This window comes from Neomonachus schauinslandi, chromosome 1 (assembly GCF_002201575.2).
Source record: "Neomonachus schauinslandi chromosome 1, ASM220157v2, whole genome shotgun sequence".
Lineage (NCBI taxonomy): Eukaryota > Metazoa > Chordata > Mammalia > Carnivora > Phocidae > Neomonachus > Neomonachus schauinslandi.
The window spans coordinates 194,414,002-194,528,014 of record NC_058403.1 but is presented as its reverse complement, the minus strand read 5'-3'; the positions used below and the strand labels follow the sequence as shown (position 1 = coordinate 194,528,014).

General features: G+C 54.7%; 3 protein-coding genes across 4 annotated transcripts in view; 2 read left to right on the top strand and 1 right to left on the bottom strand.

Moving 5' to 3' along the window:
- Positions 1–12,137: 12,137 nt before the first annotated feature.
- Positions 12,138–81,684, bottom strand: POC1A (POC1 centriolar protein A). 2 transcript variants are annotated; one of them, XM_021694977.1, is made up of 11 exons: positions 81,634–81,684; positions 79,417–79,501; positions 78,323–78,494; positions 77,755–77,934; positions 76,352–76,459; positions 75,255–75,370; positions 67,622–67,755; positions 58,221–58,289; positions 56,048–56,146; positions 31,682–31,825; positions 12,138–12,845 (listed from the first exon to the last, which is right to left on the bottom strand). In XM_021694977.1, the coding sequence occupies exons 1-11, from the start codon at positions 81,649–81,651 to the stop codon at positions 12,747–12,749; spliced, it is 1,224 nt and encodes a 407-aa protein (XP_021550652.1). In that variant the 5' UTR covers positions 81,652–81,684; the 3' UTR covers positions 12,138–12,746. The 2 variants fall into 2 exon arrangements, with proteins under 2 accessions (XP_021550652.1, XP_044777456.1); XM_044921521.1 differs by lacking the exon at positions 31,682–31,825.
- Positions 40,895–41,417, top strand: LOC110584808 (ATP synthase subunit g, mitochondrial-like). The gene has a single exon (XM_044921531.1). It carries the CDS (start codon positions 40,976–40,978, stop codon positions 41,285–41,287), a length of 312 nt encoding a protein of 103 aa, XP_044777466.1. The 5' UTR covers positions 40,895–40,975; the 3' UTR covers positions 41,288–41,417.
- A 25,858-nt stretch (positions 81,685–107,542) lies between the features above and the next one.
- Positions 107,543–114,013, top strand: part of ALAS1 (5'-aminolevulinate synthase 1) — a 14,405-nt gene continuing 7,934 nt past the window's right edge. Inside the window, 6 exon segments of the mRNA XM_044916936.1 lie at positions 107,543–107,677; positions 108,637–108,856; positions 112,011–112,238; positions 113,035–113,184; positions 113,594–113,643; positions 113,645–113,817. Of these exon segments, the coding sequence (XP_044772871.1) occupies positions 108,658–108,856; positions 112,011–112,238; positions 113,035–113,184; positions 113,594–113,643; positions 113,645–113,817 (800 nt within the window). The 5' untranslated portion in view covers positions 107,543–107,677; positions 108,637–108,657.

Genomic DNA, 114,013 nt, shown 5'->3' with positions numbered 1-114,013 from the left:
CCCCCCCCCCCGAGAGCATCTCCAGCTTCTGCGGGGTCACGGCTCCAGGAAGTTTCCCCTGCCTGACTTCAGCAGAGTCTGCTCCTTCTCCTAATCCACCCAGTGTAGTCCCCGTTTTCTGCCCTCTCCCCACTTAAGGGTGGTTCAGCCTGGAGGGATTTGGGATGGAGCAGATCCGGCCATGGAGCCTCATGTGTGACTTCACCTGTGTGAGCCCCTGTGTCACTGGAGTTCCCCCCCCCCCCCCCCCCAGTCACCCAGAGTCCTGGGCTCCCTGCCAGGCCTTCCTCATGGCCCCGCCCTCCCTCCTCCAAGCTCTCCTCTGCACGAGGGTCCCCTTAAGGGAGATGAGGGCCTACTGGCCTGCTCTCTGCTCAGGGCTGATTTGGGACTGATGCCAAGCAGGCCTGGTTTCTGTCCTGGCACGAAGATCTCATCCTGTGTTGCCCTCATCCTATGGCAGTTTTCACATCCTCAGCCCCGCATTAATCGGAGATTCCCCAGGAAGGAGACCAGAGCAGGGCTTGTCTGTTCTACAGGTGGAGAAGCTGAGGCCTAGGAAGGGAAATGTCTTGCCCAAGGGCCTGGCTCCAGGCCCAGCCAGTTACTCACTTACCCATTGGGCCTGAGGTGAGTCACGGTGGCCCAGGTGATGGGAAGGAAACACATAAACACGGGCAAGTGGGAAGGGCAGTCTTGGAGGTGGGGGTTAGTACCTGCTTAGGGCTCCCAGCTATGAGCTCCCACACACAGACCCCTGTGGGTTTACTGGGCAGGCGCACACCTGACTGTCTCAAATCGTGTGCCCTTCTGGCTCCTTGTCCAGGCTTTGCATCAGCCCTGGAAAGGCTGGCGACACATTTGACAGATGGGGACACTGAGGCCCATGGTTACTGATCAAGCTGTGACAGGGGGCTGGGCCCCAGACTAAGAACCCAGAGCTCCTTTCCCCCAAGGTGAGGGGTTCCCAGCTGGCTCTTACTGCGGCTCTGGGCCCCTCCTGCAGGAGGAGACCCAAGCACAGTCCACAGGGAGCCCTTGCTCTACCTGCTCTTTCCATTTCTGGAAGGTGGGGGCAGGGAACCAACACTGGCAGGGTGGGGGACAGACTGAAGGCTTGTGAAGCTATTCACCTCATAACAAGAGGGGGCTTTATCTTGCACATAGCATCTAAGCTATCAAACCCTCTTCCCATGTCCCTGGCACACCTGGCTAATCCATCCCATGACCTGGTTTCCGAATCCACCTTCTCTGACGGTCACTACGTAGTCCGGGCCCTCCTACCTCTCCCTGGCCCACCTCACCAGCCTCCTTCCCAGCCCCCGCTCTGTCCCCCACACTGCAACCAGAGGCAGCTTTTGAGAATGTGAATCAGACTTGGCCTTTTCCCGCTCCAGAGCTTCCCATTGTCCTGACAGAGTCCCAACTCCTCTCCATGGCCAGTGTGGCCCTTGATGATGTGGCTCAGCCCCTCTCCCCACCACCCTGCCTCTTCTCAGGGGCCAAGATTCTCTGACTGCCCCCAATCTCTCTCCCTCACTCTCCCAGCTCAGCCCTGCCCCCTATGTCGTCCTCCTGCTCTATCGTTAGGGGCTTGGCACTCACTGGTCCCTCTGCTGGAACCCTCTCCTCCCAGCTCTTACCTTTAAATACCGTCTTATCCTTCTCCCCAAACCCACTTGTCCTCTAGAGCTGGAGTGGGCATCTAGGAAGTGGCTGAGCCAGCATCAGAACCCTGGCCCCCTTCTAGACTTTGTGTTGTCGGCCATGAGCCCATGGTCCCGTGATTTAAAATGCCTTTGGCTCTCCCCTGAACACTGGGTGATTTGGGAAGCCTCCCACTTCCATTTCCCACTTGGGCCTCAGCCTATCTTGCATGACCTGCCCAGAGTCACTCAGTGAGATTACCTGGAGCCAGAAGAGGCTCCTTGCCATCAAGGGATGGATTCCTGCTCTCGACATGCCTAGCAGGACCTTGTCCCCAACCTCAGGCGGCAGGCTTCAATTGCCCTGTTTCAGAGGGCCCCCCCTCCCTGCCATCCAGGTGCAGCTCCCCCTTTCTCCAAAGATTGAGCCCAAACACCCACCTCTTGGTAGACTCAGAGGTCCCTGGGTCCCCAGCCTGGGTTCCGATCCTGCATACTACTACCCACAAGCCTGGAGGAGGGGCCGGCCTGGGAGTTAGACTCAGCTGGGAACCCCATCCACCAACACTGAGGCCATCCCTAGAGGGCCAGCCGCTGCACAGCAGCCCCAGGAAACCAGGCAGGCTGGGCCTGCTTTCCTGGGTATTCAGAAGAACCAGAAGAGAGTGGGAAAGAGCCCAGGTGAGCCCAGGTGGGCCAGGTCCCTGCCCCAAAGCCACACATGAAGGCCAGCGCCCTTTCCTCTTGTGTCCCCCTCCCCAGAATCTTTACTCTGAGCTGATTCCCCCCTCCTTCTGTGACACTTGGGACTTATGGGCAGCACCTCACGAGCCCACCCAGACTCTGAGGGATGGAAGCCAGGGCTTAGGGGGAGTAGGACTCCTTAGCCACCTGCCCATCTGGCCACCATGTTGCCCTTGGCCTCCTGCTCCAGGCTTCTGATCCTTCTGAGGCCACCTCTGCCAGGAAGGGCCTGGAGCCCCCGGGGTTTGAGCAGGGGTGGGAGGCAGGAGGGTGTCTAGGCAGGCATTCCTGGCCAGAGCCAAGGCAGGAAGTAGTGATGGAGTCAGGAGCGGGTGCGTGTGTCCTCGTTCTGTCTTTGCTGATCCAGCCTATGGTTTTTCGATGGGGAGAGCCCGCAGCGGCAGGCCCCTGACAGTAAAGCCGGCCCAACCTCTGAGGCTGAGAAGGTGGAGGAGGGTGGGAATTCCCAGGGTACCTGGCGGGGCGGAAGGGCCAGGGGCCTGGGCGGGGTCTGCTTTGGGTGGGCCGAGGGGTGGAGACTGCTGGGTCTCTCTGTAGCTGCCAGGTCTAATTGCCTCATTAGTATCTGCCTGCCGCCTGGGCCTGTCGGCTCCCTCCCCACCGGCCCACACAGCCCTGTTTTTCAGGAATCCCTCCTATGAGGCATTGGTGGTGACAGTGACGGTGACCACATGAGCATGACGAGGCCAGGGGGAATGGCCTGGGAGCCAGCTGGCCTGGGCCAGGCACGAGGTTGCGGGTTGAGGCCTCAGCACCCAGCGCCATCCCACGTGGGCTCAGCCGTCTGGCTGCCTGGGCTGGACATGCCGTGCTCCCAGGTAGACTGGCACCCGGTGGCAGCACCAGAACACGGTCTAGAGGACTCCCCTTCCCGGCCTGGCCCTACACCTCCTGTCTCCTGCCACAGGGGCACATGCCCCAACACCTGGCAGAATCCATCCCTGCAAAGACTAGGGTCTCCCGGGAGAGAGGAATCTAATGGACTCAGACTCTCAGGGCCCCAAGCAGGATCCAAGGCGTGAGTGAGCCGTGTGGGTTGGGACAGGGCAGGAGTGAGAGGAGGGGTGGTGGGTGGAGATCGGGGGCCTGACCAAGAGACCTGGTTCCAATCCTGATTCCCCACCAGCCTCCCCTCTCAGGGCCTCAGTGTCCTTCTTTATAAAGTGGGCGTGCACTAGACCATGCCAACCGCTATGAGGCAGGAGGAAGCCCACCACCGAAGGGCCCAGCCCTGGGCTGAGCACATATCCCCTGGCTCAACCCTCTTGTGCCCGGACAGTGGGGAGAGGGCCCTGGGGGCAGGCGAGGACCCCCAAGGGAAGGCTTCCTGGAGCAGAGGAATGAGAAGGGGGGCCTGTGGCCGCTGTGCCAGGGAGTGTGAGCAGAGTGGGCTCCGGGCAGAGAGGCTGGCCCCAGTAGGGAGGTGAAACAGAGACCGAGGAGACGGAGCACCTCTGCTGGACCGGGCACTGGTGGCTGCCCTGTCCTGAAGCTGATGTGGTGGGGGCGGTGGCCTGGACGCTCCCACACCTGGGGCCTGCCCGTGCAGGTCCCATCCCGCGGGGCAAGGCCCTGCCCGCCAGCCTCATGCCTTTGACTCTGCGGCCACGCCTGCCCACCCACCTGCCGGCCCCCCCCATGATGACCGGTGGGGAGGGAATCAGCGTCATTAGGACCCCCACATGGCTCAAACATGGTCCTCCCTCCAAGCCTTGGCCACACCAGCCCCCTGCTGTCTTCTGTTCACCCTTCCTTAGCTGTCACCCCCATTCAGTTCCCACCTTTTGCTCAGACCCAGCGGACAACAGCCCCTGCTCTGAACTCAGAGAGCCTTTCCCATCGGGGGGCTTTGACCCAGACCGCCTGCCTCCTCAGGGCTTTTCCTGTAGCAGTGGCCAAAGTGGGATCCATGGAACACTGGGTCTGCCCAGTACACCTCCAAAAAAAGGTTATGTGGGGCGCCTGGGTGGCTCAGTCAGTTAAGCGGCTGCCTTCGGCTCAGGTCGTGATCTCAGGGTCCTGGGATCAAGTCTCACATCGGATTCCTTGTTCAGTGGGGAGCCTGCTTCTCCCTCTGCCTGCCGTTCCCCCTGCTTGTGCTCTCTCTCTCTGTGTCAAATAAATCAATCTTAAAAAAAAAAAAAAAGTTATGTGGTCAAATGTCTGGAAAACACTATGAGCTCTGTGGCCCAAACTGCATAGCATAGAAATGTGTTAAAGACTCTGACAAGTCCTGCCAGGATCTAGCTGGGTTTATTTTGTTCATCTGGCATTTCCCAAACTCTGGAGACCACAGGGGCGCCTGGGTGGCTCAGTCTGTTGGGTGTCCACCTCTTGATTTCAGCTCGAGTCATGATCTCAGGGTTGTGGGAGCAAGTCCCCATTGGGCTCCATGCTTGGTGAGGTGTCTGCTTGTCCCTCTCCCTCTGCTCTCCCCCACCCCCTCTCAAATAAATAAATAAAAATCTTAAAAAAAAAAAAAAAACGCCAGGGGCGCCTGGGTGGCTCAGTCGTTAAGCGTCTGCCTTCGGCTCAGGTCATGATCCCAGGGTCTTGGGATCGAGCCCCGTATCGGGCTCCCTACTCGGCGGGAAGCCTGCTTCTCCCTCTCCCACTCCCCCTGCTTGTGTTCCCTCTCTCACTGTCTCTCTGTCAAATAAATAAATAAAATCTTTTTAAAAAAAACCAAAAAACCAAAAAACGCTGGAGACCACAGGCTCAGTTTCTCACATAACCTCCACTATCAGCTCATGGGACTATGCCTTTAGCGTGTCCTTCAAGGGAGAAAGTGGCCTTACGTTGCCCAGTGGCTTTTCACACCACATTCTCTTCCTGGGACTGTCCTTCCCATCTTCAGATGGGAAGCTGAGGGTCGTCAAGGTGATCACTCAGAACCCCACACTCTTCCGGCCTGTTGTAGGACCCTGCGGTCTATTTTCCCCCACAGGCCCAGCCATCCCCATGGGATCAGAAGCTAGCCTGGTGGGGAGGTGAGGATGATACATGGGCACGGGGTGGGTGTGGGGGGCAGGCTGGAGAGGGAGGAGGTAAGCCATACACCCAGCCATGCTTCCCCCAACCAGCAGCCGCCAGCCCTTGGCCCTGACCAGCTCTGGTGGCCTCTAGCTCAAAGCTGCACAGGGCAGGACGGGGTGGATGGGGAGGCCTCCGTGTCTCAGCATGGGAGCCACGCATAGGGCCCCCTCCCCAAGCCCAGGCCAGAGTTGGGTTACGAGCCCTGAGGGTCTCCTAATGAGTTCCACATGCGAGTAGATGCCTTGGAGAGGAAATGGGAAGGGGCTGGGCCGGGGGAGAGGGACCTGAGAGAGGATTGGAAACACGTGTGGAGGAGGAGGAGGAGGAAGGGGGGAGAAGGGTGAGAGCGGCAAGAGGAGGAGACTTTATTCCCCGAAGTCCTGGTGCCCGCCCCCCCCCCCCCCCCCCGCCCAAGAGGTGGGCTGCCAGGCTCCCAGGCCCCTCTCGGAGGCCCCCAGGCCACCAGTCCGCTGGGGGAGGGGTGGGAGAGACCCTCAGAGGGCCTACTCGTCTCTTTCAAGTGGAAAAAGCCCCAACCTCCTAGCCCAGCTTGGCTCAGGGTTCTGAGCCATTAGGGGCAAGATAGAACCAGCTGGGTAGGGGGAGCCCCAGGAATATAAGGAAGCCCATTCACGGCTAGACAGCCGGCCAGGAGCGAAATGCTTGCTCGGATCCAGCCCCTCTTGGAGCTGGTGTAAGCAGCTTCCCCCACGCCACCAGAGAGCCCTGGGGTGAAAGAGGCCACTGACCTGTCTGCCCTGACCCCCACTTTGCCCCTCTTGGCTACTGGGTGGGCAGGGAGGCCTGGCATGTAGGTTGGCTGCCCCACCTCCCCTCCCAGTCAGGTAGGGGCCATGCCTGGGCACCTGGAGTGGCCTTTCCTTGTTAGGAAAAGGCTGTGTAGGAGGCCATGTTGACGTGTGTGTGTGTGGGGGGTGTCCAGTGAGAGACCCATGGTGGTTAGGGAGCAGAGTCTTGGGGCCTTGCAGGGTACAATGGATTACCCCCTCCCCTGGAAGCACTGCTTTTGAGCCCCATGTTTCCAGCTGGCCCACCTGCAGGACTCCGATGCCAGGAGCTGAGCCCTTCAGACTCCACCTCCAGCCCCTTCCCCAGGCCATGGACTGGAGCCCAGTAAGGACAAGGCCTGCTCTTAGAGCTTTGCATGAATTGTCTCAGTGAATCTTCCCAGCAGCCCTATGAGGCCACTCCTGCCCCCATCCCATGTTACGGATGAGGCGGCTGAGGCACAGAGAGGTGAAGTCGGAGCATTCCTGGCAGCAGGAACAGTGGGTGCAAAGGCCCTGGGGCTGGAATGTGCCTGGTGTGGCCAAGGAACGGTGAGGAGGCTGCAGTGGCTGGAGGGGCAGGAGCGGAGGGTGGAGGGTGGCAAGAGACGGGGCTGGGGGTCAGGCAGGGTTGAGTAGGGCCTCTTGGCCGTGGCACGCACTGAGGCCTCCATTGCTGTTGAAGAGGCTGGGGAACCGCTGGAGCGGTTGAGCAGGGGTAGCATGAGCTATCTTACCAGTTCTCTCTTTATTATTTATTACTTTTTACCCCGATAGCTTAGCAGCCCCTGTCCACTCTGATGAGAACAGATGGGGTAGGACGAGAGCAGAATTGGGGGACCAGATAGGAACCGATTGGGCGTCTCGGCAGGTTCTGACTCCCTGGGGGGCGAGCTCTGGGATGGTAGGCAGGCCCAAGCTTCTGGGGGAGGTTGAGAGGGCCCTCACCTGACTTGCACAAGCCTGAGGCTCCCATCCCTCACCGGAGGGGCCTATGCAGCTGAGGCTACCCCAAACCAGAGGCATTTATGCCCCAACGGGAAACTGTAGAATACCTCTCAAAAGGCATGGGCATCCTTGTGGGGTCTCACAAACGGCTCTCCAACACACCCTAACTACCAGGGGTGCTAGACCCAACGCCAGGACCAGGGCAACCCAGGATCAAAGGTCAGCTTCCCAGTTTGAGCTAAGAAGTCCACGGCAGCCGCCCAGACATGGGCTGGCCCGGGGCTCTGCGACAGAAAGCACCTTCTGTTTCCAGTTAGCAGGCACAGAGAGGCTGCCTGGAGGGTCTGGAGGACTAATTACACTGCTTCTCTGGCTCCCAGTTTTCGAGGCTTCTGAGGAGCCAATCCAGGAGCAGTTGTCACAGGAGGAAGATTCTGGGAGCTGAGCTGGGAGTGGGGGGGCACAACGGGCAGGAGGGCATGTCTTTGGGTGCGGTCAGGGTTTAAGGGGCTCAGTGCAGAGGTGCGGTGGGGCATCACAGTTCTTCTAGAACTAGGTGGTTCTAGAGAGACCTGCCCGGGGAGGGGAGCAGAGCATCAGTGGGGTGCATGTGCCCTGGGCCAGGCCTGAGACCAGGAGAGCGACACAGACTGGATAAACATGGCCCCCAGCGCTCAGGGGCATCCCTGGCTCTGAAGGCAGTCCAGATTCCAAAGCTGAGTCCGGGCAGCCAGTGGGAGGAGAATGGAGATGGACCAGGGCTGACGTCGGGATGCGAGGCAGAGCGTGGGCCCTGGCTCCTGCGGGCCAGCCCCCTACCTACCGGGTTACCCACGGAAGGTGCCCAAGTCCCACGCACTGTGCCTGGTGGAGAAGCTTAGGGCCGAGGAAGGGAAGCTGTTGTAGAACATGACTTCCTTTCCTGCCCAGGTTCCCTATGCCAGCACTCCGGTCTCTCATAGGTGGTAGGAGAATGGGGGTCGGGGGGGTGGCATTCCTGCAACCAGAAAGCACTCCCAGGCAGATGGGGCTCAAGGTGGCCTCACCTAAAGTGAAAGCACTCCTTGGCCTTGCTCTATAAATAGGTTCTTGGGAGAGTGCACACGGCAGCTCCCAGCCCCAAGAGGGATTGGCATGAACTTCCTAATGGCTTTGCCCCCGTCTCCCTGGCCTGGTTCCAGTCCTATCTTGAGCACGGGCTGGGCCCTCCTCGGTAGGGAGTCAGGGGCAAAGCCTCTAAAAGACTTCCCCAGAGTGGCCAAGCCAGTGAGCCTAGGTCGCCACGGCCTCCTGGCTGGGGTGGGCAGCGCCCGTCAGGCGACGGGACAGGGCCCTGTGCCAGGACCCGGTGCCCACAGGAAGTGGAACGGCACCCCGGGCCACCGGGCCACCACCGGCCTGCCACTGCTGTCCTGGCAAGGGGGTCCCTCCTCAGCAGCCCGGGGCGGGTGGTGTGGAGCAGGGGCTGCTTAGTAGGAAGTCCCGGGGGGATTTCTGGCCCCCCTAAATGGCCACACACCAATTAAGGCGGGAGTCATCAGGGGCCCATCTTGAGCAAATCATTTAGGAAAATGAGGTTAATGACAGAGAGCCAGGACAACAGGGCCAGTGTGACTCACCGTGCTCTCGCTTGCTCAGCGGGCTGGGTTTCCGGGATTCCGGGTAATCACAAACACCCACCCTCAAGGCCGTGCCGGCCCTGGGGGCGGCCTCGGTGACAGCAGAAGAGGTGGCCTTAGAGTGCCTGCCTCTCGGGTGGGGAGGGGCTGCCCTGAGCACCCCCCACCCACCGGCCGGCCCAAATCCCTCTGCACCCCTGGGGATGCCCAGGGCAGGGCCCACAGCATCAACAGATCCTAACTGGCCACGAGTTCCAGAGCCAGCGGGACCCTGGGACCATCAGCACATGGACACATGGACCAACTTCCGGGGAAGGGGCCTGACCTGCCGGAAGTGACAGCACCCCAGGCTGGTGGGGGGGGGGTCACACACGGGCCACACTCGCATTCTGTGCCAGTCACTGCTCTGAGCTCTTCATGCGCCTGCTTAGACTGGCACCATCTTACAGATGGACGCTCCACAAGCTTTAGGAACTCGTCTGAGATCACAGAGCCAGCAGGTGGCAGAGCCAGCATTTGGACTTGGGCAGTGAGTCAGGGGCCCCCGACTCCCAGAGCGAACCCCTGACTCCACTGCTCCGCCCTCTTGGTGGCCTGCGTGCACACAGCCCACCAGCACGGAGAGGTCATGAATCGGTGGCAAGCGGGTCCTGGGACAGACGGACAAGGACGGTGCTGAGTGGGAAGATGGCAGAGTTTCCAGGTCAGGCTGGCTGGTCTGTCAGGAGCTCATGGGGAGTGGAGACTCAGGAATGACAGGGGAGCGGGCTTGCCACGGGTGACAACAGGATTCAGGTGCCACTTGCTGGCTCGGTCATCCAGCTGGCCTGAGGGGCCTCCCTCAGTGTCTCTGGCAGAAGTACAGGTTCATCCTGGAACCCCAAGAATCTGGCAAAGGTAGGTGGGGGGGGTCGCAATTTAAATCACCAATCAGGGGCGCCTGGGTGGCTCAGTCGTTAAGCGTCTGCCTTCGGCTCGGGTCATGACCCCAGGGTCCTGGGATCGAGCCCCTCATCGGGCTCCCTGCTCGGCGGGAACTCTGCCTCTCCCTTTCCGTCTGCCTCTCCCCCAACTCAGGCTCTCGCTCTCTCTCTCTAAATAAAGTCTTAAAAAAAAATCACCAATCACCGACACCTGTTCCTTAAGTTCACGTTAGGAAAACCGGGCCACAAGAGGAGGGGACGGTGGGAATTGCCTCTGAGATATACCTCCTAACAAAACCCCCTAACCTCACCTGACCTTCTTAGCAAAACAAAAGAGAGAGAGAGATGCTTGCAATTGGGCTTTTTTCGGAGCTCAGTTATCAAAATCCACCGTCAGGAACGACGGTGGCTGAGCGGAGGCATTTGCATCTCCAGAAGGCCGCTTTTGAGCTTGGCAGCACCAGTGCGAGGACTGGTAGGAGCCCCTGCCACAGGCGAGATGCCAGCAAGGGCTGACAGGGACACACCGCCCGAAAGGCCCTGTCACGGGGCCCCCAACCTTGCCACGCCACCTCAAGCCCACCCAGGCCCCGCACTCCTCTCGCTTGTGAGGGCCCCCACAGCCGCCCAGCCCAGTGTTGCCCAGGGCAGGGTCCTGGAGCACCTTCACGGGGTGGGGGGCGGGGGGTCAGAGCACCTCAGGGTCCCCTGTCCCCTTTCTCTCAGGAACAATCTGGGCCCCTAGATCCTCACTCAGTGCAGTAAGGTCCCAAGTCAGGCCCCACATGAGCAAGAAAAGGAACTTTGGGGAAGAACCTGGCCCCTTCCTAGCTCTGCCCTCTGCGTGTCACACGCTGACCCTCAGGCTTAGAGGAGGTGGGTTTCCATGGTGTTTTAAAGACAAGCACAGCTCTCCAAGAACCATCTTCCCCCCAGCTCCGGGTCTGGCTGGGGGCTCCATCAAGGCAGGTGCGTGAGTGTGCAGGAAACCCCTCAGAAGGGCCCGTGGCTGCCTCCACGTGCGAGAGCCCAGGGTGGGCTGTCTCAGAGCACGCAGATCCATGTGTGGTGAGGGGGCTGACTAACCAGGGCGGGGCTTCCAGGGACAGAGACTACACCCCAGGCCATTTCCCGAATCCCTAGCAGGCTCTCAATCCCCATTTTCTTCACAGAGAAATTCACAACTCAATCCTCGTGTCCACTGAAGGCGGGGAGATGGTAACCCTGGTCTGGCCCGAGAGCAAGTTGCCATACAATGCCTGGAGACATGGTTCCTGTCCCGCCATCCCGTTAGGGGCACCATCTGTGTCTCTGCAGATGACCACCAGAACCCCAACACGGGGACCTCCAGCTTCAGGTCTGGAAGCTACCACAGGTCAGCCAGCATGGGAGGGGATGACAAGGTCGGCCCCACAGGCTGCATCCCGAGCAGGCTCACTTAGGGTTGCCCAGACTCCCTAAAAGCCTTTCCAGAGGGGGAGCCCCTGACCTCCCGAGGCATCTGACCGCCTTACCTGCCAATTCAGACCTGCAGGCCTGCCCAGCTCTTCTGCACACGCGGGGTCACGTGGGAGGCCTCGGCAGGTCCCCAGGGGTAACCCCCGGAAGAGCCTGAGCCAGCAGCCTCTTCCCCACTCAGCTCGTGGGGAGTGTGCCTACCTCCTAACCTGGAGAGATGCCTACCAGCCCCGCCTAAAACAAGAACCTGAGGCTCAGAGAGGTTATGTCACCAAGCCGAGGCTACACACCTGGCCAAAGGCAGAGTCTGAAGCCTGACCCTGGACTGCGAGCAGCTTTTCCCCCACCAGCTGGAGGAGACCGCTTCCCCATTCCCGCCGTTCGTCGGGGCTCCACAGAGGCTGCCTCCGTGTCAGCCCCAGCTCCTAGGCCTTCAGGCTCTGCTCCCACCTGGAAGCCGCAGAGGCTGGGAAGCTCATTAGCTGCGTGGTACTGACAAGCTCCCGAGAAGATCTAACACGGCGCCCCCGGCCCCCAGGGCAGGGCAGGTCTGCTGAAGGACAAATACCTCCCTGGCTGGCTGGGCCCAAAGAAGCCAAATGCTGAAGGCACGGACGGCACCCAGACACATGGAGAACACCGGCCTGGCTCTCCCCGCGCGGACCCTCAGGAGTAAGTGGAAATGCAGGTGCCTGAGTCCTCCGGGACCCAATCGACGACGCCAGCTAGGGCTGGCCAGAGCGGGGTGGGTGCTGTGCAGGGGCGTCGGCTGTCCTGGCCCCCCCAGTTCCCAGATGCAGATGAGAGTATCCCGAAATGCCCAGGGTGACCTGGCAGGGCCCCCCAGAGCCACTCCTTTCATCCTCCTGTTATGGGCCCGGGGCGGGGGGGAGGGTTGCGGATGACGACTGATGAAATCTCACTCAGAACAATCCACTTTTATGACAAGTTCAATAAAGTCCATTTTAATTTCAGATTCCTTCACCCTCATGCATACAGAGGCGGAAGCCACCGGGCCCCAGTGAACACACGTGGAGCAGGAATCAAGGCCACACTGCAGAACCCCCCCACCCCCCCGAGTGCTTGCTCTTGGACAAACCTGACTCGGATGGGCCCACATTGGGCCTTTTGTCAGATTAAGAGAAAACTCCTGACTCACCATCCAATGGGCAGCCCACTGCTAAGCTGTCGTGGGTGGGAAGAGCCAGGCATCAGGCAGAGAGGGGGTCAAACCCCCGTGAAGCAGCCAGGGGGAGCTGTGACCTTCGGGCCCATTAGGACTCCGAGGTAGCAAACATTTTCAAGTGACTCCTTCACGTTAAACCAAACGTAGTCCACTCTGCATGTGCGGGCCCTGCCCACGGGGGCCTTCCACTGGCAGGTGGCAAGCCTCCGGGGGCAGAGAGCGGGTGGGGACAGAAGGGCATAACCTCAGGGGCTCAGGGACAGATGTGAGTCCCATAGAGCTGAATCCCCTTGATTTATTGACCCAAGTCCCATAGTACAAATCTCCAGCCTGCCACCCCCCAAAATCGAGCGAGCTCTTGATTCTTGCTCCCCTGATCACGGTGTTGTTCTCTGCATGATTAGCTGCTGGTTCTCCAGGCACTGCTTCAGCTTGTCTTCTGTCAGCGTCAGCCGCTGCTCCAGGATGGAGACTGTCTGCAAAATAAATGGCGGTCAGGCTTCAGAGGATGGAGGGGCTACAGGGCTGCCCCGGGGATCCCCTCAGCCGGGAGGTGAGTGACTGAGCACCCCTGAGCCTAGGAGGGCCTCTGGCTGTCCGGTGAGGACCATTGCAGGAATATGCCCTCTGGGAGATAGGCTCTAACTCCATCTCGGAGCCCCTTTTCGCCTGTCATGGAAGGACAAGGCCAAGCTCAAGGGAGTCCTGGAGACTAGGAGGGGCCTCAGGATGGTGGCCAGCACTTCTTAGCTTGACCCATGTTGGCAACGCTTGTCACCATGTTGGCTTCCAGAGGCTGAGCCCTGGGGCTCCCTGGCCTCTCCCGCACACCCAGCATGGCTGGCCTGGGGACCTAGCTGTCCGGCCTGCCAAATGCCCCCAGCTGTCGGGGCTGCATGTGCCTCATGGCCCAGGGCCAGTCTCGCAGACATGGCTGCTGGGCAAGGCTGCACAAAACCTGCCCACCTTCTCTGGCATTGCACAGAGTGCTGGCAGAGGGCCGGTGCTGTCTGGGAGCCCGTGTGCTCCCCACAGAGCAGCTGGCCCACTGCCCTCAAGGACTCCCCACCCAGGGCCTGCCCACCAGTCCCACGGCCAACCCCAGCCCTCGCCCAGCCCGACCCATGCTGGCCATGACGGCTGAGCTCTGCTTCACCTCCTCCTCGGGGGCGGGGTGAGTGCCTGTGTGTGCCAGGCCCGCAGGCCACATGGGGTGAGTCCGCCGCCAGTGAGGCAGGCTAGGTCCCTGTGCGGTGCAGCCTACAGCCAGCAGGAAGGGGTCAGATTAAGAAACAGTACTTTCTATTAATTTTACCCATTTGTCTGTAGGCTTTCCCAAGAGGTTTTGCCACCTTCCCTGAGGCTCCAAGGAGGCTCTGGGCCTTGGTCCAGTGAAAAGGAAACTTTCCTTTCATACATTTAATAAAACACTGAAACATTCTGGGAGGGAGTTTCCCCTCTCAGGCTGCTGTAAATTCTCACAGCATCCCGCACAGATGTCGGCTTACTCCTCCTGGCGGATGGCCCTTTCGAAGTGAGCCGGCCTGGGCTGCAGGGGCTCTGAACCCTGGGGTACAGGCCTGAGCCTGAAAAGGTGCACTGCACCCTGAGACGCAGGGCTGGGCTGAAGGAGATAGTCACACTCCCCCTGTGCTGGCCAGGGGCCGGGGGGGGGGGGGGGGGGGGTCTGTACCTCGTAAAAGTGGCAGCGGAAACAGCCCCTGGCTGGCCCAGAGCAGCATTCCTGGAAGTTTCCACTGGCGGCTGCGAAAGCCTCGCTGAGCCAAGCTCCAAAATCATTCCTCATCCAGACTTTTTCCGAGGGCCCCGGACTCCAGGCCACAGTGGGGGAGCTGGCCGGCTTTTCCTCTTTGCCCACCTCCCCCCCGCCCCTTTTAACTTTTCACAGGGACCGAAGTCTCAAATGTGGGAGGCAGTGGGTGCTGGGCCAATGTCAATACCAGGGGTGCCACACATTTCACGAGGCCTCCACTTAGTTCCACGGGGGGCCCATACTTCGGCTCGGTAGAAATATGGCCATTTGTCCATATTACATTTCTTTAAACATAAACGCACACACCTCTTTCATACGCAGCCCCCCGGAAGGACGGTGCCAGCCCGGTTGTGGGCCCTTCCTTTGGGAGCTTTGAGGGGGTGCTTCGTGGCATGTTGTAGACAAAAAAGCTTAAAGTCCACTGCTCCTCAAATCTGCAGCTCCTCCTTCTCCCTGCCGTTCTCCGGCTTCTCCCCTTTTCCAGCTGCAAAAGACTCTGGAAGAGTCATCATCTCTGCATTTGGTCTCTACTTCCCCTCTCCCCCACACCCCCAGCACACTCTTGTCAAGATGCTGAGTGGCAGCCACCATCCAGGGATGAAGTCCACCAGGCTCTTCGTGCTCACATTTGATCCCACCCGAACCCCGTCTGAGCCGGACGGATGGGCCAGGGAGAGGAGGACAATTTTTGGATATCTGTACATTAGAACGTTGTCCGGCGTTCTCTGCTCCACAAGTTTTCCTTAATAATCCTACTCTAATAAAGCATGAGGCGTCGTTTATGTGGAAAATGGGGTCTCTCAGGGTAAGATGAAACCTAGAAACCCCAATGCCTAATTTTGCTGATGTGCCTTCCCTACACCAGGGAAAAGGTCTCCCCTGCGATGGAATGGCTGCCTTTGGGGCACTTGAGGAGCAGAGGTCAAACACACTCAGGGCTGGCGGTGCAGACAGTTAGAGGGCAGGCGGGCCACCTGCAGGGACTAAGCCTAGGCCACCATGGTGCCACCCTGCCTCCCGGCTGCTGGGGCCTATGGGGGGAAGGGGAAAGCATCTGGGATAGCACGTGGGCGGGCGAGGGCATCCCCAGCAAGGACGGGTTCCGAGCCGTACCGCATGACCCTGTTCACAGTGTGACCTTCACCTGTTGGTTCAGGGCAACATCCCCGCGCCAAGTGTCAGGCACACAGCAAGCCTCAGTAAATACGTGCTGCCTCAGCGCCCAGAAGGCAGAGGCCTTAGTCCGTTCCTCCGGCTGCCCAGGGCCCCGCCCAGCAGGCTGCTCACCCTGCCTTGTGCTCCAGGTCCTGCCACACGGTGCCCAGAGACCAGAGGCTGGGGAGGAGCACTACTGAAGCAAACAGCTCCATGGTCTTCCAGACACTGAACACCAACCCCCCCCCCCCCCCCCCCCCGCCCACCTTCTCACCCTCCTTTCACTCAGGGCAAATGAGAGCTGGCCCTGCAAGCAGCCCTGGGCCCACACGGCCCCTCACCTTTCTCTGTGCAGAGGAACGGTGGGTCAGAGGTCTGGTCCCAGCCTCTCCCCCTTATAAGTCCCACAGCTTCTAAGTCCCCAAGGAGGTGCAGGCTGGGTCTGGTGGCAGATGCCAATGAGGGAAGCAGCCCTGCCTGACCTGGGTGCCTGTGGCCTCTGCCTTTCCAGCAGGGCAAAGGAAAAGTGGAGAAAGGGCTGAGAAGGCCAGGGTTCTGGCTGCTGGGCAGACCTGTCTGGGCAAGGTGACCCATCTCCTAGGCCTCCTGCATGCTGGGGTCCAAACTCCTCCAGAAAGGTCCCTTCTGTCTGTGGACCTTGGAGAAACCAGGCAACTCATTCCCTCTCCCTGGGCCTTGTGCCATCCGGGCAGCTTACTCTAGAGTCCCCTCTGTAATTGGGGTGTGGAGCTCAGACTCAAAGGGAGACTGGTGGGAAGAGCCAGGACGGGCTCTGGGCGGGGGAGGGGGGCGGTCATCCTGATGATTTTTGACACACTCTGCTCCAGGGGGCTGCTCCTGGCAGCTGACGTTCATGGAGTGCTCATGATACGCCAAGCACTCTTCAACAATCCTTCAGGGCGGGAGCCTTCGTCATCCCCGTTTTTCACATGAGGAAACCAAGGCACAGTGCTATTAAGCAACTTGCCTAAAGTCCCACAGCTTATAAATGACTGGCCAGGGCCGTGAACTGCGATGGCCTGGCTTCAGAGTTCGCGCTACGGCACTGGGAGCTGTACCTTGGCTCTGTCCCCATCATGCACGTATAAGGTGAGGCCTGGCCTTATTCCTCCCCACCTGCTCCAGCCATGCCTGAGGGCTACTGGCCATGTAACCCCAGGAGGCCTGTGTGTCCCCCACCCAATGCCCAAACTCAGGCAGCCTGAGGAGGAACCTGTGGATCTCTATTCTTACCCACCAGCAGCCACCTTCTGTCCTTTCCAGGTCACCTGGCCAGGTGGCTCCAGATTAAATGAGCAGAAGCAGTGGGAAGGGACCACCCCCCAGGGTCACCCAGCAGCCCCGTCACACCATTGGGCCACCCTCAGAGGTGGTTCCCAGGCCTCAGATGCCCCCAAACCCCATAAAGCAGTCTCTCACCTGACTGAATTATCATGAGAGTCACAATTGCGGCTACAAAAAGGCAATGTTCTATGGATAAAAGGGACATACCAACAAGAACCTTTTAGTAGATACGTGATGAGAAAGGACCCGAACACTTGACTTTTAGACGCTTTCTTTCACCGGGGTGCCGTGTCACTCAGCACAAGTGATCAGTTCCCAAACACTATGGAACTCACCCGATTCCCTGCTGGTGCCCCACCCCCTCACAACACGGGGCTCGACTATTTTCCCCCTGAACCACAGTGACAGGAAGCAGAATTCAGACCCCACGCCTGGACACCATCACCCCTGTCCAACACCGCCCACGTCCAAGGTCACAGCCTTCACCTGCCAGCCACAGGGGAGCCTCATGGGGCAAGGTCACAGGAGGCCCACAGGTTTCATCCTCAAAGTCACACCTGTCAGAGGCTCACCTGGGGGCTTGTCTCTGAACCACCTTCTGCTGCTGTCACCAGCAATTCCCAGGAAACCACAGCCCTGGTCACGGAAAATAGTGCCCTTAGAAACATTCCTGCTTGCTGTTGAACATATTCTGTTGTTTCTCTAGACTGAGGCCTGGCACACTCGGCTTGCTGCCCATTTTTGTAAATAAGGTTTCATTGTCATGCCCATCTGCTTGTGCACCATCTCCGGCTGCTTTCTGACGAAGCCGGCAGGTTGCAGAGTTGTGATAGAGACCCTCTGGCCCACAAAGCCGGATATTTACTGTTTAGGAAGTTTGCAGACCCTTGCCCCAGACTCTCTTCATGCACTCCTCCTCAGCGTGCAGCCCCTGGGCTGGCCTGTGTCACCGAGGGTGACAAGGACATACACAGCCTCGGCTGGGCCCACAGGGTGCACACCACGGTGCAGAGGCAAGTACTAAGCAGCAGGACAGAGTAGCAGGGCATGCTGGGAAGAACCGAGGGGTCTGGGCTGGGGAAGTGGCCCTAGGAAGGGAGGGGTGAGCAAAGGCTAAGGAGGGGTTCACCAGGCAAGCGAGCAAGAAGGGCGCTGGGGCCAAAGGATCAGTGAGCATGGAGCCTGGAGGTGGCAGGGAAAGAAACAAACAGTAGGGATGGAGCAAAGGAGGTCCGTGTGCAGGAATGAGGAAGGGCCTCATGGAAGCAGGAGATGGGGCCAGGGCCTGGGCAGCCATGTCAGGTGGCCTTGCCTTTAGCTTCAGAGCACAGGATGGTGTTGGGAGTCCTAGGCTGAGTGGGGAGCAGACCCCTCTGGCTGCCACACAGGGATGCTCTGGGGAGGGCCTGCATGGCTGTGGTTAGGCCTAACCAGACACACCCACGAGGTATGAACTGCCACCACCTGGTGGTAAGTCAGATGGCAGATGGGAGAAGGGACATTCCCTGAGGCCCTGAACACAGGACAGATCACAGGACAGGACGGCCCGCAAGAAAGGTGGAGAATGGGCTCCAGACAGGACAGGTTAAGTGTGAGGCCCCTTTGAGGGCCGGCAGGGGGCCTGAACCAGCAGCAGGGCTATTTTGCATTGCTGACATCATCTTTACTGCTGGGGGTAGAGTGGGGGACACCACGGGGGAGAGCAGTGGACCCACAAGCCCCTGGGCCCCAGACAGAACCCGGGGCACGATGATGCCAGGGACACTGCTGAAACCCCCTGGAAAGCAGCCTGGCCCCTCAGTGGGTGACAAGGAAGGGACAGCCCAACACAGTGGGCCCAATAGGGAGGAGGGTGCTGGAGGTGTTGGGGATCAAAGCCAAGAGCATGAGGGAGGCCAGCTCCGGCTGGGGGCAGGGAAGCGTCTCCAGAGGAAAATCCTCCCGGGAGAGGCTGAACAAGGGCATCTCATTCGAATCCTCCTTTTCCTACTTAGGGGACAGCAGACACTGATCTGTCCCCTGTCAAGTCAACATTAACAGGCGAGCGGCTTCTCTCACTCACAGTTCAAGATGTGTAAGACGGTTCATGTAACACCCTGAAGGGCCTTCTGAGTGGGGTATAAAAATAACCGATTTTAAAGTGACAGGCTTGTATTTTTAGTCCCCTAACAACTTGAGTGATGCCAAAAGAAGCGGCACCAAAATGCCAGTCCTCAGCCACATGTCTGGCACCCAGGGCCTCCAGCTCCAAGCGGGAGACAACACAACACGAAGGACATTTCCACAGACACCGTGGCTCTGTACCTCGCCGCCTTAGACGCCTTTTCCCGACGAGCATCAAGGTCTCTGATGCCTGCCTGAGGCTGCGGGGCCTGGCAGCTGGAACAGCAGAGGCCAGCTCCCACCCTGTCCCCACGCCCAGCAAGGGCTCAGATGGGCCAGTCTGGGTGCCCTGTGTGGGGCGGAGCTTGGGGTGTGTATCTCCACCGACTTCCGAGGTGGCCAAGGGGACAGCCCCCACTCCTGGTGTGTGACAGGGACTCAGGCATTGGTAGTGCTGCCAGAGGCCAAAGTGCGTTTGCAGGGCCTCTGCCTGACCGCGCTCTGCCAGAGAGGGCTGGGAGCCAGGGCTGGGGAGCCAGGATGCTCCCGTGGGCTCTGCACGGGCATCGTGTGGAGGAGGCGAAGTCCAGTGCTCCCTCAGGGAAGGAATCCCCCACCCTCAGAGGCCCCGCTAGCCTCACGGAGCAGTGCTCAGTCCTCTCGGGACCACTCTCCCTGCCAGTTCCGCCATTGCGCTTTCCCCGGGCTTGCAGGGCTTCTCCTCTGTCCCTTCTGCCTACTTCCCGGCCTCCCACTTCCTCACGGCATGACCTCCCCTTCTTTCAGCCCTGCTGGCCTCTTGTTTCTCCGCAGACTGTTTCCTTTTGAGGCGGGCTTGTCCTGCATTTTTTTCCTCAGCTCTTTCCCCTAGTCCTCGTTTCTACCTCCTTTTCAGGTCTCTTTTTCATCCCCTTTACACTTGTGTTTGGGGAGAAGGCAAGAAAAGGAGCAGGATGTGTTCACAGAGAGTGAGCTCCAAGTGAAGTCCAGGCCCCTGACACGGCTCACCTACTCTGGGGCTGACAGACCTGGGAAGGAGAGCTCCAACCCTGACCAGGACTTGGGAGGCCTTTGTGAGGAGACAACACAAGATGGGCTGGAGGAAATGCGTTTCAAACACCAGCTACAGCAGGTACAAAGGCCCTGAGGCACAGAAGAATATGGCACACCTGGAACTATCAAGGAGGTCAGTGTGGTTGGTCTGCAGTGGCTGAACAGGGAAGAGAGTGTGGTGGCCACAAGGGAGGTGGAGGGGCCCCAGGGCCCTCAGCCAAAAAGGGACAGGAACAGGGAGGCCTCCACTCCCTGGCACTGCCTTATCACACTCACAGGTCTGAGCAAGTTTCAGTGGCCAGTTTTCAGAGCAGGTTCCAGAGTGAGTCTGGGGGAAGAGGCTCAGCCCGGGAACCGACCGTGGCCAAGTGGTGCCTCAGCTGGACATGAAATGGAAGGGAGTGAACTGGCACTTCAGAACACAGACCCAGGGCAGACCCCCTGAGCCAGGGGCCTTCCAGCAGTGGCTCCTCCACCCAGAGCATGGCTGCTACTGTGACCTCTGCTGAAAGCCTCTCTCCTGCACAGCCCACAGGCAAATGCAGCAGGAAAACTGGAGCCTAACGTCCACAAAGCCCCGAGCGGCCACAGCACACCAGCGGGGGCCCTCCTGACACCCCCACATCTGTCAGGTCCGCCACAGGCCGCCAACAAGATGTTCTGGCTCGTAGGGGCTTCTAGGCACTGGCGTGGCCTCGGCGCCGGACCTGTCTGGGCTGGCTTCCGGCGAAGCTGCTCGGCCACGACTAACAGTGAGTAACGTGTTGGAAGAGGGGAGAAAGACGGAGGGAGACGAGCCAGCTGTTCTATGTGCCTCTCTCAGATATTCGGCCAGTTCCCTACAGAAGGCTCCCACACGCGGAGGCCGCGCTCTAGGCTTCCCCACAGCACTCCCCCATCCCAGCCTTCTCTCCTGCAGCCCCCTGCCCAGCCAGGGCACTTCTCCACGTCTACCTCCTGCTCTCAGTAGAGCCCTGGGTGGAGCATGCGGCCCCTCTTAGGCGGTTTTTATGGTCACCATCCCCTCCTGGGTCTCCCCAGAACGTGGAAGACAGGTGGCCCAGAGGTGGACAGGGTGGCTGGACGGGAGAGCTCACCTCCGGCCACACGCCCCCCCTCAAGCACTCTGCCGGGCTCGAGGCACGGTGGTGAGGGGAACTAAAGCAGCTCTGGGATGGCAGTGTGGCAGGAAGCCAGGAGACCGAGCCATCGGTGTCTGAAGGGGGCAAGACGGGCAGCGAGGCAAGAGGGTGAAGCGGTTGGGGTGGGCGGTGCCACACGAGCAGGTGTGTGCCAGGGCCACGGAGTGGGGAGACAGTCAGAGGGAGGGAAATGAAGTACGTAGGGCAGAGGCAGCACTGGGCACAGGCCGGAGAGAGCAGTGGGAGTGGTGAGCACAGGAGGGTGCTAGAGCAGGTGGGGGCCGCAGGAAGGGCTGACGGGGCGCAGGAAACCAATCCCGTGACTGGACCATGCTGTCCACGACCCTTCTGGCTGCTCAGTCAGGCAGGGCAATGCCCTCACGTCAGGGCTCTGCTCGAGGAGTGTCCTCACGGGATCCGGGCAGGCTACCCCTGCCCCAGGGCCCTCAACATGCGGTGGGTGCCCTAGGCCCCACCTTCCGCCTCAGCTTCCCAGGACTCCTGGGTCCTTCGCCTCCACACTGCTTCTGCCATGTCCCTTTCCTGTGCAGGAGCTCAGGGATAAAGGCCGGACTCAAGGCCCTCATTGCCTGTTACTACCGCTCTCTCTAACCAAAGCCACCTACCTAAAGCCCCACTCCAACCCTCTTTCCCCTGAAGTCCTCCTGGTCCCAGCCCCACACTTGGTGCCTGTCCTCCTCCTCTCCCAGGATGTCCTGGCCACAGCATGGGGGCGGACCTTGGAAAATGCTGTCACGGTAACCCCCGGTCCCCACGTTTGTCCTGTGTGGTAAGAGCACAAGCTCCGGAGCTGTCCTTCCTGCGTTCAAATCTGAACTTGACTACTAACTTGCTGAGCGGCCTTGGGCAAGTTACCTGACTCAAGGCTTCAGATTCCCCGTCTGTACAACGCCTCTCTCCGGGCTCCATTGTCATACCATATTAACAGCTAATATTTATGTGGCCCCTGCTCTGGACATGGGGGTATACTGTGGGCAACATGGCTCCCCATGACAGGGGCCATGGCTGAGCTCTGAGCTGCAGGGGGCCTCGGGCACAGATGGGGCTTGATGGGGCCCCGAAGAAGGCAGTCTGTGGTCAGGCCTGGTAGGGACTGAGCCATCAGGGCACGTGGGGGTCTGGCTGCTCCTTAAAGTTCTCTCGTGACGGAAAGTTCCTTTTAATCACTTCCAGGCTTGTGGTTGCTTTGGGCTCCTCCAGGCAGTCTCCTACAGGGGCTAGGGCATCCCAGCCCCCTCCCCCCAACCCAGAAGCCAGATTCCCGGTGGTAGTGTCCCAGGCGCCCTGGGGCTTAGGAAGAGGGCACAGCTGCCCAACCACACCACTGGGGACCCTGGTTGGTGCCAGGCTGCGGGAAACATCCTGGCATTGGCCATTGGCTCAACGCCCCTGTCTCGACTGTGCCGCACAGAATGTCTAACTTTCTTTTGGTTTCATGGCAAAGATGGAAAAATGTGGAATTAATCTCCCCTGTAGCATGGTTTTGACTTCACTCAGATTTTAAAGATCTAAAACAGATGCAAGAAAAGGGGAATCTCTTTGCTGTGGGGTCTTGTGAGTTATCAAAACAAAGCGGGGCTGCCAGGCTCAGTGCCCGCACAGCTCTACCTCGTCTCCTGCTAGCCCCAGCTTTGTCTGCTGGTGTACGTCTGTGTGTGTGTGTGCACGTGCGTGTGTGTACACACAGGGCTGTCTTGCAGATGATGCCCTGGCCAGCCATGTCAGGGGTGAACGGGGGCCGGAAGGGCCAGCACGGCTTCCTGGGAATGCAGCCCCGCCCTTCCCACCAGCCAAGACTCTGCCTCTCTGCCCCAGCCTCTGTCCAGTGCCCCGTGGTCTGTGGCCTTGGAGTCAAAGGTGCAAATGCCGGCCCTCAACAGCCATTGACCTCCATCGGTCTGAATGGCAGCTTCACGAAGACAGGGGGTTTTGTCTGTTCTTGCTCACTGCTGTCTTCCTGTTTCTAGGCACAGCTCCTGGCGCATAGTACGTGCCACCCTGGGCGCGGGATGGACAAATGCCAGGCCCCGAGTGCCACCAAGATGCAGAGAATTCAGGTCCTCCACCAGCCAGCCCAGGTCCCCTGGAGCCCACCTGGCTAGTGAGGAACCCTCCTCCCACAGCTTGGGCCTTGGACCTGGCAGGCTTGAGGGGACAGTGGGGGAGGGATTGGAGGGTAGGTAGGCCAGAGGGGCCCCTGTCAGCTGGCCTTGGCCTCAGCAGGATGTCGGGGTGCACAGAGTGGGGTGGGAGTCCAGGAAGCAGCCCACTTCCTCGCCCTCCCACCTCAGGCCTCATTTGATGAGGGCTAACAGCTTCAAGCCCTGAACTTCAGAGGGGAAGAAATGGGCGATTCCCTCTCATGCTGACGTCTGACAGACTAACTTGCCCAGGATCACACACAGTCGATGCACAACAAAATGTGTTTCTGAAGAAATTCCTCTCAATCTCTCTGGGCTCAGCAACTGTCTTTTTAACCAACCCCTTTCACCCCCCAGTTTGCTGCTAACAATACAAAATGAGCCTTTGTCCTTCGAGCCCACAGGTCCGTGTTTCTGTTTCATATTATCTCAGGGATATAGGATTTCTCTGATGTTTTTGCAGCCCCCCAGCCCCCACCTCTACTGAGGATTAGCTCTCTTCGGGAAGCACATGAAACACTATTTTCTATTGGTGGATTAGCCATGGGATTAAGGAATCTTGGCTAATTTACTTTCCTTGTGGCTTAAAAGCAGCTCCTTTTAAATGAACACAGACTTTTCCATCTTACTACTTACCCCCACAAGAGAAGGTATAGAAAGTGGGTCCACTCATCACCATCCATAAAACTGAATGCCCCTGGGACCCATGGGGTGCTACCCACACCAGGACAGAAGATCTGAGCTGCATATCCCACCCACACTGGCCTGAGTTCAAGCTCATCTCTTTGTCAGCCCTGGGCAGGCCACCAGGGAGGCAAGGGTCTAACCGGGACAGACCCTAAGGTGCAGGATGCCAATCACTGCTCGGCCACAGGCTCTGCTGTACTCTGACTCCAGGGTGAGTTCAAAACAGGGCTAAGCATGGGGCGTGAACCTTGGCTCGGACCACCTTCTGCATTCCATTTCTTCGGAAGCTGACTTTTCCAACAATCTGTAATCCAATGTGGTAGTTAATTTACCACAACCCGATAAAACACCATCATCCCAAGTCAGACAGACTGTCAGGTAGCTTGTCGGAGGCCTCAGGACCGTCTGGCAAGCAGGCTATAGCCCTAGCCCAACAGGCCCAGCTCAGGGAAGAAGGGCTCACAGGATTCCCCTGTCCTGTGAAGGACCCACCGGCCATGGTAGGAAACCTAGCCTCTCATCTTGGATGGTTTTCTGGAGCCACCAGCTGGGCCCAAATCAGAAAGGGTGGGGGGGCATGGACCCGCTCCCCGAGAAGCCATGCCTCTCTGAGTTGAAAGCATCTTTCTGCCTTTTTTCATCCACCAAGGAAGAGGGTCTGCACCGGCAGTCCAGGCCCGGAGAGGGCCCTCCACGGGGCAGGGGGACGGAAGTGGCCAGCCCAGCTGTAGCTCTCCCTGCCCCCGTTCTAGCGGCGCTTCATTTGGGAGAGTGCCAAATGGACACAGGGTCAGCTGTGACTTGGTTCATCACAGAGCCATGTAGGCCGATTTGGGACTGCCTGTCACAACCAGAACACTCATAGGCCCCTTCATGTGGCCAGTGCTTAGCATCTGTCCCTGGAGGGCCCCTGTGTCCCCAGCGGAGCGCGAGCAAGCCACCCGCAGTCCCCTTCTTCCCTCCTCTAGAGTAATCCCAGAGTCAGTCTGAACAAGATGCCCCTGCATGGGCCCTGTTATCCCACTCCAGCCCCCGCTACCCCCCCCCCCCCCCGGCCAAGCCGGCTCAGGGCCTCACAGGAGAACTCTCCTAGGACCGTGAACATTCTGGGGCCCCCTGAGGTAACCGCAGCCATCCCAAGCCCATCTGGTGGGCGGGGGCTTTTGGTCTGCAGCTTCTTTGGAGAGGGGAGGGGTACTTTGGCCATGAGGGCAGACAGCAGAGAAGACGGAGCTGCTGTGCAGCACCCCCAAGCACTCATGAACACGAGCCTGTCCCGCCTTTGAGTCCCGCTAGCAGCACCAGCCTTTGCTTTCTGCAAGGCCAGAGGAACCTGTGGATACACTGCCAAAAAGAGCAACGGGGCTGCGGAAGGGCCAGGGCCCAGCCCCTCTGCAGCCGGCTAGAGTCAGACCCCAAGTACGCCGCTGACACAGACCACGGAGTGTCCTGTCCCCAGGAAGCAGCCTCTTGACAGAGGAAAAACAAATCTCTTGTCTCCAAACCCCAAGTGGCAGGAGCGCAGGCTGTCCCGAAGTTGACTTTGCCCAAGGGCAGCTCTTGAATGTCTGTACAGAGGACGACAGCTAGACCCCCCTCTGGTCTAGGTAGGCCAGGTGGCCAGAAGTGCTGATGTGGAGAGAGGGCCCTTGTTTGTGGGACCCGGCAATCACCACCCCAGGTCACTGCCCATCTCTGAGGGCTGCATGCACCCTAGAAACAGGGGTCCTGGCGGGGGGGGGGGGGAGGCAGCTGGGCAGGAGACTTTCTGCCCAGCCGACGAGTTGTTCCCTTCCCGACAAGTTTGGTCCGGGTGCACCTGGGAGGGCTGGCCCCCAGCTAAAATGGCACAACTGCTTAAAAATCGAGAGGCTGTTTGTACAAACAACTGTTCATCTGCCCAGGAAAGAGGTATCCCGGGAGTCCCAGAGAGTGGTCAGGCAGGCCCTGCGTCCCCACCTTCCCTACTGGCATGGAACTAGGCGCCTCACCCAAGCAGCCCATCAAAGAGGGAACTGCCAGGACCATGGTGGGGAGGGTCGGGATGTCTCAAAACAAACAGGCCATTCTATCTAACCCTCCAAAGCACACAGACAAAAATCCTTAGCCTTGTTGAGTTAGATCAGCAGAGTTACAACCTGGATATTTCACAAACTCAAATGTCAGGAGGCCCAAACTGGCGGGGCTGGGTGGGCCTGCCCCCGCCTGCTTCCCACTGCACGCATGTTCTAGTCCTGGAGCCCAGCGGCCCCTGGTGAGTCACAGGAACCTGAACGTGACATCACAGCATTGCTGTGGCCAGCCTGAAGCACGGGTGCCATAAAAAAACATAGTTGGAGCAGGAATTTCATGGTTTGGTATTTTTAAAAAGCAGCAAGATGTGAAACTAGAGTCGAAAATAACTCTGCTGTGGGCTTCTGAGGCAAAACCGCCAAGCCGTTTGTTGGGCCCAGGCCCCTCGCCGTAGCCTCCTCAGCTCCTGGGTACTGTCCATGCCTCAGCGCCCCACCCCTTGCCCTTGAGGAAGATCCAGGGACTCTGCAACTCCCAGACACCACCCAAACCTCTGTCACTCAGGAGTCGCAAAGGAAGAAAAGGGGGCCAACACAGGAGGTGAGCTCATGCAGCAAGGCCAGCTGTGGAAAGCAGCCTCTCCCTCCTCACTGGTGAGTTTTCCAGCATCTGTAAAAGGGACCCCTAGATCACCTGACACACCCCCACAAGAACGTGAGAGGAAAGGTCTGAGCCTCTGTCTGGATACACATTGAATTCCCAACCCCAAGCAGGCAGGTCTGGCAGCCACAGGGCCCACCCTGGAGTCCTTCCTCAAAGGGAGGGGAGATGGGAAGGCGACTCATGGAAAGAAGGCCCTAAGGGAAGTCCCGGCCCCACGTGAGGTGCCGACCTCTGCTGCCTACCCCATGGGATAGGCGGATGGGCAGTGCCTAAAGGCTCCCCTCTATAGAGGAGGAACCCAAGGCTTATTCAAATCTACACAGACAGAAAGAGACAAAGCTGGGCCAGAGCAGCTGGGGCTTTTTTTCTGGACCCCAGAGTCCTCTAAGGTTGAACCAACTTTCTCAGGAAGAGAAGAGCAGGTCAGTGACCCATGGTAGCCATAGGACAGGTGTGTGTGTGTGTGTGTGTGTGTGTGTACAGGGTCATGAGAGGAAGAGGGGGTACCCACTCAACCTTAGCAGTTCCTGAGAATTCCCATGCCAGGTTTTGAGGAGCAGAAAGTTTCCAAAGAAAAACCTAAACTCGGGGCACCTGGGCGGCTCAGTCAGTTAAACATCTGCCTTCGGCTCAGGTCATGATCTCAGGGTCCTGGGATCGAGCCCCACATTGAGCTGCTTGCTCATGGGGGAACCTGCTTCTCCTTCTACCCCTCCCCCTGCTTGTGTTCTCTCACTCTCTCTCTCAAATAAACAAAATCTTAAAAAGAAAGAAAGAAAGAAAGAGAAAGAAAGAAAAGAAAGGAAAAACCTAAACTCCATTGTTAGGAAATACATTTTCCCCAACAGCCATTAGGATAACTGGATTCAAAGAACAGCTATCACGATAAGTATATGTCTTTGAAGACCTTCAATCTTGGCCCAGTGCCTGGGTCCAGGTTCAAGGCTCCCATCTAATGGGCCCCATGACCCAATCCCTGATTTTCAACAGCCCCTGTGTACCCCAGCCCCCCATCACCTCCTGGGCTCCCCTCCCTGGACCTGGGGAAAGATCTCTTCTTTCTCTCCCTCTAGTCAGACCACTAGAGTCTCACTGGCAGCTCAAGGGCATTCCTAGGACTCAAGTCCACCAGCTGCAGAGGCCTGTGGAATGTCCACTCCCGACACTCCTGTGTTACCTGGCCAGCCTGGTACTTTCGCACACTTTCCCAGGAGTGCACGGACTTCGTGCCGTGCTCCACAGAACAACTGGTGCTGGTCTAACAAATCCAGTTAACCAAGGGCTTCCCAACAGTGCTCAGAGATATGAGCTGGCTCGACGGTCCCCACTTTATAAGGCTCTGGGGAACAATGTCACCTGCCCAAAGTCACCCAGGGGATGAATGATGGGGTCGGTCCTCAAATCCAGGAGGGCAGGTGTGTCCAAGCTGATGGGCAGGTGGCTCACTCTGCTCCCCACAGTTGGCAGGGCTGTGTAAGGCCAGACAGACCCCAGCTGTCTGGAACATGGCATCCAGCTGGGACTGGGGTCCAAGAAGCACAGTGGAGGAATCAGTGAAGCCCCAAACAGCACCCTCACTGGGGTAAGGAGGGGTGTCTCCTACACAAAGAAGGGCCAGGGCAAGGGGGTGTACTCTCTGGCCCGGGACCTCAGGGCCACCAGGCTCTGTAATCACAGAGCAAGAAAATCTGGCCTTAACTCTCAGGAAGATGAAGTTTGGCTTGCAGATGGACTCCTCGATGAAGCCATCCCCGACTACCCCAAAACTCTCTAGCAGGGGAAGCTGGGAGCCCTGGCCTACAGTGGGTTGAGCTCAGGATCACCTGGCATCCTGGAGAAGTCCCAGGCTGAGTGGCCCCTGGGGCCGGTTACTCACACCCTATCCGTGCCTGGCATGATGCTAGCTGCTGGGCACCAGGCGGGAAGATGATATGAAGGCCATGAAGGAGAGCCCTTGGAAAGTTGCAGGGCTCAGATAAACAGAGGGAGAAGGAAGATGACGAGGAGGACATGATCCCCACCCTCTGTGGACTTCCCATCTAAAACAACACTGTAGGGAGACCTGCCAGGCCAGGCCAAAGAGCACACCCACTTGGGAGATGGACAAAGGCCTATGAACTTTGCAACGCATTCCAAAGTTATCGCCCCGAACGGGTACACTTTTGAAGAACAATGTATGCATTTTATGGAAAGGCATTCCTAAAAAAATAAAACAGTACAACCCCAACTGGGGAGTCAAAGGGCTGGATTTCAGATGCTGCACATGGCCCGAGGAGAGTTTACTTCCCAGGGGACGACGAGCCTTTTGCCCGCTTGCTGGCCCCAGACGCAGAGAGGGCTCAAGCAAGGAAGGGAACTTGCCACCTCCGCTGCAAGGGCTGAGGCATGGCTCTTCCGGGCAAGGAGATAGTGGGGACCGGGGCGGGGGGGGGGGGCTGTTTCTGGTGCAGCTGTGATCCCCCGCCACCCCTGCCAGGCCCTGACTAATGACAAGGGCAGTACGTGGTGCTGCTGAGCACTGCTCAGAGAGCCTCACAGGAGCTAACACATCCAATCCTCACAGCAGGCCCGTGAAGTGGCTACTCTTATCAGCTCTGTGTTCCACATTTGGAAACTGAGGCACAGAGGTTAGGCACCTTGCCCAAGGTCACTGGGATGTACACCCAAGCAAGCTGAGTCACCACTCTCCATGGGCGCGCTCAGCCGCCTGACCTCCGGGCCACTGAAGAGGATTGAAACTGGTCCCAGCCCTTCAGACTGGCGCACATGGGCCAGAGAGGAGGACGCAGTCACTGGGCCACACCAGCCTGCTGAGCGGGAAGGCAGGCTCTGAGGACTGTGAGCTTCCACAACGGGGTGTCCTGCTCATGTCACCCAGGGGCTGAAGGCTCTGTGACTCACTCAGTAGACATCCCCAGCCACTGCAGCCCCCACAGTTCTTCCTTGGAGGATGTTCTGCGGGATGGAGGCCTGAAGGGCAACTTCCCTCTCAGAAGCCTCTTTGAAGTAGACTTCCTTGTGGGGGAGGGAAGGGGCAGTGAGGGGGGTGAGACAGAGAACAACATGATTCAGACAGCTCTGAAGTAGGAGTCCATGTTGGGGTAGCTGAGATAGCCCTGCCCCTCCAGAGCACAGAGGTACACCAAGATGGTGAGGAGTGCTCGCTGAGGGGGTAGCATGGGAGGCCAATACCCACAGGCCAAGGAGGCTCAGAGCCCAGCTGAGCGACCTACATGGGGAGCTATGCACAGCAGGGTCACCTGGCTCTAGGCCTCAGGGGAGCCTCTAGAGACAGGAAGCTGGTCCCAAGAGAAAGGAATGCTCAATCCCACAGGAGACAGCTCTGGCTGTCGCTCGGTCACCTCAGCTAAAGCCCCAAATCCAAGAGAGGAGGTACGTCTGGAAAACAACCAGCAACCAAGCTCAAGGACAGCATGCCAGTTAGCACAAATGCACCTCCTACCGCTTTGAAACTAGGCTGAGGCTTCGAGTGGGGGCTTCATCTGTGGAAACCAAGATTCCTCCTCAGGATGTGTCAAGTCCATCAGGAACATTGAGGAATGCACACTGTTTGGCAGAGCAGGTGACTGGCTGACGGGCCTGGCATCTGGTCGGGGGTGGAGTGCTGTTTGGATCTGCAAAGGGGCTGGACGGTGTGAGGTAGGACAAGGGTGCCACACAGCCATCCGGACCCGGGGCCAGAGGCCCAGGCCACAAGAGAGCCTTCATTATTCTCGGTGATGCCAGTTTCTTACAAAATTACTATCACCCTCTGAACTGCTAACACATAACAAAACCCTGAAACACAGTGACGGGAAATGCTTCTAGTGCTATACTCCAATGAAGTGATCCAATGAAGCTATTTTTAACCATCTTCTCAGACTTAATTTCCAATTTTATCCTATAAAGTTCTAATTGATTCCACCTCCCTTGATCTCTCACTTGGCAAGGCTGTGAAGAACATGAGGCAGGCTCGGCAGTTTCTGACGCGTTCGAGGTGGGGGATGTGCACGTTGCTCATACCTCCCTTAGCACAGGCCTTCTTCTCAAGGGTTAACAGGCTTCCAGAAACGTCTGTCTGATGTACCTTTTGTCCCCACCATCCCCAGTCACTGATGCCTGACCTTTCCCTTCAAAGGTCCTTCCTTCCCTGGGCCCAAGGTGTGCAGTACCAGCCGGGATGCCATGACACGCCGTGGACCACGGGACATGACGCACAGCTTTTCTCACTTGGCCCCAGATCCAGAGGGAAAGGATGGCATGTCACTGAAGCTCCATTTCTGTCAGAGACTCAGGGGTCCTTTGCCTTCCGCCCACCCCCTTGGTCTACCCACGAGCTGGCACAGGAGAAGGCGGTCCTCACCCACAGCTGAGGTGGGGAAGGGGCCTGACGACCTTTAAATCCTGCCTTGCCCGCCCCCACCACCACCACCTCCATGCCCCATGCCAGCCACGCTGGGCTTTGCTCGTTGCTTGGATGTGCCCGTGGCCCCCTCCAGTCCTGCAGGCAGGCTGCTCCCCCTGCCAGGGCCACTCTCATGTGCACGGTGCTGGCTGCCACCTCTTGCCAGGGCATTCTGCTCTTAGGGAAACTGTTGCACTCCGATCCTGTATTAGCCACTGCCAGGTGTACCTACGCTCCAGAGGCCGGGGCCCACGTCTGCCTTGCTGATGACACCGATCAGCCACCACCACGAACATTTACTGAGCAGCTTCCTAGAGCCAGGCATAAGCCAAACACTTCCCACAGACTCATCTCCTTTAACCCTGACCACGAACAGAGTCTGTGACCACCGCATGTCACAGAGGAGCGCACCAGGGCTTAGAGAACCGAAGGGATTTTGCCAAGGTCGCTTGGAGGATAAGAGCAATGCCAGCTCAAAGCCAGAGCCTGGGCTCCCAGATGCCTTGACTCAGTGCTCACAGTTCCCTGGCACGCCCCTGGACTGTGCCCACCCCGCGATGAACGGAATGAATGGGCAGTGTTTCCTTCCAAGCTCTGCTGTGGCCCAGGCCAGCCCTGGGAGGGAACACCCTGGCAGGATCTAGCACTGGTGATTCTGGGGTCCAGTGGCTTGGCCACAGTTCAGATGGCTCTGAGAGCCAGGACCTCAGGGCAGGCACTGCAACTTCATTAATTTGGGCTGGAAAGTAGGTCCATTATGATGATGTTTTTTAAAAATACAGCACCTGCTGCCCAACTTCAAATAGGCCAAATGCCAGGCCAAGTGGGGTGAGTGCACGTCACAGCCTACCTGGGTGAGGACGTCCAGCTGGCCCACAATGTGCTCCAGCGTGCTGGTCAGCGTCTGGGGCATGCTGATGGGCTCCTGGGGCTGGCTCTGCACCGACTCCTGACTCCTGCCTCTGCCGGGAGGGACGGGGAAATCCACATCTGGCTAAAGACAATGAAAAGAAAGGGAGTCCTTCAGTCCTCATTCAGGGCTTAAAGAAACACAGAAAGAGGAATAGCCCCTCCAAAGGATGAAGTGGAAAACCACCCACAAACTGGAAAACATGAGTTCCAAATACTGGTGAGAAATGCAGTGTGGTGGTATTCCCACATCCGGGCCACGCGCCCCCTTCCAGGACTTCCTTTCTGAGCAGAGGCCATGAGTGAGGAGTGCCATCCAAGCACGTGGCAGTGAGGGCTGGAGGAGCCTAGGAGGGAGGGGCAGGTGGGCCGCTGAGTGCCCTCTGCTGCCTCCTCATGCCGCCCGCACCCCCCAGTAGGCCCCTCAGAGTCCGGGGACCCTGAAGCCCAGGCTGGCTCTGAAGTCACCCCTCTTCCTGGCAAGCTCAAGGCCCATTCCCCTCCCCCAGCATGGGCATGGCCTAGAACTGGGGGGGGGGGGGGGCGCGTGTTCCAACCCTGCCCAAGGGCAGAACCCCTGGGAAAACAGGCCTTTTATGTGAACATCCAGATGGCTGGTGGGAGTCCTGTGCCTGGTGGGACAGGCACCCAGGGCTGTTGTAGATCACATTCCAGGGATGTGAGGGATCAGTGTTCTTGCCTGAGAAGCTTCAGCTCCCAAATGCAGAAGCCGGCCTAACCTCTGCCACCACCACCCCCAAATACACGCCCACAATCACCGAGCACAGGTGATTTCCTAAGGGGGACTCATCCCAGTCCGACATGGGTCCCCCCAAATTCAGGCACCACTCTATATACAGATGAACGCTTCTCCTAGCCCAGGAAGCACTGTGCATGTGTTCAGCAGGGTGGGATTCCCAGAGCCACTGGGTTCCCGAGGACACAGTCGGCAGATGCCCCAGTTTTGGTCTTGGAACCTTCCTCTGTGGACTTGCTCCCTGAAGGAATGACGTACTTGGTAAGACTCTCACTCTCGGCCGGCCCCAAAGCCCCAGTAACCCATAAAGGCAGCCACACTTGGGGTTCAGGATTTTAAACCACGACCTCACAAACTTCCAAATGTTACCACGTCACTCCCTGGCTTTGCCAGTCCTCCAGGGCTTTCCATTGCCTTTGGGAGAAAATTCGAGCCCCTTGACAAGGCACCCCACTCTAGCCTACCTCCTTCCACAGCTCCCCTCCTGCCCAGTTCCCAAGGTCCCTCCTACTGGAAGGCCCTCATCCACCCTTCCTTTCCCCTGCCCCCAGCATCCTGGCCTCCATTCGCTTTGCAACCCTGAACGCCTGATCGGCAGCACCTCTGCGCCTCCCACACGCCTGTGCCGGCCCCACCCCTGCCCTGTTCCTCCAGCCACTCCATCTCCAGGGCCAGGACACACAAGTGGGACGGACCAATGCCGGCGTGCCCACAGGGCCCACTGCCCGTCCATGGGTCCGCGTCCCTCTCCCTGTCTCCTGCCTACGCCCATCACCCCTGTCCCTTCTGAATCTAGGACATCACTGGGCTCACGGCTTGCCAGCTACCCATGTGCCACAGAGCCTCGGCAACTCCACCCAGCCAGCAGAGTATACTGGCTATGACTGGGGCTCACCTAGGCTGCCTCCACACGTGCCACCAGCAGTCGGCTTGCATCTCTGAGTCTGCCCATCTCCTGGATGAACCCACAGTGGCCCAGCCCTAGGAAGATGCTCTGCTCTGGACATGCTCACCTGGGCGGGCATCAGAGTCCTCGAAGCGAATCAGCCCAGGACAGGGTTCCCAAGTAGCCAAGGAGGGCAGTTTGGCACATGGACCCTACCGCCTATTTTCCTTTATTTGGAAAGTGTTCTAGTCTCATAGATAGCAAACTCTCCAGTGCATGTCCTTTTGAACCCGGAAAAACACAGGCTCTGAAGGTGAAAGAGAATCTGAAGATGAGACACAGAGCTCGAGGGGTGTTCTCGAAAACAGGAGCAGCGTCCTGCGTGCAAGCCCATCATGGGCGTGTCAGCTGTGTGCTGCCGCCGCTCTGTAAGCCCTTCACCCACCAGGGCCGGCCCCCCCAACCCCCCACGCCCCCCGCCAAGTCCTCCAGAAGTCCATGCACTTAGCTAGTGCAGCCCTGACAGGTGTGGGGGTTTTCCTCCTGTTTTGTAATGCAAGCACTTGACTTCTTGACTGCCCAGGCATCCACTTCAGAGAGGCATCCACTAGAAGAGGGCTATCTTGAATAAACACGCTGCTGCCGCCCACGACCAGGTAAAGGGCTGGGCCACCGCCCACCACGGAGGCTCCTTGGTTTCCCAGATCTTGGTAGATTTTGATAACTGACCATATGGCCACGTGGTTTTTTCTTAAATTCCCACTCTTATGTTTAAAATTCACCAATAAAGAGTGAGCCCCGAAAATCCTTAGGCCTCTACCCTCAATCCCAATAAAAGTGGAACCCCAGGCACTCGCTCTCTCTACCCTCTACCCTCACCCTTGCTGTGTGGCCTCACGTGTGTTATTTCTAGGTCTGGTAGGTAATAAACCTTCATTTTTTCAAAGGTTCCTGATGGTTACTGCTGAAGTGTGTCTTGTAATTATAATAAGAACTACGAGGGCCAGTTTCAACCACAACATTGGTTATCGACAGGCAGTGGCACACAGTTTCAGATCCCAAAGCCTATGCAGGAGTCCACCCCAAAAGGAAATGTTCCAGAAGCCTCAACCAGCCCTCACCTCCCTGCAGCAGTCCCCAGACCTAGGCGGCAATGTCAAGAGACAGAGAGAGGGCGCCTGAGTGGCTCAGTTGGTTAAGCGACTGCCTTCGGCTCAGGTCATGATCCTGGAGTCCCGGGATCGAGTCCCGCATCGGGCTCCCTGCTCGGCAGGGAGTCTGCTTCTCCCTCTGACCCTCCCTCCTCTCATGTGCTCTCTCTCAAATAAATAAAAAATAAAAAATCTTAAAAAAAAAAAAAAAAAGAGACAGCAGAGTGCAGTGGGGAAGAGCAGGGATTCAGACAGGCCTTGGCCGACATCTGAGCTCCAGGACTGATCAGCGAGGTGGCCCTGGGCAAGAGGCTTAACCTCCCGGGCCTCTACTTTCTCATCTGCAAGATGAGGGTGATGACTGGGCCTGCCCCCCGCCCCAAAGGGCTGGGCTGTGAAAGGAACTTCTCTAAAATCAGCAGCAGGCCTTTCTTGAGAAGCGGCTCCAGCCCTGTGCCCACTGCTTCCGAAGGACCGCCCCCCCCGCCGCCACTTCCAGACATGCACACTCTTCCTTTGGACAGTGGGTCCCCAGGGCTCCCTCAGGAAAGGCCACGAGAGGGAGGGCGGGAGCCAGGCAGCCCTCTGTCCCAACAGCCAGCATCCTCAAGGAGTGGCCAGACGGGTGCTGCCGGCTGCCTGGGAAGGACAGAATGGAAATTCTGAGTGTTTCTGAAAAACGGCCCAGAAGCTGACAGCGCCGAGCCCAGGCTCTGGAAGCACAGTGATGATGGGGAGTGGGGGGGAGCAGGGGGAGCACCGCTGACTCGCAGCAGGAACCCTTCTGAGCCCAAACGGAGCCAGCTCCAAAGGTGCACTGAGGACAGCAACTGTGAGCTGAGGCAGGGAGGCAGCCTTCGGAGGACGGGGCCGCGGGAACCGCCCTGTTCCCCTGCCTGTTCCCCTGCCTACTCCCAGCTCACACGGGCTGCGGCCAGGTTACAACAAGGGAGACGGAAGCTCCGAGGGCAAGGGACCCTCGGGAGGGCCTCCTCACAAGCCCAGAGTCCCGCCTGCCCCAGGCTATTCCTCTAGCCGCGCCGTCTGGTCCTCGCCTTACCTTCCCCAGGACACGGCCCCTTCTGCTTGCTGTCTGCTCTCTCACCGGCGGACAGGACAGCACTGCACGCGCCACCAGGCCAGCGCATGTTGTCCACCTGTTACCTGCCGCGTGCCAGCGCTTATACATGTCACTTCATTTAGTCCTTACCGCGGCCCTTTACAGCAGGCATTATTAAGCTTACTTTTCAGATGGGGAAGCAGGCTCGGGGAGGTTAGAGGTCTTGCTCGAAGTCACCCAGGAAATGACAGAGCTGGGATCGGAACCCCCAGGAGAGGCAGTTCCCTGACATCAGGCAGCCTCTGACAGGTGACACAGCCTGCAGTTTTGCCCCCACGTGCCTTCCACATACATCTGGCATCGAACACTTCCTGCATCAACCCCCTGCACCGCCCCCCCCTTCCCGGCCCCCTGCCTGGCACAGAGCTGAACACAGAGCAGGCCCTCCACACACACACTGGCCGCCTCCGAGAGCCCAGGCCACCACGGTGACATTCCTGGGTAATGAAACCTTGCCAAGGCAAAGGGCCCGCGGCCCTACCCCACAGCACCCTGGAGATGCGTGCTTCCCAGGGCTGGGCAAACAAGCGATAAGCAGAGATAAGGAGATGACGAACGGGAGTGGGAAGGGACGCACGCACTGGGCTGTGAGCAATGACAGTGACGGAACACCCGGGGTAGCACGTGAGGGGGAAAGGCCGTCAGTGCTTTGCCTGTTCAACATCAAAGGGTCCCAGGGGCCCGGCCCGGCGGTTCTCAGGGACAACGACATCGGCACACACTACGTACCTACACAGCTGCACCGAGCTGACAGCTTTCATTTTTGCCAAATACAAACCTCTTAACGTCAACAGAAAAAAAGGTGAAGACTCAGAAGAGCCAAATCTCTTTCACTTCGTGGAAATCTCACTTGGGGTCCGTAGGTGCCCCCTCTCACCCCGCCCTGGTATGGGATCCTAGGCTCTCATAGCAGGTTCATCTTCTGCTCGCCTCAGTTTCTGTTGCCACCGGCCTGTCCCAGGCCACCAGGAGCTCAGCACTTTGCACACAGTAGAAATTGCAGAAATATCTCGTTGATCTCAGCCACTCGAACACATGGGCCACCAACCCATACATTTATTTATTTATTTATTTTTTAAGATTTTATTTATTTGTGAGAGAGACAATGAGAGACAGAGAGCATGAGAGGGAGGAGGGTCAGAGGGAGAAGCAGACTCCCTGCTGAGCAGGGAGCCCGATGTGGGACTCGATCCCGGGACTCCAGGATCATGACCTGAGCCGAAGGCAGTCGCTTAACCAACTGAGCCACCCAGGCGCCCAACCCATACATTTATTAAAAAACAAAACAACAAAACAGCTCGTAGGTCTTCCTTGTGACAAGAAATCAACCCATCTGGACTGACTATGGTCTCACTGGTTCATCATCAAGATGTAGATATGGATAAGGAACCCCTGCCTAGGATGTAGAAGTTGGGGAAAACATTAAGCCCAACCTAACAAGAAAAAAACCGACAATCCTAAAGAATCATAACTTTCTTAAATCAGAGAACTGAAGTCACAAAACAAACAACTAACCTGAAATCTAAGGAAAGAGAGGCTCTTCTAAGGAAACCGAAGTGAGAGCATCAACTTACCTCTGGCAAAGCATGGGAGGAAGGGACACTGAGTGCTACACAAGTGGGTGAGAAGAACTGAGTTAAGCCAACACAATGCTAGAGGCTGAGAGTAGAGAGGGTGAGAGTGAAGAACCCCTGGGAGCCACGGACACAAGGGGGAATTTGTGCCCACCCACAGGTTTCTCATAGACTTCCACTGGGCGTTCATGAAAAAGACTGGGGGCAGGGCAGGAGATGGGAGAAAACCATCCTTGAGGGTGCAGACCTGGAGGAAGGGAGCGGGCACGAAACCTTTCTCCCTACAAAACAAAACCTGTAAGCTACTGGGAGGAGAGCAAAGAAAGATAAAAATCCTCTGCCCTTGGTGGGAGAGGCAAGAAACCATCCTGAGCCAAGATCACTCGGGCCTCCTATGGCTGAGGGAGGGGATGGACTACTAAGAATGCCCTACTACTGAGACCCAGGGATGTAAGGCCTGCCTAAGACTGAAGCTGGGGCCAGCACAACAGAGAAGACCTGCAACAAAGCCAGCCAGCACCAAGAACCAAGGACCAGCAGCCTACTGCTGGGGTAGGGGTAAGAGCATGGAAATAGATGCCCTCTGAGGCACAGGCCCCAGAGGAAGGTTGATAGCTGGGGATGGAGCAGGAACACTGAGAACAATCCTCCTACACCCAGGCCTCACCCTAAGTACACAATAACACTAAACTCAGCTCAACTCCTGATAAGACTATTTACTTCTGTCTCTACTATCCTAACCATGATGTATGCATTTAATCAAAAATTATGAGACATACAAAAAGGCAAGGAAAAAAACCCCACTGTCAGACAGAAAGCAATCAGCAGCGGCGCCTGGATGGCTCAGTTGGAGCGTCTGCCTTCAGCTCAGGTCATGATCCTGGAGTCCCGGGATTGAGCCCCACACTGGGCTCTGCACTCAGCAGGGAGCCTGCTTCTCCCTCTGCCCCTCCCCACTCATGCACGCATGCTCACGCACTCTCTCTCTCTCTCTCTCTAATAAATAAAATCTTAAAAAACAAGGGGGGGGGCGCCTGGGTGTCTCAGTCGCTAAGCGTCTGCCTTTGGCTCAGGTCATGATCCCAGGGTCCTGGGATCGAGCCCCACAAGGGGCTCCCTGCTTGGCGGGAAGCCTGCTTCTCCCTCTCCCACTCCCCCTGCTTGTGTTCCTGCTCTCACTATCTCTCTGTCAAATAAATAAATAAAATCTTAAAAAAAAAAAAGCATTCAGCAGAATCAGATGACTTTGACATTGGCACTATCAGACATAAAATTTAAAATAACTATGACTAGTATGTTAAAGGTTGTATTGCAAAGTGTGGACAACACACATGGATAGATGGGGAATTCCACCAGGGAGGTAGAAATTATAAGAAAGAGTCCATGAAAATGCTAGAAATCGGAAACCCAGTAACAGAGAGGAAGAATGGCTTTGACGGGCTAATTGGTAGGCTCAGCCCAGCTGAGGAAAATGAATCAGTGTCCTTCAACATTGATCAGTTCCTCAAACTGACACAATGGCAGGGGGGAACCCCAGAACAGAGCATCCATAAACTGTGAGACAATATCAAATTGTCTAACATGTGTGACTGGAATCCCAGAAGGAAAAGAGAGAGAAAAGAGACATTTTTTATAGAGCAAGTTTGGTGGTAGCAAATTTTCTCAGCTTTTGTCTGAAAAAAAGTCTTTATTTCTCTTTCATTTTTAAGAGGTATTTTTGCTAAGTACAGAATTCTGGGTTGACAGTCTTTTTCTTTCAATACTTTAAAAATGTTACTCCAATGACTTCTGGATTGTATAGTTTCATATGAGAATTCTTCTGTGGTTCTTACCTTTGATCCTCTGTATACAATGTCACTTTTCTGTCTACCTTCAATATTTTCTCTTAATCTTTGGTTTTCAGAAGCTTGAATGTAATTTGTGCAGAGTTTGTTTTTGTTTTTTATTCAGCCTTTTTTCCTTTTTCTGAGCTTTTTAGATCTGTGGTTTGATGCCTTTCATTAATTTTCAAAAATCCTTGGCCATTATCTTTTCAATAGCACCAAAAATCATGAAATGTGTTATTACTTTCCTACAGTTGCTCTAACAAATTGTCACACTTGGTGACTTAAAACAACAGAAATTTATTCTCTCCGTGTTCTGGAGGCTAGAAGTCCAAAATTAAGGTATCAACAGGGCCCCCTTAGTGCTTAGTGGAAGCACTAAGAGAGAATCCTTTCTTGCCTCTTTCAGCTTCTGGTGGCTCCAGGATTCCCTGGTTTATGACTGCAAAACTGTAGTCTTCTACCTCCATCTTCATATGGCCTTTTCCTCTCTCCATGTATCTCTTGTAAGGACACTTGTCATTGGATTTAAGGCCAACCCAATAATCCAGGATAATCTCATCTTGAGATTTATCTTAACTTCATTGGCAAAGACCCTCTTTCCAAATAAGATCACATTCGCAGGTTCTGGGGGTCAGTCAGGACAGACATATTTTTGAGGAGGCCACCATTCAACCCACTACAAAATGCTTAGATATAAATCTAACAACATATATGCAAAATCTGTACGCTGAAAACTATAGTACACTGATGAGTAGAATCAAAGAAGACCAATATCGATGAGGAGATATACCATGTTTGCAAACTGAAGGCTCAATTTTGCTGAGATATCAGTTCTCTCTGAAATCAACTATAGGAAACAAGAAGCCGATTCTAAAATTGATATGAAAAGGCAAAGCAACTAGAGAAGTCAAAAAAATTTTGAAGAAAAGAAGAAAATTAGAAAAATCACATTACCTGATTTTAAGACTTAGTTTAAAGCTACAGCAATCAAGACAGTGTGGTACTCGGGCGCCTGGGTGGCTCAGTTGGTTAAGCGACTGCCTTCAGCTCAGGTCATGATCCTGGAGTCCCGGGATCGAGTCCCGCATCGGGCTCCCTGCTGAGCAGGGAGTCTGCTTCTCCCTCTGACCTTCCTCCTTCTCATGCTCTCTGTCTCTCATTCTCTCTCAAATAAATAAATAAAATCTTTAAAAAAAAAAAAGACAGTGTGGTACTGGTAAAAAGAGAGATGCATAGATCAATGGAACAAATGCAGTCCAGAAATATACCCACAGATATCTGGTCAATTAATTTTTAACAAAGGTACACAAACAACTTAGTAAAGACAGTTGCTGGAACAACTGGATATCCATATGTAAAAGAATGAACTTTGGTACATACTTTGTACCACATATAAAAAATAACTAACTCAGGGCGCCTGGGTGGCTCAGTCGTTAAGTGTCTGCCTTCGGCTCAGGTCATGATCCCGGGGTCCTGGGATCGAGCCCCACACCGGGCTCCTTGCTCGGCAGGGGGTCTGCTTCTCCCTCTGCCTCTGCTGCTCCCCCTGCTTGTGCTCTCTCTCTCTGTCAGGTAAATAAATAAAAATCTTTAAAAAAATAAATAAATAACTCAAAATGGGTCACAGACCTAAATGTAAAACCTAAAACTGTAATATATGTATAAGCTTTTCTTCTAAAACATAGGTGAAAATCCTTGTGACCTTGGATTAGGCAAAGATTTCTTAGGTATGACACCAGAAGCATGACCCATAAAAGAAACTGTTGGTAAAATGACTTCATCAAAATTAAAAACTGCTCTTTGAAAGACACTGTTAAGAAAATGAAAACACAAGGGAAGGGGAACGGGGTCCTGCGGCGGGTCCTTCCGGGGGGTGACATTCAGCGGCCGTCCGGGGCGGCAGACCTTGCAGCTTGGAACCATGGCCCAGTTTGTCTGTAACCTCGCGGAGAAGGCCCCGGCGCTGGTGAACGCTGCTGTGACTTACTCAAAGCCTCGACTGGCCACATTTTGGCACTATGCCAAGGTTGAGCTGGTTCCACCAACCCCTGCTGAGATCCCTACAGTTATTCAGAGCTTGAAAAAAATAGTCAAGAGTGCTCAAACTGGTAGCTTCAAACAGCTCACAGTTAAGGAAGCTCTGCTGAATGGTTTGGGGGCCACCGAGGTGTGGATGTGGTTTTATGTCGGCGAGATCATAGGCAAGCGTGGCCTCATTGGCTATAATGTTTGAAGACCAATCTTTAACATCTGTTTATATGTGACTTATTATTTGAGTGTTCTTGGACCATGTGTGATCAGACTGGTATTTGAATAAAAGAAGATAATGTATCAAAAAAAAAAAAAAGAAAGAAAAAAGAAAATGAAAACACAAACTACAGACTGGGAGAAAATATTTGCAAGTCACATATCTGGTAAGGACTTGTATCCAGAATATATAAGAACTTTCAAAACTCAATGAGAAGACAACCTAATTAAAAGAAAAAAAAAACACAAAGATTTGAACAGACACTTCACCAAAAAACATACAAAGATGGCAAGCATACATATAAAAGATGCTCTACACATCATCAGCTGTTAGGAAAATGCAAGGTAAAAATCACAGTAAGAGAGACGCCTGGGTGGCTCAGTCGGTTGGGCATCTGCCTTCAGCTCAGGTCATGATCCCAGGGTCCTGGGATCAAGCCCCATGTCGGGCTCCCTGCTCAGGGGGGAGCCTGCCTCTCCCTCTCCCTCTGCTACTCCCCCTGCTCTCTCTCTCTCAAATAAATATCTTTTGAAAAAAAAAAATCACAGTAAGATACCAGTATACACCTAGTAGAATGGTCTAAAGTTAAAAAGCCAAAAATACCGAGTGTTGGCGAGGAGGTAGAGAAATTCAAACTCAAGACACTGCTGGGGAGAATGTAAGATGGTACAACCACTTCAGAAAAGAGTCTGACAGTTACTTGAAAGGCTAAATATACACTTGTTATGTCCCAGCCATTCCACAGCTAGGTATGTACCCAAGAGAAAGGGAAATATATGTCCGTATAAAGATAAGTACATAAAAGTTAACAGCAGCTTTATTTGTAATAGCTGAAAATTGAAAATAATCCAGATGTTCACCAACAGGCAGATAAACAAATTGTGGTGTACACATTCTATGGAGTACTACTCAGCAATAAAAAGAAATGAACTATTGATACATGTAACAACATGAGTGAATCTCAAAATAATTAGGCTAAGTGGGAAAAAAAAAAAAGACCAAAAAGAATAATATAACTACATGATTCCATTTACATCAAATTCTGAAAAACACACACCGATTTGTAGTGACAGAAAGCAGATTAGTGGTTGCCTATGGCTGGAGGGGGAAGGAAAAGATTGATATAAAGAGGCAAAAAAGAATTTTTGGTATGATGGGAATATTCTGTACTTTGATCATGGTGGTGATTAACTGTACATGTCTGTCCAAACTCATAGAGCAATTCACTTTTTTATTTTAGAGAGAGAGAGACAAGGCATGCAAGTGGGGGGAGGAGCAGAGGGGGAAGGAGAGGAAGGGGGTAAGGAATCCCAAGCAGACTCTGCGCTGAGCACAGAGCCCGATTATGTGGGGCTCAATCTCATGACGCTGAGATCATGACCTGAGTTGAAACCAAGAGTCAGATGTTTAACCGGCTGAGCCACCCAGGCACCCCAGCGGTTCATTTTTTAAAATGGTGAATGCTGAGGCGCATGGCTGGCTCAGTCAGTAGAGCATGCAACGCTGGATCTCAGGGTGGTGAGTTCAAATCCCATGTTGGACATAAAGCTTACTCAAAAAAAAAGAATGAATAAATAAAATGGTGAATGCTACGATTTGTATGTTAATAAGCCTGACTTAAAAAAAAAAAGATGCAGTTACAACTGAAATACCCCCAGAAACACAACCTGCCCATCACATGACACTGCACTTGACACTACCCATCACGGCCACTCTGTACTCAAGGTGAAGATCACTAGCTCTCCATTGGACATCACCAATGGGCAAACCCCCAGGCTAAAGACCCCAGGAGAGGCCCATGAGGCCCACCACTGGCCTGGGGATTACAGTTCCCAGACGCAGAAAACCAGCTCACGTTTCAGTGCAGTTCAATTCCCAAAGCCTCAGTCTCCCTGGTCATCAGTGGAGGTCCCCAGGTAGCGGCCACCCCGTCTGTGGAATGTCAGGCCCCAGCCGCTCAGGGGTCCCTATGCAGCTTGACAGTCAGGAGCAAGCAAGGTCTGCACACACCTGGCCAGCAGTCAGCAGTGGTCGGAGATTTACCATAAAGATGCTGTGAGCTGATGTGACTGAACACCCCGCTCTGGTTAAGTGGGGTGGTCAATTATTAACACCTGCTCAAGGTGGAAATTTCTCCTTTTCTTTTAATCTCTAACACCGGACCTTGCCACCTGGTCGGCCTGTTCTGGAAACAAACTGTATCACAGACAAAAGCACCCAGGAACTGGTCCACGGCTTGACTCTGGGCCAGAAAGGGGAGAGGAAGGTGACTTGGGCCCAAGATCTGGGCTGTTTCACTGGTACCCAACTTGTATAGAACCAGGCGGCAGTCTGGCTGGCCATGGCCCACTTAAAACACCAAAGCGTGTCAGTGTGTTTCCAAAGCAGGACTGAGCACAAAACTGGAAGAAATGGACAGACACACACACCATGATTAAATCTTTTCAACTTAATCTTTCATTCAACTGCTCATCGCATAGTCTGCTAAGTGAGGGTGCAGAGATTTGTGGACACATTTCTTACCGTCTTTGCCTTGGGCCTTTGGCTCTGACAATTTGCCCTCATGAAAAGTTAATGGGTGTCTATGTCTGCCTGCCTCTGTTTGCTAAACCTGATCCTGGCCAGGAGAGCAGAAAAGAGGACAGAGCTCACTTGAGCTCACGCTTCTCTCCAGCTCTTCAAGTGGAAAAAAGGCACGGCCGTTTTCTCGAATCGGAGCTCTAAAGAAACCTGGTACTGTATCCACCACACATATTTGTGGACTAGATATACAACAGCCTTGTTTGCCCTATAATTTAGAGTTCCGGCCTGGAGTCCAACAAGAGAGAAAACTTCTGGTTCTAAACATAGCGCTGAACCCAAGAGGAATTCTGGTGTCTTAAAATCATCTAATTGTTCGACAATTTTGCCAATGTTCTTCCAAGCCAGCCTAAGTATAAGTATGGGATTTGGTTACCGTGTTGGCTTTTATCTAGAGTATGAATGTGCAAGGGTATTTTCGTGTGTTCCCCATAGCAGGCTCCCAAGGAGAGCAGGGTGCTGGGTCATCTGTGCACACAGAGGGAGCCAAGAGGCTCAGGGACACAGGGCCTGGGGCCAGCAGGGCAGCCTCTGAACTGAATTAAACGCTCTATGACAACGGATCACATTTGGGTAAGAGCCATCCCTTGACCCCAGGCCCCCACTGACCGGAAGGGGATAGGGTGTCCTCTGAACTAAGAATTGTGAAGGGGTCAAAGGATGGGTGTAAAATGGATGAGGGATCCACATGCTTGACCCACTCTGGGACTCCAGGTAGCTCGGCCCACTCACCCCACAGTCCTCTTCTCAGAGAGTGGTCCCTTTGAGGCGAGTGGCATCCTATCATACCTGGGTCAGTCATAGACCTGCCTGGCACGTTGGGAGATGCTAAATGCACAAACCAAGGAACCCCATCTCCTCACCCAGGCTCAAAGCAAGACTGAGGCCTCTAGACCCAGGCTCGAACACCACTCCTGGGCTCCACCCCTAGCGACCTCCAGCTGCCCCCCGGCCACACTCTCCGAGAGTTTCCAAGTATCTCCCCCCACACAAGAGGGCTGATGTATAAAGCCAAAACTTTCAAAGGAGTGAAAGGATTGCCCTGATGAGCAGGAACTGGAAAGTCATTCCAACGTCCAAATATGCCCCCCAGAGAAAACAGTGGAGCCGGGAAGGTCTGTCTCACCGCAGTGGCATACCCAGGTGACGGGAGCTCTGGGGAGATAAAAGAGCAAGGATGAGCGGGGGAAGACCTGGCGACTGCAAATGGGTGGAGGCCATGAGAGAGCAAGCAGGCCATCATGCAGCGAGAACTTTCCTTGGCACAGAGGGGGCCCCTGGCCCTCCTTCCTGGAGGGGTGCTGAGAGAGCAGGAAAACGCCCCAGGCCTTTAGGGGCTGATGCCCTCCAGGCCCTCATACCTGGCATAGCCAGAAACACACACACAGGTGGGCTACAAGGCAGAGCCGGGGGCCAGTGACAGGGACCAGAAGAAGGAAGAGGGCAAGAGTGGGGTGGAGTCGTCCACACAGCCTGAGGAGGCCTCAGGAGAAGGCAGGCCCGTCATGGGCCTGTGCTCGGGCCAGAGAACACCTGCTGAGTCTGCCCCGGAGCTCCTGGAGCAGACGTGGCCCCTGGAGCACTTGCACAAACGATGCTATTGACAAGCAGAGAAGCCGTCCCGCAGCCTCCCCGGCGGTGTAAGACCATTCCCTCCGAACACGACCTGCTTCTTCCAGAGCCAGCTCTTGCTCAGTTCCATCCCACAGATGTGACCACAGGCCCACTCGGGGCTGGGCGCTGAGCGCCTTAGGGTCACCTGACCCCTCCGAGACAGAAACACCCACCCTCCCACTGCAAACACCTGAACCATGGCACCCGGGGAGGGAGATGAAGCCCAAGGACTGACTGGAGATTTTCTTTTAAAGAATTAGACTGCTATGAACTAATTTTAGACTTAGAGAAAAGTTGCAAAAAATAGTACAGAGAATTTCCATATATCCCTCCCCCAGGCTTCCCCAGCGCTAACATCTTACATAACCATTAGGACAATGATCAGAGCAGGAAATTAACCCCGGGACAATACCATTAACCAAACTAAGGGCCCCAGGTGAGCTTCACCAGTTTTTCTACTAATGTCCTTGGACCCTGCTGTTCCAGAATCCCAACCAGGACCTCACGCTGCATTATTTCTCCTTGGTCTCCTACAATCTGGGTCAGCTCCTCAGTTTTCCCTTGTCTTTCATGACTTTGACATTTTCGAAGAGTACTGATCCGTTCTGCTGTCATATGTCCCTTGATGTGGGTCTGTCCCGATGTCTTCTCATGATCAGGAAGAGGTTATCCATTTTTTGACGAGAACACCACAAAAGAGAACCGCCTGACATCGCAGAACTCGTGTGGACAGGACGTATTATCAGTGGCGTTGACCTTGACCGATGGTGATGACCTCTCTGCCAGGCTTCTCCAATGTGAAAATACATCTTTCCCTGTGTAGTTCATCTTGGCTTTTAAAATGTGGCTTTTTAAAAGGGAACGTGTTGCTGTCATTACAAACTCCGCGCCGTCAGCCCAGCCTGCTGATGGCTGCAGCTGCCCCACAGATGAGAGGCAGCTAATGAAGATGAGCAGCAGAGGCGATGTCTCTAGAAGACGCCGAAGCTCTCGGTGACAAAGAGGAACAGTAGCAGTTTATTTATAGATCCACTTGAAGACAGCTCATTGTAACTACTGGGGTTGAATTTTTAAAACCTCGGGAACAAAGGCTGGCTATTTTAAACTCTCCTTGCACTTAGTTCAATGGAGAGTGTCAGAGGCACCGACCACACCCGGGCATCACTCCCAAGCTCAGCAATTCAGAATTTGTGTAGCATCTCAGGACACGAGTGCAGCCTGCCAAGACAGATAACCGCCACCGGCTCTGCCTGCCCTGCAGAGGCAGCGGGCCTCTTATGGGCCAAAGCCCTCACCCCCAGGGAGGAGTCGAGGGAGGCTACATCCCACGGGGTCTCTCAGCCTCCCCTTCCTGGAAAATTAACTTGCACACAGCTGTTGTGAACCAAGGTTACATCACCTCTCTCCCTGCCTCCCCCTGCAGGCTCCAAAGAGGGATAGCGCCCTCCAGCGGATGCCTGCCCCAGGACAGCCGGCACTAGCTGACACATCTCCAGGCTGGAACAAGGGTGTCCTGGAACTCGCAGGATACAAATGTCCCAGAGGACAGTGGGAGAGTGGCACCCTGGAGCTCCTCCTGCCCCCAGCCCAACTGTGCCTCTAGCCAAGACTGCTCGATCTCTCCAGGCACCAGAACCATGGCGGGGAAGGGAGACGTGGGTTTTCTCAAAGCCTCCCACGTCCTTATTTGAACAAAAAGCACAGAGCCATATTCTTGACACAATGTGGAAAAATGTGAGTATGGACTAGGCATTTGATAGTAAGGGATTATTAATTTTGTTGGATGTGACAAGAGCACTGCAGTTATATAACCAAGAAAAGTCTTTATTTAGGGTAAAATAATGTATCTGGGATTAAACAAAAATACTCCAACTCTTCTAAAAAAAATGGGGGGAGATGAACAAAATAGAATGGCAAAATGCTGAAGCTAGATGAAAGATACATGGGGGTCTGTTACACTATCCTCTCTACTTTTTGTGCTAGCTTGAAATTCTCTACAATATAAAGGTTTTTTGTTTTATTTAGTAAAAAAGAAAAAGCTCCCAGGTGCCTGGAATGAGCTGTGGAGCTGAGGCCAGGCGAGTGAGACCCCAGGAAGAAGCTGAGGACGTGTCCCCAGCCTGGTGTCCTAGCATTTGCAAGCACAGGAGGCAGATTTGTCTGAATCCATCAATGTTCAGGCCGGTCTCTGGCACTGCCACAGAGAAATCCCCCAATGGCACCACAAGCATTCTGTGAACCTTGCAGCAATGTCCAGACCGTCAAAGAAACTAATTTTAAGATAATCTCCATGGAAACCATCTATTCTGATTTTTTCCATGGTAACCGATGAGAACACAAACACAAGCACTATCTAACACCCTTACACCACATGGGCCTATGCTGCCATCCAATCTGGAGAATTCAAGCTGCAAAGGGCTTTTTTCCACTGAAAATGAGAAGTACTGAAACTTCTAGTCCAGACATGCAGATTCTACCACCTCCATTGCCCAGTCACTGCCCATACCACCCCATGCACCTGCCCCCAAACTGACAAACCAGGCCAGAAAGTGGTTTCCTTCATTTAACCTAGGACCATCAAAAATACCAAAAGAAAGAGCCAGAGCCTGCCTCTTGCCTCATGGGCTCAACCCATGCTGCCCACAGACTGCAGGCATGTGTCCACTGAGCTCGGATTTCCAGAACATTCTGTGTTCCAGTGATAGGCTGGGCACCACATAGAGACCAAGGCCCCAGCCCTCCGGGGAGACAACAGGCCAGCGAATAACTGACTACAGGAAAGAGGAGCTGCTCCAGTAAGGAGAGCGCTCCGGCAGGTGGGGCGGGAAGAATTCACAAGCTCCGGGGCCTCCCGGTGAAGGAAGGCTGCATGGAGGAGAGGTCATCTGGGAAGAAGTAAAACAGCTGAGTAGAGTTCTGCTAGGGAACAGGGGGCAGCCCAAAGAATCATAGTCAGACTTAAGCAATGGGGTCTCTTTTCCACTCGTCGTGGCTCATTTCCTCCATTTTCAGGTTTCTGGGTTTGAAAAGATAGCACGGAACTAGAGAAGACCCTCAGATCCCAACAGCCTCAGTTGGTGCCACCCTCTCTGGCTTGCAACCATACGTGGTCTCTGTTGGCTCTCCTGTGAAGAAGACTCATTAGCATGGCCTGACAGCGCTGTAGATGCTTGTCACCACTGTCAGCAAAAAGGCAGTGTCACAGCTGTAGTCCTGGGTCATGTGTGCCTTGTAGTAAAACATCACGATACATCACGATACATCACGATATCAGGACCCCACCACTGCCCACTGTCTTGCTCATTTCCCCATGTGCAATGTGGAATCTCCACTGACCCTGAACCCGCACTTTGGGTGCCGGGGGAAAGGAAAACCTCAAACAGTTATGAGACCCTTGAAAGAGATAACAGAGCTCTGAAAGCTGTGTGTGCATGCCCAGGTTTATGCTCCGGATGTGTCCCCAAGCACGCAGAGCGAGAAGCAAGGGCCCTCCGGGTCCTGTGTGGATTCAGGTTCTTTGATCTTCCTGACACTGTGAATGTCTTACCATGCCTTGCCTGGGGTTTCCGAGACCATGCCTCCTGTTGGTTTAAGTCATTAAATAGGCTCTCCTTTCTAAGCATCGTGTCACTCTCCTCTGGATAGGAGGAATGGATGAGAATTTTCCAGGGGCAGGAAACTACCACTCCAAGGGGCCACTCCGAGAAGGGTGTACAGCCTCTGTCCCCTCCTACAGTCCCATCCTCTCACCGCCACTGATGTTACCGCTGTTTTGGGACTTGGTCCTGTTCTTGTTACCTGGAGGCACTTCCCCAAAAGGCTCCAAAAAGCAGACCTTCACCTGAGGCCTTAGATGTTGAGCCACTAGCCCCCAGGTCATCTCACGCTCAGGGGCCAGAGACTCTCACCCGCCAGCTTCCCTAGAGGCCCCGCAGGCTCTGGAGGATGGGGGCTGATGGAGGCACCCACTTATGAGGGCAGGAGGCAGGGGCACTGAGGACGATAGGCAGGTGGTTCAAGAGCAGGTCACTGGACTGGTGCAGCAGCACTAACGGACGGAACGGGAGCCGAGACAGGAAGACCGGCAGCAGAGGCCCACGGAGGGCTGCACTGGGTACCATCCTCGCCCCAGTGAATCCTGGCTGGTAATAAAACCATCCATCTGCTTGCCGTCGTAAGCTGAGCCCAGTGGGTGCCTCTAGGTTTAAAGAGCCCACAGGGAAGCGCTGGGATTTCTTTTACCACTAGACTGAGATTAGAACCAAAGCCATAGTACTTTTCCTCTTTTGGAAAGAGGCAGACTACAATTCTCCAAAATGGGCTGAAAGGGACCCCAGTTCTCCAAGTGCTTCTCCCAAACTGTAATCCCCACGAGCCATGGAAACTTCCCAAGATGGTCAGAGACTCTCTTCTTCCCCCTATGTCCCTGCCCAGGAAGCCATGGTCACAACCGGCTAGACTGTTTTCCAGCAGGCCAGTGACTCTCAGAGTGGGTCCCTGGACCATCGACCATCCTTACCAAGTCAGACACTCTGGGGATGGCGCAAGCTGTGTTTAACAAGCCCTCAGGGTGATTCGGAAGTGCACTGAGGTTTGAGAGCCGCGCGAGAGGCTTATTGCAATCCACGTGAAACGGTCAAAGGCCTGTCTCCTCGCTGCACTGCCAAAGGCGACTTCCCACTTCCAGTAAACACAGTCATTATTTAACATGCTCCTGGTAGCAGCCCTGACCCACCTCCCAGTAAACTCAGTTGTTGCCTCTGGAAGGAAAAGGAGAGGGGATCTGGCCTGCTTCCCAAGAGTGGAAGCAACAGGTCAGAGCCTGAGGGATGGGCCCAGCCCCCCATGCTGATCCCCAGGCCCAGGGTGCCCCTCTGCAGGGAGCATCGGAATCTTTGGTGCTCCTAGACTTGGCACAGCCATGTTACCCCCACCCCCCCTGGCCACTGTCCAAGGATGCTCTGACTCCACCAGGAACTTTCTCTAAAAATCATAGCTTGGTAACAAATATTGAATCTTCTTTGTTTCTATTCTCCTCTACCTTCCCGCTGAAACTACGAAGTCCAGAGCACTTTCCATGACTTCCACTCTGGTAAAGGTGAGGAAAATGCAACCTGAGTGTGAAGTGAGGCATCTGGTCTGGGGGCTGCTGCCACCCAGAGTCAGCAAAGGCTGCTGTGACCAGCCTACCCTGCGCCTGCAGGAGGATCTTTGACACAGTGAGCCGGGAAAATGGAAAATGCCCAAAGGATGTACCGTAGGCTGGGGTGGGAAGAAATCCGAGTACAGAGAAGCAAGACGAACTGCCTGAGGTTACAGGACAGACTTGCCACATCAGGCCAGGCTCCAGCTTCATCATGGATCAGCAAACAGGCACAGTATAGCTCTTAACACTGCCAACCAAGTGGTTACAGGCTGTCAGGAGTCTGGACCCCATGAAACCAGCCCTCTTCCAAGACGCCTAAGTGCCTGGGCCTATCCCGACTCACCTGCTGACAAGAGCCCCTTTTACTAGTCCTGGGAAATTCAGAGCCAGAATCAGGGTCAGTTGAAGAAAGGAGAGGCTCCCTTCTAAGACACATAAATCTGGGGTTCACTCTTGCTGTAAACACCCACAATGCCCTGTCTGCCAAGCATCCCCTCGAATCCATACCTATCCCCACTACTGAAAGCAAATGCCAGCCAGAAATCTGTTCTCAACAAGAGACCCCAGTCCTCCATGCTCCCAAACAGAGGGAAATCCATAAGGCAGTGGAAATGGACCCCAATCCCTGCCTCAACTCTGACTCCTCAGACTACATGCCTGGGGTGAGAACCCAGGAGCCTCAGATCCTCAGCATGGAGTAAGATCCAGTGCCACGACTGGAATTGGAGCCCAAGAACCCTTATGTCAAGCCCACACCTGGGTAGCACCCCAAAACAGAAAGCAGGAGTGGAAGCATGGGTGCAGGAGGTGGCTGGGGCTTCACCCTTAGAACCAGAGGAACTAGGAAGAAGAAAGAGGGAAGGCTGAGCCTTCAGGCCAGGTATTCTTGGCTAACCTCGCCTCCTCCTCCTGGGGACAGTTCTAGCACTGAGGCTCTGGGGGTCCCAGCCACTTTGCTTTGAGGAGTCATGGAGGTGGCAGAGGAAGAGAAGCCTGTTTCCATTCACCTCATGGATTTGCCTTTTCATCTGGGAGCACAGAGGACTTGGGTCTCTCACCAAGAAGCAGAACCAGTTCCTGCAAGGGTCTAAAACCCTCACCGGACCTCACAAAGACGACCTGCAGAGAGGAGTCAACATTGAAAATTATCTCAGTCAGAATCACCCCCTCTACTGCATGTTGTCCCCCACCTCAGCAAGTTGGGAACACACAATCACCCCAACCGGGCAGGGGGCTCATCCTGCTCTCAGTCTGACAGAGGAAGGAAGAGGAACATTTTAAAAATAGCTAAAGCTTGGTGAGCACTTGCCATGTGCCAGACACGGTTCCAAGTGCCTGCCTGGCATGTACCACCTCGTGAAAGCTCATGAAGGAGGGCCGGGCGTCTCCCCATCTAAGGTTGAGGGGCCCCAGAATTCAAGGTTACTGTCTGAACTGGAGGGTAGCCAGCCTTGAGAACTCAGGAAGCAGTTTTCAGTTTTCCTGAATTACCTGGAATTCTGCATTCTTCCCCTCCCACCCCGCCCAGCACAACCTTCCTTCGCAATTGCATAATGGGCTCTCAGGTGTTTGGAGGAAAGGCAAGAAGAAGAGTAAATCGGAACAAACGCATCTTTGCTATTAAAAGTGGTTTTAAAATGCTTCTGTGGTTGAGGCAGAAATCAGCCCTATGGCAGCTGGGCCAAATCCAAGGTCAGCCAAGACACAGTGACCCTGATGCATCACGGGCTGGCCCCAAAGCACTAACGGCAGGAGGGAGCTAGAACCTGAGTGGCTGAGTGCAGAGAGGACGAAGGGAGGCCTGCACTGCTGCACAGGGCAGAGGTGAGCACCAGACCCTTGAAGACAGCAGCACGAGCACCTGCTGCAGACGACTTGCAGGGCCCACCCCTTGCCCCCACACATGCCCCTCTGGGAGGCACTCATCTGCCCACAAGCAGCCCTCCCGACCTTCCTCCAGCCTTGCAGCATGTCACAGGGCAGAACGTGGAGCTTCCTGGCCACCCTCAGCCCAGCTATGAGGCTGGAGTCCTTCCTCTGCAGCCTTCCAAGCAGAAAAAGCTCCCCAGCCACAGCCCTAAACGCTCTCCTCCACAACTCAGCCAGGAATAGAGGGAAAATGGAACCCATTATTCTCATTCTGAAGGGCTGGGAAATGGCTTGTGCTTTTCAACATGAAATGTGCCTAAAAATAAGCTGTGAATTTCAACCAGAGGTTGAAAATAGCTCTGGCAGTGAACAGAGCTCTGTTCAGAGTGAGCTCAAGGATGGCCTTCATTCCAAGAGTGAGAGCTGAATGCTGCAGTCTGAGCAGGGGTCCTGGGCAGGGGGCTTTCCAGGGCAGAGGGGCCGTCACTTGCTCACAGGGCTGCCCTTGCCATGCTCCACTGGTGGAGGCCTGCCCTCCAGCTTTAGAACGCCATACTCTATGAGACACACGGTACCTGAGTTGATGGCTCCGTAAGATCCTCAAATGCCCAGGTGTGTCTCGGGCAGCTTTAGGGCCTCAGGCCCAGGGGATAAACAGAGCTAGAGGGGGAGAAGGTCATAGCTGAGCCAAGCCACCCTGGCCAGCCACCAAACCACTCACCAGTTACTATCTCAGAGCCAGGAAAGCCAGCAGGCAGGAAGGGCAAGAACACATCCAGTGGTAAGTAAAGGAAACCAAGTTGCTAAAGGTCTTTTTTGTTGTTTACCATCACCTCTGGAAGATTCCAAAGTTTGACAGGCCAAAACGACATTTCTATACAATAGACTTCTATTAGAAACAGTCTATAGAGACCTGAGCCCCAGCTGCCGGGGGGAGCCCAAATCTGGCCCAACTGAGCAGGGGCAGGAGCTCGAGTCATCACACTCGGGGCCGCGCTCCACCTGCCACAGCAGCCCTGACCCCCCCACATTCCTACACTCCTCCTGCCGCTGCAATCACTTCCTTTCTGGGCTCACTCCCGAGGCAGGAGTTAGTGTAGTGATTCTCCACTGGGGGCCATTCTGCTCCCCCCCCTCCCCCGCCCCGGAAGAGATCTGGCAATGCCTGAAGACATTTTGGGTTGTCACAATGAACGGGGGGTGGGGAGTGCTACCGGCAGCTAGTGGGGAGAGACCAGGGATGCCGCTAAACATCCCGCAAGGCCCAGAACAGCCCCCGTAGCAGCCAAGGCTGGGTCCGCTGGAGGGGCGGGAACTCATCGGATGCACCCGTTCCTGGCACGTGGCTGCAGGGCACCTGGGCTCCCGAGGCAGCTGAGACACTCTGGCCAGCCATGGAATGGGTCACCAACTCAGTGCCAGGGAAGCCCCAGGGCAGGAAAGGTGAAACTATACTCGTCAGCTTCCCTTCCCACCACAGGGGCAAACCTAACCGCTGGCCAGGGCTGGACCAACTGGCTTCCCTGGGCATGCAGGGCTAAAAGAACTCCATGGACGACAGTGGTGATGGCTGGACAACAGTGTGGATGTACGCTCTGGCATGGGTGTGTGTCTGCATGAGGGGCCATAAACCTCCTCAGCAGCCCAATGGGGCTTGTGACAAATAAGGGAAAAGCCATAAACAACAATTTTAGGACTCATAAGTCAAGTCACTGCGCGGCTTAGCAGAGTTCATCTACGTCCCACATGGGCTCCTCAGAGCCTGCCTAGGAAAGTACTCAGGTCCCACTGTAGAAACAGAGGTGTGGGAAGAATGGGTGCTTTGTCTGGGACCACACAGCCAGGACTCAGACCCAGTTCTCTGACCCCAGAGCCCATATCCTTTCCCCTGTGTGAGCACCACGTGGCGATGCCCAGTGGAACTGTGGCTATAGCTCTGTCGTGGGCCAGGAGGTAGTATGGGAACACACGGTTTTCCTGAGCACCAGTGAGCTATTCACCCATCCATGCCAAACCCTGCCCTGTCCTGCTGGCTTCCCCCACCCTGAAGGCCTTCATGCTAGATTATCAGGCCCCACAGCTCTGGGACACAAGGCTGCTCCATACCCCTTATCTGAGCAGGACTGAAGGGACAACAGGCAGCTTGTCCAAGCCTCCTGCCTAATAACCACAAGAAAAGGAATATGGGATTCTCCCTTTGCTGGTGATTACTAACCATTCCCAAGAGGCAGGTGGCAGTGCCCTCTCCTGGGACAGGGAGAGAGCTGCCAGGCAGCCCTCTGCCGCCTACAGTTACTAGCTTGAGTAAGGGGGGCCAGTGTAGTGAGCCCCCAGGTCCAGGCATCCAGGTGGGTGACTAAGCCCCAGGCGTCTCATCTGAGAATGAGAGTAGTACCTTTACCCGCCCAGCCTGGGCTTGGCTCACTGTAAATGCCCAGCACATGGGGAGCTGGAAAGGAGATGGCACTCACCCCACAGGATCCAGTCCTGCAGTTTTTGAAAAATGCCTTTCTAGGCAGAAGACCAAACAGCAGCAAGCAGACCGCCATGCAACCCAGTCATCCCCACCAGACCCAAAAGCTGAGAATCGCTACTCATTAGCAAATGTGGAGAGAGAACAAAACCTCCCGGCCCAGAGCAACCCTAGGAAGAAAAGCTTTAAATCTCAACCTGGCCTATTCCTAGAAGTAGCCCCAACACACAGAATGGGGCTGTGTGTGCATGTCCGTGTGTGTGTGTGTGTGTGTGTGTGTGTGTGTCTCAGGCTAGGGTGGGGGATCCCTCCGCTGGAGCCAAAGAAAGGCCAGGATGGACTCAGAGGCTTCCTGGTTCTATTCTGGGCCGGCCTTGACTTGCTGGAGGCCTTGGGCAAGCCACTTCCTGTTGTTCAGGCCAGTTTCCGTGGGTGGGAGAGGCTACACTGCCTCCAGGGTCCAGGAGGGAGAGATTTAAACAGCCGGCAGCCACTGGGGCTTAAAACCCTCAGGGTCCACATCCTTGGCTTGAAAGCTTACTTCAGCCAAAGCGGAACGCGACTTTATTCAATGAGATCATATCAGTTATCAAATTTTTCCCCAAAACTATTTGTCAAAAAATATCGTTAACTATTTGAATTCAGGAACACTAAATGCCCTTTTACCGACAAAAGTACTAAAAATGGTTTGTGGCTGAGGAACTTCCTTTCCATAGTGTAAAAAAAAAAAAAAAAAAAAAAAGGGAAGTGAGAGCAACAGGGCTGAACCTTTCCCATCCGTCCCAGCTGTGGCTCAGGCCCCACGCCCTCTAGGAACTCTCCATCGGGGTTGTGTGGCCCAAGGCTCGGCATGGGACAGGTCCTCCCTTTCCTCAACCAACAGTAGCCTGTGCCTTGGAAACACCCCCCCCCCAGGCACAGGGCCTCACACCCTGCAGTCTTCACGTCTTGCTTGTGCATTCCAGATTTGAAACAAAGTACCACAAGTGCCAAAAGATTATTTGCTGTTCACCATGACCCACTGGAGTTTCAGGGCTCAGGACACGCCTACTGAGCCACTTACCAGATTCCCGGAGGACGTGGCCAGCGGGGCTGGGGGCCTGGGCACTTTCAGGACTTCTCCATAATCCACAACATCAAAGTTACTCTTCCAAACCATCACCTGCCAAGAGCAACGAGCACAATGACATCACACCAGCCCTACTTCATGGAAGAAAGGAGGCAGGGGTGACCCCCAAAGTTCTGGGCCAGTTGCAAGACACTCCCCACCTGACACTCCAGCTCAACTCTGGGACCTGTCCCACCTCCCCGGCTTTTTAGACAGGCCTCGAGAAGACGTGGTTGTGCCATCAGGATGGACTCACTGCATGCTGTCACCAGGCCTTTGCACTTGCTGGTCCCTCCCTGGAGGGTCCCAGCATAAGCGGAGCTGGCTCCTCGAGCTAAAGCGTCTGCTTCAGCAGCATCTTCTCCGAGAGACCTTCCCTGGTCTCCTGCTAATTCTTATCATCTCATAGCATCAGACTCAATAGTTATTTAATGTCTTTTTCTCTTTTCCTCATTTATTGTCTGTCTCCCCACTGAAACAGAAGCTCCCAAGGGTAGTAGCCTGGCTTTAAGTTACACCAGACCACTACGGTTAAATTCCTGGGTCCACCCTTTACTGTGTGGCTCCAGGCAAGGGACTCAACCTCTCTGTGCCTCAGGTTCCTCATCTGTGAAGAGGGGATGATCCTATTTCCAACCTCACAGGAGACAGCTTGGCACAGACACTGGTACCCAGGGAGCCATGGGTAACACACCCATTATTCCCCAGTCCACTTGAAGGATCTTCACGTCTTGAGGCTCCCCCAGCAAAAGGCTGGCAAACGGCCCTGGGGAGCAGGGGAGCAACAATGCTCCTGCTAGAGGTTGTCAGCCCCAGGTGGCTGCCCTCTGCCAGGGTCACTTACAGGGTGGCAGGAGCTGTGGGGTGTGGCTGGTGCTCAACGGAGGCCACAGAAGGAGCCCCAAATCCATGTTAAGGTGAAAGCGCAACATGCCCGGGATGCTTTCCTGCTTGCAATGCACCACGAGCCTGGTTCTTTGGGAGGCTGCTTGCCACTCCCAGAGCAGCCCACTGTTTACTGCCCCCCGACTGATGGGCACTTAAGGCCTTCATTCCTGTTTACAAACAGAATTAGCACGTCCCCCACCCCCTTGTTTGTAGGGCCCTGTGTAACTGCACTAGTCCAACTGCTGAATATATTCCTGGGAGGGGAACAGACTCACATGTCTCTCCAAAAAGGCTCTCAGAGCCGACTTTAAGAAGACAGCCAGGGAGCTGAGGAGGGGCCAGAGTGGGTGGAAGCCCTACTTTCTACCAGGCTGCCTCTTGTACCATGTGACTTTCTTTTACCAGGACTATTTATAGTGTGACTTTACTGTACTATTTTCCTTTGTTTAAGCAACGAGCCGGGCCTCCACACTCGGGGACAGCTCAGGGGTCCCCTGAGCCTTCCTCCTCCCTTGTTTGGTTAGCACAGGAACCAGTGCTGGGTGGGAAGATGCCCACGGTCTCTTATCCAGGCCGTGCCGAAAAAGCCTCCAACTACCTTCTGCTTTCCTGGCAGAAACTCAACCCGAATCGGTCCATGGGGCTGGGGCTGGAGTTCGCTGGGAGGCCAGTGGGACTTTCCTGGGCTGAGCAGTCAGAGCTGTGAGGCCCAGCATCAAGAGAATGAACATTCTGGGCAGGAGGCACCAGGGCTGACAGGCAGAAAGCCTCGGCACAAAGGGTGACAAAATGGGACAGGACCTCCTCACACAGGTCTTCTCCCTGCAGCCAAGCAGTTTGAAAATGGCGCCCCTCAAACAGCCCACAAATGCAGCATCCTGGGTCTGCGCACCTCACCCCAAGTTTTGGCCTTCATGGTCACTGCAAGTCACCGAGGAAGCTGGTGAAACCTGGCCCATCCTTGAGGCGCCTTGGCTCCTGTTCTCTTCTGATAAGTATCAGCCAACATTCCTCACACTGTTCTTTTTTTTTTTTTTTTAATTTATTTATTTGAGATAGAGAGAATGAGAGGCAGAGAGCATGAGAGGGAGGAGGGTCAGAGGGAGAAGCAGACTCCCCGCCGAGCAGGGAGCCCGATGCGGACTCGATCCCGGGACTCCAGGATCATGACCTGAGCCGAAGGCAGTCGCTTAACCAACTGAGCCACCCAGGCGCCCCCCTCACACTGTTCTTTACTTACTTGTTCATCAGAACCTCCAGAAGCAAAATACTCCCCTGTTCTTGAAAAGGCAACAGTGGTGGCCGGACCCTATCAGAACAAACAAAAAAGAACAAACACCAAAGGTCACTCTAGCTTCCAAACACACAGGAAGAAAACCAGCTTGAACGAGAGCCACAGCAGGACAAGGGGCTGAGGGCTTCATTGAGCCCCTAAGTCCTTCCCAGGCTTTGGCAGAGGCACCTGTAGGAGCTCACCCACAGGCACCTGTAGGGTGTCACTGCTGAGGCCTCTGTGCCCCAGCACTGCTGACAGCACAAAGGCCAGGCCACAGGGCGGTGGGTGGGCAGAGAGGAATAAGCAGGAGAGCGCACGCTGGTGGCCCTGCTGGGTTGACATCACCGTCCCCGCTTCCCAAGGACGAGCTGGAGGTCAGAGAGGTGCACTGACTCATCCCAGGCCGAGCACGGGCTCTAGAACTTGGTCCCCCTGGCCCAGGCTGTGCTCCTCCCCTACACCACCCTGTAGCCGACCAGGGACGCGTGAGGCCCCAAGGAGGAGCCAATGAGCAGAAGCAGGGTGCCGTCAGGGAGTCCAGGGGACACAAGAGGCCCGAAGCAGGGCATGAAGGAGGCTGGGGAGGGGATTATCAAAGGTGCCTGAGCAGAGGAGCAACAAGACGCATCCCCCTAATGTGCATGTCACATGCCTTATGTTAGGACCCTGGCGGGAGAAGTGCCCGCTCTGGCTTCCCCAGGGCTGAAGGTCTGTGCAACTACGGTAAGGGTGATGATGCCAGACCAGGGCAGGCAATGCTGGGAGGGCCCGTGAGCACATCCAGACTTCGAGGAGCCGGGTGTGATCTCCCGGCAAAGACGGAAGGCTCTTTCCCACATGTGTGACATCCACCGCAAAAAGATGCACGGAGCAAGAGTCTGTTCACACAACACGGTGGACCAGCAATTCCTCCTAGCCAAACTCAGTCTGCCAGTACCTGGCATTCCTCAAGCAAAACCAGAAAAAAGAGCTTCTCTCCTAACTGATGACAGCACAGCCACTGTCATGGAGGCCACCTCCGTTCCTCCAGACCAGAGCAGGGAGCAGCAAGAGCCCCAGGTGCCCAAATGAGGTGCCTCCGGCCATGGGGCTGGTAGAAGCAGTAGACGCATGGACAAGAGGAACATTGGGATGCACCTTGCACTCGATGCCAGAAAAGACCAGACAAGTTATGGGCTAGAAAAGGGATCTGTGGTCATGGAACAAGACGAGCTTCGGCCTGCCCAGAAGGGACAGACAGGTGGAAAGCTGCCTCCTGGGCCTAAGCGTTCTGGACAGGATGGAACATTCTTCCACTTCCCGAATCTACCCATGGCTCCTCCTCTCCTAGATGCTCATAATGAGGGTGGTGAGAAAGTTAAGTACAAGGCCAGTTAACAGTGACCTGCACTAACCCACTTAATCTTCGGAGAATGGTTTGCATGCTGACCCCTTCTACGGGTGACATGTCCCAGAAGGGAGACCAAGGCCTGAAAGGTCAGAGACAAAGCCTCCCCCTGTGCCTCTCCCTGCCTTCTCTCACAGGCGGGGCTCCAAGGGCCCGGGGATCAGGGCAGCCGGGAGTCCTACGTGGCCATCCAACAGGACAAAGGAGATCCATCTGTATGACTGGGAACAACGTCAATGAAATCAGTGAGTGCAAAATGCCAGGTGCAAGGCATCACGGGCTGCCAGCACAGGGCTGAGTGCGGGAGGGGGTGGGGGAGGGGGCAGGTCGAGCAACCCTCAGGTACTCTTCCAGGTGGACAACCCCCAAGGGTGAACAAGATGAACAGGACTTATGGGGTGGTGGGGGGAGGAAATTTCAGATGACTTTTACTTGATTCTTGGAAATCCTATAATTTCCCAAACTTTGAATCCTTAAACAGTGAGTATATGGCGTTGCTATGTTAATATAAAAGCAAAACAACAAAACTATTTTCATTTTGAGAAAAAACAAAGAAGAGGGAAAAGAGAAGGAAACCAGGACATGGAGCGTCAAAAGAGCCGGGCTCTTTGCCTGCCCAGAGCTCATGGAGCAACAGCCAGTTTCCAAGAAGTCACAGCAACCAAGGAACCAAACAAATACTCATCAGTCTCCTTTCCTGCTGTCACTCAACCACCAGATGCCAAGCTGGGGACGAGATGCCAGAGGCCAAGCTGTGGCAGGCGGCCTGAAGAAGGCGGCCGGCAGCCCATGGCTTGGTGGCGGACTGGGACCAGAGAGCAGGTGCTAGAGCTTTCCCCAGAGTCCAAATGCCCAGACACTCTGGGGGTGGCGCCAGCAGCAGGGAGGCAATAAGGGGGCAGGGCCCGCAGTCCTCCCCAGAAGTGGCTGTTTACCTAGAGGATGGCTCGGCTCCTGCACCAGGTACCTTGGTGTTCCCGGAGAGAGCACCCTTCCACAGAAGCTCTTGCCTGTGTGTCTGTGGCCCACGAAAGCAGCTCTACCGTGGGCCAGAGCCAGCAGGGACCGGGATGCAGACCAGGCTTCTCCACCACTGACAACCATCATCCCACCCCTTCTGGGGCCCAGACAACCCCGGCCCCCACTGACCTCACCAGACTCCCCGCTTCCACCCCTCACTGGTGCTCCAGCTCCACCAGCCTGCTCACTGCTCCTCACCACAAGCTCCAGAGGGTCTCATCTTGCCTTCAGGATCTTTCGGCAACTTTCAGCATTGAGCTCTTAATTCAATTATTTCCAATCTTTCTCAGTTTTAAATAAACTCATTTAAGGCTACACATTTGCCTCTGATTTACTACTTTAGATACATCCCCAAAGTTTCCAACATGCAATATCCTCACTGGCAGTCACCTCCAGACGTTTAGTTTCCACTGCGATTCTCTTTAGCCCAGCAGTTATCTAGAAGTGCATTCCAGCTGCCAAACCACCGGGGCTTCGGGGGGTCCCTTTCATCACTGACAACGATCAGATGGGATCCACCTTCTTTGAGATCATTCTGCCTTCAAGGTGGCTTACTCTTTTCAGTTAATTAGTCACTCTCAATGTACAATTCACCGGCTCGCGGCAGGGATGTCACCAAGTTGTTTCTTCACCCAGGCAAGACCCAGGGGCCTCTGCAGTGACTTCTGAGCATGACTCTGAGCTCTTGGCTGAGATTTCAGCAGTGTGGTCTGACTGCCAGAGGTGCCCACCTGCCTGACGTCCTGGTCCCCAACTGCCTGCAGGCCACGTCCACTGGCAGGGGGCCCTCACAGGCTCAACCAGATCCTTCCCTCCATCTCCAGATCTGGCCCATCGGTCTTTGGTGAGATGATTCTGCCTGGTCGTCACAAGCGCGGGACGCAGCCTGGCCTCCCACCCCATCCTACTCTCCCTCCGGACCCAGCCACACATGGCCCTCCGGCTTGGCTGGACCCACACCCAGTCACTTCATCACATACTGTCTCTGCTTTGACAACCTCCAGACCCAAGGGACCCACAGAATCTGCTTTCTTCACTCTTGCAACGAAAGCATCAAGCATCAATCAAGAAAGTTAAAAAAAAAAAAAGGCAAAACAAAGGAACCCATGGTGTTTAGATTCCATAGCTCCTGGTGACTCTCCCTCCGCAGCCCCTGCCGCTTGTCCAGACCCCTCCGCTCTCCTCACCCCCTTCCACCTGACTCCCTGAGGCCCCCATGCACCTGAAACTTTGACCGCTGTGCCCACAACAGCTATGCTGGCAAAGACCCAGCAGGTACCCCATCCACCACCACCTCACAAGGCTTTTGAAATGTTTTTCACTGGCTGCCAGCAAACAAATAGGAATGTCACACCACATGCCTTGAGTCAGAGGTAAACGAGTGACCATCCAACAAAGATATGGAGACCAAGGAGGCCTGAGAAGCCCCTGGCGTGGGAGCTCTGGTCTCTGAGGCGTCCAGGCTGCTCCTTCCACAAACCCCCACACCAGGGAGGCTCCTGCACTCGCTCATCAGCACCTGCCATGGGCTGACTCTTATGTCTGAGTAGTGACCCTGAGGACAAGGAGTGGCCTCCGGGAGGAGCTGGAGTCCAGGAATGCTGAAGCTCTCTCCTGACCTTGGCCAAGGACACCTGCTCCCTCCCAATCCTCAATCCTAGGCTGCTGACAGGGGACAGAAAGCCAGGCTGACCTCTTGGTTTACTCAAGTTGGAGTAAATGAGCTGTTCTCCCTCTTGATGTCCTCTCACCTCTCCCAGGAGGTACCCAACCATCCAAGTTGGGTCTGAGACTCCCAGGCATAAACGTAATTCTCCAAAATAAAATGACTACACAGGGGCCACAGAGCGCTGGAAGAAAGGGGGGTGGGGAGCAACGTTCGGAGAGCTTCCTTCCACCTGGAGCCGCCTGAGGGGTAGCACTCGTGCTCCAGGCCACTCTACCACACTGCCATCTCTCTTCTTCAACCCTGTGCCCCTTAATGCCACTTCCCCAGCCCCAGCCTTGGCTCTGGCATGGGGCAAGCTCCCAGTAACCCTGGTGGATCCCATACCCTGAGGCTGTGATTTCACAACAACCAAGCCTCAGAGCACAGCCCAGGTGTGGACAGCAGCCCTGATTTGGGGTTCTAGGCCCTCGAGCCATGCCCAGTGGTCCTTGTGCAGCTCAGTCACTCCGCAGCAACACGAACGCCAACTGCCTAGCCAGAAACACCAGATTTAACTCCCACCCACGTCCCGCCCACCATCCTCTCCCAAATAGCTCTGGGGACTTAAACCAAATGAGCATGGCTCAAGATTATGTTGCAGAAAATATAGAAAAATCAATCTGTATTTCTAGCACACTGCCCCCACACTTGCCACACAGAGCTATGGGGGCCTCGCTCGGGGCACAGGGCTTCGCACAACAGCTGTACTTGGTGCGAAAGCTCTTCCTTCTCTTGCTCTTCCCTGCTGCAAGGTGAGGGATGGGAGAGGATGAGGCTCCTGTATGCTGACACTCCTAAGTCTCTACTGGATCCAGTAAGAAGCAGGGACTCCTCTTCCTCCTGCTTAACTGTCACCACTGTGGCTGATCCCCAGAGCAAGACCTTCCAGAGCCTCAGAGAGGGTAATGGCACCGCTGCCAGCCCACTGCCAAGATACCTGGCCTATCCTCTAGGAGTCAGGCCCTAGAAAAGATGACCTGATGGGCGGGACTAATAAAGGGCACTGCCAACAGACCTGTGGACCAAGGCACCAGCAGGCCATACCTACTCAGAGCAACCGGTCAGGACAAGTGCGTTTAGGCAGAGAGTCACCGCAGGGACAGATTTCAGGAAATGTGCGGCCAAAGAGAAGCCAAAGCAAGAGGATGTTCTGGGGGAGATGAGGACAAGCCTAAAGAAAACAAAGAGCTAGATAAACCCTTGAAAGACTCCGTGGGTGATGGAAGGAAGGGAAACGGGCACTCCCCAGCCCAGAGGGGGAAGGACTGAGGACTATGGCCCGTGCCCATCAGAGGGGGCGGAGCCATCAGAGACCCCTACCATGGACTCCTTTTCCTACCAAAGACTGACTGCCCACCCAGGGTGCCAGGACCATGCCCATAATAGAAACGTTCAATGACCTTGTAAAGAGCTCTCACCTAGAGCAGCCTGGGATCTTTTCTAAAAGCTGAAGTGGAAAAGGACCAGTATCTGTGAAGACCTACCATGCCTGGTGCTAGGGAATGTAGACACATGCTCTCCTGTTGTGAGGCAGATGCAGCAGTTCTTACAAATAAGGAAAAGCTTAAGGTCCTGCCCAGTGTCCCAGAGTAAGAGGCAAAGCTGGAATGGTCTGACCATGACACACTTCCCGTCTGCAGCCTCCTGAGCTCAAGACTTTTCCGCTGAACTAGGTGCGAGGGTACCCGTGGCTTCTCTAAACCAGAAACCAGGTGGATACAAGCTGTTTGTTCCTGGAAATATTGGGGTGTTTCCTTAAAAAAGCTAGGCACCGTCACCTGCCAGACAAGGCTGTGTGAACCCTCCCCCACTGAATGCATCCTAGCACTCGGCTCAGTCAGAGAAGCTTGCAAAGGTGACTGGTGCAGGCTCTTTACCAGCTCAATCCACGGAGAGAGAAATTGCTCTGGTGTTCCCAGGGACGAAGGCAGAGGAAAGAGGGCAATGCGCCACATCCAGGCTGGCAGTGCCCTCCCTACTCTGTCCACCCTCCACCTGGGGTGGGCAGATCGGCTGGAGGTAGAGGGCCACCCTATCTCTCAGCCCCAACAGGCTCCTCAGCCTGTCCCACCACCCCCTGCCTTGGCAAAGTGTCAGTGTCTGCTCGCGTTGTGTGTGGAAACCTGCGCCACCTGCTGCCTCCTCACTGCTGAAGGCCCTCACACCTTGAGCAGCAGAGCTGTCTGAGGGGCTCAGGCCCCCGGGCTGGAGAGAGCAAAGGGCCTGCCCGGCTCTCAGCCCGGCACCCGGTGGTCAATCAGTTGAAGACGCTCACGTGGTGGAAGCTTCTGAAGAGCCACAAGCTACAGCCAAGGAACCATTCCTGGGGTACAGCCTAGGTGGCGCCGAGCTCCCGTGGGGCAGAAGCCTCTCTCAGCCCCTAGCTACATCCCCTGAATGACCCTTCGTAGTTCAGAGTCCCAAAGCCGGGACTGCAGGAGAGAAACACCAGAATCCTTAAGGCCCACAATAAACTTATAATTGATGTCCACCCCTAGCCCCACAAAGGGGGCCAGCTTCACATGGGCCAATGGGAGGTATGGCCGACTGCGTGCTAGACAACCACCAAACTGCTGCCATGGCCAGACTCCTGGGCTGATGAGCTGCCCTCAACACAGCACAGGAGACCCGGGCTACACTGGGTGATCCTGATCTTAGCTTGTACTTGGCAAGCACCTCCAACCTGGTGCCCCTGTGCCTTTAGGAGTCCACTAAATGGCCTATCAGACTTCTAGCCTCAACCCAGATCAAAGAGTGTCAGCCCAACAGCACTGCCTCCCCTGAGCCTTCTTGTCCACTGACCCTCCCTCACTGTTCCCCCAGAGGGGCTGACTCAGGCCCTGCCCTCACACGGGACAGAGAGACACTTCCCTGGCATACACCCAGAGCCCCCTCCTGACCAAGGACTGCCTCCTGCCGGCATCAACTCCCTGTGGCTGGCTCCTCTCGGTGGGCCTGACACTCAGCCTGCGCTGTCCCTTCTAGAAGGTGTGAAATTAGAAGCACGAGGGGGTGTGTTCCACTTGGCAGAACAACTCAATAGCCTTCACTCCCACAGCTCTTCCCTCCCATGTGTGGGGACACAAGGAGGGCCCGAGGAGGGCCTCCAAGTCCAAACCAGAGTTTCACGGGGTTCCCTCCTGCTGGACCAGAATGAGGTCACGTAGCGGCAAGGCTGGGCCACAAGCAGCCCCAAAGCCTGCAGGCCTCCTACACAGACCAGTAATCTCAAAACAAGAGTGAAATCACAACTCAACAGCTAAAAGCCGGACGTGTGAGACGAGTAGAGTGGAAACCGCAGAGACCTGAATACCAGTCCCAGCTCTGTCACCCTAAGCTGCATGGGACCCCTACAATTCCAAACCTCTCCCTGGGCCTCGGTTGCCCCCCCCAACCCGGGATCCAAAGCACTTTCAAATCAGCCATCTTCACCCGTGGGACAAAATCCCTGGGCACCAAGGATCCACTCGGGGGCCCTGGGGCTACTCAGTCCCATGTTGTGGGACGTGGCTGGTGGCACCTGAGCCTAATGGGGCCCTTAGCCACCTCCTGGAACAGAATGTGAATGCTCCAGTCCCCAAAGAGCCCAGGTGCGCAGCTTCCTGGAAAGACGGGCCAGGGAATGGACTTCACAAGTCGGGAGCCCAAGAGGACAACACACCCGCACGGGGCTGTGTGAACTGCTAGCTGTCCCTCAGCCTAGTTCCCACATTCCCAGCTTCCACAGCAGAGAAGTAACTGCAGTTTCACCAGGTCTCTGTGTCACTTCTCCAGGCTTCCTTTCTGTGCTTGATGCTGTGCCCGAACATGGGACTAGCATTAAACACCCCATTTAAGGGTTATCAGACTGAGAGGTGAGTCAGCAGTTTAAAGAACCCCCCCCATACCCAACACACACACACACACACATCCGAAAAGCCCTGGGTGATCACTCGGCATGCATCTGTTTGCATGATGTTTCTGGATATTGCTTTTTCTTTCTGTAGGGAGTTGGGGAACATAGCATCATTCATGTGGTTTTCAAATGTCCTCTTGGTTATAAGATCCCAAACTGGTTACACGTGACTGAATAATTGACTTGCCAAAGGGCTAACAAGGTGGCTCCCTAACAAGCTTGCAACAAGAGCAGCAATCACCCAGCCCAGAGGCCAGATATTACACCTAGATGGGCCGGCCACTGGGGGGATGGGACCGCTGGTCCTGCACTCCAAATGTGTGACAGGGAGGACAAGTGGTCACCATGGGCTGAGGGGAGCAGGCAGCCTTCCAAGTCCCAAGAGAGCACAAGGAAAAGCCCAGGCTCCCACCCCAAGCCATGGCCAATGGCCCCCACGTGCCCAACTCAGATGGCAGCGGAATCCAGAGCTGCCAGCCCAAGATACATGAGCACAGCGGGGCCTCCCTCAGCCCTCGAGAGTTCATCCCCACTCGCCTCTCTGCCTGCCTCCCGCCCACAGGTGGAGAAGGGGATGAACTCTTGGCACCCCCGGCCCCACTTGGGTGCGGCAGTTATGTCCCAACAGGAGAAACTCCAATGACCGCTCTGCTCAGCCACACTTTCTGACAGGGTGGTGCGAGAGGCTGGCACCCACGCCAGTGGCTAGGGAGGGCTACAAGCAACCCACCTCCCCACGGCCGGCCCACAGGGGCTGGTGCTGGTCGCTGCCCACCCAGGGAGTCCAGGCCACCGGCCGCACTGGCAAAAGTCACTCAGAGAGAAGGGCTCTGCTCCCTTGCTTCAATTCCAGGAATTCACGAACACACACACACGGGAAGACGTCCCCCTTAGCACCTGCCTCTGAGAGACACCTGTGGTTACTGTCCCCAAAGGCACCGATGTCTGCAGAACCCCCAAGAGACCCTGATTCTGGGCAGGGGTTCCAGGGCTCTACTCAACTGTTGGACCAAGGGATACCTGAGGTCACTGTGGGACAGTTTCCATGCAGCCCCCTGGGTGAAGTGTGCCCACCATGTCCAGATGCCTCCCCCGCACCCCCACCCAAGTTAACCCCTGCACGCTCTACTCAGCTGCGGCACCAGGCCCAGCACTTCTGCCAGAGGTCATAGGTCCTGTGAGGGGCAAACCTGTTTCTGCATCTCACCCCACTGCCCAGGCTGGAGGGGACCACAGAAACCATCCCCAGCGGGCTCCAAGGGAAGGGCCCCCTCCGGTGAACCCCAGCCCCGCATGGGCCTCGAGACGGCACCTCCGCCCCCCTCCACACCACAGTGCCAGGCTGATGCCCTCACCTGATGCCCGTGGAGCGTGTAGAGCAGCCGGCCCTCCATGAGGTCCAGAATCTTCAAGGTCGAGTCGCTAGAGGCCGTGAGCAGGTAGTTTCCGGATGGGTGAAAGGACAGGGCATTCACCGCTGCGCTGTGCACTGGGGGAGGGACATCAGTCAGGCGCTGGTTGGGAGGCCCAGGGATGCAGCTGGAGCCTGAAGACGGGCAACTGGGGCCAACCGGGGCTCAGCACAGGGCTGAGCCAGGGCGGTCACAGCTCCAACGACGTGGGGAGCCCCACAACCAAAGAACAGGAGCGGACTCGTCCAGAGCTGAGGACGGGCAGCAGGAGACATGGGGCCGGCGGGAGCCCACATGACAAGGCCAGAGGGATGGGGCGATTCCCCTTGCTCTTCTGCCACACGGAGCAGTCGGGCTGGAGCAGAACAGAGTGCTCAAACCTAACACCCAAGCTGTCTCTCATACCGCTACTTAGGGGAAACCGAACAGAAAAGACAATCCCTGAGGTGCCAGTACGATGCCCCTGCCCGACGAGAGCATGCGTGTGGGGCAGGCGGGCAGAGGTAAGACACACGCTCAGGAGCCAGTCGGGCCTGGGTTCCAATCCCAGCCTCCCCACTGTCCCTCACCTTAGGACCCTCAGCAAGCACCCTGACATGCTGCACCCGTTTCTCCTGCTGTATCATGGCACCCACGTGTTGGGGCGCGGCGGGGGGGAGCCTGCCTGTGAGGCCTCTGTACAGAGGGAGCCCTCCGATGGGCCTCTCTGCTGCCCCGGGTGTCACACGCAGCTTCCAGGTCCTGCCGCTTTACCCACTCAACAGCTCAACCTCATCTGTGACTTTCTTTTCCCCAGTGGCCTGGCCTGAGCCCGCCCATCCTGGTGACCCTCACTCTGTGAGATCTGGCCACCCCAGCCCTGTCAGCTTCCCAGCTGCTCCACACGGACCTGGGAGACTCTTGCCCACCTCTACCCCTGACCTTGAAGCTCACTGCTCAGTCACCTCCTCAGGGAAGCCTCCTGACCTCATCGGGGCCACCCCCCTGAATTGTCCCCCTGAAGCACCGTAAGTCTCTGGTGGACGCACTCTTCACTACAGTGTTTTACATTCCCGTGTAGCTCTCTGACTCATGGCCAGGTCCCCCATGAGACTGTGTGCTCCGTCAGGCAGGGGCTGTGTCGGGTCCTTGCCTCTCGGCTCAGCGCCTGACACTGAGCAGGACTCAGAAAGTGGCTGGTGAGTAGGTGAGTTGGACCCAGGCAGGCCACATGTGGGGACAACAATGTGAGGACCAGCTCCATCACAGCTTCTGAAAGCAGCTGCTAAAGAAGACCTCAGTGCCTTCATCCCCACCACCACAGGCCAGGTGGGGGACACCAGTGGGGGTGACATAACCAGGGCCCGCCGAATGAGAACTGCTACAAACAGAAAGACAAACTCTAAAACCAACCCCTCACCCTGGCCCTGTGGGTCTGCAAGAACCAGTGCGAGGCCAGAAACACATCCACCACAGGTTGGCCTTCCACAGAGCCCACAGGGGCACATGGAGCCCCTCAGAAACCAGCCCAGCTGATGTGCTGATACGCCTGGGGAGTGTGGGTACATGTTCCCAAGCACACTTAGGGGAGACAGCCAGGGCTTTACATAACACAGTATTTATGTCTGAGCACTCTCTAAGCACCACAGCTCTAGGAGCCAGCCTGCAAGGGGGCTGAGGGGGTCTCCACAGAGGCAGAGCACAGCGCCCTCAGCCCGTCGCACTCCCCCCACTCGAGACCGTGGGGGGTGGGGGAGGTCAGCATCCTCAGTGTTTACCAAGACTTGGGGCATGGAGAGCCAAAGAATACGGCCACGGCTGACCCATCAGGAACTGAACAGGCAGGAGCCAGCCACAAGCAGTGGCAGAAAGAATGTTCGTAACGCAGCGCGGGACTGCCACTACCCACAGGTGGAAGGGACACACATGCAGAGGGAAGTGGACAGAAGCTCCAGACAGAGACCTTCTATAGAGGCCCCTGGGGAGGACAAGAATACAGGGACTTCTCATTTTTACTCTGCATACTTCCAGATTTTTTTTTTTTAACCATCAGAATACAGTCACTGTGATTACACAACTGGGTGAATGATAAAAAGTGAATCCTTCCCTCCCCCCAGAAGAGTGAGTGGTGTCCAGGGAAGCGGGAGCCCAGTCTGGCTCGGCACCCTCCCGCCAGCCGTTCAGGTCGTGAGTCTACAGGCGAAGAGCTAGTGCCCTGCACTCCCGAGGGGCCCGCAATGCTCGCCAGATTGCTGGGTCACACTGGCAGTGAAGTGGGGTGGGAGGACGGGAGCCCTGCCACCCTCAACCCCTCTGCCCCACAGCAAGACAGCTCTGAGAGGCGGCCTGCCCTGCATCTATCTCCCCAGGCCCCATCTCCCTTTGGGCCCCTTCAAATGCTGCCCCCGGCACGTCTCCCTCCCTGAGCCTGGAGAAGGGCACGCTATTCTTGTTTCTGCAGCCCTTGGCAGCCTGGCCTGGAATGAACGCCACCCCGCCCCACCTGAGACAAAGCTGGCAGAGGTGCAGCCGGGCCAGGAGGGTGGATCAGGGAGGGCCCAGGGCTTCCCAGCACCACCAGGGCGGTGGGGTCAGGATGTGGATAGCACGCCAGGGCCCCCCAGCTGGGCAAGTCTACCCCAGGGAGGGAATCTCCCCCAGAGGAAGGGCACCAAAAGCCCTGCTCTGCTATAAATGGCAGGAATATCAAAGGCCTCCTCGCTGGGGTGGAAACATCTGGAACCATTTACTCCAGAAGAGGGCTCAGCTTGGGGGATGAGGATGTATTAGATACCAGGACCCACTGCCGAATTTCCCTCCTCATTCTCCTGCCTCACCCACCAGCCCCGCCAGCCTGGGGCAGCCTCTCTGGCTCTACAGAGGTGGGAGACACATTCTAGGGAGGCCTCATCCTAAGAATCACCCCTGCACGCCAGTCCCCCGGGGAGGCTCCCACCATAAAGTTCTGAGCAGTGACTGTCCAGGAACAATCCACTTCTCATCAGACCCAAAGCTTGCTAGGCCCTCTTCTTGCTTCCATGGCACTGATTGGTGACAACTGACGGCACAGTGCCCCAGAGAAGAGATTCCAACTCATGGTCAGAGATATACCAACATCAAGATTCTACAGGTCACCAGGAACCCAGAGAAGGTGGGACCGAGGCCACTGCAGACCCTGCCCCTAAGCACTGGGAACTGGCCATAGCTTGTGGGCAGCACGTGGCCTAAGGAGAGTCCTAGGTACCCACAATCCACTCTGCCCACACAGCGCTGCATGTACAAGCCCTCAGCAAACCTGGCCCACTGCCTAGTGGGCTCCAAACTGACCAAGGGGCCCAGAGAAGTCCCAGGTACCCAAGTCAGAGGTAGCTTTCTAAGGCAGGCCACACGAGGCCAAGCCCCCGCCCCAGCCCACCACCATCACAAAGGGCGCAGCGCACTTCACCTGGGGGGCTTCTCATAACATGCAACTGGCCTCCCCAGCGACTTCAGGTTCACAAGGGACTATGGATTAGTACAATGAAGGTGCTCTGATACCAGCAGGGAAGGATGCTCAAAACCCTGCTGTGTGAATGTCACACCAATGCCCACTTAGGGATGGTGGGAAAGGGCCAGTGAGCTGGCCAGATCACGTGGGACAGTGCACTGCCCTCCTGACCAACCCTTTTGGTCTCAAAACACCAACCAAAGGATACAGGCCCGCCCCACCAACTGACTGCACAGCTGCCTGAAAATCCTGTGTGACCAGATCGGGGTAGGGCAGAGGGGTGTGTTAAGAACCAGGGGACAGAGAACCCGGGACTCTGAGCTCTAACTAGAATTTCTGGAGAGGGCCAAACCAAACCCTCCCAGGGGCCTCACGAAGCAAATGACTAGAATCAACATGGTGTAAGGAAGCCAGCGCGGAGCAGCGGACAGAACGCCACACTCAGAGGCCTTCCGTTGGAAACTCAGATTCCCAGCTTCCCAGCCGTGGGACCATGGACAAGCCTCAAACTGCCTATCTGTGAAATGGGGAGTAGCCCTGTCCTGCTAGCCCCCCCGGGGCCTGTCACTGGCTAGCGGACCTGCACGTGCCTGTGAGCCGCAAACTGCACTACGGGTTCCGGATGGGGGTTGCTGCTCAGATGTCTGAACAGCCTTCTCGTGGGCTCGGAGCATATGGAGCCTAACCCACCTCCGTGGGGCCTGGCACTCCCAGGGATCCGGCAGCCCCACCGTCTCCTCGCTGAATTGGGAAACCAGAACTGCTCCCCACAGGGACAGGTCAGAGCCAAGAAACTCCTTGACTGAGACAGATGGTGCCAGCTTAACTCCCGACAACCCAGCATGGAACAGGAAGTGTCCTCCGTGACGCGCAACCACGGGGCAGCTGGACACGGGCAGGCTGCGGTTGCTGACCACACACTGCAGTATCAGGAGTCAAAGGGTCTCAGAAAAGCCCAACGAGCTCATGTGCCTCAAGCCCACCCAGGAGTGCCTGGTACTCATTCGGAGTCACCAAGGGAGACACTAGATGTTATGATATTCTTAAAAACTTTCCTCTGGGTTTCCCAGGGGCCAGGGACCAAAAACAGCTCAGGCATCTGCTGCCAGAGTGCCAGGAGTCATTCTCGGGGAATCAGCCTCCAAACAGATGCCCCGGCACCTCTGAGGATGAGGGAGCAGCTGCTACTAAGGGGGTAGGGGGAGCCTCTCAGGTAGAAGGTTTGGCCATGGAGCTCTTTGGGGAAGCCGCTAGACCTGAGCAGACCTGGCCAGGTCCCTCAAGCAGCATAAAGGGTGAGGGGTACGTCCCCCAGCCAATGTGCTCAGATCCACCGAGCTCTCCTTGAGCCCCAGAGGGTAAGCTCAGAGGCAGTGGGATGAGTTTGCTGCCCTGTGCGCCATGCATTGGGCAGGGAGCTGAGGAAACCCGATTGTTTATGAGGTACTCCAAGCCACCCAAGGCGTCTGATCTACATTGGGGTGGCTTAGGAATAAGACACTGGGTAGCTCTGTCATAGGAGCGAAGGATAAGCAAAACCACACTGAAATCTCTCTGCAGAGCCTGTCAGCCTCATGCACCGGGTCCCCTCAGGACTTGGCTCCTGATGACACCTGAGCCCTCCCACCACCTCCCCGGCCCTGCCAGTCACTGACCTCCCATGCCCATCCACCACAAAGCCTGTCCCCTCAAGAACTCCAGGGACCTCTCTCCAGCACCCGCCACCCTCCTCGACTGCCCTACATCACTCCCCCTCCTGATCACCTCTTTAGGAGACGTTGCATTCCTTCATGCCCCTGGCTCTGCCCCATCAGCCCTCACTCTGGCTGCTTTGTCAACCTTTCCCTCTATGGCCCCTTAAACACAGGGACCCAGGATATCGCCCCAGCCCTTCTCAGGCCCCCAATTCCTGGGCCCAGGTGGCCACTCAACCCACAGCATCACCTCCTAACTCTATTCAATCTCCAAAGCCTATCTCCCTGGGCCCGATCCCTGCCCCACTCAGATGCCCAGCCCTCCCTCAGACACCGGCTGCAAGCAGCCCACCCACCAATCACCCAGACACACCAGCTTCCCACCCATGTAGGCTCTCAGCACTGCTGTCCTCTCAGACAGATCTTCGCTCCTCGAGCAATGGGACCAGTCCCAGCACGGCCAGCCAGGCTGCAACTTTGGGACCATGGGCCAGAGTATGGCATTCAAGGTCCTCCCCGATGGGTACCTGCTGGTGCACCCTACAAACACCAGACCCATGCTCCTGATCCATCAGAGGTGAGGCTGGACCCTCCCAGGGTCACCTAGAGATCCTCTCCCCTCAGTGTCAAATCTTATGTGGTGAAAAGAAATAATAATAAAAAATTAAAAGACTTATGTGGTACAAACCACATTTCCAGTACTCACTTGAACTCCCCCAACAGATCTTCTCAAACCCCATAAGGTACTATTACCACCCCCTTTACAGATAGGAAGCAGCCTATACTCCTAACCTGCACTGCCTCGTCACCTTCCCTTCCCATCTCTCCTGACCCCACACTCAGTGGCGCCTTCCCGCCCGCCACTCCTCCACACCTGCCAACCTTCCCCCAGTCAACCCTGCAGATGTGCCCGATCTCCAACCCAGGCCTGGCCCAGAGCAGAAGAGAGGCCTCTAAAGCCTGAAGGAGGGGAAAGAGGGGTGTGGTCTCCAAGCAGAGGGCAGACCCCATAGCTGCTCAGTTCTAGAAGCTCTGTCTGAAACGGCGGCTGTGACAAACCCCAGGGCTCTCTGTCGAGGAAGGTACCAGTTATGCGGCTAGCCCCTGCCACCTGGTGGTGGTATAGGGCAATGCAGGCCAGACTCCCTACTCCAGGATCTCCAGGACCCAGACTTGGCAACACGGGCGTCATGAACACAGTACCTGGTTCCTGCACTCCCTAAGCTCTTGACACAGACCAATTCGTTACCCTCCCAACACCATCTGTGAGGGAAGCCCTATCATTGTCCCAGGGGGCCCAGAGGAGTCAAGTGACCTGCCTAACGTCACACAACTAGGAATGCTGAGGCTGGCTGCGGAGCCCACCCTCCACCGTGTGCTTTTTAAGACCAGGAGCCTCTCCCTCGCCTCGGTTACCTCAACATCTCAGAGTCAGCTAAGAAGAGCTCATAGTGGGTGGAAAGGAGAGCTCTGAACCCCAAGTCTCACACCTTTGTCCAGACACATCCTTCCCATTTTCAGGTGAGAATTCTGGAAAGGAGCCCATGGTCTTCAAACTTAGTCCCAAGTCAACAACCATAGCTCCTCAAACAACTCCAGCTCTGCCCCTCCCCAGTCTCAGCCCCAGGCCCACAGGCCCACCCACCATTTTGCCCCCTGCACAACTCCTAATTCCTCCTGTGGCCCCTCGCCAGCTTCCTTCCCTGGCCCCATCCCCACAACGGAGGTGGCTCATGGCCCTCCCCAGTCACACCTGCTCTCAAGACAGTTCCATGCTCTAGTACCCTCCACAAGCTCATCCTAATCACACCCAAGTCCGTCCCTACCCCACCTCCCAGCTGGAACCGGACACAGCCCATGCTGACTGCCTGCCGCTCTGCCTTCCGAGGGCTACCATTAGATCAGGGGACACAGCCCCAGGGCTGCCTCCTGAGCCTGGTCTCTAGCCTAAGTTGACCTTCCATATGGTTCTTGGCTCCATACCTATGGAGGACACCAGGAGGCCAGAGGTGGCCAAGGTGCCATGAACACTGACTTCTTTTGACAGGCCTGCCCCCTTCCCCTTAGCTCTAGAGACGAGTAGCACGGGTAGCCCCTGAGAAGCGGCCCCTGAGCAGAGCCCTGGCCAGAGATCCACTGCGAGCTCCTCGTCCCGCCCTGCAGTGTGCAGGAGACTCTGCCGGCTCTGGAGCAGGCTCCACAGGGCTTGGTGGGCGCCAGGGAGCGCCAGGGTCCACCTTCGGGCCAGCATTCCGAGCAGCATGGCCACGGCACAGACTACCGGCCGCTGGAGATCCCAACGGGCCCGGGCCTTCTCCCCACTGACCGGGGCCGTCCTCAGGCCCGCCTCAGCACCACAGCAACGAGCCGGCCACCTGCCGCCCCAGCCCTGCCGCGGCCGCTCTCGGACACTCACGCTGATAGTGCTGCAAGAGCCGGTGTGTCCGCACATCCCACACCTTCACCGTGTTGTCCATGCTGCCGGCGGCAATGCACGTGCCGCTGGGGTGGAAGTCCACGAAGGTGACAAAGCTGGAAAGACAGGGTCCACGACACGCTAGAGGAGGACCGTCCTGGCTCGGAACAGACCCCCAAACATCCAGCCCTTTCCAACATCCCTGCACATCTGCTCAGGCTGTTCCCCAAACCCAGAAGACCTCCCTCCTGCCCCGCTTCTTTACCAGGTGGCCAAGGGATAGCAAGGAGAGGGTGAGAACAGTGGCTAGCAGTGACCGGACATGGACTCACCAGGGAGCAAATCCCAGCAGCCACTTCTACATACAAGTAGAGAAAGTGGTCTTTAGCCCAAAGGTCAGCCGACAGCTCAGGTTGTTTAGAGTCAGAGTCGGGGCCCTCATCAAAGCAGGGCCCTCATCAAAGCCCCCTGCCCGCTGAGGCCCAGCCCCAAAGGGCCAGCAGGGCCTCAAGGCCACTGGTTGACTATCTCCAGGAGACAGGCCAAGGGCCCCCAATATCCCCACACGTGACATCCAGGCTGGCACCATGGCCGGCTCTCAGGAGGAGACCTTCCCGGGGGCTCCCAGCCTACCTGCGGAACACACAAGCTGGCGTTCATCGAGAAGACCAGAACAGGTGAGGCCCTACTCCAATGCAGGCTCCTCCCTCTCCTGATGATGTGGCACAACATGAACCGCCACCAAGAACTTACAAGAACCTGACAAGCCTGTCGTTTATAAAACCATCACCACAGGTAACATACTAACATGATTTTGGGAGGTCCAGGGTCACCTTCTTTCAGAGAGACAAGTCACAATTCTGAGAACTGGGAAGTGAAAGGAAAAGAGAGGCCCCAAGAATCACATGCCTTAAAGTTAAGCACTCATTATTTGTGGGGATGGGGATGAGACTGAACCTCCTGCTCACATAGGAAAAAATTCAGAGACAGAGAGAAGCAGAGACATGGCCCCACATAAGGCCACCGGGGCCCCTTCATGCCTAGGTCCATGCTTTTCTTGAGCATCTGCAGGAGGAGGACAGGGTCCGGTGACTTACCCGCCATGCTCACAGTAAGAGTGGACACACTCCCGGCTCGTCTTGTCCCATAGCTTGACAGTCTTGTCATCGCTGGCAGACACGATGAGCCGCCCGTCTGGGGAGAACCTGAACCAGGCAGGGCACAAGTCACACCACCGTGGGCACTGCACACTGTCCTCCACAGCCACGTTCCTGCACTGCCCACCACCAGATCCCAGAACCAGCCAAAGCGTGAACACTGCTCTGACCCTGAGCGATCCTGGGCAAGCGGCTTTCCCTCTGTGAGATGGGTAAGAATGGTACCTACACTCGTGGTGAGCAGGGAGCAACGTCGTACACACAAGGCCCCCAGCACGGCACGTGGCATGTGGCAAAGTGCGTGCTGACTGCTCATGCTATTAGCAGGAAGGTGGCCCAAAGCCACCATCAGCATCGTTATCCTGTTCTCAGGTCCCCCAAGTCCACATTTGACTCTGGGAACCACCTACCGACAAAAATGTGTGGAGGTCCTGGGGACCCACCACCAAAGGCTGGTGTAGGCTTCACACTGGTTTGCTGGCCTGGCCCCTCCTATTCTCAGGAGCCTGATGGTGAGGCCTCTCTGAGCAATCAGGGACCTCCCAGGACAAAGGTGCCCTGGAGAACAAGTAACTTGCATGGGGTCCCCAGAAGAACACCATAATAGTCCCCAACCTCTGACTCCCATGGTTTCCCAGCATCCCCAGACCTCCCAACCTCTTCCTCTGGAGCACGGAGATCTCTGTCGAAAGGATCAGAATAGCTGAAAGTGGGCACATTTGTGTCCACAATCCTTGGACCCTGAAAGGTCCTGTGGGTCACCTGGCGCCTATCCCCACAGCACTGCCCCCCCACAGCAAAGGGAGAGCCAGCCTCCAGACCAGCCTCCTCAGAAGCCTCAACATCCACCCAGCAGCTCAAGCAAAACCAACTTCTGAGAGGCAGACTCAGCTTCAAACCCCAGCGAGCACCCAGGGGCAAGATACTGCACTGTTCTGAGCCTCAGTGTCCTCATCTGTAAAATGGGAATGACACTGCCTAGCCTGCAGGCCTGCCATGAAAAGTGAAAACAAACTGTAGAGTGCTACTAGCGACATCATCTTGTCGCTATTGCTCCTAAATGGCCCCTGCCGACTTGCTTCCGGCCGCATTAGTCCGGAGGTCAGGGGCTCAATCATGGCTGGCAACGAACTCACTTACTTGTCATATGTGAGCTAGAAGCTCCTCAGCAATTTACAGTGTGACAACTTCTTTGCTCCCATTTCCCCAATAAGGAAGCTGAGGCCCAGGAATATGAAAGAGTAGCTAGTTCGCCCAAGGTCACGCTACTGGCGCCTGGCAGCGCCTCGGTGCCCCTCAAGCCCCAGGTCCCTCCGAGGGTCCGGGCGCAGGATGATGCTCACCTGGCGCAGCGGACCCAGTTGATGTGCTGGCTCAGGGAGAACAGGAATTTCTGGCGATGAGTTGACCACACCTTCACTGTTTTGTCGTCGGAGGCCGTCACAAAAGACTGGCCGTCACTGCAGAAGTGGATGCTCCTCACTGTGGCTGTGTGTGCACGAAACACGGTAGACTCGCCTTTGCTGCAGGGACGGGTATTCCGATTCAGGAGACCCACAACGGTGACAGGAGGGCCCGTGAGCACATCAACGCTCTCCCGACCCCTCAGGGGCCCTTCCCGACGTCAGTGCAGGCCTGCCACCCCAGCCCCCCACATGGAAGGCCAGAACCACCACCCACCCTGCCCATGTGTGAGCAACATCAGACGGGAGCCCTTCCAGGATGGCTGCGGTAAGCCCAGAATCCCTCTCCCAACCCTAAGGGGAGGGCTCAGCTTCTGACAGCACCCCTTCAGAAGTAGGGCAGATGCCCCACCATGACAAGTCCAGAGCCAGGATGGGGACTGGAGAGGGGACAGCTCTGGTACCAGGACCCCAAGCTCAGACAAGCCCTTCCAAGTCTGTAACTCACACATTGGGTATCCAGATCCGGACAGTCTTGTCTCGGGAGCCTGAGGCCAGCAGGTGTCCCGAAGGGGAGAAGTTCACACAGGTGACAGCGTCCTTGTGGCCCGCAAAGCGGTAGGCGCGTGACTGGGGCTTCATGTGCCAGACCATGAGGCATGAGTCCATGGAGCCACTGGCTGAGAAAGCAGGGATGCTGTGACCCTCAGCTCTAGTGGGCCTTGAGCCTCCAGCAGGACGATGGGGTAAGGGGACAGGAGAAAGACCACACTTCCAGCAACTGCTGAGCTGGGGTTTGGAGCATCGATGGGCTGTCAGCTCTCCAAGCAGCAGGCCCACAAGGGAGCCAGACCAAGAGATGCCCTTCACATGCGAGGCCTGGGCTGCAACCCAGCGGGCCTCTGAGAAAACTCATCCCCCATGGGGTTCCCCACAGTCACACCCTAAGGGCACTAGAGAGCAAGTCCTTCCAGCCCGACCCAATGGGCCTTTTACCACTGAGAGGGACCAAGTCAATCAGAAACGTAGAGATCCCCAAGACAGATCAAATGACTTCAGTTTGCTCTTTATCTACAGTGACCAGTAGTCTCTGGCAGGGGACCTTGACTATGGGATGAAGGGAGAGCCCTGTCCCTAGAAACAAGAAAGCGGCAGCCATGACAGCTGTGTAGGAACCCCCAAGCGACCAAGGAGCAGGGGTACTCAGCTCTGCTCTTTGCCCTTCTCACTGGATGCTCCCATACTGCTGTGGACAAGAGAATCGAGGACCCAAGGAAAAGGAGCCATTGTTTAGGGCCATTCTACCAGCCAGACCCAAGAGACGGCTGGGGTATATGCAGTGAAAAGCCCAGACCCTGGGCCCACCTTCCAAGGCTCCGTGCCCTTGGCAAGGCCCCCCAACTCTCTGAGTCCCACACTCTGCATGTAGAATACAGTTCACAAACCCAGCCCCAGACAGCTGGCCAGCTGAAGCCAGATGCAGGGCTAGACAAAGCACCTGGGTCCTCACAGTGCCCTACCGCCCCCACCCCCCGACCTCCCAGCTAGAGACTCTGCCCTCTCAGCTCATAACCTAGTGCCGAGGAAGATGCCTCCTCTTACCCAGCTGCTTTGTGTTGAGACTGAAGTCCACACAGGTAACTGCATCTCGGTGGCCTTTAAAATGCCTCTCCAGCGAGGGGTCCTCCTGCAGGAGAGCCAGGGTCAAATGTGTGAAATATGAATGAAGAAGGGGCTTTCCCAGGGCCAAGACTCTTCCTAAAACAGCCAGGGGGGTTTAAAAATGCTCAAGGCATGATCTTGTATATAGAAAATTCTAAGGAATTCGCTAAAAAACTATTAGAGCTAATAAACCAGTTAAGCAAGGTTGCAAGATCAATATATAAAAATCTCTTGTAGGACGCCCGGGTGGCTCAGATGGCTGAGCGTCTGCCCTCGGTTCAGGTCATGATCTCCAGGTCCTGGGATCAAGGCCCATGTTGGGCTCCCTGCTCAGCTGGGAGTCTGCTTCTCCCTCTCCCAGCCTCTCCCCCTCTCAAGTGAATAAATACCATCTTTAAAAAATTTTAAAAACTCTATTGTACTTCTGCATACCAGCAATGCACAATCTGAAGAATGATAACAATTCCATTTATGACACATGAAAAAGAATAAACACTTAGAAGTAATTCAACAAGTGGGGCGCCTGGCTGGCTCAGTCAGTAGAGCGTGCGACTCTTGATCTCCGGCTTGTGAGTTTGAGCCTCACATTGGGTGTAGAGGTTACTTAAAAATAAAATCTTTTGGGGGCACCTGGGTGGCTCAGATGGTTAAGCGTCTGCCTTCGGCTCAGGTCACGATCTCAGAGTGCTGGGATCGAGCCCCGCATCGGGCTCCCTGCTCGGCGGGAAGCCTGCTTCTCCCTCTCCCACTCCCCCTGCTTGTGTTCCCTCTCTCACTGTCTCGCTCTATCAAGTAAATAAATAAAATCTTAAAAAAAAAAGAATCAAGGAGAGAAAATGGGGGCCTTTCAGCAACCCCCACTTCAGGAATCAGATTCTGAACCCTCAATCTCACTGTAGACTGGCCAAGGAACCCAAAGGTCAGCCTGGACAGGCCCCAAGGGGCAGTGCCACCATCTCTACTGTGCCCAACGTCGTCAAGGAAGCAGTAGTTCAGGACACTGCTAGGAAGACATGGAGAAAATATTCCAGACTCTTTCCACACAACAGCAGCTGTCTTAGCACTTGAAGAGTTATAGCCCTGCCATGCAAACATCTCCCCCTACCCCAAATATCAGAAACCTCAAAGAAGCATTTTGGGCGCACCGGGGAGCCCAGCAAAACCTCCTCCTGGGAAAAAAATGTCCTTGGGGCAGAGTAAGACCATTGCCACCCCACAGAGTTGTAACCAGAACAAAGGTCCCCATGGCCCTGTGCCCAGCTCCACCCCCAACACACAGGCCTGAGTCACCCTTTCAAGAAGAAATGGAGTGGCAGCTGGGGTGGAGGGCAACAGAGCAGCAACTGCTTCACCTGAACCTCTTGGGAGAACAAGATAATGCCCACCTCTAGGCTCAATGCGCAGAGGTAAGTTCAGTTCCACCTCTGACCAGGGGACCCCGAAACCTCCCAACATCCTTCCCACCTCCTCATCCAACCCGCCTCTGTGGTTCCTCAGTGGCTGCACCCTAAGGTGGTTTATATATGGAAGGAAGTGGGGAGGGACTTATGGGAAGGGCCAGATTAGGGGTCAAAAAGCCTGGATCCTAAGTCTGGGCCCTCTGCTCAAGGCCCCACATGCCAACAGGCACCACCCGGTCTTCCTGACTCTCAACCCAGCCCAAAGGCCAGACATGTTTAAATAATCTCTCAAAAAGAGGGGTTTTGGAGTGCTTCCCTCTGGAGGAAACTGGGACTCAGGGCGCCCGGCCCAGATCACACTGCAGACCTGGGCTGTCCCGTCCGAGCACGGTGTTCGCTCAACAAGCCCCTACCCAGCCACCCACTGCTGAGGATGGTGAGACTGACGCCCGGAGCTGGCCTCCAGCCCGACCTCCAGTCGAAACGTATTAGTACTAGTGTCTCCTCCGCTAGGATGCAAATCCGGGGAGCGGGGACTCGTTGGTCCGCCCCCGTAGTCCGCAAAGGGTCTGGCACTCAGGAGGTGCTCACTACGTGTCCCGACCCAGCGCCCCCTGCACAGACGGTAAACAGGCTGGAGAAGACTGGCTCGGGACCTGGCATCCCACTCGCCCCCTAGCAGCCATCACCTCGGCTAGGCACCCACAGTCCCAGCGGGGAGACTAAGGCCGGGCAACCACCGCCGGCAAGAACTTACAGGGCAAGGTGCCGCCATGGCGGGCCCGGGGCGCCCAAGGCGCCGGAGAATACAGCGTCGGCCGTTGCGGCCCGTTCAGTTTCCGCGCCCCCAACCGCCGCCAATAGCAACGCGGGTCGCGTCGCCACGCCCCGCCCACGACGATTAAAGGAGACGCTGCACCTCCGCTTTTTGTCCCCCGGCCGGAAGCAGAGCTGTGTGGCCGGTTCTACGGCCTCCGCGCGCAGCTCCGCCAGGCCAGCAGCCCACGGGTGCCGCCGCCAAAGGTCTCCGTCCACTGTCACTAATCCCCTAAGAAATTACAAAACCCAGGATGAGGGGTTCACTGCCTCGGCCCCGTAGCTCGGTTTACCGCACGACGAGCACAGCCTTCTGGGAAATGCAGTTTCAAGACGGCCGCCACCTTGTGTGTGCAGAAAAGTGGAACTACTTTCCCCAAGATACCTTGAGGGCGGGTCGGGATTAACCACCGTAGGAAAGGCTTCAAGGATCCCGGAAGTGGAGGACACGTGGGTCATTGTATTTGTGTCCTCTTAAAGGGCCCTTGAAACCGGGCGTTCGCTCAATACCTTAAGGGCCAATTAGTCGCCCGTCAGAGATTCTTTAAATGGTTCACTTCTCCGAACTTAAAACAAGTGTCATTTAAAAGAACACCAGTCACTTGGAATCACATCCATAGGATTCTCCATGGGTGGAGAAACCTAGGTTCTATTCTGTTGTCGTCCTGCTTCATTGTGTGACCTGTGACCTTGGAGGGAAAAAAGTACCTTTGCCCAGGCCTCAGTTTTGTTATATTGTAATTTGTAATATGAGGGAGTGTGATGCAGCCTGGCCCTTTCCAGACCCCTCAGCCCTGAGAAGCGGTTATAAATTACATATTTAAAAGAGAAGGAGACATTTCTAGATATGTCTCCTGAAGCAAGGGAGACAAAAGCAAAATTAAACTATTGGGACTGCATCAAGTTAAAAAGCTTCTACACAGCAAAGAAAATAATTAACAAAGCCAGAATACAACCTACTGAATGGGAGAAGATACTTGCAAATGACATACCTGATAAATGGTTAGTATCCAAAATATATAAGAAACTTACACAACTCAACACCAAAAATTCAAATAATCCAATTAAAAATGGTCAGAAGACAGGGACATTTCTAGGATGCCTGGGTGGCTCAGCTGGTCAGGCATCTGCCTTCCACTCCAGTCGGGGTCCTGGGATTGAGTCCTGCGTTGGGCTCCTTGCTCAGCAGGGAGCCTACTTTTTCCTCTCCTTGCCCCTCCCCGTGCTTGTGCACGTTCTCTCTCTCTCTGACAAAAAAAAAAAAGACATGGACATTTCTCCAGAGAAGACATCCCGATGGCCAATAGACACATGAAAAGATGCTCAACATCACTCATTATCAGGGAAATACAAATTAAAGCCACAATGAGATAATACCTCACAGCTGTCAGAATGGCTAAAATCAGAAACACAAGAAACAACAAGTATTGGCAAGGATGCAGAGAAAAAGGAACCCCCGTGCACTGTTGGTGGGAAGGCAAACTTTTCCATTGGTGCAGCCACTGTGGAAAACAGTATGAAGTTTCCTTAAAAAATTAAAAATAGAACTACCATATGCTCCAGTAATTCCACTACTGGGTATTTACCCAAAGAATAGGAAAACCCTAATTCAAAAAGATATATGTCCCCCTATGTTTATTGTAGCATTATTTACAAAAGCTGAATTATGGAAGCAATCCAAGTATCCATCAGTAGATGAATAGATAAAGAAGATGTGGTGTGTGTGTATATGTATGTATATATATACACACACACAAATATATATATACATATATGTATATATACAATGAAATATTACTTGGCCATAAAATATAATGAAATCTTGGGGCGCCTGGGTGGCTCAGTTGGTTAAGCGGCTGCCTTCGGCTCAGGTCATGATCCCAGGATGCTGGGATCGAGCTCCACATAGGGCTCCCTGCTCAGTGGGGAGTCTGCTTCTCCCTCTCCCTCTGCCTCTCCCCCTGCTCATGCTCTCTCTCTGTATCTCTGTGTCTCAAATGAATGAATAAAATCTTTTAAAAAATAATAATAATGATGAAATCTTGCCATTTCCAACAATATGGATGGATCTAGAGAGTATAATGTTAAGTGAAATAAGTCAGACAAAGACAAATACCATATGATTTCACTTACATGTGGAACTTAAGAAACAAAACAAATGAACAAAGAAAAAAAGAGACAAACCAAAAAACAGATTCTTAACTATATAGAGAACAAACTGGTGGTTATCTGAGAGGAGGTGGGTGGGGAGATGGGTGAAATAGGTAAAGGGGATTAAGAATACAATTACCATGATGAGCACTGCGTAATGTATAGAATTATTGAATCACGATATCATAAACTTGAAATTAATGTTAACACTGTATGTTAACTATACTGGAATTAAAATAAAAAATAAAAGAAAATTAATAAAAGAGGAGACATTCTAAGGGCCTGGCCACCAGGGGCCATCCCTGCTCACTTTATGCTGTCAGAACGTCCAGGCTGTCCTTGTCCAGAACTTTTACCCTGTCTCTGGGCATCTTCCCAACCTGGAGCTGACCTGGACCGGATATTATGCAACATTCAGGAAACTTCTGTCACCTCCCTGGACAGGCCAATTTGGCCAGACTCCAACACTGCTTAGGATCTGGCCAGGCCCGGAGTTTTCTCATTACATCCTGAGACCAAAGATGGTTTCTCCATGGACCTCCAAACCAGAGCAGAATTAGAACCTGGCACAGGTGGGTAGCTGGCATGTAGAGGACTGGGTCTCTCCTTCGGACCTAGAAAGTCTGGGGCCAGACGGAAGAAACAGAGACATCTTCACTGTGATTTGGCATAGAATTGGCTTCTTTACATTACAAATGTTCAAGCTCATTTAACTCAGACTCTGAAATTCTCCTTAAAACAAGTATTGGGGCGCCTGGATGGCTCAGTCGTTAAGTGTCTGCCTTCAGCTCAGGTCATGATCCCGGAGTCCTGGGATCGAGCCCCGCATCGGGCTCCCTGCTCGGCGGGAAGCCTGCTTCTCCCTCTCTCACTGTGTCTCTCTCTATCAAATAAATAAAATCTTTAAAAAAAAAAAAGAAGTATTGTATTATTCACACACCTCAAAATTGTTCAACATTGTTCAAAGGATGACTTTCAAGTCTTCCCGCCAACATTCACAACTCATTCAGCGATTCTCTTGTCTGCTGTCCAAACACTTAAAGTGAAAAAGTTAAGGAAGAAAAAAAAAAATTAAATACAGAAATATCTGTCCATTAAATTTAGAGTTTGTTTGTTTTTGTTTTTTTTTAAGATTTTATTTATTTATTTGACACAGAGATAGAGAGCACAAGTAGGCAGAGCGGCATGCAGAGGGAGAAGGAGAAGCAGGCTCTCTGCTGAGCAGGGAGCCTGACGCGGGGCTCGATCCCAGGACCCTGGGATCATGACCTGAGCCGAAGGCAGTCACTTAACCAACTGAGCCACCCAGGCGCCCCAAATTTAGAGTTCTTTTATTGCTGTTATTGGTAGTGTTTTTAGTCTCGTTTTGTTGTTTTGTTTGGTTTGTGTAATTTTAGCTACGGAACATCCCTGGTCTATTGGAGCTCGTAATCTACAAAACTGAATTTAGAGAAACCCTTCTGTAAAATGATTTTCAAATGTCAAGCTTGCTCAAAGTAACAGGCCCTAGAAGATTTTACTCATTCTCCCTAGTCTTTCCAGATCCTACTATCTTCTATCCTTACCCACTGGAAGAGGAGCTGGGGATGCCCCACCCACTCTTGCTCATTTATTCTCCAAAAATTGCAACACCACATTCTGCCAACACCACAAAGACGAGCCATGATCCACCACCGACACAACCTGTATAAACAAAGATTGGTGCCTCTGCCTTCTGACTGAGCAGCCCCTACCCTGTGCCACCTCCATCAGATTGGACTCCATTTCTAAGTCCCTCATATTGGGGATGAGTATGCTTAAAGTTGGAGGAGCCAACACTGAGCCTCCATGTTGAGGGGACCTCCATGTTGAGGGGGGCTGGAAGAGAGCTCCTTTTTCAAGCCCCCTTGTGGCAGGAATGCTAGAAACTCTATTCTGGTATAAAGCCCATAAAACCCCTGCAAGAGACTCTCCTCCAGTCATCACTCCCAGACCCCCTGCCCAAGAGCCAATGCCACCTCAGGGTGAGGCAGAGAAAGAAGGAGGAAAAGCAGGGATCACACCCACCCACATAGCCCAATCCATCCTGCACCTGGAAAGCCCCATCAGTTCTATCATTCAGCCCTGCACTGTGGCCTGGGCTTGAAACTCTGAGCATGGCAGCTTAGGGCTTGTCCCAGGGTCAGACACATCTTGGGATGAGCCCAGGCCCTGCCACCTCTAAGCTGGGTGATCTAGCAGGAGTCACGCCATATCCTGAGCCTCCATGTCCTTGATGGTAAAATAATCATAACATACCTGCCGCAGTGGGGGAGGAGGGATTCCATGAGCCGTTAATTAATGGGAGAGCTTGATATTGAGCTGCCACTTAATACATTTGACATTTTACCATGACCTCAGTCACAGCACATACCTCCTCTGCTCCAGCCATCTAGCTGCTACCTCTCTGCTTCTGCTCCCACCTCCAGCTCCTGGGCTGCCTTGGCTCCAGCCACGTTGGCCTTCTTGCCGTTCCTTGAATAAGAATGTGCCAGGCACCCTCCCATCTCAGGGCTTTTGCAGTGGCTGTTGTCCCTGTGTCCACTTGGCTCAACCTATCACTCCCATTGGGACTTTGTCATATGTCACCTTCTCAGTGTGGCTTTCCCTGGCCACCCCACTTAAAATGCCAACCCACCTTCTCTCTCCCGGCTTTATTTTTCCCCAGTGTCTTTGCCATCTGACACACTGGACTTCTTGGGTTGTTATCTTCTCCCCTCTTAGAACATCAGCTCCAGGGAAAGGCTGTGAGTGTATCCCTGCACCCGGCGCAAGGCCCAGACAGAGTGGGTCCACAGTACATATTTGTCAGTGAAATAAATCAATCACGACAAGATTGCTCAGAGATGGTTCCAGAGCCTGTGAAGGGCAGGACTTGTTCCCAGTGGGAGAGAAGGGGAAGGGATTAGGGTGATCAGGAAAAGCTTCTCTGTGGGGGCAGGGAAACCTGAGCTTTAGAGCACAAATGGGGCTTAGAGGGGCAGGGGACGGACACACAGGACAATTCCAGTGCAGGGAGCAGACTAGGCAAAGGTCTGGTGGCAGGATTGAATGTGGAATATCTGGAGACCAGGGATAAAGCAGGTGGGCTCAGAAGTAAGGCTAGACTGTAAGGTCACAAACATTGACAAGAATCGTGGGGATCGGGCTCAATGGGTCAGGAGGCCAGCCACGTGTCCCCTCCCAGGGCTGAGGGGAGCCAAAAGAGATCTCTCACAGATGTGGCTATGATATCAGGACTGCCTGTGGTGGGAGTGGCGCCTGCGGGGGGGAAGTCCCATTGCGATTCTGGGCCTCAGTCATACCCACTGTAGAAACGGTATGCCCCTGCAGGGCAGACTTCTCTGAAGACAGGCCATACCCCAAGCAGGGAGGAGTCTAAGGGGCCACAAGCCTTCATCCTTGCTCAGCCCTGCTCCTCCATCCGGCAGCATTGGCCACTCTGCTAAGAAGCCCACACTGGTGGGAACACTAGGGAATCCCTCTGAGTGAGCCTCTGCCTTGAGACTGTCCTTCCATATCGCAAACAGTGAATGGCATGGCTAGAGCTGCTATGGCAGTTCCTGGGGCAGTGATGTCAACGAAACTGGGACCAGTTTTCAGGATGCGTGAAGAAACAGAGCTTGTTGGTAGCCATACCACACCATCCACTCAAGTCAGATGGGGAAGCCTCTGTGTGCTGAGTCCTTCTACCCACATCCCATGACCAGTGTCCTCCCTCCCATAACCCCAAGCAACCCCTTGGGAGATGCTGGGCCTCCGTTTCACATTGTCCAGGAAAAAGGGAAGAGGCCAGAAAAGCCCAGTGGGGATAGAACAAATCCCACAAAGCTGAGGCCCCCTGACCTTGGCTCTATACAGGAGGGCTGGGGTGGGGTGCAAATGCCATAAAAGGTCTGAACTTAAACCTGAGAACCTTCCTGGGAGATAATGCAGACAGGGCTTCAGAGCAGCAACATTCAGCCCCAGCTGCTCTTTAGAACCTCTGCAGGTGGAATCAGCACCAGCGGCTTAAGAGTTCCCCAAGTAAGTCCATTGGGCCAAGGCTGCTCTAAACCAGGGGGACCAAGAGAACTTTCTATGATGATGAGAATGTTCTGTATCTGCACTGTCTAATACAGTAACCCTTGGTTACATGTGACTATCGAACACTTGAAATGTGGCTACTGTGCCTAAAGAACTGAATTTTATTTATTTATTTATTTTTAAAGATTTTATTTACTTATTTGAGAGAGAGAGAATGAGAGAGAGCAAGCACATGAGAGGGGGGAGGGTCAGAGGGAGAAGCAGACTCCCTGCCGAGCAGGGAGCCTGATGCGGCACTCAATCCAGGGACTCCAGGATCATGACCTGAGCTGAAGGCAGTCGCTTAACCAACTGAGCCACCCAGGCACCCAAGAACTGAATTTTAAATTGCATTTAATTTTCATTAATTTAAACGTAAAAGCCATACGTGCCTAGTGGCCATCATATTGAACAGCACAGCCCTAGACTATAAATTGGCTCTGTGGTCTTAGGCAAGTCACTGGGACTCTTGGACTTCAGTCTTCTGGTGAGGCCGTGAGGAATATAGGCCCAGTCCACAGTAGCCAAGGTAACTCTCTGTCCCTATGCCCCATTGCCCAGCTGCGGGGGACAAGGGGGAGAAGCCGGCAGGGTGGTTGGAGATACCAGCCCAACCCCAGGGACAAGGAGCAAGAGGGTAAGATGCAGGCCATAGCCCCTCGGGCCCCACAGCAGGACTTTGCTGGCTGGCCCCAGAGCATTTGGAGTGAGAAGACGGGGCCAGGGGCCTGAGAATCAGAGGGTAATTGGATTTCCCTCCTCCAGGGAATCCTGAATTGTGGTGCAGTGGACCGGCCTAGAAGGGGGTCAGCAAGAAAGTAACTGACAACTTTAATTTACCGCAGAGTCACTCTACACCAAATGTCACATGAAGTCTTAGCCCCGAACCCAGGAGCGATGCAGCATTTTGCCCATTTTATTGATGGAAAAACTGAGGCACAGAGTTAGTAAGTGGGGAGCCGGGATTAGAACCCAAGAACTAAGAACCCTTAAATAGTTCAGGCCCCAGTAGAACTAAAAAGGGCCTCAAGACTTTCACCCCCAGGGCGCCTGGGTGGCTCAATCGGATGTGTCTGACTTGATTTTGGCTCAGGTCAGAATGTCAGGGTTGTGAGACCGAACCCCGCGTCAGGCTCCGTGCTGGGCATGAGTTGGCTTGAGAGTCTCTCCATCTCCCTCTGCCCTTCGTTCTCTCCCTCTCTGGGGGAAAAAAAGAAGACTTTCACTCCCAACAGCAGAGATGGGACCCAGAGTATCCCAAAGTGGCCAACCCGACACTAGAAAGTCCTTTGTTGTCTTATATTTCATCTTAAATAGGCAAGTAAGTTTAGCATCTACTTCTCTTTTAATAACTTTTTAATATAAAATTAATGTTTTGATGACGGACCAGTTAACTCCAAGTCGTGCTGGTACTCAGGACCACGCCCCAGTGTGCCCTGCGGTTTCACGTCCCCCCTCCACCACCCATCAGTGTGAGAAGCAGGCTGTAGAAGAGTCTCTCAGCTGGTCGTCCAATGAGGTAAGCCTGCTCCTAGGGCCTAGGGCTCAGGGCTTCCAGAATCCAGGGTGCAGCTGGTTTAAATGCCTATTCCTAGGTCAGCTATAGACCCTGACTCCATGGGTCTGGGTGACTCTTATGTGATGGTCCTCATACCTCGCCAAGAAGCCCCGGGCACAGTGGGGGCCTGGACAGCCCTGCCCTGCCCTCAGTGGGAGCTCTTACCCATCTCTGATGCTCTGGCCAGGGACCCAAGACTAGACAAGTCTCAACTCTGACCCTAACTTACTCTGTGGTCCCATCTTGGGCCTCAGTTTCCCCATTGTCCAATAAGGACATCCATAGGGGAGTTCAAAAGCCCTTTTGGTCTCAATGGGTATATGTGGTTCGGCAGACTTCCTGAGGCAAGGGGCTGGAGGCACACCTAGTGAGGCCTCCTTTGTTTCCTCTTCCTCATTGTGCCACTCTGGCCTCCCACACTCCAAGCTCAGGCCCTCCTGGGCCTTTGCACTGGCTGTTTCCTCCACCTGACCTGCCCTTCCCTGAGATCATGGCTTGCCCCAGGCCTGGACCTTCAGGCCTCAGCCTGAACATTAACTCCTCAGAGACACCTCTACAGGCTCTCGCCTGCCTCCATCCTCCTCATGGTTATATGCCATTGCTTTCTCATGCACCTTCCCTGGACTATGAGCTCCAGGAGAGCAGGAAACCACGCCCCCCTTCTGGTCACATTGGGGGGTGCTGGGCACTCATCCCTGGCCTGACACAGGGAAAGGTCACCCAGACTTTGACAGTTCAGTCCCGGGAGTCACAGGACCTGAGGAACCCGAGGAACTCCCTTCAAGGGCCCCAGTGATGCTCGGACTCAGGGAGGGGCTTTCTATCAGGTTGGGAAGCAGGCAATTCAATCCTACAAGCATCTGCAAAGTCCCTGCTATGTGCCTAGCCCTATTCTGGCACCTCCGCCTTATGGAGAGTCAGAGGTATAGCAGCCCCCGTGCCTGGCTCCTCCGGGGAGGAGGAGCTCCATGAGTGTCCTCCTAGGGGTTCCAGCTCAGCACTGGGGTGTCCCTCTGTTGACAAGATGGGGGGGCTTCCAGGAGGAGGCAAGTGGGGAAGGGGACTTGAAGAACAAGCAGGTCTTCCACAGAGAAATGGCATCCCAGGCCCCAGAAGGGGAAGGTATGGGTTGGAAGAAATACACAGCTCCTCCAGGCCAAGGTGGGCAGTGACAGGTCTGCGTGTTGTGGACTCACCTCCACCGCCTAGCTGACCACCGACTGCTCCCGTGCTCCTTGAGGAGCTCCCATCCCAGCTGCCAGGAGCCAAGAGGTTCATCCAGGTGACAAAGGTCTCCTGTGGTGAGTCATCCTTGGGTCCCAGGTAGGTTCACCCCCCACCCCAGATTACTCACATGCTCAGGGCCAGAACAGCCACCCTGTGCAGGGGAGACACTGAGTTCCAGAGAGGACGGGGCTTGTCTTCTGTTCCTGGTGGCGGGGGAGAAGGGGTTTGGCATAGATGTGGGACCATTGCACTTGTCAGTCAGTATTCCCTGGGGCTTGCCTTGTGGTCCCTCACCTAAAACCCTTCCATGGCTCCCCACTCTCAGAAGAAGGCCAGGTTCCCCATAGCCCCTCTGCCATCCCCTCCTCCAGGCTTGCCTCACACCCCACCCCACCCCATAGGCCAGAGCTTCCCACCCTTGTGCCTGGTCTACACTGTTCCCTCTGCCTGGGAGGCCCCTGCATTCGGCCCCTCAAGGAAATCCTATCCTCTACCCTTGGTTCAAATGCCCCCAACCCCCATGAGCAGAATGAACGGCTGCCTCTCTTCAGGCCTCCACAGGGCTCAGGCTGCTGAGACTCCCTTAGGCCAGACCCTCCACTTCTTTGGCTCCTGGAAGGAAGGTCTTGTCAGTTGATGCTGGCCCCCTCTCTAGCACACCTGGAAACAGGTGTGTGCATGGCTGTGTGTGCACGTGTCTGCATCGTGGTTGAGGATGCATGCGTGTGTCTGTGTGTGTGAGTGCGTCTGTGTGCGTGCGTATGTGTGCACGTCTGCGTATGGCTGACCGTGTGTGCCTGGCTGTGTCACCGGGCCTGACGGAGTGTGGTGGCACGTGTCTGTTGCTTGTGTGTGTGCCTGCATATCTTAGTGTAGGTTCTTCCAGAAACTGACCCTGAGAACAGATTCAGGAATAACGCATTTATTTGGGAGGTGATTCTGGAAAACAGCCGTAGGGAGAAGGAAAGAGAGACAGAGAAGGGAGGGCAGCCAGTGAAGGGTGTGTTATGAAGCATGTGACCACTGTGGGTGACTGGGGCCCAGTCACACTGGAGCGCTTGGGGACACAACACAGAACAGGCCTCGGGGCCGTCCCTCCTGAGGATCAGGGAGACGGGGTTTATCCACACGTTTCTGACAGCCATGGTGGAGGCCTGGTGCTTCCAGGCTCTCCTAGGCCAGGCCTAGGGCCTTCTGGGGAAAAAAAGCCCTCAGCACGGGGTCTTGGGTGCCAGCAAGGAAGTCAGGCTTGTGTGTGTGACGGGGTCAGTGTGGGGGGACCAGGGAGAGCGCCCACACAAACTGCTACACCATGTTTGTGCTGGTGGCCTGTTATGCCACATAGAGGGACTCCAATCACCTCTCTGTGCAAACTTCTGCGGGTTCAGGAGAGGTCAGCACATTGGGCAACAACTGGCCTTTCCCTCCTTCCCTCTCCCAGCTGGTCGGCTCAGAATTTGCCAGATCATGCCAGGGCTGTGCCAAATGTGGCCAAACAGACCCGCACTTGCTTTGGGCAGTGGCAATTTCTACCCTTGGGCCAGGGTGGGGAAGGGAAGTTGGTGCCCACGGGAGCCTGGACAGTAGCGGGAAAGGCCACGAAGGCCACACAGGGGAACTTGGCCTCCATCCTATAGGCAGTGGGGAGTACTAGAGCCTTGGTGCGCCAGCAAGAGATACAGTTGGTGTTCCCCTTCAGGAGGATCACTCTGTGAGCCTGGAAGCCCAAGCACTCAGAGGAGGTGCTTAACTGGGCAGATTGGACAAAGCCCCAAGTATGACAGGTGACTGGGCCAGGGCTCAAGGGAATGTGGATGGGGTGATACCGGCCAGCAGGCTGCTCCTCTTTGGGGAGGGCTGGTATCCAGTTACTGTCTCAGCAAAGACAGTTACTGTCTCAGCAAAGTTTAGGAATTCAGGAGCTGCAGGACAGAGCTGGGGTTAGGGGACCATGGGAATGGGGAAAGGGGAACTACCCAGTCTCATCGGCTTGGTCTGATGGCCATCGGTGAGGACCCGTGGGGTAAGACAGGAGTCTGAGTGACCCAGGGGAATTGTCCTTGGCAAAGAGAGAGCATGGAGGTCCCAGCAGGAACAGGCCCGAAGAAGCCCCTTCAGAAAAGGGAGAGATCTGGGAACAGAGAAGCCTGGGTCATTCAGACCTAGGGAGCAGCAGGAGTAAGGGGTCCAGCTGCAGGGAGATGGGGACAGCACAGGGATGCAGCAGGAAGAGCAGTGGGGTGCTGGGCTGTGGGGCAACCGGAATTCCCACATGGGCTGAGGCCATTGTGGGGCCCGGGGGATAGGGAGGTATGCCCCTGAGGCCTGCTGGGGAAGAGAAGGAGAGAGGTAGGGCTGGAGCTTGGGGAAGCCAGGACACTGGAACAGTCTAGGAGCTAGCAAGGAAGATGGGAGGCCACCAGCAGGGAGGGCATGGGACCTCCCCGGGGGCTGGTGGGTGGTGTGCTTTAGTGGGTCAGGGGATGGAGGCAAGGCAGAAGGTGACAGTTCTGGGGTCCATAAGGGAAAGGCTGGAGCTGTGCAGATCTGGGTTCTAATCCCAGGTACAACACGGACTTGCTGTGTAACTGTGAGTAAGAGCTTAACCGCTCTGAGCCTTGTTTCCTCATGTAATGGAGATCCCGTGGAGATCATAACAGAAACTAGGTGAACCAGGTTCCTAGGGCTTCCATAACAAAGTACTACAAATTGGGTGGTTTAAAACAACAAAAATTGATTCTGTCATAGTTCAGGAGGCCTGAAGTCAGAAGCTGAGGCACTGACATGGTCATTCTCCTTCTGAAGACTCTAGCAGAAGACATTCTCTGGCCCCGTCTCGCTTCTGGTAGCCCCTGAGTTCCTCAGCGTAGGGCGACATGACTCCACTCTCTGTCTCCTTCTTCAAATGGCTGTCTTCTCTTTGTGTCCAAATTTCCCTCTCCTTGTAAGGACACCAGTCATGGGATTAGGGCCCATCCTCATCCGGTATGATCTCATTTCAACGTGATTATATTTGCAAAGACCCTATTTCCAAATAAAGTCACATTCACAGGTACAGGGGGGAGGGGATGGTTAGGACTTCAACATATCCCTTTGGGGGGGGGGCGCCTGGGTGGCTCAGTTGGCTAAGCGACTGCCTTCGGCTCAGGTCATGATCCTGGAGTCCCGGGATGGAGTCCCACATCAGCAGGGAGTCTGCTTCTCTCTCTGACCCTCCCCCCTCTCATGCTCTCTCTCTCTGTCTCATTCTCTCTCTCAAATAAATAAATACAATCTTACCAAAAAAAAGATCCCTTTGGGGAACACAACCCTAGGGCATAGGGTTGCCGTAAGGGTTAAACTACAGACCTGGCACACAGTAGGCTCTCAATAAATGGTGGTTTTAAAAAAGCAGGGTGGGGCGGGAGGATTATGGGAGCTCAGACTGGCAGACTTTCCCTGCGGGTACCCACGTACTCACACATGAACACTTGTGGGTGCCTGGGCAGATACGAGTGCACAGGAAGCAAAACACTGCTCAGGGAGTGACACCCAGCCAGGAAGGCCAGGACAGGTGGCCCTGGGACCTCAGCCCTCAGTCTACCCACCCCGCAGAGCCATTCAGGGCAAGGCTCGGGGCCTAATGTCATCTCACTGGGCAGGAGGCCCAAAGCCAAAGCCTTGTTTGTCAGAAAATTCCTTGGGAATCCTGAACAAGGCCACCACTGACATCATGTGCAAGTTCACACTGTCCCTGTGGGGGGCTACTCAAGGCTACCCAAACACAGCCTTGGCATGATGGCGGTGGGCCATAGGGGTACTGCCAGCAGAGCTTTTTGTGGGCAAGGCGAGACACAGACTCAGACCGGCCCCAGGGACCCCAGTGAAAATGCTGGGCAGCCACCCCCCACCCTACACCCTACACCCCCCATCCAAGAGGAGGTGAGAGGAGAGTCTACCGCTCCCCCACCCCCTCCCCACAACTCCTCTGCACCTGTCACACAGGCCTGGCTAACCCTCCTTCCCCCAGCTGGGGTCGCCAGAGCTAGTGGAGGGTGCAGTGGGGAGAACACCTGGCCCCAGTTCCTCAGAACCTTCTGGTCTCTGCCATCGGACACCCTCTGAGCTCATCAGGATCACTGCAGGCAACACAGTTCATCAGCACTGCCATGACCTCTAGGGAGAAGCACCAGGAACACTGAGTACTCCAAGGATAGGCATTGATAAGGCTCACTGAACCAGTGACAGAGCCTGGCTGCCACAGGGCCACTCCCCACCGCCTCAGCCTGGACACCTCTGTCTTCCTCCCTAGCCCCTCCCAGGGCACCAGACCTGACCTCAGACCAGAGAGCCCCATGCAAAGTCCACCTGTGAGAGAGTTCCCAGCTGCTCAGGCCTGCCTGGCCTGGGAGGCCCAAGCTTTAGCCCTGCTGGGGCTCTGGGCTGCTCTGGCTCCATTCACGTAACAGTCCTCCCCCTCCCCCACGCCTCCTGCCCCCAACCTTTGCTGAGCACTGTGCTTGGTGCTGGGACCAGTCATGAGACAGCACGGCCTGGCTTCATGGAGCCAACACACAGGGCTGTGGAAACTGCCGTGGTCCCCGGGGGGCCTCTTGGAAGGCCAGGGGTACAAGGCTGGGTCGGGGGGCGAGAGTGAAGGGGTGGGGGGAGGGTTGCCCCCAGCAAGATCTGGGGAAGGAGCATCACAGGGCACAAGGAACAACCACGGCAAAGGCCCCATGCGGGGACCTCCTGGGTAGGGTTAAGGGACAGAGAAACAAGTAGAGGGAGGGTGTCAGTGAGGTGGGTGGGCCTTATAGATGCCATGAGGACTTGGCTTCTCCTGAGCGAGAGGGAGCCACAGGAGAGCTTTGAGCAGAGGAGGCCCTCTGGGGTTTTGCTTTAAAAAGATCCCTCTGGCTGCTCTGAGAGAAGATCAGTGGTTTTCCCGGTGATGTCCTGACAGAACTTGCAGAAATGCAGATTCCCTGGCGCCCTGCTGAATCTGGAATCCTCGTGCCCCTCAAGCAGCATTGCTCAAGGTCTCCCACCCCACCAAAGGCTTGGAGAAGAGCTCAGAGTGGGAAAGGAGACCCATGCCATCTCCCCACCCACTCCCTGAAAACCCTGTGTGGCACACAGCCTGACAGAGGCTCTGCCAAAACCCACAAGCACGAAACCGGTTTGCCTTTGTTCAGCCCAGCTGAATTATATAATAGGCTTTTCTAACTTACTTGACCACAGAATTTTTTTTTTCCCCAGAGAACACTGTTAAATGTCCTGCACCAATGCTCTGGGTGCACTTTGATTTATTTTCTCTGGGTTCCTGCACTGTACCTGGTACACGGTGCCCACTCAACAACTGCCCTTTGGAAAGTACGCAAATCTCTCCATGGTGACCCTGACTAGACTTGGGTGATTTACAAACCCACTGACCTTTCCCGAGCTCCGGGGAGACATACTGACTTCTGTGTTGCCCTGGAACCCCGGGGATCTGAGAAGATCAGGAACAAGAAGGGGAAGAGGGAGGGGTTGCCACTTGGCCCTTCCAGAACAATGACCCGTCTCTGGTGCTGAGACACCCTGCCTGAGCTCGTGGCTGAGTTACACGGCAGCTTTTCTAGAAGGTTCTTTTTGCCAACGTGTTGCTCGTCGAAGGCTTGCGTGAGTCCCCACAGGTCAGTCTTGCTGGCCCCCTAGCTCCAAGCTGGGCGCCTCCTCCTCAGGCCCTGGCAGACAGCCAGGTGTCAGGCTTGCATGAGGGGCCCCTTTGAGTCCTCAAGCATAGCCGGCCTCTCCTTTGTTTCCAAGGAAACTTCACTAGGGGCCCATTCATTAGTGAGAGGCATCTGCCTTAAAGATCGAGTAGAGACTCGGGAGCCAGATGGTTCCAAGGAGTGCACGGCGAAATGCCAGAGGGGCCATAGGATCATAGCTGTCCCTATCACGAGTGCCGGAAAAGACTTGGAGCCACCAGGTCCATGCCCCTGTTAAACAGGTGAAGAAATTGAGGCCCCAAAAGAAGAAACTGTTATTGTCACCCAGCTTGACTGTGATGCCCCAGGGAGCTCCCTGAGGCCACACGGGTTAGTTGGGGACTTCTCAGAGTTGTGCAGGGCCATCTGGGCATCCATGAGTAGGAGGGCCACCGAAAAGGCAGGCTGAGGGAGGGACAGTCAGGGCTCATGATAGCTTTGACCTCATCAGGGATGTGGGTGGGGGAAGGGATGGTGATGCCCCATCCCAGGGAACTAGTGAGCACTTGTGGGGGTTGGATAGAGGCAGGAGGAAGGGGTGAAGCAGTGTGCACCACCCCGTGACCCTGCACGACCCCATGTATGACAATGTCACAGCAGTGGTGTATTGCGGCTGCCTGGGTATTTGCCTGTAACAGTGTGACTTCGCAGCTGCGGATGGCTGTGAGCACCAGTCTGCCATCCCTCTGATCAGAGTGGCTGGGCCTGTGGCCAGGCAGAGGGGTGTTGGTGACTCTGGCGCCTGTGGGCCTGGGACCACTGGAGAGATATCCAGTGTGTGCACCTCTGAATGTGACTAGCGGGTTGCTCCGGCAGAAACTTGGCCCTAAGAACTCACAAACCTGATTTGTCACTTCAGAGCTATCAGCAAAGACACGGGCCGACTGTGGAAAGCCTATTTTGTAAATGTAGCTCCCCGGGGGTAAAGGGAGAGCCTTCCTGCTGCACGGCCAGGGCCATCCTCTGACGTGCTGGCCACAGAAGGCAGCGGGAGAAAGACCAAGAGAAGGGGCGAAGGCCTGGGATGGGGAAGACTGGCCACCTGCCCTGTGGTCTGTCCTGCAATCCCCACCCCAGCTCTGCTCCATGGGGCTCAGGGGGCTCCTGGCCACACACACAGTCCACAGACCGGGCCCAGGATCAGAGATGGCCTGACCCAGGACGAGCACAGAGAGAGGCGTGGAGGAGGACTGTGTGGACACCTGCGAGGGCCCATGTGTGCTTGTATCTGGATGAGAGGAGGTGTGGTGGCAGGATGTTCAGGACGTGGGCACTCACAGACCTCCCCAGGGCAGGCTCCTGCAAATGCCCAAGCAAGCAGGTGCCTGGCCAATGACCTTGCAAATTCCCCTGCCCATCTCTGGGCTATCTCCTGACCAGCCATCTGCTTCTTGCTTTCCACACTTGCCTCTTTGCTGACACAACCTGCCCACAAACTGCCCCATCTCTGGGTCCTGAGAACCCACCCACACACATGCATTCACACACAGTCCACAGGGAATCCTCGTTTATTTACCCATTCGATTTATTCGTTCATGCATGCATTTGTTCGTCCACCCATCCATCCATTCAACAAATGCTCATTGAGGAGCTCTTGTGAGCCACCAGCACTGCTGACCCCCCCAAGTCCCCCCCCCCCCCGCCCAAGTCAGAGCAGTGAAGGCAAAATCCCAATGAACTTCAGTGTGAGTAGCTCAGAAAAGAGGAACCTCGGGGCTAGATACCACGGTGGCCGTTAGCTGGAGGGAAGCACTGAGCTGGTGTCAAAACCCAGCGGCTGCATCAAGCCGGATGGGCTCTGGAGGTTGGGTAAATGTCATGGGGTGGCCTCCTCCCATGCCAGGCCCCCCTAGCTGGGTCCTGCCACTCTGCCTGAAGCCCAGGGTCTGTCTCAGCTGAAATTGAGCCCCAAGGCTTCAGAGCCGTCCCTCAATCCCAAACCCCACACAAGGCTCATCTCTAGGCTGGCTCTCAGGGCCCCTCCATTGGGCCCAGGCGGCCTTGGCTGCCCTTCAGGCCCCTTCCCACCAGCTGCACCAGCCTCCGCGCCTTCAGGGAGGGTTCAGAGGACCTGGAGGCCTCCCAGCTTCTCCCTACTCTCCCTCCTCAGGGTCCTCAAAGGTCTAGAGAGCCCATCTGAGTGCTACCCACCTCCCCCAGACTTCTCGCCCATGCCTCCTTGCTCACGTCTTTGACATAATAGCAGTAATATAATGAAACATACCCACACCTCCTTGGTCCAGGGCATGATGGCTGGTGTTCCCAACTTCCCATGTTATAAAGCGCACTGGCCAGAGCTGGAGGTGCCAAGAGCATGGATTCCCCAGCCTGGCCTGCTCCACCCCTAGTCATCACCAGGTTGGCTCCTTCCCATCCATTAGGACTCACCTTGAACATCCCCTTCTCAGAGAGGCCTCTTCAAGCCCCCAAATAAAGCAGTCTCTGTCCTTGTCACTCAGACCACCCATGTGAACACTCACTCTGTGATCACGTTTGCATGGGCTCATATTTAATATATATACACACACACACACACAGTCTCCCCCACTAGACCATCCATCACATGAGAATAGGACTACATCTGCCTTGTTCTGTCTTAAAACCTAGTGGGTGCACAGTAAATATTTGCTGAATAAATAAACCTATTTATCCATTTCGTGAAAGCTACCTCACTTCATCAAGGGTCTGAGGCTGCTTATTACAAGAACACATACAATTCAATAGGAGAGGAAAAAACAATGTTGGAATCAAAGATTTTGACCTGCGACCTAGTGATTTCCTTTCTAAATAGCCCACATCCCAGTGGAAGGAAGCATGTGATTTCCTTTCTAAATAGCCCACATCGCCATAAGGAAGCATGTTCAAGAATTTGTAGGGGAAACCTACTGGAAACCGCCAAAGGACTGGTGAGGAGCTAGGCCAGTGAACTAGGAACTTCAGTGCCGTGGAGTACTATGTAGCCATAAAAAGGCTCTCTGCTCACAATGGGGCCCTCTCCAAGCTATAGTGTTAAAAACAAAAAGCATGGAACAAAGAGGAATATGTTTTATACATGGGGTTCATTTATAATAGGCAATCAACGGATAAATGTTGAATGAATGAGCAGGATCTTTCTGGAAGGACCCACGAGAACTTGGGAACAGTAGCTGTGTCTGGGGACAGACCTGGATGAGGGAAATTTCTTTGTTTACCGTGTCATGCTATTTGCATTTTAGCCATACGCCAATATTATCTACCCAAATAAGGGTGAGCATTGTGAATTGTGTAAGACTGTTGAATCACCGACCTATACCTCTGAAACAAATAATATATCATATGTTAAAAAAAAAAAAGAAGATAGCAGGAGGGGAAGAATGAAGGGGGGGATATCGGAGGGGGAGATGAACCATGAGAGACTATGGAGACTATGGACTCTGAGAAACAAACAGGGTTTTAGAGGGGAGGAGGGTGGGGGGATGGGTTAGCCCGGTGATGGGTATTAAAGAGGGCACGTTCTGCATGGAGCACTGGGTGTTATACACAAACAATGAATCATGGAACACTACATCAAAAATTAATGATGTAATGTATGGTGATTAACATAACATAATAATAAAAAATATGTATATAAGAATTCCAGGGGCGCCTGGGTGGCTCAGTCGGTTAAGCGGCTGCCTTCGGCTCAGGTCATGATCCTGGAGTCCTGGGATCAAGCCCCGCGTCCGGCTCCCTGCTCAGCGGGGAGTCTGCTTCTCCCTCTCCCTCTGCCTGCCTCTCTGCCTACTTGTGCTCTCTATCTGTCGAATAAATGAATAAAATCTCTAAAAAAAAAAAAAAAGAATTCCAAGTGCTCACATAAAAGTCTGGATGTGAGGTTTTTCTTGAGAAAGGGGAAGAAGGCCTGGCCACACCAGGCTGTGTTCCTGGGGATGACAGTGAGCAAGGCTGAGATGTAGGAGGGCCCAGGGTGCCCACTGCCCTCTCCCAGCCCCTGTGGGCCCCTGTGTGCAAACCCCAGGTGCATATATGCAAAGGAACTAGCTTGCTAGGTCTGCAGGGTGGAAGCAGGGCTAAGAAGACTTCCGCAAAGCAAAGGGGTGGTTATTTGGCCATCACTCCTGGGCTGATCTCATTCCAACACTCCAAAGGCCACCGCAGGGCCACCGCAGTTCAGGGGCTGGTGAATGTCAGCCTGTCACAAGCCTGCTAGTCTGGCACAAGAACCTGTTAACTCAGTCCCAGCCAGGCCCCAACAGTGCCTCTGGTCTTACCTCCCCCACCAGGGCCTGAGGGCTTTCGTTCAACCCGAAGGGAACTCCTGGAGAGAGGGAGCCACAAGTGGCCCCTTGGGCACCTCCCCCCGAGGTTTTTGGCAAGGAGGAGGGTGACAGGGCAAAGACACAATGAGAGAGGTGGGAAGGCAGGACTGGCTCGAATACTGACTCCAGCTCTGACACTTGGGACAAGTCACTTTTCCGAGCCTCAGTTCCCTCATCTGTAGCCAGCAGTTAATACGAACTGCGTGCTGTTGCAGGGGCTGATCCTTGCCCCCCAGCGCAGAGGCCGTGTCCCAGTGAACCCCTGTGTCAACCTTGCATGCAGGAGCTGTATCAGTCAGGCTTCTCCAGAGAGACAGAGCCCGTAGATAGGTACAGCTACATGAAGAGAGAAATTTATTTCATGTTAAGGAATTGGCTCACATGACACGGAGGCTTGCAAATCTGAAATATGCAGGGCAGGCCGGCAAGCCAGAAACTCAGGTAGGCTTCTTATGTCACAGCCCGCAGCAAAAGCCCTTCTCCAGGAAACCTCGGTTGTTGTTCTTTAAGACCTTCAGCTGATTCTATGAGGCCTACCTACGTTATCATGGCCTGGTGAAGGGGACACATAATATTCAGCCATCACAGAAAGTACCACTCCCTTTTTGTGCATGAGGGAACAGAAGCTCAGAGAGGCTGTGCCATCTGCTGAGGGCCAGGGAGAACACAGAGAACGGAGCTGGGAGCCGAACACCAGCAGGAGCCTGCCTCCACTCCCTAAGAATGGGGCTGCTCATTGCCTCTTCGAGGGCACATGTGGGAATCAGATGCCAAGACACGCACAGGGGCCAGGCAGAGAGGCAGAACTCAACAAGGCAGGAGCTGTTCTTAGGGATTGCTGTTAGCACTGAAGAAGGTTGGAGGGGCTGAGGGGGGTCTGGGGGAGGAGGCAGAAAGGAGGTGAGTTCTGGAGTATGGGACAGAAAACCTGTAGGCAGGGCCCCCTTTCCTCCTTCCAGGCACCCCAAGGAGAGAGGAGGGCAGGAGGAGGCCTCTGGCAGGCTGTGAGCCCCGGTGCAATGCTCTGGGCCCAGAGCCACTCACCCAGGTGCAGGGGATAGAGAGTGAACGCAGTGTCCACGAGGGTGTGGGTTCTGGAAGGACCCTGAGGCCGTGGCTGGCTGCCCAGAGGCCCCTGAAAATAGGTGACTCCCACTAAGAGTCAGGCTGGCTGGCTCCTTGGCTGGGCACTCCCATCTGCCTACCCAAACTAGACCTATGTCCTGGAAGTAGAGAAGAGCTTCCACTCAGACCTTGACCCTTGACACAGCCCCAGTCTCCTCCCAGCCTCCTCATCCTCCTCGGGGTGGAGCACTAGATCAGAAAGCACAAGGCCAACAGGTGAGCCATGCTCTCCACTTGCTGGCTGTGTGAACTTGGGCAGGCTACTTAACCATTCTAGGCTTCTGCCCCGTGTATGGGGCTCATCATTCCACTGACCTATAGGGTTCTCCAAGGGGACCTGAGGTTGTGCATATCATCGTGGCACCAGGCCAAAACGTTGAATAGAGCTGTCCTTGCTGCCATACTTGTTCACCGCATTGTTATCTTCCCTGGCCTTCTCCCAGTTACCCTTGCCCACCCAGTACCACTTCTCTGGGCCTCACTCACTCTTTCCCATTCCTCCTCTGTTCCAGCTCCTCAACATCTGGACAGAAGTGGTGCGGGGCAGGCCTTTAAATGCCTCCGGGGCCAGTGAGAAATTAAGGGCCTTGCCTGGGTTGATCATCGCATTGTTGATAACAGGGGGATCCTGGTAGTAGTTGGCTGGGACTCCATTCTCCCCCCAACCTCCACCACACACCTCCTCCTTCTCCTGCTGAGCCCCGGCCTCCCTGGCCTCCTGATGTCCCTCCTCCATACCAGCCTCCTCGAGCCTTCACTGGGCACCGCTCAGCCTAGCTGCCTGTCTGAGGAGGCATCTCTTTGACACCAGTCTCCAGCTTTGAGGTGGGTCTCCCTCCCTGCCATTCTCTGTCCCAGCACCCTTGCTCACACTGGTCATGGCCTTGAAAATAGCACTTTCTTAGCATCTGTCTCTGCAGCAGCCCAGGAGGGCAGGGAAGGAGGCTCCTCCATGCTGTGCATCCAACATGGGCCAGAGGGGCGGGGGCTCAGTCTGCTCTATTCAACACCAGCCCATCACCTCACGGGGCCTGCCCTGGCCTGATCCACATGCAGGAGCTGAGGGTGGGGCATGAAGGAGGACAAGCACCAGGGAACCCACCTCTTGGTCAGTCCCTTCCAGAAAGCCCCTTACAGCCAGCTTGATCTTTCCTCTAAGCCCTTGCCTCAGACCGTCCCTAGAGGCTGTGAGGGCAGAAGAGCCTAGCGTGTGGCCTAGAAAGCAGGACACCTGTGTCCCCTCACAGCCCAAACCTCACTTGCTACGTGATCTTGAGTCTTCTCCCCTCTCCAGGTCTTAATCACCCTAGCTCTAAAATGGGTTAGGGCTGCAGACACACACTCAGGTGCCTAGAGAGCAAACGTATGTCATTGCTTAGACATCACAAATCCTTAGGGTTGGGGACCCACTGACGGGAGGGCTGGTAGAGAACTGGAGAGAACACATCCTGCCTGGGCCGGCTCAGGGGCTCCAGGCCTGCTGATCCCTCAAGAGAAGTTGGAAATTTTTCAATTTAACAATCTCCTGACTGTTGAATGTTGACGACTAATTCACATTTTTAAAAAGTCATGTGTGGGTCAAAGAGAACATGTCTGGACCACAGTCTGTGGGTTCTATCCTGGAGGACTAGGTTCAGGGGTCCTCTGGGGCTTTCTGGGAGAACAGTGTTTGCTCTTTGCGGGGTGATGTTATTTCCTGTGTACAATACGCCCACCCCTGACACACACACCTGGAGCATTTGATGGCTTTGCCCCAACCCAGCCCCTCTCTCCCCTAGCTGGTCAGAACCTACCCCTTGCTCCAAAGCTGGCTTTACAAACCCAGGCCCAGGCCTGTCCCTGGTGGGCTAGAGCCTAAGGAAGGGCCAGCACAAGGCAGGTGTTAGGGACTTCAGGACCCTCCTACCCTGCCCAACCCTTAAATTCTATTTCCTATGGTAATTCTTGGACCCTATTACTGTAAATCCTGGAGCTCACATTTCCAACCCTCCAGGGCAGAACTGAGCTGTTTCCAGAATCTCTAGCCATTTTGCAAGGCTGGTCTCCCGCTCATTGCCAGCAGCCCCAAGGAGAACAGCTGACTCACAGCCAGGGCTACACGGAGCGAAGCAGCACCAGGCTGGAGGTTTTGCCCATCTTCCAAACTGTCCAGGGGAGGCTGGGTGGCTCAGTCAGTTAAGCCGTTAAGCGTCTGCCCTGGGCTCTGCTCAGGTCATGATCTCATGATCTCGGGGTCCTGGGATCCAGCCCCACCCAGCGCCCAGAGGGACAGGCTCCCTGCTCAGCGGGGAGCCCGCTTCTCCCTCTGCCTCTGCGCCACCCCCCTCCCCGCCCCGCTCGCTGGTGCACGCTTTCTCTCTCTCAAGTGGATAAATAAAATCTTTAAAAAATATTTTAAAAATTAAAAACAAAAAAAAAATAAAAAAAACCCTGTCCCATGTCCATGTGGATCTCCTTGGGGTGGGGGGCCAGAGGGATTTTTTGCCTGACAGATAGAGGTTGAAACCGAGGCCCAGGGGAAAGCAGTAAGCTTGTCTAAGGCCCCTCGTCGGCTCCTTGACCTTCACAGAGGGGCACTACTACAGGTAGCTTCTGGGGCCCAGAGTGGAGAAGGCTGAGTTCTGGGGCTGGGGTTGACATTCTCCTTCCGCCTTGGCTGCTGGATGAATGCTGTGTGTAGCAGCCCCTGACGGTGACTGTGACAACAATGATGATGACGCACACTGGGGTGGAGGGAAGAAATGGGGGAGGCCAGGCCCCAGCATGGGGTCTGACCTTGCCTGAACTCCAGCAGCCTGGGCTCCGCTGCCCAGAAGCAGGGTGATGAGGTGAATCTGTACTGCAGCTCTGAGGGAGGCAAGCCAGCAGTGAGGGAGAAAAGGGAGGGAGGAGCGGAGGGAAGAAAGGAGAAAGAAGGGGGGAGGGAGAGGAGAGGAAGAAGGCTGAACCCAGGAGAGGGTCACAACTCTGCCAGAATGGGGCCCACCCAGACTCCTCAGGGAGGCAGGTGGGCTACTTTCACTTCCCAGATGCAAAACCTGAGGTTGAGGGCAGAGCCAGGATTAGAAATCATGGCTTTAGCACTTGCCCTTCAAAGTCTCAAACTGGAAACCACTCGGCAAGCATTTCCCAAAATGTGGCCCTAAGATATGCCACCCCCCACATTACCGAGAGAGAGGCCTGGTGAAAATGTAGATTCCTGGGCCAGGATCAAAGGGGCATTGCCTGGGAATCTGCACTTTCACCAGTGCCCTGGGCGGAGGTTCTTGAGCCCTGACACCAGAATCTCTGTGGCGCTTTTGTGGCCTCTGTCTGACCTCCTGACCTCACATTCTGGCTGCATCCCTGAAGCCCAGCTATTCGGGCTGACTCATACTACCCACCCCAGGACAGGCCTGGGACCTTCCCACTCAAGGCTTCACTTATCAGTCTCCCGGTCCCATGTAGACCCACCCTTCCGGCTGGCACCTCTTTTCCGGAAGCCTTCCTGGTGGTTGGGATCCCCCCTCCTTCAGCGTCTGGGGAGTAATAGCCTGCTCCATCTGGAATTGTTTACAACATTCTATTTCACTTTCCATGTGAGTTTCTTTGTTTCTTAAGCTTTCCCTCTACTAAACAGGAAACTCCCAGAGAGCTGGAGACTTGCTGGTTTAAACAATAAGCCTCTGAAATCCATGACTTCACCTGACCCTCCTGCCAACCACAAGTGGCAGGGCTGACAGAGCTTTACAATGAGGACAACGAGCCTCAGAGAGATTGCGACCTGCCCAAAGCCAAGTAAGATTCAGAGCCAGGGTTGGAACCCATAATTAGTTCCAACATCCAGTTCTTTCTGCTTCTGTTTTGCCTCTGGCCACTCAAACAGATCTGTGAGGCAGGTAGAACAGAGATTATGATCCCATTGCCCAGATAAGGAAAGTGAGGCTCGAGATGGGCAAACCACCCAACACCATCTTTACTATGCTTTCACTTCTAGCTGCACTTGGGTCTGAGTCCAAATGCTGACCTTTCCTCATGCCTCCTCTTGGGCTAATGGGCACTTCCCAGGGCCCCTCAGCAGGATGCGGCAGAGCTGGGCCCCAGGCTCCCAGGCCAGAGCCCTCTTCCCAGGCCCTGCACTGGTCCCAGTGCCAATCTGGACCCAGCTGCCTCCTCAGCATGTGGAGACTCACCTTACTTCCCTCTCAGCTGGCTGGAGAATCGAAGGGAATTGAGAAGTAACTGTCCCTTTTATTAATGCCCAGCTGGGGAAGGAGCAACCTGGATGGCCCCTTCTTCAAGAGTGGAGGAGGGTAGCTCTGAGCCTGGCACAGGCCCAGGCCAACCCAGCTTAGGTTAAGCTGGGAAGGGTGTGGAGCAAGGAGGCCAGACGGGCATTCCTGAGAGGGGTTTCCCTAACCCTACCATGCAGGTGTGGACTGGGGGAGACCCAAAGGAGGCATGGCCCAACTCTGAACTTTGGGTTGGAGTCCCGAGCCACCCAGTTGGTGCCCAGGGTGGCCAGCAAGGGATCTTGGACAGCCAGCAATGGAAAATAAAAATAATAGTGGTGTGGTTTTGGAATATAGGTGAGGTTCAGGGGGGTGGAGTCCAGAGCCGACAACCAAGAAAGAATTCTTGAGATGTCTTTGGTGCAAAATGGTGGTTTTATTAAAGCACGGGGACAGGACCTGTGGGCAGAAAGAGCTGCTGCACCCGGGTCTTGTGGAGTGGGTCTTGTGGAGTGGTGTTTGTATACTTGGGGAGTTGGGGGGAAATAATGAAAAGGGAGGTTTCAAAAGAACGTTCATATGCTAAAGAGGACCGACCTACAAGATACAGGAGGCCTTGCCATCCTCAAGTTAAGGTTGTTGTCCCCTCTAGCAAGTTATTAACATTAAGATACTTAGGAGATTCCTGGAAGAATGTCACACTCGTCCCACCCAGGAGCGGGGGAGTGGAGGGAGGTTGCAGGGTGTCAGCTTATGCTTTGTCTTCAGCTAACCTTCTGCTCCCTCTTCAATAGCATGTGTCAAACCCTAACCATGTGTCAGGCCCTGTGCCTCCACACCCCCTTCAGGTTCTCAGAACTGTGTAGTCCACAGGTTCCATCCTGCCCCTTCTCTGCCTCAGGTTAAGTCCCTTCATCTCAGACCAAAAGTGCCACAGGTGGGTTTCCTTCCGCTTCTGCGCCTCCTCACTCCAAGAACTCCCCCTTCAGCTGCCCCCCACCCCCACCACTCCCAGAACCACTCCATCCTTGGGTAACTACACACCCACCTCTTCCGGGAAGCCCTTAGTCACAGACGGGGCGGATCCTGCTTTAGACCATGGCCCGGAACCCCCTTCTTTACTCTCCTTCTTCTATATCCAAGGGACCTGTTTCTACAGCCCCGTAACCCTCGAGTTGTCTCCAGTGGCACTTCCCCTCTGACTCTGCCCTTTTATGCCCTACACGGAGGCATACGTAGGGTTCTAAAGTATAGGGCAGTTAGTAGGGAGGCGAGAAGGGCGGGGTGGGTAGGATGAAGTCGTTGATCAACCGCCGTTCCCCCACTCCTCCCGCAGGCAGGCGCTCGGGAAAGCCCTGGTCCCACACTCCCCGCCTTGCCCTTCCTACTCTGGGAGCGCGACGCAGGGCGCCTGCGTGAAGGAAGCCCGCGCCCACAGCGCATGCGCAGCGCTCCCTCCGGCTGTATATTAGGAAGACGGCGTTCGCGGCCTGAGGCTCCTCGCCGAAAAGGGCAAGGGGTTGGTTCGAGTTGTCTTGGGTGCCTGCCGCCGCCGCCGCCGCCGCCTCCTCCTCCTCCTCCGCAGTCCCCCGCGCAGGTGAGGGCCCGCGCTCTGGGTGCGGCGCCGGCCAGGGAAGCCCCCGCGTGTGCTGCCAGCGCGCGCCCCGCTTGCCCGGTCGTTGGGACCCCATCCCCCACTGCTCCCGTCACTTGCCTCCTTGGGGTCAGCGTTCATCTCCAGACCCTGAGCCCACTGGGTTGCCTCAGTTTCCCCCATTCGGCCCTCTTCCTACATTCCCTTTTAACTGGCCGCTTCTTTAGAATTCCTTTTTCCCCGTTATTCTTGAGCCCTCGACCCCGGATAACCTCTGACCTTCCCCTGTCCAGGGCCACCACCTAACTCCAGACCTAACGCCCTCGATTTTATAGCTCCTGCCTCTCCCCAGTTAGCCCCAACCGCGTCCCCTCCTACCCCTGCCTTTATGTCTCCTCCTCTCTCAGTTATGTCCTGTTGGAGCTGTGGGGGATGACCTCAGGGAAATCCTTGCCTCAGGGACCCAGAGCCCAGCTGGGTGCCTTCCTCAGGTTTGGGGATGTGAGGACCAGGAGAAGTTCAGGATCCCTGGGAGTCCTCTCTGCCTGGATGGATGACAGTGGCTTCTTCCCTAGCCTCACTTCACTCGGGTGTATGCCAAGGTGTCTTATCTGCACTGTGCATTTCCCTGTCCTCCCAAACCTGTTCCCGACTTGTCTGTCCTTCGTTGCTCCAGCCCCTTGGTTGTTAATCATCGGCATTTACTTCACTTGGTAAAGTTGCTTTGCAGGTGCTTTTGTGTAGAGCTGGGGAATGAAAGAAGAAGTTGGTGACGTGGGTCGAGTATGGTTACCACTCCTTAGTTGAGTCCCACATGAGTGCGGTCCTTAGACATTTTTGAGTGAGACTTGTTATAAGGGTACCCTTGCTATAAACTGCCGGTGACACCTGAACCCAGTGACCTTGCGTGGTATTTGCCTAACTATTAACAAGTGTTGTTGTCACTCATTGTCTTTCTATAGGATCAGTGTACCCTCTCGGACATGGAGACTGTTGTTCGCCGCTGCCCATTCTTATCCCGAGTGCCTCAGGCCTTTCTGCAGAAGGCAGGAAAATCTCTGTTGTTCTATGCCCAAAACTGCCCTAAGATGATGGAAGTTGGGGGCAAGCCAGCCCCTCGGGCCCTGTCCACTTCCGCAGTACACTGTCAGCAGGTCAAAGAAACGCCTCCAGCTAATGAGAGTAAGTGTCATTGGCAATAACGTAGGAGGTGGCAGTGTTTGCATTTATCACTAGACTAGAAGCATTTCTAGTCCACAGCGGTGACGAGGGGCACAGTAACTGAGGGCGTTACTCTGTGCCAGGCTTGGTTCTTTGCATGGAGTATCTCATACTTGTCATCCTAACCCCGGAAGTAGGCACTTTTAGTTTTCCCATCCTTAAAAGTGAGACGGTGGCCAGTGTGTACCTTATAGGTTTCTGGATTGCATGCCGGTGTCTTTTGGAGTTTTAGTGTTCATCAGTACCTCATTTGTGTAAATATAAAGTTGGAATGTTCTGAGGCGCCTGGGTGGCTCAGTCGGTGAAGCGTCCGACTCTTGATTTCAGCTCAGGTCTTGATCTCAGGGTCATGAGTTTAAGCCCCACATTGGGCTCCACACTACTTAAAAAAAAAGTTGGAATGTTCTGTTTCAACCTTTCCTTCATTAAATATTTGGCCCTTTGGCTTTTTTTTTTTAATAGACTTTACCTTCTGGAGCAGTCTTAGGTTTGCAGCAAAATTGAGTGGAAGCTTTTGGCTTTTAAAGCTCTGACTTAGGGCGCCTGGGTGGCTCAGTTGGTTAAGCGACTGCCTTCGGCTCAGGTCATGATCCTGGAGTCCCGGGATCGAGTCCCACATCAGGCTCCCTGCTCAGCAGGGAGTCTGCTTCTCCCTCTGACCCTCCTCCCTCTCATGCTCTCTGTCTCTCATTCTTTCTCTCGCAAATAAAAAAAAAAAAAAAAGCTCTGACTTAAAAAAAAGTTGTGACTTTTTTCTCCTTAAAATTATTTTTTTTATTGTGGTAAAATGCACCTAACATAAAACTTACCATCTCTTACCAATTGTACAGTTCAGTGGTATTAAGTACATTCATATTATTGAGCAACTGTCACCACCATCCAATTTCCAGAGCTATTCCAACATCCCAAAGTGAAACTCTGCTCCTTCAACTCTAACTTCCCCTCCCCCGCCCCCTGGCAAACACCATTCTACTTTCTGTCTCTGAATTTGACTGCTGTAGGAACCTCAATAAATGGAATCATACAGAATTTGTTAGTGATTTTTTTTAACACATGTATCTTTATTTTATATGTGAATTTTTAAATTTTGTTTTTAATAAAGAGATCAGAGTTGGCTTTTGTTTTGGTCTGGCTCTACCAGGAGAGAATGAGGCTTTTCAGGTTTCACTTAATTCTAGAGAATAATTTACCTTACAGGCTCTTTTAGGTATATTCTCTGGATGTGTTCCTTGTAAGAAAGGAGTGTTTTGTTTTGTTTTGTTTTGTTTTTTTCTGTAAGCAGAAGGGATTTAATCCTTTATAGGATTTCTTTTCCTCTTTTAGGAGTTATGTTTTTTTTACTCAACAATCAAAATACTCTTTTACAATTCTGTCCCTGCTATAGAGAATGTTGAGTAGAACATGATTTGTTCACTTGGTAGACTCTCAGGAAACCATTGCAAATGATATTAACAAACTATTTACTTGCTTAGGCAGATCTTTATAATGGAAAGGGAAAAATAAGCAAGCACATGCAGAATAAGTAAAACTTTTTTTAAACTTGTACGTAGGGAAAAAAAGATAACTTACCAAGATGCCTGTAATGGTTATTTTTTGAGAGACAGAACACTATTATTCTAGGTTTCTCACAGTGAATGTATATTACTTTTATAATGAATGAAATGAACCTCAAAGCAGTTTTTTTGACTTCATAGAAGATTTTAATAAAAACTGTATTGAGACATCTTACCCAAGTTGTAGGCAAGGTTAGCCTGTGACTCACAGTATTCCAGGATGATGCAGAGTAAGACTTTACTAGAAGAAAGGTGAATGAATTTGCTCCAGGGGAGAGGAAAGTCATTGTGACTAAAAGCATAATTACCAGCCAGCTTTGTTAAGTCAGTGCATTTCTTTGATGCATTTAGATGAGCAAGTAGATGAAGTGTGTGAATGTGATATTTCTGTGGTTTTTTTCTCAGCATACTAGTAATTTGAACTCTATTAGACAACAATCGAAAGACTTTTTAGCCCAATTTCTTTTTTTTTTTAAAGATTTTATTTATTTGAGAGAGAGCAAGGGAGCATGAGCAGGGGGAGGGGCAGGACAGAGGGAGAAGCAGGCTCCCCACTGAGCAGGGAGCCCGATGTGGGACTTGATCCCAGGACCCCGGGATCATGACCTGAGCCAAAGGCAGACGCTCAATGACTGAGCCACCCAGGCGTTCCGCCAATTTCTTTTGTTTTTTTTTTTTTTTAAAGATTTTATTTATTTATTTGACAGAGAGAGAGATAGCGACAGCAGGAACACAGGCAGGGGGAGTGGGAGAGGGAGAAGCAGGCTTCCCGCCGAGCAGGGAGCCCGATGTGGGACTCGATCCCAGGACCCTGGGATCATGACCTGAGCCGAAGGCAGACGCTTAACGACTGAGCCACCCAGGCGCCCCCCGCCAATTTCTTTTGTTAAGAAGAAAATCAGTAATTTATATGTTAAGCAACAGCAAGCTTCTTTGTCAAGAATCTGTTTCAAAAATATTAGCAGAGAAAAAATTGTATAAACGCTTCTATTTATCTTCAAGAGTGTGTCCTCTCATGAAATATGCTATGTGTCCTTCGGGTAGATTTACTGGAAATCCTCCAACTCAAGAACTCTAGGCTATCTGAAACTAGAAAATACTACTTTTTGGTGGATTTATAAGGGAGAAATATGGGCTTAAGAGATAGCTGGATTGTGCCAGTTAACTCCTCACAGAAACATTGTTTCCAGTGAGGCAGATGAGAAAACAGTTCAATTAGCAGAACCTAATAAAAATAAATTTGTGCCTGAAATGTGGGGGTAAAGTAAGTATAAGACCAAGCTGGGGTTGGAACTCAGGTCTCTTGCCAAAACCCAGACATGCCTTCCTAACCATCAGTTTGTCCTGTTTTTTGTTTGGTTTTTAGCAGTTTCCACTTTTCAATATGATCGTTTCTTTGAGAAGAAAATTGATGAGAAAAAAAAATGACCATACCTATCGAGTTTTTAAAACTGTGAACCGGAGGGCTCCTATTGTCTTTGAGGCAATAGGAGAAACAAGGGGCTTTCTTGTGTATTGTGCAACTAGATCTGATGCTTCGGTTTTTCCATTTCACCCCGCAGAGGACAAAACTGCCAAAGCTGAGGTTGAGCAAGCTGCTGATGGATCCCAGCAGACTCCAGATGGCACGCAGCTTTCGTCTGGACATCCCTCCCTTGTCACGAGCCAGGGCACTGCAAGCAAATGCCCTTTCCTGGCAGCCCAGATGAGCCAGAAGGGCAGCAGTGTCTTCTGCAAAGCCAGTCTCGAGCTTCAGGAGGATGTGCAGGAAATGCATGCCGTGAGGAAAGGTAAACACATGCCTGGAACCGTTAGGAAGAACCAAGAGGTCCCTTTGGTTCTTTTGATCCTTCAGATTTATGTATGAGCTATTATTAGGGTAGCATTTGTAAAAAAAACTTCCTCTTTTAGGGCCAAGGAGTAAGGTCATCAAGATAGTCGGTCAGAGGACTGCTTGAGAAAATGTGGGACTTTTTTCTGGGGTGTGTGGGTAGGATGTGACCACTTTTTATAGTAATTGCTTCATTTCTGAAAATACCCTGCTGGCGTAAGCTCTTACCAACTGCCCTTTGTTTCTTTCCTGCCATCAGTGGGATAAAAGGTAAAAAATAGTGTTCCTGCAGTAATTGATGGTCTTGGGACTCCCAAGCTGTGTGTCTTACTGATGGTCATTAAGAGGCAACTTTAATTCCAGTTGTGGCTATAGCCACAGAGCACCAAAAGTCCCCAGAAAACCGCACCAGCAGAAATGATGCATATGGCTGGAATTGTCTTCCATGAAGAAAATTGAGATTAGGGTTGGGTGGAGTGGGAAGGTGGGGAAGACCTGCCAACCAGCTAGAAAGCTTTGGACTCTAATATTCATTAAAGCTGTCTGGTAGCTCTGAAAACAAAACAACACCGGGCATTGGCCATTAAAATAGAAGGGGAGAAGAAAAGCCTCATACACTCGGTTACTACTAACTTTGGTTATGATCAGCTTTTTTTGGTGAACTAGGCAGTAATTCATTTTTGACAATATTTCTCGAAAGTATTGTGAACTCAGAATAGAATGTTTGTCCTCTTTTCTTGTTACTTTTGTTACAGAGGTTGCCCAAACCTCAGTGAACCCCAGTGTGATTAGTGTGAAGGCCAATGAAGGGGAGACAAGTGGATTGCTGAAGAACTTCCAGGATATCATGCGAAAGCAAAGACCAGAAAGAGTGTCCCATCTTCTTCAAGATAACTTGCCAAAATGTAGGTCTCATTGTTACTTGCCTGATGCATGAGAGGGTTTTTAACTTAAACGTATATTAGATTAAACACAAAATTGCTTGGTGAGTTGAGGATTACAAGCTTGATGCAGGTAGGTGTTCTCGGCCATAGTAAATACAAACCCTGTTGGTAACCTGCCTTCTCTCCCTTAATACCTACCTTTTATGCCCTGGCCCTGTGCTAAACAATTGACATACACAGTCTCATTTGAGACCTTCACGGTCTCAAAATGAGGATGTCCTATAACTGGCTCACATGAGTACTTCATTAATTTGTCCAGAATCACCCTGCTGTTGGATGACCAAGCTGGGGTTGGAACCCAGGTCTCTTGCCAAAACCCAGCCATGCCTTCCTAACCATCAATTTGTCCTGTTTTTTGTTTGGTTTTTAGCTGTTTCCACTTTTCAGTATGATCGTTTCTTTGAGAAGAAAATTGATGAGAAAAAAAAATGACCATACCTACCGAGTTTTTAAAACTGTGAACCGGAGGGCTCACATCTTCCCCATGGCAGATGACTATTCCGACTCTTTGATCACCAAAAAGCAGGTGTCAGTCTGGTGTAGCAATGACTACCTAGGAATGAGTCGACACCCACGAGTGTGTGGGGCAGTCATGTAAGTAGCCCTCAGCTTTCAGATACCACTGACTTTATTTGGCAAGACATTGATGATTTAGAGGGATTGGATCTTTTATGGGGGCAATATTCAGCCGCTGAAAGTGTGCCATAACAAATACTATCTTAGCCTTCAAAAATATCTACAGATGGGGCGCCTGGGTGGCTCAGTCGTTAGGCGTCTGCCTTCGGCTCAG

What these genes read in the sequence shown, in the direction of transcription:
- LOC110584808 (XM_044921531.1), top strand. Translation starts at nt 40,976, where the DNA reads ATGGCCCAGTTTGTCTGTAACCTCGCGGAGAAGGCCCCGGCGCTGGTG.
- POC1A (XM_021694977.1), bottom strand. An exon ending in TCTCAACACAAAGCAGCTGG is followed by an intron (nt 78,495 to 79,416) that starts GTAAGAGGAGGC and finishes CTGCTTTCTCAG; the next exon opens with CCAGTGGCTCCATGGACTCA. An exon ending in CCACGTCCTCCGGGAATCTG is followed by an intron (nt 31,826 to 56,047) that starts GTAAGTGGCTCA and finishes CATTGTCTTTAG; the next exon opens with CCAGATGTGGATTTCCCCGT.